Source organism: Chelon labrosus, assembly GCF_963514085.1.
Source record: "Chelon labrosus genome assembly, chromosome: 7".
Lineage (NCBI taxonomy): Eukaryota > Metazoa > Chordata > Actinopteri > Mugiliformes > Mugilidae > Chelon > Chelon labrosus.
In genome coordinates, this window is record NC_140343.1 from 11,074,868 (window position 1) to 11,219,046 (window position 144,179).

At 41.0% G+C, this 144,179-nt stretch overlaps 8 protein-coding genes across 10 annotated transcripts; 7 read left to right on the forward strand and 1 right to left on the reverse strand.

Moving 5' to 3' along the window:
• Window positions 1-3,153: 3,153 nt before the first annotated feature.
• Window positions 3,154-16,584, forward strand: LOC311490519 (uncharacterized protein; the record flags this gene model as incomplete). Its single annotated transcript, XM_084548048.1, has 9 exons — window positions 3,154-3,235; window positions 7,278-7,417; window positions 9,711-9,809; window positions 11,493-11,624; window positions 13,058-13,138; window positions 13,218-13,265; window positions 13,345-13,422; window positions 13,603-13,693; window positions 16,163-16,584. The coding sequence occupies 9 exons, from the start codon at window positions 3,154-3,156 to the stop codon at window positions 16,582-16,584; spliced, it is 1,173 nt and encodes a 390-aa protein (XP_084404174.1).
• Window positions 16,585-17,571: 987 nt separating this feature from the next.
• LOC311490719 (FYN-binding protein 1) lies at window positions 17,572-29,016 on the forward strand. Of its 2 annotated transcripts, none has more exons than XM_084548360.1 (16): window positions 17,572-17,783; window positions 21,817-22,399; window positions 22,748-22,868; window positions 23,231-23,286; window positions 23,433-23,470; window positions 23,690-23,721; window positions 24,234-24,366; window positions 24,465-24,627; window positions 25,508-25,658; window positions 25,855-25,871; window positions 26,191-26,236; window positions 26,452-26,494; window positions 26,769-26,931; window positions 27,938-27,971; window positions 28,293-28,330; window positions 28,439-29,016. In XM_084548360.1, the coding sequence occupies exons 1-16, from the start codon at window positions 17,781-17,783 to the stop codon at window positions 28,474-28,476; spliced, it is 1,659 nt and encodes a 552-aa protein (XP_084404486.1). In that variant the 5' UTR covers window positions 17,572-17,780; the 3' UTR covers window positions 28,477-29,016. The 2 variants fall into 2 exon arrangements, with proteins under 2 accessions (XP_084404486.1, XP_084404487.1); XM_084548361.1 differs by having other exon boundaries at window positions 22,751-22,868.
• Window positions 29,017-30,029: 1,013 nt separating this feature from the next.
• pex11g (peroxisomal biogenesis factor 11 gamma) lies at window positions 30,030-34,060 on the forward strand. The gene is made up of 5 exons (XM_084548362.1): window positions 30,030-30,288; window positions 31,118-31,315; window positions 31,464-31,642; window positions 32,287-32,355; window positions 32,439-34,060. The coding sequence occupies exons 1-5, from the start codon at window positions 30,226-30,228 to the stop codon at window positions 32,650-32,652; spliced, it is 723 nt and encodes a 240-aa protein (XP_084404488.1). The 5' UTR covers window positions 30,030-30,225; the 3' UTR covers window positions 32,653-34,060.
• Window positions 34,061-34,330: 270 nt separating this feature from the next.
• On the forward strand, window positions 34,331-42,861 carry LOC311490718 (amyloid-beta A4 precursor protein-binding family A member 3). Its single transcript, XM_084548359.1, has 11 exons — window positions 34,331-34,580; window positions 35,583-36,596; window positions 37,014-37,044; window positions 37,166-37,311; window positions 37,494-37,580; window positions 38,568-38,747; window positions 39,554-39,733; window positions 40,480-40,692; window positions 41,560-41,679; window positions 41,925-42,065; window positions 42,183-42,861. Exons 2-11 carry the CDS (start codon window positions 35,697-35,699, stop codon window positions 42,252-42,254), a joined length of 2,070 nt encoding a protein of 689 aa, XP_084404485.1. The 5' UTR covers window positions 34,331-34,580; window positions 35,583-35,696; the 3' UTR covers window positions 42,255-42,861.
• A 462-nt stretch (window positions 42,862-43,323) lies between these two features.
• Window positions 43,324-70,157, forward strand: abca7 (ATP-binding cassette, sub-family A (ABC1), member 7). Its single transcript, XM_084549106.1, has 49 exons — window positions 43,324-43,449; window positions 45,641-45,739; window positions 46,007-46,100; window positions 46,624-46,765; window positions 47,393-47,517; window positions 48,829-48,947; window positions 49,196-49,393; window positions 49,503-49,595; window positions 49,812-50,049; window positions 50,132-50,271; window positions 50,736-50,852; window positions 50,955-51,152; window positions 51,305-51,510; window positions 51,812-51,988; window positions 52,581-52,803; window positions 53,057-53,278; window positions 53,386-53,590; window positions 53,818-53,931; window positions 54,501-54,672; window positions 54,777-54,908; window positions 55,684-55,823; window positions 55,923-56,060; window positions 56,401-56,645; window positions 56,876-56,933; window positions 57,045-57,247; window positions 58,090-58,213; window positions 58,670-58,815; window positions 59,008-59,132; window positions 59,222-59,329; window positions 59,710-59,893; window positions 60,126-60,220; window positions 60,399-60,431; window positions 60,541-60,646; window positions 60,742-60,816; window positions 60,916-61,085; window positions 61,449-61,626; window positions 61,829-61,944; window positions 62,148-62,292; window positions 62,428-62,551; window positions 63,601-63,730; window positions 63,833-63,959; window positions 64,391-64,453; window positions 65,043-65,149; window positions 65,235-65,376; window positions 65,561-65,695; window positions 65,835-65,938; window positions 66,271-66,363; window positions 67,261-67,510; window positions 68,085-70,157. The coding sequence occupies exons 2-49, from the start codon at window positions 45,674-45,676 to the stop codon at window positions 68,547-68,549; spliced, it is 7,110 nt and encodes a 2,369-aa protein (XP_084405232.1). The 5' UTR covers window positions 43,324-43,449; window positions 45,641-45,673; the 3' UTR covers window positions 68,550-70,157.
• Window positions 70,158-95,002: 24,845 nt separating this feature from the next.
• nmur1a (neuromedin U receptor 1a) lies at window positions 95,003-102,588 on the reverse strand (the record flags this gene model as incomplete). Its single annotated transcript, XM_084548997.1, has 3 exons — window positions 102,575-102,588; window positions 97,490-98,436; window positions 95,003-95,394 (listed from the first exon to the last, which is right to left on the reverse strand). Exons 2-3 carry the CDS (start codon window positions 98,412-98,414, stop codon window positions 95,003-95,005), a joined length of 1,317 nt encoding a protein of 438 aa, XP_084405123.1. The 5' UTR covers window positions 98,415-98,436; window positions 102,575-102,588.
• A 21,086-nt stretch (window positions 102,589-123,674) lies between these two features.
• hykk.2 (hydroxylysine kinase, tandem duplicate 2) lies at window positions 123,675-128,215 on the forward strand. Of its 2 annotated transcripts, XM_084547837.1 has the most exons (5): window positions 123,675-123,944; window positions 124,602-124,910; window positions 125,705-125,847; window positions 125,951-126,131; window positions 126,359-128,215. In XM_084547837.1, exons 2-5 carry the CDS (start codon window positions 124,607-124,609, stop codon window positions 126,799-126,801), a joined length of 1,071 nt encoding a protein of 356 aa, XP_084403963.1. In that variant the 5' UTR covers window positions 123,675-123,944; window positions 124,602-124,606; the 3' UTR covers window positions 126,802-128,215. The 2 variants fall into 2 exon arrangements, with proteins under 2 accessions (XP_084403963.1, XP_084403964.1); XM_084547838.1 differs by lacking the exon at window positions 123,675-123,944 and having other exon boundaries at window positions 124,235-124,910.
• A 1,662-nt stretch (window positions 128,216-129,877) lies between these two features.
• Window positions 129,878-138,561, forward strand: LOC311491137 (hydroxylysine kinase-like; the record flags this gene model as incomplete). The annotated part of the gene is made up of 5 exons (XM_084548998.1): window positions 129,878-129,881; window positions 135,751-136,047; window positions 136,691-136,833; window positions 137,267-137,444; window positions 137,585-138,561. The coding sequence occupies 5 exons, from the start codon at window positions 129,878-129,880 to the stop codon at window positions 138,022-138,024; spliced, it is 1,062 nt and encodes a 353-aa protein (XP_084405124.1). The 3' UTR covers window positions 138,025-138,561.
• Between the last annotated feature and the right edge of the window lie 5,618 nt (window positions 138,562-144,179).

Sequence of the window (144,179 nt, forward strand, 5' to 3'; positions counted from 1 at the left end):
GTCTGACACTGGTCTAATTCGGGCTGAGCACCAGTTAACAGAACCACACGTGGACCGGTGTCTGACTACTGTGGTGAGTCATTTATCACAAGCCTGGCATGAAGTCAGTGATTGCATTTAGGCAGCTTTTTGGCCGCAGAGCTCATGTCTCCTGTATTTTATTTTTTTATGAGGGCCTTAGCAGGTGAGGGGGATGACGCAGTTCGGAAACTACTCACTTGTGGGCATTTCATCAAATAGGAATTTTCAGGATCGAGATATTCTAATGAGTCTACATTTAAGGCAAAAGCTATTTCATGCTTCAAGTGTCACAGAGCTGATGACAGAGTGAGGCACACTGGAATCAATCTTAATCCCCGTTCAGGGCGGAGGATCTTCCCAGAGCTCAGCTCTGCTGTGTGCGTCTTTCAAATATCTTCTGACTTCCTCACTGTCACTGTTGGGAAATGGGAGCGAAACTGTAATCCCGCTCTTGTTGTTCTAGTTAAAAAGGAAATCTGAAACCCCCTCAGTGCTGCGACGACCGCAATCTGCATGACCCTTTCCTGTATTTGATGTTTGCCTAGTGAAAGTTGATTAAATCTGGTCTTGAATATCCTCAGGTTACCGAAGTATTTATCGCTCTGCCAAAGCTGCCGTTCTGACCTAAATGTTCTGGGTTTGTGTATCGTTTGAACTCATTTGGTGGAGATCGCTTCAAATCTGCGCCTAATCTCTTATAAAACTCTTCCTGTTCCAGGGGGTTTGCAACAAATTAGCCCCGCTCCATGAGAAAATGTCTCCGGCATGCAGAAAAGCCTCTTGAGCTAAACTAAATATCATGTCACAAGTGATGGGCTTCATAAACATTTATTTGAGAAAGTGCGTTGCTCGCATTGTGAGGCGGAGAGAAAAGCGCCCCTCTCATTTTTTCTCCAGGCAAACAAACACTTTATGGAGTATGTGTCAAACTTGAAAGTATGCATGTTGGAAGATGTTGCGTGGAGCGTTTATTTTTGCAGAATTGTCCCATTCCTTGAGTGTTTCTCCCCTAATAAATTTTAATGTCAAGACGGTGTATTAAAGGCATTGTGTCTGTGGTCAAGCTGAAGCAATAAGCCCCCGAAAAGCTGTTAGTCACTGTTGAGACACCAGGCAGTCAGTGGTGCCTTCAAGGACGCATGGCTTTACTCATCGAGAGTCATGCTACTCAGTAAGTGAAAACAGTCGTCTAATGACCCTTGAGACTCTGGAAGGGAGTTTGTCCAGTCTGAGAAAAGAGCCCTGATGATGTCTCAGTGATGTAATCGAGATAATCTTCCTCATTCACAACTTCCTATATGATGGACACTATATGGAGATGAGCCGAATTTCCCATAAGTCCTACATGTTCAAGGGCTGAACGTCACGGAGGAGAAGATAAGAGTCCACGAATGAGTCACGGCTGGTTTGGACGTCTCTGTACTGGTGACATTCATTCTGAGCTTTTAGTTTATTCATTCAAACAGTATATTACTAATTTAGCATTTTTAAAAAAAATCTAATTTTCAGTGTTTTCTTTGGAAATTGTCGTATTGGATTTGCCTTTTAACACGGAAAGCAACTCTCAGAAAAATACCCCAGTGAAAAGTAGTGAAATTAAGCGTGTGTATGTGATGTTTGTCACGATGCCTGTCTCAGTCCTGTTATCTCCTTTTCATTTCCTGACTGTTGTGAACTCACTCCACGTTCATGCGGGAAGATTTCGCCACAGCACTAATTGGGCTGTTTTGACAGGAAGCAGAGCGCCACACCAAGCCTCGTGACCTGCAGCGAAGGTTTTAGTGTCTGGTCTAGCTCTAGACATATCTAATGATATACATTGTGTGATGATCAATAATCGGGTTTCAAGCAATTTCTCTTGTGCATCAAAAAATGAAATGAAAAATGATGTAATATGCGTAACCCTTTTGATTTTTCTGCCCTTCTCGCTGCTGTTTTTCTGGATTTCCGTAGTTGTCCCAGACATTACTCCAGAAGTGAACATAGATGTGCAGATTTCCCAGGAACAGATCAAAAGTTTTTATAATAATCAAGCCGTGAAGCCAAGTTCATGTTTCCAGGAGGATGGATCCTACTTTCTTTTGTGATCCCTGGCATTAACTGTAGCTCCAGTGCTCGACATTCATTCATTCATTCATTAATTTTCTGTAACCGCTTGTCCTCTGGAGGGTCACGTGGGAGCCGGAGCCTATCCCAGCCTGGACAGGTCGCCAGTCTATTGCAGGGCTGACACAGAGAGACAGACAACCATTCACACTCGCACCTACGGCCATCTTAATTCGCAAGTGGGAGCATGTCATTGCGCGTATGGGGAACATGGTAAACATAACACAGTATTACAGGTGTGGCCATTTCAGCATGTTCACGTTAGCATTTAGCTTTTTACACCTGTTGTTTCAGTCTGTCCCTGACGTTAATGGACGTGGGAATAGTACAAAATGTTCCAACAAAGCCGACAACAATATATTTTTTTTTTACTATTAAAACAGCAAGTGCAGTTATTTCCGGTAAAACCTCTCCATTGTGCATCAGAATCCTGACAAATCTGATTTACTGGTTGCACTTCTGCAGCCGTTTCTGTTTTCCAGTTTCTCTCAAACATGTTTCCTGCAGAGGTTTTCATCGACCTCAGAATCTCTTGGCAGCGGTTTAGTTGTTATTTTAGGAAAATACCACCCAAAGCCTGTTGAGGGAAATGCATGACCTCACGCTCATCCCCTGAGAGGGAAAACGCAAATTTCATGTCTGTCCTTCCTACTGGGCTCCTACTACAGGCTTCTACACGAGTTCCCATGTATTCAGCCTCCCAGCGGATGTTAATATATCACCAGTGAGTCTGCAGCCTGACCTTTGACTCTGAGAAGTTTCGGCTATGAGTCGAGCCGAGCAGGAGGGTCAGAGCGGAGACGCACTCCCAGCAGGTGAGCAGGATCAAACAATTTCTCCTTTAAAGAAAAATCCAGTATCATGTAAAAACCTTTTATGTTCTTTCTTTTGTATTTTGACAGCTATAAATGTCTGATACCTGTTGATTTTCTCAGACTCTCTCAGCTCTTCTGCAGCCAACAATTGACAGCCTGATAGTTTTCAGTGGATCCCCGAGCCCTGAGTTTCCAAACAGACGTTGTCACGATGGAGTCGGAGCAAACAGCTGGGAGTTGTCCAGCGCCGAGCCAAGCTACTGTCAGGACCTGGCTCCCCTCCAGCCCAAGAGGTACGAATGCCAAGTGAAGCAACAAGTGAAGTGAGGCAGCAAATTAATGTGGTCAAATGAGACACTGAAGGTGTGTTCAGACAGAAAGCAATGACAAATTTTCACTTTGCGTCACTTCCCCGTGTTAATTGCTGAACATTTTGTGCTGCCTGCGTTTATTTCTGTCCGACTGAACTCAAAGAGACTGCTGAGGTTCTTTTGGTTAAATTTTCCTTCCAGGCTCTACCCTGTTTCTCCTCATCTCTGCAGATCTGACATAGGTGCATACGTAGAACTTTCAGAAAACACGCAAACCTTTTGCTCAAGTTGAAACATGGCAGGTGAATTAATGCATCTCGTTGATTCTTTTTCCACTGATGTGACAAAGTTCAGTAAAAGTCCAGATATCTTGGGCTTTGCTGTCTTGATTCTTGACATTTCTTATATTAAAACTGTCTTTTCTGAGTTGACAAACTATATAGAGGTCCAATATAGTCCAAATCAGCTATTCTAAGAGAAATACTGTTGACAAAACACAGTATGTGTGGCATTCAGCTCAGGGGACAGTGAGTTTATTAATATATGATGGGAATGGAGACATTTTCAGGTAAGACTGTTTTTTCCTTCTTCCTAGTTCCTCCTTCATGCACCTCTGGGACGTGTCCACTGGGACATGTCCGTGCGGCCGTTCCAGCTGTTTCTGGAACGCACTTGATGTCACTTGTTCAGATATACAATAGTGCCTTACTGGAAATCCTTTAACATGTTTCCATCTTTGAGTAGCTTTCATGTCTGGTGGATAAATACTCTGTGTATCTTGTGTAATCTTTGGCTCTTTTCTGGCATTTCCATTTGGACAAGCAGCTTCGGTCAACGAACTGATGGATTGTCAGATGAGCTTCAAAAGTCTTAACTCTCGCATAATCCTCTTTACGCACGTTTGACACGTTAACCATTAGCAACGAGGGATTTATGAGAACATGATCGCTTCATAGTCGAGTTTTCTGCCCATAAAAACAGAAGTGCACCTGCAGGAGTCATACTTTTATGGTAAAAGTACAGAGGCAAGGATCATAAAAGCCAATAAAGCCTTGAATCTGATGCAGTGTGCTCATCCTTGGCCAAAACATCTAACAAAAAAAGAACAAAATTAATAAATAAATGTGCACTTGTCATGGCCACAGGATTGTAAAACATATTTATGGTTATATTTAGATTTAAGTTTCCCTTAACAACGTATTTCTTTCTGCTTTCATCTAACCTTAGACTGGACTCTTGAGCTGTTGACTCCTGTTTTGTATTATGTTAGATGTGTTTGCTTTATGCTCCCGTCTATCCACCCCAGCTACCTCCTGCTGACGTTTTATATGAGTGGCAAATCAGCCAGTGAATATACTGCAACTAAATAAATTTGGGAAAACTGCTTATTTCCATAAAACATAATTTCTCTGAGAAACAATTGATGTAGTAAACTTTGTTTGAAGTCCTGACTTCAGAAAATCATTCAGAATAAAGTGCTGCTCAAAAAAGACAAGCACAAAAAAAGTGGTGTGATCCTTGTTGTAGATCTTAAATATTAAGTTCAGGGAGAGTTTGTGAAATATGATCAGCCTGAATTGTAAGTCTGAAGCAAGGTCTGCTTAACTTAAACCCTCAATCCTCAGTAAATCACTTTTATATGCAATAAATTAGCTGCATAATATTTCAGAGAAATGCAGTGCTGTCTGAATTATATTTTATTTTTACTAACATAAGTTTAAATTCACTTTATTACAGAATACCAATTAAGTCAAAAGTGACCTGGAGCACAGACAGGTTTCTTATCTGTGATATCGAGCCACTGACAAGGGTCCTGATCTGAGTTTAATGAGAGCGACATTCTGGACGAATTGTCTGCTGTAGGTTTTCAGGCGTGTCCGTTACCCAAGCCAAGTGAAACTTCTGTATTTATAACTCCTGATCATTTTGTTCTAGTCTCTGCTCTAAACTCAGCTCTGGTATTTTCTCATATAGTGCCCGTGTCTTTGTAAAACGTTCGAGGCTATTTGCGAGTCAGACTTTATCTATGATAAAGGAATGATAAAGTCGTTTATGTTGCCGTATTCACATCTCCGCCAACCTCTATCGGGATGTCATGTCTAAAAGCAGCATAGTAAAAACAGAAAACAGAGCTTTTCTCTCAGACGACTGGAGTTTTTATTTTTAAATCTCTGTATCAGATTAAATACACATTGGGCTTTTAACTGAGATAATAAAACAATGTTGAAGTTCTCTAGAGGGCGAAATCACAATGTAGATCCATACTGGAATCTTTTCCTTTTACTGCGTTTTATTTTACAAATGCAGTCCTCTCCAGTGGTAATTAAAATAACGGTTATACATCCAGCCGTATACCCTGTTCACAGTAGCCAGCAGACGACATGAAACTGATACAAAATTAGCCCAGTGTGAAAGACTTAAGGCTCAAACATGAGCATTGGGCACAACAGCTGATCGTCTAATCTTGTGTGATGTATCTCGACAAAATACCATCTAGAGCACAGGTGTCAAACATGTGGGCTGTGGGCCAAAAGTGGCCCGCCAGAGGGTCTAATCTGGCCCTTGGCATTAATTTGCAAAGTGTGAAAACAACATAGAAGACTGGAATCTTTCAAAGAAAATAACAGCTATTCCTAATTTGTCCACTGTTTTACAAAGAGAAGCGGACAGAACACAACACTGAGACCCAAGACTAAACAGCGGACAGCAAAGTGTCCAAATTTCACTTATTTGTGTTAAGACAAATGGTCTTTTTTCCAACATTCTCCTAATTTACTTATTCTTCTTTGCACTAAAACAAATGGAAAAAATTTGGAGTTGTCTTTATTTAACATTATGCTATTATGTTACTGGTCTGGCCCACTTGAGATCAAATTGGGTTGTATGCGGCCCCCGAACTTAAATTAGTTTGACAACCCTGATCTAGAGCATGTTTGCACTGCACAAATAATAATGCAAAATGGTCTTTGCTAGTGTCTTTGGACAAACTCTCATTCACTGAGATAGTGATGCTGTGAGTGTGGTGAAATGAGGGTGAGCAGAGTTCAGCTCGTCAGGTGGCCGCCGCTGCAGGTCACAGAGGTCGAGAGGTCACAGAACCATGGTAACCACGGCGCTAAAGGACAGAACAACCATAGTGTCCAGTCACAAACCACCGGGAATCATTCACTCCATTTAATGTTTACATCATTGCTTGGTAGTTAATCCCTGGCACTTCCTTCCTCGTGATATCACACACATTGTGGTAGTGTAATTGCTATTATGAAAGCTGAAATCTATGATTGGTTGGGGACAATATAGTCTGTCATATGTCAGAGCAACATGTATTTAGTTTTTTAATCACCTAATTTTACACTTTGTTTTTTAGCATATGTGGAATAATAGTATTTTTATTCAAAGAAAGAACAAAACTGTTTATGTAATAGACGTCTGATTCGACTCATCTGAGGATTTTATTTGATTTCATTGGGTATTTAGCTTGTTAATGTACAACATGCTGACTGATCATTGTTTTGCGTTGGACCTGCACTCGCCGTTAAACTAAAACCCAGTGAAACTGTTTAAGAGCCGACCTTTGCTACGACATTTTCATAATCACTAAATTACCCGTTTTCATTCCAGGAGATGAGATGAAACATTGACCAGGGACCAGTAAAACGCTTGCCGTGCAATTTGCTCACACACACAAAACCCACATTCAGAACAAACTCGCACACACATACTTGTGCAGATTACGCATGCACAAATATTTACTCATATTAGCGCACAAATACACAGTAAAACACATGTGCAAACACACAGTACAAAGAGACACAAACAGGGGAATATAATACTTAAGGAAGTGCAAATGTACTAAAAGCATAAATACACATTTTCCTTAATAAAATTATGGCGCATAAACATTGTTAAGGAGCAACCAATGAACCAAAATATACACAGACTGCTTTCACTGAGATTCACACACCACACCCACTCAGATTTGACCTCAGTTTGACCTTTTATCTCCTCCATTTATGTTTCCCAGGATCAACCAGAGCACCCAGTGACGCTACATCTCGTTTCCAAGGAGACGGGGTTCGATACAAGGCCAAGATTATCGGTGTGGACCCGGTACCCGACGCCCAGGGAGACAAGATGTGCCTGGACTCCATGATGAAACTGAAGGTAGTCTGTCGTCCATGGCCAAAGTAAACGCACCACCGTCTAGACGCGATGGAAACTGATTAATAATCTGTGAAACTGATCTTCTCGTCAGCAGCGATCATTTGATCAGAGGGAAAATTAAAAAATGAACACCAGATGGTTTTACATCAAATGATGAGTGAGGTCTGTCGTCAGTAAATAGTTTGGTGTTGAGTTTTTATTAACATTTCATTATCAGGTCAAAAGTTTGTTTGGTTTATGACTGAAGACCTGTTCCTGTAAAAAGAGTGACTGCGTTAGCCTTAGTGGCGTTTAGTGCTAATTAGCAAATGTTAGCATGCTAATATGTTGAATTCGACAACTATTAAACATCAAAATTATTGCAGTATCACTGCTAACATCGCCCTTTTGTCCGTATTAGCCCATGCCAGCAGAATGCTGAACTAAGACAATAAAACACTGCAGACTAAACATAACAACTATTTAAGATCATAATGTTAGTAATGTTATATTACTATGAACACTGGCATTTAGTGCTAATTAGCAGCTAACATTACACTTCCTAAATATCCGCTTGTCTTCGAGGTCACTGCACTGTTTACATTAGCTTTTAGTCCGAATTAGCACATGCTAGCATGCTAACATTCTTAACATAGACAATAAAACATGATAGGCTAAATAATACTGTATTTAAGATCATAATGTTAGCATTGTTACTGTTGATATTGGCCTTTTAGTGCTAATTAGCAAGTAGCACACTAAATTCAGATCATAAAATATCGTTGCTAAACATTACACGTATTAAATATCAGCTTATCGGCAAGGCTGCTATTAACATTAGGTGCTATTCTGAATTAGCAAAACAGAAATAACAAAATGTGGTAGCTAGGGTTACCATTAGCAGTTATTTAGTCATTAATACATTCTAATGCGTCATGTGGTTGAGACAAATGACCCAGATAAATTGGACCAGGTGTGCTGCTGCCTGGGTTTGTTGGTCCCTGACAATCATCAGATAAAATCATGACGTGTGATCTCCAGATTAAGTAACCGGCATTTGTTGTCTGTCACTAAACACCACCATGGTAAACCGCAGTTTAAACACAAATTTGTCTTTTACAGCAAATTATGCTTCATGTAAACAGTACATTTAAAAAGCTGCTAATTATGACAGCTGGGATTGTCTCAAGATTTTCAGCATAGTCTGTTGCCTTATCTCTAATGTCTATTTCTCCTTGTAGACTTTCAAAAAGAAAAACAAAAATCAGTACAAGCTGATGGTGACAACCTGTATGTAATTCCTGATGTAGGTGTTGTCCCACATCATACGTTGTTAATTCATCTCTAAATCTGATAAAGTTATTTTCTTAAACATCATTCCATTATAAAAAAAAATTTAATTACACCATCAGTAGGGAAAAGTTTCTTTTTGAACCACTAACGAACCCATCAAAAGGTTCACCTCAGTCACAGGTACTTTCCTCTGGAGTTGAGCTTTGTAAAAGGAACTGATTCCTTAGATAGAGAACGGGTTGTGGGAAAATTCCTGTGACAGAATTCCAGATATATTTGACATCCTGCTGACTTCTGACATGTCATTGACTTCAGACCCTTTAATCTCACAGGATTTACAGTGAAAGTTGTGATCTAGATGAAAAGCTCTATAGGCAAAAAGAGAGAAGGAGAGACAAAAAAAACACAAACATAAAACAGCTGGGATTTTACACTTTTCACACGGAGGATCAATGGAAAATTTAGTATTGTGCCAGTTATTACAAGGACTAACTAAGAAAATATCATTGCCTTTTATCTGCTTTGAGCAGGCTCTTCCCCAGAAGTAGGATGCAATCTGTTATGTCACCACTAGATGCCACTAAATCCTACACACCTGACCTTTCGCAAGTAGGCAGAGCCTAAGACTCAGTCACAACTCTAAAACACTGGATTATTAAAACAAATAAATGCATACATAAATATAACAGGTGCGGTCATGTTTACAGAAATTTAAAAAAAATTGCACTCAAAGTAGGAATATATCTGTTCAATCAAATGTTGACATGAACGACTGCAAAGCATTTTAAAGATTTAGATTTAAATTCTAAATTAACATTAGTTTGACATTAATTTCACTTTTTGATTTGACTGGTATGTCTTCCGAATGTTTATCTTTTCTTTTTATTTTAATCCCACCTGGCTGTAAATTGGCATCTTCGGTGCCAGCTTTCTGATCATAGGTTTGTTTCATGCTACTTATTGAATTTCACGTTTACTTCTTATTCCTGTCACGTGCAGCGTGTATTTGTGTGTGTTGAAGGGCTTCGAGGGCGCAGCAAGGAAACAGGGGCGACACAAGCTGAGAGTCTGGTTGAACATTTCCTCCAGAGGTTTGAAAATCGTGGATGAGAGGACCGGGGTGAGTCACTTAGAGATTGTCTCATCTTTCTGTAAGTTGTAGCCCCCCCCCAACGAGCTTGATGGACAGTGTATTGTCATTTGTTTCTGTTCATCCTGTTCAACCTCAACAACAGCATCAGTTTTCCAAACATACATACGTGTTGTTTAGACAGATCAGCCATAACATAATGGCCTAATAAACAGCCCTGTCCCATTGAGACATTGACTCCACTCCAGATTCAGAGGGTGTTCAGTGCTATCTGACAGCAAGATGTTAGCAGCAGATCCTTTAAGACTGTCTTCCATTGCTCCGTGAGCGCCCTCTACAGTGGACAGGGGTTAGCATGATTACAGTAAACCACATGTTGAAATAAATCAAACTGTCTTTGACCCTTTCACCACTTTTCCAGACCATGGAACATCCCATGAGAGCTGCAGGGCCATAAAAAATTTGGCCCTCAGTACTGTTTTTCGAACTTTTAACACATCAACTTTGAGGACACAATGTTCACTTACTGCCTAATACATCCCACCCCCTGATAGGTACCATGATAACAAGATAATCAGTGTCATTTAGTTCACCTGTTGGTGGCCATAATGTTTTTTTTTTCTTCCAATAAAATTCTGCTGAACATTTTTTTTTAAAAAAAATGAGGAAGCAGTGTTTCCGAGGAGAAATGAAAACTGCCCTTTTTGTTGAAGTCTGTGTTTAGAGACGATTTAAGTTTTAGTTCCAGATGTTCCCCCGCTATGGTTAATTTCTGTTTCAGCTGCGGGTTTTTAGTGACACCAAGGACAACCAAACATCACAAACTGTGTTTTCCTGCCACTCTCCACAAATGTAAATGTAAATGTACTTTATTTATAATGCAACGACCCACAGGTGAACCAGAGTGCTTTAAAAAAGATTAAACAACGATTAAAAAACACACCGGAAAACAAGAACATTAGTAAAAGAAAGCTAAAAAAATGAAAACAATAAATGAGAGGATAAAAAGTAATATAAAATAGAATAAAAATAAATGTAAAAGTATCACCACACTACCGGGTACTAAAAGCCATTTTAAATAGATATGTTTTAAGTTTTGATTTGAAAAGGCCCAGGTCAGTAATGAGACGCATGTCACTGGGGAGCTTGTCCCAGAGCCTAGGTGCAGCAATTGAAAAGGCTCGGTCAACCCAGTGTTTAAGTTTTGGCCTGGACACTTCCAACAAGAGTTGGTTTGAGGACCTCAAAGCTCTACCACACTCATGAACGGTCAACAAGAGCTTTAAAAACAAACATGAAAGTTTAAACTCAATTCTAAAATGGACTGGGAGCCAATGGAGTGAATAGAGGACAGGAGTGACGTTCTCTCTTCTCTTAGTGCTAGTTAAAAGATGGGCAGCTGCATTTTGCACAATTGAATGAAATATCCAGTCGATTTAGTTCTAATGCAGACATACTCCACAGTGCAGTCCTATCTTTCTGTTAGTTTTGATGTCAGGAATCAATAATCAGGTTAATGGACAAGAAACGAAAGGGAGAAGAAAACAAAAGCAAAACTGCAGAAACAGAAAGTAGGCATCTCTCGTGTTTATGACTTCTTAATTTCTGCTTTTTGGCAATTTTCTGTTCTCCTATTGTTTTTTTGTTTTTTTGGGCTGAATGTTGGAACATGACAATAAGCTAAAACTCTCCTTGTTATACATGTTCTTTTAGGCCGTTCTTCACGAGCAGGAGAAGAGCAAAATCAGCTCTTTGACAAAAGATGAGTCCGACTCCAGAGCTCTGGCCTACATCTACCAGCATCAAGACACCTACATGCTCTTCTACATGAGGATGGCCAACGTGGTAGCGTAAACTAATAACATATGAGCATCGACATTTCTGAACACTATAGACTGCAAAACATTTAATAAATTAATAAGCTGATAAGCAGGTTTATTGATGTACTTATTAACAACAATAACTCCTCCAGATGACTCTGGTATTTTTATATAAATATGCACTTAAGTGTCTTGAGAGTGCTTACACACTTATACACGCTAAATAGAGGGACTTGAAGTAGACCGTTAGCAGCCATTTAATAAATGAACAAATGCAGTTTTATGCTTTGAACAGCCAACTCCTTGGTCCAGTCTGCTCAACTGTGAAACTGATTTAATAAGTCGCACACTTCAGCTTCAGCAGTGAACCAACTGATGAATGAAAATGGAAATTAATCCATAATCCATCCATAGATGGATAGCCATCCTGGAACTTTAGAGGCCTGCATGCAACCTAAGAAGTAACTTCTTCATAGAAAGTGAAAGAGTTAATACGAGTAAGATTGGGGACTTCCTGATGAAATTAATTTGTCTTTCACAACGGCCTACAGTTCCACATTTAGTTTTGTTGTAATAATTTAACAGGTTTGTTGGATGACGACAGGATTTTAGCTGACTAATCAGGTCGAGGAGAGAGGGTCGTCCTCGTCAGTAGATCTTACACTGCCTTCGGCTGAAACTCGTGATCTTGTGGTTATGACATAGGGCGTTATTATAACTTAGGTTTGACAACAAGACCTGTGTCAATCTGTTTCCCCGCTCTTACCTATAAAGGTGTGTCTCTCTGTTCATCTAGAAGCCGAAGCATCCTAAAACATGTCTCCACCCTGAGTCTCTCTCTCCCTGGGCTCCTCTACACACATTTCATCCCTCTCATCCCTTCCCCTCAACCCTAACTCATCCTCTGATCTATTTCCCTCACGTCCTGTCTACCAACAAACTTCCTTGCATCAATTAAGGCTCGGCGCGTTCTCGTGAAATGCAATTGTAAATATTATTATATACATCGTAGGAGGAAATCCGCACGAAATAATCACAATATATTAACTTTAAAATAACTTGCACCCAGAGCAATTAGAAGCCAGTTAAAACAAATTCATGTGCAACACTGGGAACATTTCATCCGGACTTCTCTGCTCTGCATGCCGTGAATTCTGGCATTTTATTTGTCATTTTAATGGGGAGACGCAGGCTTACTCACAACAGAGTTAAGCAGTTTAAAGACGTCTGACCGCAGATCACGTCCGCCTTTTGAAAAAGAACATGTCCTTTGATGTCTCAGAGGAAGGAAGAACAACTTTAGTCTTTCCAACAAGAGGCATAGAGGTGACACTGAGCGAGACAGCTTTGCTCATTGTTCTATTTTTGGTTGGCATTGCATCAGCCTGCAGACAGTGTGTTTAGAGTGCATGGTGACTTACTTTTACTTTTCAATTTTGAAAAATCTGTGTTTCTTAGGCCGAGCCAGTCCTTGCTGACATCAGGGAGGTTTGTAAGAGTGTGGAAGAAGAGACGCCACAGGAACCTGCGGAGACACAAGTCAGGGGACACCTTTGCACGTTCTTCGTCAGTGTAGTGTGTTTGTTTAGTGTCAAGACTGTTTCTTTTTGTTTTTCAGGACTCTTCCTTACTGGTTATCAGTGACGGTCCAATCTCTCCTGAAGAGGTAAATGGTTTTAGTCCCAAATGTTGAAGAAATCATTAAAGCCTTTAAGGTGGAAGTTATATGTCACCATTTTTTTCAGGGAACAGATCTTGAGGATGTGTTCAGCCCACGCCCGGTCGAAGCATTGGAACAATCAAACCAGGCAAACCCCAACACAGTAATTATCATTATTCTTTAGATGAAATTAAATTTGTAAGGTCATTCATCTTCTAGGATCTGTAATATAAAATAGATATGACGGAGAGGTTTTGTCTTATCCAGTCAACTACCACAGCCTAAAGCTAAAACAACCGTCCACCACTTTAAAACACCTTTTGTTGTTTTCCTCTGTCTGCAGGCCTCTTCCACTAATGAGCTGTTGGAAGTGTTTTCCGCCCAGATGGAGTCGCCTCTGACTCCCACCCAGGACTCCAGCACCAGTCCGTCAGGTCAGTGCTAACACAGGGGAAGTTTTATCCCCCTGTATGCACGGTCAAGCAGGTTTCCACCTCATAAAGACAGATGATTGAGTGGAGTAACTCTGTAAAACTTTACTGCTATCACTTTACTGAGTAGAGACTAAGTGGGGAGTGCAGAACGAGCATTGACTGTGGAGATATGAGCATGCCGACGATACCACGGAGCTCAATCCCAGTTGATGAAGGCAGATAGGGACAGGACACTCAGACGCTTGTGGTGGAGCGCCAAATAGGGCTAATAAGATGACCAGGGAGAGATGGAGATGGGGAGGAGGAAGTTTGAGTGAAAGATTTACTATGACTTGGGGAAGTGGAAGACATGTCACAGGAAATGGCCTGTAGTCACCTTAGAGGAAAGGAAACGGAACGTGAGAGGAAGGAATTTAACAATTCTCAGATTTTAGTCTGAATCTTCTCCTTGAAAGGTTCCTCAAACAGAGACATGAAGCCCACACAATTTCCTGGAGTGGACGTAGAAAATAAGACATCAGGACAAAGGGAGGATTCACCCAAAGACCTCTCTCAGAGTTGATCTGTTTGAAATCCTGTCATGCAAATAAACATCATGCAAACGGTCATAAAACGACAGAATTTCCAGACATCTCTCATTCCCTTCCTCTAGACTTTGAGGCGAAAACCTCACTCGTGCTTTTACTGAGTGAGAGCGGCAACACCTCGGTGCTGTGTTAACACACACATCACGCTGTGGTATTCAAGCTGTGGTTTAATGTAAATCAGAAGACGCGCTGTGCAGCCTGAACCCCGACACATTTAACGCTCAAATTTGAAGCGGGCCCCTTTGTTCCTCATGCTTCATCACAGATCTAAAGCAAATACTGCAGCTACTCTGATATGCGTCTCCATCAGCAGGTTAGATCTCCTCATTTATATACGAGCCTGATTCCAGCTGTTATACTGAGAAAATAGCTTTTTCCATTGGAAGTACATGGAGTATGTTCCCATGATCACTCTGTGTAAGTTCATGAAATGTTTATGTAATGCACACACTGGTCACAATACCATAATTCCCCCGGCACTGCTGATAATGACCCCAGCTCCAGTGATGTTTAGATATGTATTATTATTAGATAATAATGACAAGTTTTTTTTTTATTATTGCTTATCAGCGATGGGACGGTCTCTCAGATTAGCTCTCCTTCACAGCGGTCTCTCTCAGTCTCTATCATCATGTGGCTTTAGCTATCGTCCCAAATGATCTGTGGGGTCTGTGGGTTCATTACACGGCGTGAAAACGACACTAACTGATTATGTATGACCGCAAAGAGCATAGATGACAGGACTGAAAGAATAAAACCGGGTTCATGCTTCTATCATTGACCAAACGTAACCGCATCTTATTTTGACAAACGTGCTTCAGATCAACTATGGCTGCATTACTGATTAATTATAGATTTGCAGTAAGAATGCAAATTTATTCCTGTCACTGTTGAAAAGCTCAAAGATTTTCCTCTAAAATGGCAGAGAATAGCTGGTCCACATGTTGTAGGAGCTGTTTAGCATGTTTTTGATACAATAATTTGCCGCCGAAGACAGTCGATGCAAATCTCATATCTGTTTACTAAATATGAGCTTCATTAACTTAGCTTAGCATACCGACAGGTTAAAACAATTAGAAAAGGTTCAAAATCCACCTTCCACCGCCTTTTAGGGTCGTTGTTTGAGCCAAGATATTATTAATAGGCACAAAATGTAACGTTAGCGTCATGTTTTGATATTGTGGGAAGTTGAATCTATTTTCTGTAGACCAGGGGTGTCGAACTCAAATACACAGTGGGCCAAATTTAAAAACTGGGACAAAGTTGCGGGCCAGACTCGATATCTATTGAAATACAACAATTCAGCAATTCAGTTATTAACAGTCCTTGCCTTGTAGTAGCGGCAAGTTTTGTTACAGCCACGTTGGCTCGGCACAGTCCTTTACATTCATGAACAGATGATCTGCCTCCACCTGAAAGCTCCTGTTTTCTGTCTTTCATTTGGCCATTTTTTGGGGAGGTGTGGATTACATTTGCCCGATGTGACTGGTAGCATGAAGTTGCTAATGAATGTCAACAGAAGGCACTTGCGGGTCTTGACTGATGCACCAACAAACTAGCAAAGCATTCTGGGACTTGCAGCATTAGCAGTGCCTGCGATATATACTGGCGGGCCAGCTCTAACAGACATTTGAAATTATCTCTCGGGCCAAATATAATTACAACACGGGCCAGATTTGGCCCGCGGGCCTGAGTTTGACATATATGCTGTAGGCGGTATAGTGACTTCATGGGGGTCAGCAGACAGCTTGTGGCGACTCCAGCAAGTGCTGCATAAATGGTTTCTGTTTGGCGATTGGGTCGAGATAAAATACATTCATTCATCTTCTGTAACCGCTTGTCCTGTGACGTTATAATAATTTAGCCTCTTTTCGTCTCTCAGTGACCCCACAGCCAACGCTCTCCACCTCTCAGATCCTCTCCATGTTCCCCACGCAGCCAATGGGGGGCTCTCCATACTCCTCTCCCCCTTACTCTCCCACCTCCATGCCCTGGGGTCAGCCGGGCGTTCTGGGAAACCAGTGGGCTGGACCGCTTGCCAATGGACCCCCCATGCCGGGCAGTCCTACAGTGTGGGCACCGCCTGGCGTCGCGGTGCCCCCTGCAGGAAGCCTGAATCAAGCTCACAGCGCGGCGAACCCTCATCCTGGATTCATGACAGGAGCAGCAGGCTTCCCCGCTTCTCCCATCGCTCCTAACGGGTACCCTTCTCCCTTAAACTCCCTCTACGCCCCCGCTGGACCGTCAGGACCACCGCAGCCACAGCCAGTGACCCCCATCTTGGACCAAGATCCACTTCTGTGATCCGCTGGTTAAAATTGTAAATGCCTGATGTGAATCTGTGGATATATACATCTTTATTTTATTCATTAATGATTTCCAACAAACTTTTAATCCCATTTATGGAAAATTCTATATGCTTAAAAGTTGAAACACAATGATTTAGTTCTAAATCTATGCAGCAGTATTATGTTTGAGTAAGTGTATAGGTAAAGACAGCAGCTTTTTATAGTAGTAGCAACATCAATTTGTAGATTTTCATGAATGCTGACATTTATTCTTTATTACATAGTCAGATATTTATAATACATTAAATCACATCAGTCAGTGTCTGATTAAACTGGAAAATATATTAATATGATCATTTTCACATAAAATATGTCCCTAAATTGCAAAGTAGCATTAATATCAGCTGTTCATTTGAATCATACTTCTTTTCCGCTGCTCATTTATTACCCAATACAGCATGAAAATGTGTGATTTATTGAAATTACTTTTGTTTTGTTTGCTTTCTGCTAGTTGCTACACCTTGTCCACATTGAATTAACTACAGTTTAATCAGTTCGAATGCTGCGCTGTGTTTTTGAGGAGTCTTTCTTTGTCTAAAACCGATGTATAAGGTCAGAGGATGTTGTATAACTATGCTATGGTGTAAAGTCCCTAGGGGAAATTTGTGATTTGTGACATAGGCTATGGAGAGAGATGATTTTAGATTGAGCCAACTTGAACTTGAGCCAAACATTAAAAACGTGCGTAATGTACGAGGAAACCCATTTTTTATATATTTTTTTTTATTTTCCTCAAATATCTTTTTTGTCTTTTGTTGTCTAAATTGACCTATTTGTCTTTTCTAACTTTCTTCATTTCACACATTCAGATAAAATAAACAAGACAGAAAACCATTCAATTTCAGTTTTACTTTGCTTTACTTGACATGTCTGGATGCACGTTGTGCACGTTGCCAAAATCATAATAAGAAATCTGACCTTTTAGGAAGAAATGAAACATCCTGGCTGACATCATGTTTCTGCTGTTAATCCCATGTTGTGTCACTCAGGCCACCTTGTTGCCCACACTGAATTGCAGAGCATTTCCTCATTTGCTCTAAGTTTACTGACATAGGTCATGTAGCTGCAGCAGCAGCAGCAGCAGTATGGATACTGAGTGACTGCTTGATATGGACCCGTTTCTCCAGCAATAGTTCACCATTCAAGGCAAACATGGTAAGATGTTGTTTTTTAAAATGTTAACCAAGAGGCTTTGTGGTAGTTTTGTAATGTTTCCACTTAATAGAATGAGTAAAAATGCCTCCATTGCACCTTTATCTCTTCTCTTCTAGTGCTGGCTGTTAGTGTCTGGTCATTTCTTCCTGACCAACGTCTTGTGAATAACTTGATTTTTATCGTTTTTAACACTCTCAACATATTTGACTGTTTCTCCATTGGTCTACCTTCAGTTTAATTCTCTCATAGCCATGAACGTAACTCATTGAACTTCAAAACTTTACCGTCTGGTTTACTGACGGTAAAGTGAAATGGCGAATCCATAAGTCCACTAAAACATCAGTGTGTTTGTTTGCTCTCTATGAGTTCTCTTCTGAGTTATTTACTACTTCCACAGTGGGGGTAAAAACAGAAAGGAGGAAGTTGGATTTGATGAAAGAATCCAATGTTTGTGTGGGGAGTGATAAAAGACAACTGCCATCAGTTAATGATTCACAGTGAGATCAGTGAGGCTTCCTCTCGACTGCTCTAAAATTATATATGGTGTTGTAGTCATATATGTATATATATATTCTAAAATAGGTAAGGTGTATTTTTTGTTAGGGTGGCAACAAAGAAACAATTTAATTAATCTAGTTAATTAAATATTCAGTCAAACTTTAGTAGGTTAGTGCAATTCAAAGGGATTTACAGATTTGTAAGGTGTTCTGTTCAAATATTACCAATAGGTTTGAGTGATTATTTCTGAGTCTGAGGGCTCAACGCTGCCAAACGGCGAACCTATTTAAAAGAACAAGTCGGATTTAGCTTATTACAGATGGATAATGTGCTGTTTTTCTCTACTGCACACCTGCAGCACAGCGACAGTCTGTGGCAAAACTGTTTTATGACCTTCAGAGTTACCGTGCCGAAAGGAGGCAACACACACACACAGTTTTCTGCAGCGGGCACTCGCTGACTGAAAGTGCAACCCTACGTGTTTTGTGGTGTGGAGAAAAAAAGTGTTTCCTTTCTTCTTTGCAATGAGAGAGAGAGAGAGAGAGAGAGAGAGAGAGAGAGAGAGAGAGAGGAGAGAGAGAGAGACACGGCAACCCCATTTAAAAAAAAAAAAAAAGAGAGAGAGAGAGCTTGTGCAGGGCTTGCAGCTCATTGGCCCAGGAGCGGCAAAGGGCGTTTCTATGGTAACCAGTGCAGGATACAGGCCCAGGTACAGAGGCGTGTGGTTGTGAGCGTTTCCTGCTCCCCTTCTTCTGTTCGCTTATGACTTAAAATGTGCCAACAATAGATGGTGTTCTTACTTTACGTTGTAATTTTATCGACAGTGTGGGAGAGTTTGTTTTATTCACTATGTTGCACAACACTTATTTACACATCGTGGCACGCTGTTGTGAAAAAAAATAGTTTTTTGACTGCTAACTTCAACTAATCCAATCAGATTCTTTCTGTCTGTGATGGGCAGGATTTAAATCTAATTCCTTCATTTAAACTTCCCTCTCTGTGTTACGTTGTGAAAGTGAAAATGACAACTACAGCATATGAACAAAAATATGACTGATTTCCTGTTGTGATGACTGAAAAGTTTGCTGTTCATCCTCAATGAACATGTCGTCATAAAAACATGCGTCTTTTATTTGGGGACCGTGCACTTTAATCAGCTTTCATGTTTAGAAAGCCGAGAAGAGACGGTTAAAAACATTACTGATGATACCAACCATTAAGAGGGCAGCAGTCTGGTGCAGTTCAGTTCGACAAACCAGACCGGAAATGACTTGTGAACTTCCAGCTTAATGAGTAAGAGATTGATGTCAGTGCATGGTGCACAGTGAAGGTGAATACCCCCACAAAAATGAAAGAAGTCACAGTATGACGGTTAAAAAAACACTCTTATGCTCACCTGTAAGTGATATACATTTACGAGCTCTGGTTTGCATGTTATTGCTTGACTGTAAATGCCTAAAATATGAAAGAACACAGGTGGACATGTGACTACACCTCAAATACAGCTTCCAGATGTAAATAGGTACAAACACCATATTGTGCTTTGGAACATTTTGTCACCTGTCTGTACATGAATCTTCAAACTGAGCAGTGTTAGCTTGGATCTCATTTTAATGTAATTTAGCCAGTTATTATAAATGGACGGTGCCCTGTGAATTGTAAATGACCCAGAGTTAACCATTTGGCTTAATGTTCATTGGTTGTCCCTGGCCGGTTTTTAAAAAGGTGGCCTAACATGTGAACCCCCAAACATAACCCGACCACGCACACACACACACACTTACAACAGACTCTTATCTGAAGACTTTCCTTAGCTTAATATGTAACTTAAGGATTCTCCTATCTTAAAGTGTTTTTTTAATGCACCTTTTTTTCTGAATCTGAATCTATATGACTTAACAAAGAATGCAACACAACCATAATTAGGAACCAACGAACAAAACCTACCGTGACTATATGAAGGACAAAGAAAACACAACGGGAAGGCAGCAGAAAATACTCTCTAATGTACCAGTGAACCAGTATAGATCTCATTAATAAGCTGTGTGACTGTATTTTCTGAGAAACGAACAGTGCATTCTCCTCTGGTGGTAATCCAAGTGCCTGTTCTTTGCGTGACAAATGAAGGCCCAGAAACAGCAAACCAACTTCAAAGAAGTGGAGGCGTCGAACGTCAACTTACGTGGCCTCTTGAAGACATGTCTCTTGAGCGCAGGTCAAAACTACAAGCTATGGTCTACGTCTGCATGAGAGAAAATAACTCTTCATATGAGCAAGTAGCAGTAGACTGTATTCGCCATTTAAAAAGAGAAACAGGACTGCACCGATTCAACGTACACTTTCGCCTGTTTTACACATCGGACGCAAAGGCGTGAAAGGTAATTACTAGTTGTATTTGCTGGATACTTGACACAAAGACATGGTCATAACTCTGAGAAAACACCAGCTAAATACAGTAAACAAAGGGATGCCGGAAGAGAATTGGCTGGCTCATATTTTCCCAGAAGTACGTCACCACCGCTCTGTGCACGTAGCCAACTGGCCACAAAGCCGTCCAGGGTTTTGACTCATGCCAATTGGTGCTAGTAGATGCCCACTGTCTGATATTATCATGCAAAATGATTGTGCTTGTAAACCTGTAGACGAGCGCCTGGCTTGTCAGATAAAATGTGAAATGCAGAAAGATCATAGTTAATGTTCACTATCGCTTCATAATACGTCTAAAATTACTCATTTTGACTCATTTGACATAGTCTAGACATGCAGACACGTTAACTCTGTAGCTGATAACAGCATATCTGGTGGTACATGGGCGTTTTCAGATACATAACTGATTTATTGTAATTGTTTTAGAAAGTTATGAAGCAGCTCTCTGGTTTGTACAATATAAATCACTGCATCGTCAGCGTACAGTTTGATCTCCGCAGCTCCAGGACAAACAGAAGACAGATAATTAATATAAAAACAAAACAAAAGTGATCCAAGTATAGTTCCTTGTGGGACACCTGCAGTGATGTTAAGGGCAATCAGCTTCTGATTATAAAACTTCTAACAATGAGTATTTTATAATCTACAGTGTCAGAATGTTAGTGTGTGTTACTGCGCTTTATAAAATGACCAGAAGCTGTAATAACTTTCAACCTGCCAATAGCTTCCTGCCTTGATCTTATAAACAATTAGACTAGTTTTGCGCTCACACATCTATTCTGATGCTTTCATTACTCTGATTCAAGATTTGTTTTGAGAGAAAAGGTTCATCCCCACGTTTTCTTCCACAAAAATTCTTGTTAATCGCTAAAAGGCTTTCGGTTCCTTGTTGCGAAGATTTATCAGCGCCGTGAAGATCAAAACAGTCAGGAAACAGTGTTGTTGCACTGTGCATTCTCACTTTGTAAAGATAGCGTAGGGGTTTGTCGAGTGGTGTGTGTGTGTTTGTGAGCGTAGGGTGCATGCCTTGCTGTGTGCTGTGCTGCTAACTTCCTGCTTCAGAATCAGAGCAGCTGCCGATGAGTTTGTGCTCCTGTGTTGTTCTCAGGGAGACGGCGTTGATGTAAAGGGTCTGAGGGCCAGGTTCAACAACCCCAGCACCTCGGACACCAGCAGCAGAGACAGCGGCTCACCAAAATCTCCACGACCTGGGTTTGGGAGGGCAATCCTGCCAGTGACAGAGAGCGAGCTGGCTCACAGACTCTCACCCACAGTGCCTCCTCCTTTGGCTGGCCCAGGACTGGTGAGGTTCCCGAGGGCAGAGCCATTGGCGACCTCCTCCCCCAGACCTTCTTTCCCTCGACCGCCTCCCAGTTCTGGACCCAGAGCACCATTTCTGCCGCCAGACGCCAACAAGATCAAGCAGACGGGGGAGATGCTACAGAACATTATGCTGAGGCACCAGATGCCTCCTGGTATCAAACCGTCTCCAGGTCCAGCTCTGCCTCCTGCTCACATCGCTGCACCGTCTCCCTCCAGCCCTCATCCCTTTCGACTGCAGCCCCGACAAAGGAGTGCAGGAGATGTGGTCCCTCTGAGGAAGCCACTGCCCCCTCTGGGACCCCTGCCTTTGAAACCCAAACGGCCTCCCAATGTCAACCTGAAGCCCTATATGGGGAGGAGAAGCAACGGTAAGCTCTCTGACTTATTCGCCCACGTTTTTAATAACCTACCACTCATCTTAAATAAGTGCAGAAGATTTAGACATTAGTTTTTGTGAATTTCTTCCCTTTTATCTCTCTGTCCTAAAGTGTTTTTCTTTGATGGATGTTCTTTTTGTTTAAAATTAGTCGTAAAATTAGTATATGTTGTGTTAACTGCAACTGGAAGTTTGCGTGCTTAATTTTATTTGAGATTGTCCAACTTAATAGCAGCAAAGGTTTGTAAAACAAAGAAAAAAGGACATCTAAGATCATTTTTTGCTGGTTCTTGGTCTAATTTTTCATTTCATATTAAAACCTTTTCTCCGGTTGTACCAGCAGGCTTGCCCGGCTCAGCAGACAGTCAAAGAAGACAGTCTTCGCCAGCAGTGGTTACTCGTCCGCAACCTCCACAACGTGACAGCAAACCCAGCAAACTGCCGCGGCAAATGGCCTCTGTGTGAGTGTTTGCAGCTTCACAGCATGATGCTTTTACAGAAAACTCAATTTGCACCTTTAAGAATCTTGATCAGGAAATTGTGTGTGAGTAAAGCACAGAAGCCAGACTAAATGACAGTTTTATAAAGTTCAAATGATGACAAAATGTTTTTCTAAAAGTTTTCTACGTTATTTGCTTCTTATGTGTGCTGCAAGCATAGATGCGACTCATTTCCAGCTCCAAATATTTTTTTAAAAGACACACAATGCTGTCCAAATGGTGGGGACAAAGCTTGGGTTGAGCATTTTGGATTGTCAGCACAGATAAAAATGAAGCAAAAACCTTCCTGAATAACGATTACACGCTTATTTATTTGATTGCAGGGACATTGACGATGACCAGGACACCTACGATGATATTGCAAGCTTTGATCAAAATGGTAAATAACACGGTTTTGTTCTTTCAGCAATTAATTGAAGCTACGATATCTGTCCTTTATTATTTTGCTTTGCATGCATCCTGTGAGAAAACATGGTGGGACGATTTCGAATTTAAGACACAACTGTGTATTGTGTAACTTTGCAGAGTCCTGCAGTGAAAACAGCTCACAGTGTATGGATGGGGTAAGTGCAGAAAAAGAAACCGAAATTCAACTTACTATAAAATGAAGGCCAGGTGGCTCTTTTTGAGAGAACACGCTGAACTGTTCCTCAAAACTATAAATAAATAAGCTAATAAAGTTCAAATTCCAGTGTACACTCGCTCTATCTTTTAATAGGTCTGTGAACCTTAGTCCGTTATGAGACACAAAAGGTACTGAATTATTATATTTTCTCTTGCAGGACGATGATGATGTGTATGAGTTTATCGATGAGTAAGTATAAGCGTTCTGCCTTCACCATTAAGCCTGTCTCTAATGAGTTCTCGATTAGCCAAAAGTAGAGTGTGACCATAGGTCAGGATACTTTTTATATTCTTTCTTTCTCTGCTTGTGCAAAGTACAAAAGCCGCCACTGAAAAGTTGTTACTAAAAAGCCACAGCTATTCAAGTTACAGCCTGTTGCACTGATGCTGCTTCAAAACAATGAATTGCAAGGATACCTGCCTCAGTGTTTGTCATTTACTATAAACAGGATATTGTGACTAAATTGAGGGAGGGGTTGTCAAACTGTGGGCTTACTGGAAACAACTGAAATGCAATGAAGTGAATGTTTAGCTTTTACTGCATATTATGCAAATAGGTGATCGTGTTACGACTTGAACTTTTATGTCCCGGAAAACCTACGCATTCAAGGAATTAAAAGTAACGAAGCTAGGAAATTCTGAATTAAATTAAAAGGTGACAAGTAATTTCTTATTTTTGTTTTTATTGTGATTTCTTTATAGGGACCAAGCAGAGGAGAATCGCTTTACGGCTGAGAAGAAAAACAAGAAAGACCTAAAAAAGCAGCAGGAACAGGAGAAGAAAGAACAGATAGCGCGTCAGAAAAAACAGCAGGAGTTGAAGAAGAACTTTCAAGTAAGGAAGCGGATATATATGCTTTGAAACATCTAAATTTCATTTCATTTCTGTAGTCTTACTACTTTTTTTAAAAAAATATTTCTCTCCCTCTGTAGCTTCAAGGCGAGATAGAGGTTCTTCATACAGCCAAAGTTCGACATGACTGGTACGGAGAAGGGAAACTGGATCTCAGTGTTCGACAAGGGGAGAGTGTGGAGATCCTCCGTGTGAAGAATAACCCGGGAGGAAAGTGGTTGGCTCGCTCCCTGAATGGAAACTGTGAGTTCCTAGCTTCACCTCTCGGCAAATTCACTTAGCTATATCAACCTTGTAGACGAGGCAGAAATGCTTGCTAATGATCTTCAAAGGACTGTGGTATATGAAACCTAATATGTCACGTTATGCAGATGATACTCAACTCTGCTTTAAATATCTGTAGATCTTTGAGGCTTTGTCTCTTTGTTTTTGTTTTTTTCTTCTTCTAGCATGTAGTACAAAGGATAGAAGACAAGTAAAAAAAAAGACAACAATACACAGAAGGGTAGCATTTTCTGCACAAAGAAATTAGACATTTGAACACTAATATATTTGTGTGATAGCACTTGCTATGTTGCTGTGTGTCTTTGCAGCATCAGGTAAGAGTTGCTGCAGCTTAAAATACTTTTCAAGCCGATTTATGTGACACTGGTTGAAAAGAAATATGTATTTCAACTACCCATTATACTCTGTATATACATGATTAAAATATTTTATACCATATGTGTATTACACATTAAAGTTGGCTGAAGTGTCAAGGGTTTCGCATAGATGTCTGGTTTAAAAGACATGTTCTCAAGTTGTGAGAGTGCAAATGCAAAAGTTTTGTTAAATTTAGAGTAAGCTCATTAAGTACTAAATTGAATTGTACTAAAGTTCAGTTCTTAGTCAACCCATCCATCCACCCCAACCTACGTCTTCTTTTTTTCCTCCATTTCTCCCGATATGAATACTACCGTCACTAAGGCCACCGTCTCCTCTGAACTTATCAGGCTGTTTTAATGACGAACAGTCTCTTAAATAAACTGGGACAAACACATCGTTATCGGCCTTTCTGTTTGGCTGATTAATTCAGTCGCTGTAAATCCTCATCGTCTCCTTTTGTTGTTGCATTTTGTTGCAGATGGATACATCAGCAACACTTGCGTGGATATTGACTATGAGGCTGTGAAGCGCAAAGTGCTTCAGTCCAGGAAATTAGAAACATCAGGCTTACCTCCTCCGCCTCCAGACCCGCCAGCGCCGATAAATATGGAGTCCAACAACAGAGACAGGTACAAGACAGTAGATTATGTTCATCCTGCCAAACTGATGTTTCGTTATTAGTGTGAGAAAAAAACGTCAACAAATATGTTGAGAGTATCAGTGATTTGTTTCTCTGTAACTCCTACGGTTTGGTTGAACTGCCTCTTCAGTTTCAAATACGACTGCTTCAACTAACATGTTGGTTGTGTTTCCTTTAATCTGCAGCATGACTGGAGATGAGGGTAAGTGACATCAAACCGCTTGCTGGCAGATTAGGATTAATGCCAATTATTATCACATAGCTAACACAGTCAGAATAATTTGTTCTTTGTTTAATTGATGTTTTCTTTTAGTAAAAAACACTGATTTGTTAATGAACTTTCTCTTTACTCAGCTCCTGGGCTGATTTATATTATGGCTTGCATTAGTTTTCTCACAACTTTCAATGATGATTAATGTTCAGAACAGTTTGTTTAATCATTATATTTATAATGTGTCCCAGTAGAAAAGGACAAAATATTTTTAGTTTCACTTTAACTGCACTTTTTGTTTGCTCCTCAGATGATTACGATGACGTTGAATTCCCGCCTCCACCACTTGAAATCAGGTATCTGTTGGCATCTGATTCAGTCCACAAGTTTTAATAGATCTGTTGAGTGACAAGACCAGATTAATTAGAAAAATTCAATTAGAATTTCAATTAGAAAAAGAGATTCACTTTATTTTGTGTTTTAATAATCCATGTCAGAAGTGTGTTGTTCATAAATCTGTTTGTGTGCTTATTTGTGATTAATTGTTAAATCATCAAATCATTTCTTCCAGCATTGATCCCAAAGTTGAGAAGGAGCTAAGAAAAAAATTCAAGGTAAACAGCATTTAAACTTTCACACGAGATCATTTTGTTTAGTGGTTGATAAAGCAAAGTGTCATCTGCACAGAAATGAAATCAAATGTTTGTTTGTAAGAGAGTAATTTTAGTAGTAACACGGTGCATATAGTACAGTGTGTAAAGAGAAAAGATCAGGACCCAGGACTGATCCCTGAGGAACCTCTTGTACAGCACAAAAGGAAACAATACAGCATTTACACATGCGAATATTTTAAAAATCGACTGACCGCTGTGACTCTTGTTTCCCCAGTACGACGGACCGCTCAAGGTGCAACACACCATGATGGTGGATCCCAACTGCATCATAAAGAAACCAGGAGGAAAAGATCTCCATGTGACTCAGGGAGAGGTTGTGGACGTCATCCAGTTCATTGGCAACAAGAAAGCTCTGTGTCGCAACAGTCATGGAAAATGTACGTGGACAAGTCACCTCTGTGGTTATTGTTACAAGCTGCAGCGTGTAATACAGACACAAGCTGTTTATCGGGATGAGTGGCTTATAAAAAAAACAGGAAGAGCTCGTTAATGTTGTAAGAGTTACCTAATGCTCAGAGAGGTTTTTATGAACAGGTCAAGAGTTTATATTCGGCTGCAGCCGCATATTCCGTAAGAACATCATCAAGCAACAAACATTTGATTCAGATGTCCAGGAAGATAATATTTGAGGAGACTCCTCAAATATTTAATGAGTTCAAAAGCATTTATTGTCTAGTGGATTAAAACTCCCAGTGGTTCTCTGAGGATATACTTCCCGTGTAGTTTTCTTTGAGTATAATAATAACAACTTTCCCTTACCCGGAACACGAATTAAGAGCTTTATGTTTCATTACTGTCAGATCCCAGTTGGATTTAATCTGTAGTTTTCATGATTCCATAGCAATAGATGTGGCCAAGCGTTATGTTTTCCGGTTGTCTGTCCGTGCATCTGCCCTCTTCTTGTAACCATGATGTCCCAGCAATGCCTGGAAGAAATTTCTTCACACTGAGTGGAAATGTTTGACTGTTCAAGGATGAGCTGATATGAATTTAACGGTTAAAGGTCACCGCAACCTTACAGAGTGTGTTTTTGGTCTTTACTCAAAAATACGAATGCGAGTTATGACAGTGTCACACACGTGTTTACTGTAAAATGTGACTTGATCTCTGTGAATCCTCCAGCCTCGCCTCCAAATCACGGCCTCAGTGTTAATTTATATAAATATATAGATAATTTTATTAATCTAAACACTATGAAAAGTAATGCATACATCAGATTTGCTTCTGTGAAATTCCCCTTTCCCCTCCCACTATGGGCCATTTGCGGTGACTAGTGTTTATCAGATGATATAAAATAATAATTACAGAACTTAAGGTGCTATAAATGGTGTTTAATGATATTATCCAAAGCAATAATCTCTCCTTTTGTTCCTTGTCTCTCAGATGGTTATGTGAGCAGATCTCTTCTTCTTCAAATGTAAGTGACTCGCCTTCCGATCACATGTGACTCCATTAACATCGCCTTAATTCGGTCTCTTTACTCCATAAATAAATAACGAATCACTCTTTTGTACACACTTATAGCGATTTGAAAATATATTTTTTTGGTGTTGTTTTCACGTGTGCATAAACAAAAATGAATAATTTAAAGGATAGATATATACAAAAATACAATAAATATGGGAATACCTGTATACACTGCACATGCACATACAGTGTCTAGATTTTAATCTATTATTGCTTGAAAATAACTTTTCAGCCCACATTTTAACATTTATTTATTTACTTATTTTTGCAGGGAGGGAGATATCTACGACGACGTCGACTATTCGAATGGTGAGTTTGAATTTCCGTGTTCTGTAATAAATATATGTTCCCTTGTGTTTGTTTTACACTTAAATCCATTTTTTTAATTAAATTAAAACCTTCTTATTTCTGTTTCAGATGTTTACGACAATGACTCTTCGCACAATAATTACTGAATCATGTCAAACTAAACACACACACACTGGCAAACTGTAAAAGAGAAAAAATAATCAAACTGTCTTAATACGTAAGCTATCATTCAAACTGGACGCAGTAAACTGAAAATCACGTTTAGATGGAGAACAGTCTGTAGATAACTCAACATAGGTTATGTATATATATTTTTTTGTCCATTTCAAATGAGAAGAACATCATTTGTGGCTAGCGCTTAAACAAACAAACAAACTAACAAAACTCAAACTAAATAAAACGATATATATGCAAAACCAAGTGACCAAGGACATTATATTTATTTCCTGAATACTCACCCTAAAACTGAAGTTTAATGACTGATGGGGAGTTTCTTTTTTTAAGCAGATGTAGGTGCACACACGCAGCCCCACACATAAGGTCTGACGCTGAGAATAACAAACTTGTCATTTTTGCGTTGTTTGTCAAACTGCTTGTATAGAACATGAACACACTATTTCTGTTGCTTTGTGTACTTCTCAGCTCCTGAGATAATTTAAAAAAATAAATACGGTACTTTTTTCTGATGTTCGTGTCCTTTTTTTGATCAAACGAACAGATGTGACAGTTTGTAGAAAATCATTTGGTCTTATGTTGAGTGCCTTTGTCTTGCTGAATGTTGAAAACGCTGATGCGTTTGACCAAATCATGAAGCCAAATACGCCCCCACCACAACAGAACCACCACCGTGTCTGATCGATTGTGACAGATTTATAAAAAATGCAACCTTTCAAAACTTTGTTTCAGACTTAATCCTATACGCAGTCCTTACTGATTTTAGCATCAATAACAAGGGTACAAAAATAAACATGATGCAAGATATGGCTGATTCATATTACGGTACATGAGAGATTGATAATGGAAAAAAAAAAGAATGGATAGAGTTGGCATTCAGAATATTAATAGTAGAAAGGTATAGTGGGTGTGCAGAGTGCTCATAACGTCACTATCATAGCGATAAACAAGAATGTGGGGGCATAAAACAAAATAGTGGCAAAAATAGTTTTATCAAAGGTGAGTTATCTGGTATAAGGTATGAATGTAAGACCTATTATAAGCAGGCTGGGTAATTATGAATTCAAGTAGGAATGGATAACTGTCAGTGATGAAGACGGGATGATGAGGCCAGGGCCACAGATGAATATGTAGTTCCACAGATCAGAAACAGCCAACTCCAGGACACAGGTCTACACTAATAAGGAGGAGAGAGGGCCGCGCGGCTAAAAGCATGCTACACAGTAGTAGCACATGAATAGTAATAGAGAAGAAAGACAGGGGCTTTACTTTATAGGAATCTGTTTTTATTTTGAAATTAAGAGTTTTTTGTAAAAACACACAAACACAACTAATGTTGATCCTGATTCCAAGTTTTATCAAAAATGTTAAAAAGGGTAAAATACAGTGTGGACCGTAGATAGTACAGTACAGTACTGTATAAGGCTGTTGTCGAAGTATAAATTACATTTTATGAACTGAGGAGGGCAGCAGCACACCGTTGCTCTTTTTAGGAGAAGAAGAAGCAGCAGAAGCCGCTGCACCAGCAGCAGTAGAAGAAGAAGAAGTTCGATTGACTCGACGATCCTCTACTTGAGTCTGCTGTGACCACTTCCTGTTTCAAAGTCCAGCTGGGAGCGTTTTCAGTTTTCAGTGAGAACGGTAGAAACTGGGGATGCTGTGCAGAAGCTTCACGGGTTAATTTATTTATTTATTTAGAAATAAATTGTTGTGGAGCAGACATGCAGCCGTGCGTGGAGTCTTTGGTCCAGATGCTGGAGTCCTACAGGGGAAGAGATAAAGTGGTGAGTGTTCACTGAGCTGCATCATGTAAACAAACACCTACTGTTGTTCCTGTACAATCAGTTATAGTTGATTAAAGATTTCATTTGTCGCGTATGAGCAGTTTCAGCATCAGTTAGAGTTCACTGTGACTTTAAATGTGTTAAAACGACTTTAGACGATTCATATCTCAGGAATTACGCCATGTGAACCATTTCCAGTAATAACATTATTAAAAAGGGCTATTAAACCCTTTATTTCTTACATTTATTTTATAATAAGCTTGTATTTTGATAATGGAATTAATTATTTGAGCCACGTTTCAGGCAAAATGTTGAATATTCTCCTTTTGGGTTTTGAATCTAACAATCAGAAGGCTATTTATTTGAAGTTACTGTATTGAACTCTTTGAACCTGTGTTTGCCTTTTCCAGTAATTTCAGGCGTTTTGTCGACCAAACAGTAGCTTCTGTTGCCAAGTTTTGAAATATTGAAGAATTCTCACGTGTTATGTATTTTTTTTTTCTGTTAAATTAATCTTGGCCCAGAGCCTCTGCAGCTTCTTTCCAAGAAATAACCTTCACAAAGCATTAAGGATTACCTGTTAACTCTAGGATGTTTTCTCGGTTGTTTAAACAGCTTTTAAATATTTCAAAGTGTGTATTTTTCACTCTCTTTTTTGATGAATAATAAAATCTTCCAAAATATGCATACACGGAGATTTATGTCAGCCTCAAAACATATCACATGATAAATAAATAAATAATCATTTATATTTTATTTCTGACAGCAAAGTCTCCTCTTTGACAACCACTCCTGTCCTGTGTTTTATTCTCTGTATTTGTCTTTGCAGATCAGGACGGTCTGTTACAGCTCTCAGCTGATCGGGGGAGCTCTATCTCGGAAGGCGGAAACAGATGTTTCATCCCACCGGCTCGGGAAAAGTCTGCTGCTGTTTTCTGCTCAGCTCAGCAACTGCCGGACGGTGCTGAGGCTGTTCGATGATCTCTCCATGCTGGCCTACTCCCACAGCTACGGGCTCGGGGCCGAGGTGATTCATCGCACAACAGCACTCTGATCATTCTTGTTGCATATTATCTGCACCGCTAGTTTTGTTGACTGTAAAATAATCTGGTGAATTCTGTGTGTTATCCTGTAAAAAATGAAAAGCCTTGATACATCTTTTACATCTTTCAAAGGAGGAGGACGCAGTCGTTCGCTGGATTTCAGTGCTGACCAATGTTGCTGATCAGCTCTACTACCCCTGTGAACACATCGCCTGGGCCGCTGACGCTGAACTCATCAGTGTGAAGTCGGATAAATGGTGGCTGTTCAGCACGGTGCTGTGGGGGGCCTCGCTGCTGCTGGGAATCCTCAGGTGAGATCATCTGTCTAGAAACGAATGCCCTGAATAACACTTAAAGGATAAACTGAATTCATACTTGCTTTGTACAGTGAATTTAAAAATAAAACTATGACTTATATGTCTTATTTCTCCTATTGTTGTCAAACGTACAGATATTGAAGTGCAGTAGCAGCATGTATCAAACCACAAGTTAAAATAAGTTCCAGTATATTCACATGCTTGAGTAATGTTTGCTAAAAACTACCCACCTCTTCTGTAAAACTACTTTTATAGAGATTTCATATTTGTGTCTTGTTTTCAAATACTTGTACTCAGTAGAAATTGGGAAAGTCAGAAAGAATCAAGAGATGAAGAAATGAATTACTAGATGTTTGAACTAAACCAAAGGCAACAGGACTTGTTGGGTTTTCTTGAAGTGGTTTCATCATCCAACCACTCTTCAGTTCTGGTGTCAAGTTGAGGTTTTTATAGCAACCTTTGTGGACAGTGCTCACCTGAAACACCCGAAACTCATATGACTAGTGTCTGTTGGCAGCCAGATACTCACTTGTAATTGGAGGAATTTGTTTTGATCCTCCTTTTCCCCGGTGAGCTATCACTAAAGTATTAATCTAACACCTTCTGTCTGAGTTTCCTGTGAATCTTTCGCTCTTTAGATCCCTCCGAGTTCTGCTGCTATTGAAGAAAAAGCTGAAGAAGTTTGAAAGGGGCGTTGGAGGCAGCAGGTGTGTATTTCTGTGCAGTTAATGCAAACAAATCTGTTGTCAAAAACGACATGTTCTAAATAAAAGAAATACTTCTCCCGCAGTCGCTCTCAGCTCCGCAGGAAGGTGCGGGGGGAGGTGCTGTCCATCCTCAGCAGCATGGCCGACCTCAGCAACGCCATTCACTGGATGCCGCCCGGCTTCTTGTGGGCGGGACGGTTCCCTACCTGGCTGGTGGGTCTCCTGGGCACCACCTCCTCTCTGATTGGTTTAATCCAGATGAACTCCGGCGACAGTGACCAGGCTGAAAGTACATAGTCTTCATCTCACTGAAGAACAGATGTTACGCTTTGATTCCCGCTGAAGAAATGATGGATAATCACTGGATAAGGATGGAAAGGATCCATGGCAGATCATTGATTTGATCAGACTACAGTCAGACTGTCTGTGGAGATTAATTTTAACATATGTAAAATCAAAAGCATTTGGACCTGTTTCCAAATATTCAAACTTCTTAACACTACCTGTAGGCAATCATGAATGTGCTCAATGATATGTAACTAAAAGCCTCATGAGAAAGTGACAAAAAAAATCAGTATTTACATGTATTTTGAGATGTTAGTCAGCAGTTTAAGTGAGGAAAGATTTAATGACAAGAATAATTGATTACATATGCTGCCATTTACTTTGTATTTTATAACAGATTTTTATTTAATTTATGCGTCATTAAATGCTGATGAAAGTACTACATCGTATTATAGTAAACTATAGGTTTTTAGTAACAAGGGTTCAGGTCCTATTTGACAGTTGAAGCCATGATGAGGTTAAATGATTGATATGAATTGTCTTTAGCACAACTTTATTTTGCCTGTGGAGGAGACGCCTCGTTACATGTGTTTGTCAGTCCACAATATCATCCAAGACTACATCCTCTTCCTGGCAGGTCACAGGTTGAGTTTTTTGTCAAAAATCATGTATCAAGTAAATAGTTGCCTTGGAGACACAATCCATACACTGTGAATTTACTATATGCTTTTTGTTATTGTGATCATTTGGGTGCTTCATCTAAAATCACATCGTTTTTAAAGAGCGACTCAGTGTTTGTTAAAAGTGTGTAATGTCCTCAAGCTACACTTTAGTAACTTGTGAAATTTGATTAAGAAATATTTGATTTACAAAACGTCCGACTTGAGTTTGGTATGCTCAGTGAGGACATTTTGCATTGAAATGGTCTGTGTTATTGGTAAGAATGGATAGAAACTGTTCACTGATTCAAACGTAAAACAATTTTAAATTTTAAAATGTTCTGTATGTCCTCTTTTGGATATATTCACTCCTAATTGCTCATTTAGTTGACTTTACCTGAAGATCCTTAAGTGGAAAACACGCTGTATTAGTGGTAAAACTGGGCAAAGGTTTCTTGAAATATAAATCAACTAAATAGCGAAATCATTTTAGATTGTGAACTATCATAAAAACTTAAAAGAAACTCTCGATCAAACTATCGACTTTTGATTAAGCGGGACTGGAACATTCAACACGTTAGCAGTTGACGTATCGTACCGTGGCGTTCAGGTGCTATCGAACGTAAGGGAATTAAAGAAACTATACTGACTTTTTAATTCTTGAGTACCAAAATAAAATGACTTTTCATTTTACAAAAGTAAATCTGCCTTTAATCTTTATAAAATGAAATTATAAACACAGAAAAGCCAACACCGGGAGTACTCCGTCTTTTTTAAAGTTTATTATTTATAAATTGGATCGTTATTTTAGGATTTTTAGTATAACACATGCATACATTTTCTTACTGGACTTGTTTGTAACACTTGATTTGGAAAATAAAATATAAATAAATATTTTATGGTTCTGTCGTGTTTATAGGTCTGTAAGGATACGCAGAAAAACAAAAATAACCCGAGAAAATGATGCTGATTTAGGAATCTACGGGAAGACTTGAACGCATCCCAACTACAGAGTCAGCCAATAAATAAAAGCTGTCAGTCGACAACAGCAGCAGCAACTATGAGTGGAAAACTCATCTTTACTCCGTGACTGTTTCTTACCTGCGGATTATGTGGAATTGCTGCATTTGACGGAGCGTTTTTTTATTTATTATGACGAATAAAACAAAGGCAAAGTTTGGGAAGAGCTTCAAATTCCAACCCAGGTCAACTCATCAGTCGTGGCACCCACAGGAGTCTCTTTGTGGATTCAAGGAAACCGTGAAAGACTTAAAACATCAGGCGAGAGATCATCTTTTCACCGCTTAAACTACCGTGTTTTAAATTTCCAGTTTTATTTCTAGGTCTTGTCAATGCGGCTCCTTTTCAGTTAACGCTAGCCCGGGAGTTAGCTTCAAGCTAATTAAACTGCTAAGTGATGTTAGCCAAATCACTTGTCTTGGTTTCAGTTCCTATTTTTATTTTTATTTTTTCTACATATTGTTTATTTATTTTCCTCTGTTGATGTCCCTGTAAAATTAAGTAGCTCGCATCTGTCTGCTTATCGTTTGTGTGCAGGCTGATGTGCCTATTCCAGTGTCCATTAAGATTTTCTGTATTTAAAGTTTTCTTGTTGTTTAAGTTGCTGCAGCCGTAAAGTTAATGCCATCCGATCTAACTGTCGGCACTTAGACATTACATCCACCAAATAAAATCCCAGCACTGTGTAAATCTGTAAAATGTAAATGTATGGCTATCTGTATTTATTTCGTTTAGGGACGAGATCGATTTAAGTGATGCAAACAAGTATCAGTACTGGGATTTTATTTTTAATTTTTTTTATTTTATCAGTGGCTGCCAGGTTGGTTATATGTTTGCCGAATTTACAAAAATACCTTTAGGTAGATAATAATGAGTCTTAAGCGTTTGTTTAATGACAATACCTTTACAGATGAGGACAAAATCCTTAAATGTAACAGTTTTTGAATGAAGTCTGGTGTGCGCTTTATCGTAAATTGGAGCATATTTACGAGGCTGTATTGCTTCCCAGGTTTTATGGTATATTGATACACATATAAGTGGTATTATTGCTATTATGAAGCAGTGTGTTCTCTGGCAGTAGTATATTGTACTTGTTGTGCATGCACTTTGACCCTTAGGCAGCTCTTTCTATCTTGCTGGCCTTGAGGTGTTGAATGATTGTACTTCAGATAGTGCTGCCTCTAGCTCATACAGTCTACACATGCCATTTTTCTTTTTTCTGGAATCAATACTAACAATGTGCTTTTTGATATTTAATTGCAGGGTCATTCAGCTTGTCGAAAACACTTTGGGCAACCTTCCTGATAAGACCTGCTACGTCTCAGTCGGGAGTCAACACAGTTATGCCAGTTTTCCTCTGACAGGCTTTCTGACAAAATGGACTCAGCCTCTGCACCCCCTGGCTTCCTGTTTACCGACTCGGGCCCTGTTAGTAGAGCCCCGGGGGCTGAGGATCAAGATTCCTACAATCTGATCGAGCCTCCTCCCTTAGACTGGAGGTCGGACTCCTCTAGCGAAGCAGGCTCAGCAGAAGATCTGGACGACCCCGGCCTGCAGCCCTCAGTTGGCAGTCTGGACAAGGCAAGTCTGGGTGCGTCGGTGTTGCTGCCTTTGGATGCGAGAGACATTTTGACTCCACTTGATGCAAACCAGCGGGAGCTTGTAGGAAATGTTGTCGAGTTAGTCCAGGATACCGACGTGGAGTTGGCAGCTGAGGAAGAGGTGAGGGTTGAAGAACTGGTGGGTGTAGAGGAAGATCAGGAGGAGGTGACATCTAGAGACGCTCAAGAAGAAGCTGATTTTGCTAGAAGAATATCAGGTGATGAAGACCACAGCCGCATCCACACCCTGCTCGGCCAGCTCCAGCTAATGGGTGACGAGCCTCCTCCCACTCATCGGACACCACCACACCATCACTACTCTGGACGCTCTGAGCTGAATGCCTGTGCTCCCTATCTAGAGACGGACAACAGCACTGAAACCACAGGGCTGCTGTTCTCTGAGAGCCACCAGAGAGACCTGCTGGGACTGCTGCAGTGCACAGAGATCAGCGCTGCACCCCATCCCACACCTCTGCCCCACAGAGGGGAGGTGGACGCGGTAGTGTCAGTTTCCTACAGCCAGGAGGACGCTCAGAGGTTCTGGAGGCATCACGGAAACGGTCGACACAGGGACGACTCTCTCGCCTCTCTGCCTGATGATGAGTATCCTGAGCCGGTGTGGATGAAGCTGGGGGAGGAACCTCCAGAGGAAGAAGCTGCTGCAGAGAGCGAGCAGGTCTGTCCTTTTAATATAATCAGTGCTAAATGCTAATTAATTGACTTTAACATTCATTTATTATTCATTTTCTGTTTCTCTACAGAAGGCCAGTTGTTACTTGCATAAGTTTCAAATATTTAACAACTAAAAGGAAATTGTGTGTTTATCTTCTGACATATTTCAGGATTTTATCTGTTAATGACTAAATACGAATAAAGTCAAAAATTGTAAATGTGCTCATCATTAGTTACCAGGCCATGCCAGTAAGATAGCTTTCCTTTTGTATCTGTAAAGCTACAACCAACAATCAAGTCAAGCACTATATATATAAATCAACTATTAACTGCCCTTAACCAGTAAGAGCTATTTTTTGTGAGACGACGGATTGGATCTTGTCTTTAATTCATGACCTTTATCTTTATGCTGTCATTTTAGAGTGCCGATGACCGTCCTTCTTATAAAGACGGTGAGACAGTCTTTATAGTTTGCTTCTTCTTCTTTTTTTTTTTAACAGAAATATAATGTGTAGAATATGGTGTTGACAATGGAAAGAGTCGTTATTGAATGCATTATGTGTTGCCGTTTAGTTCCTGGTCCTTGTGACCCTGAAGACCTGTTGGATGGAGTGATATTTGGTGCCAAGTATCTGGGCTCCACTCAGCTCAAATCAGAGAAGAACCCGTCGACAAACGCTCGGATGACTCAGGCTCAGGAGGCTGTGGACCGAATAAAGGTAAATTTATGAGAACGACGTTTACCAAAACCGCCAGCTTATCGTGAATATCATGGGTTGCTCTTGGTGTTGATCACACACGTGGTATGTACTCATCTCAGTAACCAGAGCTTTCGTTTGATATTCAGCCCACTCTTGTTATAGTACAACCAGTGTGACTGCATTTTGTTTGTTTGTTTTAGGCTCCAGAGGGAGAGTCTCAGCCAATGACAGAAGTTGATCTGTTCATCTCTACTCAACGAATCAAAGTGCTCACAGCCGACACACAGGTACTTTAAGTTCATCAAGTATCAAACAAATATGTTGATTTCCCTTTCTTCTTGCACTTTTGTTAATTTCAATACCACATTATCATTTTCTTTTGCATTACCAATCAGTTGTATAAAATAAGTCGGCGCCATGTAGTATTAATTATGTAACTTGTACCATTTTGTTAAGGTTTTAAATAATGTGACGATTAATAACAAAAAAGATGCATGCAAAAATGTATGTGCGAACCTTGCACTGCTTCGATACACTTATAGTCACGATTATTTTTCACGATTTATATTCCTACTTGCTCCAATAGCATGACCATGTGCTAATTTGTGAAATGCCTTTAAATTCAGGGTTATATTTTAAGTGCGTACATCCTTTTCTAAAGCAGCGTTGCACTTCTTAATGTTCACCTTCAAGCTAAGCTCCCGCAGCAGGACTTCTTAATATAGAACTGGGTGGTGGTTTAATATGAGGCCTCTGCAGTAATGCTGCAGTAATAGTGGAGTCTATTTTCCCTCCACTGTGTGGTTGAGTTGTCAGGAAAGTAAAAGTGGGTCACTTGACTGTCATCTCCCTCTTTTCATGGCTGGTTGTTCCTCACTCATAACGCCTCACTTCTTCTCATAAACATAAAAATATATATATAAGTATATGTACTGTTTTATGTTGGTCTGCTGGGCCAGACGTTTGAAGTAATATCTTTACTGCAGATAGACTAATGTGCAAAGACTTTGTTTTAGCACTGGCTGAAAAGTGTGTAAAGAGCATGGTCTTATTATATTAATTATTCTGTATGAATGTCTCTAGTAAGTATAATGCCGGGCCGCTGTACTCTAACTGACTAAGAGGGAAAAAATGTGTGGCGTTGCTCATTGTATTCATTGGATCAGTTGTCTATCTCCTCCAAGTTTCAAGTCTCGGCATGTTGCAAATCCAACCTTCGCGTCTTCTCTCTCTTTCTACTAATATTAACCCACTTGTGTCCTGTTTCCACTCAGGAAGCCATGATGGATCACGCTCTGCAGATGATCTCTTACATAGCCGACATTGGCGACATCGTGGTCCTGATGGCACGAAGGAAACGCAAAGGGCAGGAGGGTGACCCTTCCTCATCATCATCATCCTCAGCGTCTCAGAAGAAGTGCTTAATGATCTGCCATGTCTTCTCCTCCGAGGATGTGAGTCCGTTAGCTGAAGGGTTTTAGTCTATGTTCACATCCTGGAGGGAAGTCAAGCTTGGCATGATGTTTTCCATCTTGGCTCTGTTGTTTTGAATCCTCGACCCAAACATTCGCTGTGATTTTATGATTTTTTTCTTCATACACAATAATGCAAACAATTTTAGACAATATTAAAGTGTCTCTTGCGATACAAAATGTTGTATCTCCCATCAAATGTGGCTGACCACAGTTTCAGTCTCGGCTTGGCCTCGTTTCCTTCCCTCAGACAGTCAGTGAGTTCCTCTGAATGTGAAAATGTCTGGCTGTTGTCCCAGTTTCCCATAGTTGGCAACACTGAATAGGAGGAAGAAGAGTTTCTTTTAGTAACTAATTAGCTGCGGGATACCGTAGGCTATATGGCCACTGCTTCCGCTGACTATTTTCTTCTCATCTGAACTCATTCAATGTGAAAGGTTTTGTTTATACTCGGTTTATAAAACATAAAGGTTTACAGTGGGTGACAACAAGACAGTATGACAAATAACTGACACTGTTAAAAAAAAATTATTACCTCTTACAGAAAAGTTAAATTCCTTTTCAGACCTTTTTTGTTAAGCTTTAGTTTCAAGCTGTGAGATTTGTCTTTGCTGTACTGTTTATTTATTTATTTTATTTTTGCAAATTAACCGATTTGCTTTAGTTTGTTTGTATGAAAATGGAAGTGCAGGAAGAAATTTATTTAACAAATTCACTTTCATTTTAAATGCGTGGTTTCCCAGTAGACTGATCATAACAACAATGTTGAACCCTGTCTCTTCACACAGGCTCAGATCATAGCCCAGGCTATCGGGCAGGCGTTTGGAGTGGCTTACCAGCAGTTCCTCCAGACCAATGGCATCAAGGCCAGCGATCTGAAGCCGGGCGAGTACAGTGACTACCTGGAAAGTCAGGAGCTCTACAACGGAGATCTGGCCCACTTCTCTGACTCGCAGAACCTCCGAGACGTAAGCAGAGTGACACCTCGCGCCCTCACACAAAATACAAACCAAAAATATTGAAACGACCTAGTAACAAACTCCTCGCACAATTTTGACTCGTAATAGTGTCATTTCAAGCACAGTTGCTATCATGAAATACGAGCTCTTGTTGTTTCTTCAAGAGAAACAACAAGTGGTCATGGTTCCTTATTCAAACTGGCCTGTATATGTGAGATATACAGTAGGTGGCAGGGAATCTTTGTAAAGACTTGAAAGGCAGCTTTACAAATTGCTTAGTTTGCTTTTTAACATATTGTGGCAGCTGTAGTCAGTTTTGATTCATAGTAGCTACAATTTCTTCTAATGGTGACCCACTTTCACTGCAAATTAAACATCAGAATCTCCAAATAAGCTTTTTAAACTTTCACTGCAGCATATTCTGCTCCTCCACACTGTCCATATGTCTCCTTAGTTTGTTCTTGTTTTATCTGCCTGAGTTCATCAACCCTTAAATAGGGGAGTATGAATGATCATAACTTTTAAGACACATCTTTGCTTCTTTTAACTCCATGTAACAGAGAAGTAGTGTAGAATATCTCCACCCGGGAGGCTTTTACATATGTGAAAAATGAATGCCCCGGCTGCCTGTCTTAATACTTACCGCTGTTTATTGTGAAGTGCAACTAGAGCTTAACTTTCATTTAAGGCAATCAGTGTAGTATTATAGTATATCTCACCACTGTTAAAAAAATCTCCCTGTGTCTGTGGTTCAGGTTGTCATTACCAAGGCTCCTGGAGAGATCTTGGGACTAGCGGTGGTGGAGTCGGGCTGGGGCTCCATCCTTCCCACAGTGGTGGTGGCCAACCTCCTTCACGGAGGCCCGGCTGAGCGCTGTGGCGAGCTCAGCATCGGTGACCGAATCATGTCTGTTAATGGCACCAGCATGGTGGGTCTGCCCATCACCACCTGCCAGAACATCCTCCGGGTAAGCAGAGAATACAAGCGATTATAATAATGCTATACTATAATATAAAACAATAAAAATGCCTTTGAAATGACAGTCTTCTCTGTATAGTATGACCCACTGAGCGTCCCTTTACACAACCAGTGTGCTGTCCTTAGCATACACTAGGTGGCACTGTGGCTTCATTGGTTGCATTGATTTAACAGTGGCTGAAGGATTTGTTTGGGGTTTCAGGACCAATATCAGTATCGTTGACTTAAATAGTTTTAAGCAGTTATTTTGTGCTCAACATTTCAAATTTCAAGAATTGAATTGTTAAGAGTTGACAGAGCTATCTTCCTGTCAAAGTAGAACTACCTGTCTATCACGTCATTATGTTAGGGACCCACACAATCCTCCATCATAATATTATATTGACTTATTATCATCAGATTTATTTCATGTGACTTAGTTTGTCTCAGTTTTGCCTAAATTATGCTGATATTTATATTTAATTAGTAACATGAGGTAAATTCCTCAAGGTTAATTTCCTTATTTCTTTGGATTAGGACTGTAATGGGATCTCTCTATACCAACCTTTAGTTTTCATGTCTTATAATTATTGCTACAGTATGTACATGGACACTATTAAGTTCATTTTAGTGTTCATCCCATGATCAGACGGGGGAAGGAGTGGTTTAATTCGCATATGCTTCTTCCACGACATTGATGTTGTTATCACCTTATAACAAGTACTGTTTGTTTTTAAGGCATCAATCCAGTAATTTGTCAGGAAACTAATAGTTCGTGTCAGACCTCAGATAGATTCATCTACACAGAAACCACATGAAACAAATGCTGCTATAATTATCATCCTAACTTGTAGTTTTTAACTTTTCTTTCACTCAGGACTTGAAAAACCAGAAGTATGTGAAGCTCAGCATCGTCCACTGCCCTCCAGTCACCATGGCAATAATCAAGAGACCAGACCCCAAGTATCAACTGGGCTTCAGTGTGGAAGACGGCATTGTATGTCAATATTTATGTTTTTATTGAGTCACTATAAAATGGATAAAACTTCTCTTAACTCCTGACACAATGGATAAAACTTCCCTTTAACTCCTGACACTGATTTTACTTGTTAGCTTTAAAGTAGGAATGTGTTTAATTTCCTTTTTGAAATAAAGGGAAATCTAACTAAATGAATCCAAAGATCATTCCAGGTCCTTTGTTATGCGGTCAGTATATTCAGTGTCTGTCCTTCTCTGTTGCAGATCTGCAGTCTGATGCGGGGTGGTATAGCAGAGAGAGGAGGAATACGTGTTGGGCATCGCATCATTGAAATCAATGGGCAGAGTGTTGTTGCGACACCGCATGACAAGATCATTCAGATTCTCACAAATGCTGTTGGAGAGGTGAGGAGTGATGACATTCTTATAATGCGAGATTTTCATCTCCTTTGTTTGGGGCACTTATGGATATCATCATAACACATTGCTGGTGTAAACTTGGATCTTTCTCTTTCCGGACAGATTCACTTGAAGACGATGCCTGCCTCAACATATCGACTCTTAACAGGACAAGAGCAGCCAGTGTTTCTTTGAGCGCTTCCTGTTTCACAAGGACAACTATACTGCACAGTGTTCAAGCTAAATGAGCTTCTGCCAAACTCAGAAAATAATATGCAATTGATCATACAGCTAGTTACAGGCTGCTGTCACACCACTGAATACCACAAACTAGACTAGCTATATTTTGAAGATGTAAAGTACATTTCAATATGAAAGCCTATTTTAAAATGACAGGGATCGATGGTAGCTGTCATTAATATTTATCAGATATTTAACTGTTCAGGCAGTAGCTGACTTACAATAATGCATAAGCACAACACTTTTTGACTTCACTAACTTGCCCACGGTATCAAACACTTCATGACTGTTCCAGTCTGGTGTGCATACTGTGCCAGTGTGCGTTTGTTTCGTGGTCATGTACTTCCAGTCCTTTTGTATAAACATACATACCAACAAGTGTCTGTCACAAGAAGGCTACTTGCTGCAGTGCTCTGGTTCATTTACAAAATGCTTCACTGACTGTGCCTGACATGAGCCAGATATCATGCACAATTAATGGTAACTGGTTCATTTGATAGAGACGCTTATATTTTTTAAGAATCTTGTCTTTTGGATGTTGATTAAAATGATCTCTAAGATATCTTCTTGGTGTTACAGTGTTTATTGAGTCTCTATGGTCGTAGTTCAGTTTCAGATTATTTTGTACTAATGGCTACTTAGAAATTAAACGTTTTAAAAACAAATTGCATGCCTTTTAGATGAGTTACAGATATTAACAGTGCAATGTGTACTGAAAATATATAAAATCGATACGTTAATATCTTTTAATAATGCAGTAACTGCAGATGGAATGGAATTAAACATTTTTTTAATTAGTTAAACGTTTAATTTATAATGGTTTGCGCTGCTTTGTGCGAATAAATCATGTCTTTATCCAACCTGAATGTAATGTTATCTAAGGCGCTGTTAACATGTCAGTTCCCGTCAGTGCTCGAGCAATCAGCGCGTCTGCAGTTACGAAAACAGAGACGACAGCCAATCAGAATCCTGACCGGCTTCTAATACCCCGCCCCCCGGAATCCATTGTAGCCAATCGGCTTTATGTGTAGGCTTTATTTTTTCTGCTTACACCAGTTGTCACAAACATTGTGGAGTCAATGTCAAGCTACCGGCCGTTGGTGTGTGCAAAACGTCCAGAGGAGTTTTTAATCACCGGTAATACAGAAAGGTAATCTTTAATAACATTTTTAGAGTCAGTAGCTCATGATGTATATTTATTGTTATCAGTATTAGCTCATGTGTCCAGTGACAGCATCACCAGGTAGGATGCTAAGGGAAATAAGCTAACGTTGCCTCCGAGTCTAGTTCCTGCTGTACTCTTATAATTACTCCTAACCGAGCCAAGCATTTTCTTTAGCTAGTAGCGAGGCTATAAATTAAACTGATACGCTAAAACAGCGTAATGTCATTGTTTTATTACTTTACATGTGTTTTAATAAGTTCCCACCTGCTGAAATGATTCTATCTTATTCGATTACTTCTCTATTTGTAGTTTGTATGCCGTGAGAAGATGTATCCGTACATTAGCTTGCCAGATTACCCGATAAATCCATAATAATATGCAGTATGAATTACCTGCTAATGTTTTCCTGTTGTAGGCGAAGCTCTGAAACAGGAAATAGAAATACAGCGTTGAATTTAATGGTAAACACAGAGGTTCAAACGTTAACACCTGCACTGACATCTGCAAACAAACAAATGCATCACATTAGGTATATTTGCAAAGGAAATTTGTCCTTCTAACCTGGCACTGACCCAGAGACTGACTGTTTGCTACAACTACCAGCTAGAGACCATATCTGGAAACACTAGCAAAGCAAAAGTGAATATCTTGGAGGGAAACAGGTAAGCTGTTTGGATCAGGGGGATTTCAGGATAAAGCAGGGGATTGTCTGTCTTGAGCAGATCACGGCAGGTACAGAAGATAACCTTTGCTCACAACAACGCACCGAAAGCCATTTGGATGTCTCTCATGCAGGAGGTTTAAGTTTCGTGTGCATATTTTTTTTTTGTCAAACTGAGTGAAATGGAAAAGAAAGCTGTTCTCTGTGAGGATTGACCTCAACAGTTTTCAGTCACAGATGTGACCTCTGCAGAGGAAAGATCAGGTTTAGTTTCACACTACTGTCCTCGCTAATGATATCTAACATCAGAAAACACAGATAGAATTATGAGCAAATCAAGATTTAGATCTTTGTGGATAATTACACAAGCAAGAAAAGAAGACACACAAGCAACGTCCCTCTTGTTGCTTAATAGGAAAGTTGCCAATAAGGCCATCTTTAGACCTGCTATTAACCTAGTATTATCTTTAAGTGTGTGCGTTCACACCTGGCATTAAAATGTGTCTCCGCATGTGTCTCGGACCCCGACTTAAGATCCAACACAGTTTTGCGCTTTGTATGCAAGTAAACATCCACATCATTTTAGGTGCAGTGGAACATTTTAACAGGTGCTGTCTCTAACGGATCGATACCTACCGCTGTAGCAGAACCATGAACAGCGCTGGTTGTTTTGTTTCCATCATGACATGGCGATGTGTTGGAAGCTATGGAACATAATAAGCTGTGGAATATCTCTTGGTCTCTGACAGTGTCTCTGACATGGAAAATTATTATTTAGGCTGTTTGTTTGTCTCAGCCTCTGATGGGAGTTACTTTAGAGACCAGCACAATCCTCAGATCATAACTCAAACCCTTGAGAAATCTCCAGTAATAAAGGTCAATAAAAACACTGGTCATTATTGAGAAAATATGTAACTCAACTCTTCTACTTTACATGTATATCAACATGATCTCATGGCTAATTAACCATGTTTTCTATGACGGTTCAGCACATAGCCTATATTAAATAGTTTACATGTGTTTATTATTAACTTAATTAACAGCCAAAAGGGAAAAATGTTTTCTACTCAGACAATCGGACAGTCCTTTAAAATAGCAGTTGTATGTTTTTTTTTGTTCTGAATGAATGAGGCAAGAACTGGCTCATGCAAGTGGACGTCAGTTGAATATGTGGTCTGTGAGTGTGGCAAGGATGCATTGTGTGTTCACACTACTGAAGGAAAGTGGTCACAACTGGCACAGTACTTAAAGCAGGCCACTTTGGATAACTCAGGGCACACAGGGCTTTACATTCATATGGAAGTTTATGTGAGTTTAGTGCCTGTGTATCTGACTTAATCCTCCCCTGAAATGTACTTTTTCTTTGCCTGTATATAGTGAAACACCCGAACACTGACACGGAGACAAAGCGTGATAGAAAATCTGTGATAGAAGTTGAAGATTTCTCTTACAGGAAGTTTCTCCAGCAATTTCACATTTATTTTTATTTTTTTGCCACATCTTTGTCTTTTCCAGGATCACATGATGGCCAGGTAGCTGCTGTGAGCGATGGGGTTTTTCAGACAGCTTTTCCTCCTGTTGTGGAAGAACATCACATACCGCAGGAGAAACAAGGTGTCCCTTTTATTACCTCCCAGACATAAGAACAGTAGTCTGTTTGGAAACATGTAGTAAGAAACATGTTAAATGCATAAATTGATGTTACAACTGCATAGCACTAATAATTATATTCATATAACTATTCCACCACGTTAAAACTTTCATTCAAAACTTTTTATTGTTGTTAGTTACACTGAAAGCCTTAGTTCTAGTCGCTGGTCAGTGTCAGTCATTGATTACTTGATGCACCGTTACCACTGACCATGTTCTCCTCTTGTGCAGATCCAGCTGGTTATCGAGCTCCTCTGGCCGCTCTTCCTCTTTGTCATCCTCATCTCTGTTCGTCACTCACACCCTCCTTACAAACAGAGCCAATGTGAGTGATATTACGTAACCTGTGCCTTTTCACACATGCACACACACACACGCACAGTTATAGGTCCGAAGAACAGCCTTGTGCCAACCTGCTAAAGAGGATTAGCTCATTGAGAGTGATTCTTGTGCCACACACACACACTTATTTTCCTATCCTGCTGTGTTCTTGAAGCACTGCATTGGCATAAGGTGATAAAACATGATAGGTTAACATGAGAACACACAACACGCTGTGGGCCAGATGTGTCTTTATGCTCTGAGCCTCATAAAGCTACCGTATTTGGTGTGTGTGTGTTCTGTGTGGTCTTTCATGTTTTTGTCTTCTTTAGGTCTGTCTTGCATTTAAAGGCAGCTTACAGTGGTTGAGGATAAAAACTAAAAACTCATCAGTTGTTCAAAAAACAGCAGCTTAGATTATGCTAGAATTATCACAGTATTTCAGGTCACTCACACAGTGATTTCATTGTTTCGTCTCTCAGGGTAATCTCCAGGTACCGAACTGTTTCTCTTTGTTTTTCTTGTAGGTCACTTTCCAAACAAAGCCTTGCCGTCGGCAGGTACCCTGCCCTGGATTCAGGGCATTATCTGCAACATCAACAACCCCTGCTTCCACAGCCCGACACAGGGGGAGACACCAGGACAAGCTGGCAACTTTGACAACTCCATGTAGGTAGAAACGCGGTCAGCTGTCTGGAGAGGTGGATTTCATAGGATAAGCATTTCTTACAGGAAACGGCACTAATTGTGATGAACATCGAAATTGTTAGTAGGAGCATATTTTGGAAATAAAAGTGTATCGTGACCCTGTTACCACTGACTCTTGCTGTGCTCATTAAATCCTGAAGCTGTGGAGCATACTACAAAGCTGTGATACTTAACAACTATTTTGTCAGCTGCTTTGAAGTTGAGACCAAATAAAACTCAGAACACAGCAGAAACACCATACCGATGCATCCTCAGATTCTAGCCTATTAGCAATACTGTTTCATGACTTTACATGAGCGTAACTTCAAGGCATAGTCTGATGTGTTGGGAAATATATTCTTGCCAAGAAAGAAATCCGAAGATCAATACCACCGTTATATCTGTTAGCTAAATGTGATGTGAAGTGCTCGGCAGCTTAGCTTAGCGTAGAGACAGGGAAAATAGGTATCCTGGCTTTGTCTGAAGGTAACAAAATCTACACACCAGGACCTCTGAAGTTCATTAACTTTAAATTGAAATTTCACGTCTCTTTGGTGTGAAAGTGAACTTGAAACTTAACAAATCCTCTCATTTTTCTTTTCTTTCCAGACTCTCTCGTCTTCTCGTGGACATCCAGAGTGTTCTGTCCTACAGTGGAAACCGGAGCTTCTCCGGATTTCAGGACCTGATGGGGAGCGTCCAGAAGTTGGGAGAAAACCGAGGACCTTGGCCAAGTACGATAACATGTTTGAATATTCTCTGCTCTGAAGTAACACTATAGTTTATGAACGAGTCTGGTCATGGTTGCACACGGCGCAAACACAAAATAGATATGAGCCTATGTATACGTACTGAATAAAAGACTTTTGGGTTTGCTTCCCAGGAAAAATAATAAATTATGTATGTGCTGAAACAGAATACAGCCCTGGCGTTTGTCAGAGAAGTTGTAGTGAGGTTTGAACGAGGTCACTGTGTGGTGGAGGACAGGAAGTCAAGACGACAACAATGTTGGAATCAGACAATACAACACAAAGTGCAATTTTCATTGACGACGACTTAATTTCTCACCCAGCTGAACTTTTCGGAATCACACAATGTTAGTTTAATTTTATTTTCTCTCATATGCTATTTATCAAACACAACAGGTAATAGAGAAAGATCATTTTCAAGTATAACACAAAAGAGCATAGATATTGTTTTAATCTAGTGGTGTTCCCAGTATGAGCTGGACTGGACGGTTACATTAGTAGGCAGCAGCTGATCTGTATGATCTGTGCCTGCATCTGAACAGGCACAGAGTGTGTTACTCCTGTTGTGAAAGCCTCGTCTGTTTAACTCCTCCCTGTTGTGGACATATTGAGTTACACGCCCGACAAACAAAGGCATGAATGGAAGCAGTCTGTTTGTTTGCAGTCCTTTTTCTGCAACAAACCCCACATTAATATCCTCTGGCGCTCAAAATCCTAACCTACAGATAAAATTTAGTGTTTTAAAACTTTACCTTCTCCTCTTAATTGAATAGAAATTTTATTTGAGTAGGATTTTTCTGTTGTGTACCTGTGTGGGAGGAAGCCATGGCTTTAATATTCTACTAAAGGAGAAAGGCTTTCTTGCTTAACAAGTTTCATTTGATAATCGCCCAAGAAATATGAGGAAGTTAATGTGATGAAGCCTTTAACTGTGGTTTGTATGAATAGTTTTCCGTGTTCAGTTGAGTCAAACATGCTGGCTCTTTAAGAAACCTAGTGCTAACCTGCCAAATAAAGGTCAGTGTCATGTTGAGACACTTGTCAGTTAATTGAACCAATATCTGCCTCTAGAGATGAGTTCAGCTTATCATGTCTGAATCATTGTACTGGATGCCATATATAATGTATAAAATACAACAAATTAACTGCATGCTGTATCATTCAAGCTTAAAATCTGTGCATTATTAGTGTCCCACAAAGCACAAACTAACCTGCACACAGCTTGTATGTTAAACCATCTGTTGTAGTTTTATTATCTGCACCTGACGCTACTCATTCCCTACGTTTCCCCTTTAGATCTCCCTCTAAAAGAATGTCTGAGAGCCGATGAGACGTTCTCCACCTTCCTCCTGACCAATGCCAGCCTGTCGCCTGCGACTATGAACCAGCTGCTCAACGCTCGTCTTACTTTTCAGGTCAGGCTCCAGTTTTAATCATTGTTTGTTGAACTTAATCAATATCTGCTTGTGTAGTGTATAATAATGACCCACCTAAACCCCAAGAATTTGGGTTCTGTTCTGACACGGGGTCTCCTCAGATGTAAAAGCAATGTTGCAATGTCTCTCAATTCAAAACTAAATAAGTGGAATTTATTGCAGTAAATCAGGGTCACTACTGTCTGGATTTACAAATAGTAGGATAAAGGGGTCCATCATTATTCCAGGCTTCACTGACTGGAGGACAGGTGCAGCTCAGGGACTTGGTGTGCAATGCGACCATGCTGGCACAGCTGCTGACGATGGATGGAGGAGAAGCCGCCGTGAATGATCTTCAGACTCAGCTGTGCGGCCAACCAGATGACGTCCTGCAGGAGGCTGAGCGCCTTTTACTGTCTCAGCTCGACATGACCAAGATTTTAACGGTAGGTATCAGCTCACCGTGGCTCTCTGCATGTTTGCTGTGACGTTCAGTTGCATCTGCATCTGATGAGCTTCAGTAAGTACCTTCAATTAAACGCTTTTTCTTTTCAGAGAGACCGCCTGACGATCAGCGCCGGAGACCTCATGGTGATTAGTCAAGCCGTCACTACAGTTTCCCAGGAGCTGACTGGCCTAATGGACGATGTAAGAACATGCGTTTTTTATTGTTCATTTATCTATGTCTCTGAGTTAAAGTTTACACTTTTTTATTTGTGTGCTTCAACATTATTTCCTATCATAAATTTGTTTCCTTGTATAATGTTTTTGTTATGCGTGACTGACTGCAATGCTTCTTCTCCATCTGTTCTATCCATTTCTGACATTTCTCTTCCCCCAAACCTTTTTACTCTCTTCCCTCAGTTCTCCTCCCTCTCCAGTTTTGTAGAGATGAGCGCGGCCCTTCGTCTTCTGTCCCCAGAAAACCGCACGGCGCTGCCCAGAGAAAGCTTCAGAGCTTTCACAAGAATCATGTGCGGTCACCGTGAGGTCGACGGCGAACGCATCCCGTCGCTCAACTGGTACGAAGACAATGACATCAAGTCTTTCTTGGGCAAAAATGGCACTGAGGACTTGGACCTGGACCCTGACAACAAGACGAGTAAGTGGATCAAAGTTTAAAATCAAAACATGACAAATACTCTCTTGTTTTCCTTTAACCGTTTTGTTATTCATCCTTGCAGCTCCATATTGTAAAAATTTAATCCGGGGTCTAGAGTCCAACCCTCTGTCTCGCATCGTGTGGCGAGGACTAAAACCTCTTTTCATCGGGAAACTGCTATACACACCAGACAGTCCTGTTGTGCAGAAAGTCATGAAAGAGGTACAACAAGCCTAAACACAGACTCGCTTGTCACTTGACCTGTTGTATAAGTTGAATCAAACCAGGATGCTCACTTTATATCCTTGAATAACTGTCACTAGATATCGTCAAGACTTATCACCTAGTCCTCTGTGTTATTGCTGAGCAATCTACTACAGTGGATAACATGCCTTATTGTCACAACAGAAACTGAGCCTTTAACTGATTCATACAGCCTTACATTTTTGATGCGAGTTGGTAGTACGCAGTTTGAAACATAGCTGATTTTTTTATGGTGGGTGTCAGTATAACAGAAGACAGCCATTACCTTGTTCCTTGTTTTCTAATGTCCCGGTAGCTTTCATGGAGAACTTGGAGATGGCATAACTTCATTGTACCGAGAACCACTTATTTTGAAACTGGACAGGCTTTTTAGACTAAAAGTTTAGTGTGTTTAAGCTAACTTTGAATTTCCTCTGCTGAAGGTCAACAAGACTTTTGAAGACCTGCAGATTCTCCAGGAGCTGAATGAAGCCTGGACGGAGGTTGGGCCGCGAATCAAGAACTACATGATGACCAGTGTGGAGATTAAGCTGCTGCAGGTCTGACTCACCAGCTGCTCTCTTGTTCTCCGCATGAGGGATTATTTAGACGCTAGAAATGCTTTAGTTCATTTACAGTACAGTTGTGTGTTTGTGAAACAGGATTTGTTGCGGCGTCCCGAGATTGCTGTACTGGTGAACTTGCGTTTAGAGAACACGCCTTGGACAGCCTCACGGATCGCACGCTTCCTGTCTACTCGCCCTCCCAACATCCCAAAGAGGCCCGGATCACCTCCTAACTGGCTGGACGTCTACAACGACGTCAACCGCACCATCACCACTCTCGCACAAGTCACTGAGGTTCTCTTCCTAAGTGTATATGAATGAAGTGAACTGTGAATCTTGAAACTCAACATGTGTGTCAAGGAATGCCTATAGTTTACTGTTTGAATTCCAGCTTATCTTCCTTGTTTGCCGTCTGTGTCTTTTACCTTTCCTGTCCTCTCTTGCAGTGTTTCTCGCTTAACAAACTGGAGGGACTGAAGACTGAGGGTCAGCTGGTTGACAGAGCGCTGGAACTACTGGAGAAAAGGGAGTTCTGGGCAGGTGTGGTTTTCCTGCTGCCCAACATCTCCTCGCCTGAGCTGCCACCACACGTCAACTACAAGATTCGCATGGACATCGATGATGTGACTCGAACCAACAAGCTCAAGGACAAGTACTGATGATTTCCCAGAAAGCTTACAGCCTTCTTCTCTGTTAGAGTTATAGATATTCTATATGGATTGTAAAGAAAGCCTTTGTTTTATATGACGATACATTTTCCTGGACAGACTGCTCCTTGTTTAGCTTTTCTTTGAGAGATTAAACAAACTATATTGAGACACAAACTAATCTCATGAGCTGGGAGATACTATACGATAAATACAGAGATATTTGTTTTATCATTTTGTTGAAAGGATGACCTAAATAAATATCAGATCTGTGTTTTAAAGTTATTTGACTATTTTTTTCTTCAGGTTCTGGGATCCAGGTCCAGCTGCCGACCCGTTCAGTGACATGCGCTACATTTGGGGTGGCTTCGTCTACGTTCAGGACCTGGTGGAAAGAGCTGTGAGCCGCGTGCTAACTGGAGTCCAACAGAGTACCGGCATCTACATCCAGCAGATGCCCTACCCCTGTTATGTGGATGATGTGTGAGTGACTAGTGACGATAGTTATAAATGAAGTTTGTTGTCGTAAACTTCACACAGGGAACAAACCAATATGGCCCCCAGCTAATCATCTTATGCAGTCACTCAAACATGATTACAAATTGGTGTAGAGGCTCATGATTGGTAGATTTATTGTCTCCATAACTTTCAGCTACTCTAAAACATGTTTTAACAACTTACTGCAGTTGTCACAGCCTTTTAACATTTATTATTAAAGGTATTTAGTACTAAAATGTCCAGCCCTAAAGCACCCTTGTACCTCTCCTGGTTGATGCGGTGCCTTATAAACTGAGGTTATAGACAGCCTGCAACCTTTGCTGCATGTCATTAGACCTCTCTCTCACCATTACTTCCTGTCTCTCTTCAGTGTTACCTATCCAATAAAGGCCCCAGGTACACAAACAGCTACTAATAAACATAAAGACAAAGCCTAAACAACTCAAAAACCCAACTAAACAGATTTGAAATCATATATTCGATTTGATTCGTGTTTAAAACCTGCTTTCATATCCGTCCGCTACCTCTTTATTTTGCATCATCACATAGATTCCACTTCTGTTTACATTTCCAACAGTTTTCTTCGAGTGCTGAACCGCTCTCTGCCTCTCTTCATGACGCTGGCCTGGATCTACTCGGTGGCCATGATCATCAAAGGTGTGGTGTACGAGAAGGAGGCGAGGCTGAAGGAAACCATGAGGATTATGGGTCTGGGAACAGGAACGCTGTGGCTCAGCTGGTTCATCAGCAGCATAGTTCCTTTCCTGGTCTCCGCGGGGCTCCTTATTGCTCTGCTCAAGGCAAGATGATCACGCACTCTGCACAAAGCATAAACAAGAACAAATGCTAGACTACAACACAGTAGGCATGAACCAGAAACAAGAAAGAAAATGAGAATATTAGTACAAATCTTAAGAATTATTCGTCTGTATTTTTCCAAGTAATGGAAGAACAGATCTTAAAATGGAAAATATGTATATGTTAAGATGTTCTATAGCTTCTTGACATTTGTAAGACTCTCTACTGATGTTCCTCCTCTCTCTTTTTTTCCAGTGGGGTGACATCTTGCCATACAGCAACCCGACCGTTATCTTCTTTTTCCTCACTGCCTTTGCCACTGCCACAATCATACAGTGTTTCCTAATCAGTACCTTCTTCTCCAAGGCCAACCTGGCTGCCGCCTGTGGGGGGCTCATCTACTTCAGCCTCTACCTGCCCTACGTACTCTGTGTCGCCTGGAGAGACCACCTCAACACCACACACCGAGTCTTAGCTGTGAGTGAAACAATTATGGGTCCAATTGAAATGTTAAAATTTAAAATAAACCAAACTCATGAAAGTCTGTAAAATATTTACCGGCATATTATGTTTGTTGCTTTCAGAGTTTCCTGTCTCCCGTGGCTTTTGGCTTTGGCTGTGAGTATTTCTCCCAGTATGAGGAGCAAGGCGTGGGCATCCAGTGGCACAACCTGCACTCCAGCCCGGTGGAAGGAGACACATACAGTTTCACTACCTCTATAACTATGCTCTATGTGGACGCCTTCATCTACGCCATCGCAGCCTGGTACATCGAAGCAGTGTTTCCCGGTATGAAACTTGTAGTCTTTGTCTGCACTTTGTTGTAGTTTTGGTGGTGCATTTCACCAAAACATTTTTGTCACTGGCATTTCAGTGACAGTGAGATATTATCCCTTTGTGGAAAACATCTCAAACGAAGAATGCAGTGTGGCCAGAAAAAAACACGAGTTAAACTGGTTCTTTCATTAACATAGAAAAAACCCTTCTGTGCTGTTTCTGTGTTTTTTCATCACCAGGTGATTATGGGATTCCCAGGCCCTGGTACTTCATCTTTCAGATAAACTACTGGGGCGGAGTTCCTCTTGAGGCAGGCATGCCGATCCCGCCTGCACCCACAGAGCAGGATGAAGGTACAAGATACTGCTGCTCATCAGGAGCTGATTGTCTTTCTCTTCTTCAGAAACTGTTGTAAATAATTGTCCTTTAATAATGCATGACTTAAAGCCTTGATATAATTAAAATTAAAAGTGATATAGATAGAAATTCAACTCCTGTACAGTGGTACAGACCGAAACCGCTTTTATGCCAAACTATAAACATGTTTATTTCTGCTGTAAAGTTGGACTTTTTAACTTGGGAGTCTTCGTGATTGACTCACGTTTGTAGTGGCTATTGAGAAAGTTTGACTGGCACTTTTATAATCATTAAACCATTAACTTCATATCTGTGGCAGTAAAGTAGTGACTCTAAACTAATTTAGTACAAAGTTTAAGAAAACAACTAGTTTAAACCCATCAAGACTTCCCATTGTTCTGTTGACGGGTGTGTCTGATGTCTACTACCAGGATCCACATTTTGGATTGAAAAACGATTGCAGATCTTTGTCATCCAATCAATGATAATTTTAACTGAATGTTTAGCCATCATTCAGTCCCAGTATATTTATAGATTTTAAATATCTGTTTTGGCCTGTAATTAGATCAAATTGAACCAGAACCCAGTAATCTGATCCTTGGCGTGAACATCAGAAATTTGGTGAAAATCTACAAGAAGGGAGGAAAGCTAGCCGTCAACCATCTGAACCTGAAGTTCTACGAGGGGCAGATCACCTCCTTCCTCGGCCACAACGGAGCCGGCAAAACCACCACCATGTAAGAGCCCCATGTTAAAAGAGGTTAATTGTCAGGATTGATGAGTTCCGTGTTTTATGTTGACAGATTGGATGAGATTTTTTTATTTCTCTTATGATTCTCAGATCTGTCCTAACTGGCCTGTTCCCACCCACCTCTGGGACTGTGTACATCAAGGGGATGGACATCCGCTATGACATGGACATCATCAGAAGGACGCTGGGAGTTTGTCCACAGCACAATGTCCTGTTTGACATGTAAGGCTCATCGAACAACTCCCATATATATAGTCGCTTAAGAAGTCACTCATTGCACTCATTGCACACTTTATTGTGTCGAACACTTTATGTGAATAATTCTTCCAATGTATTTATAGAAAGATTTCACAAATCTGAAGCTTAAAAACTAAAGTATCCAGCATCACAGTGCAATGCAAAACGGACCCAGAAGCAGGACACAGATCCAGTGACTCAGAGACAAAAGAAAGACATAAGGAAGGGAAAACACCTGAAACACAAGGAATAGGAGCAAAAACATGGGTCTTCAACGTTTTCCAGGCAAGGACTCCCAAACTGATGGAGAGATGGAGCGGGGCAGTACCTGCGCGGACCCCCTGTTTCGAACCTCAGACATCCTTTACACAGATACCACCTAAACCAACATTGCAGCAACTATACATAATTCAGGCCTTTATGATTGAGTAGGTAGAAGGAAGTAACTGTGAGTTTCAAACTCAGTGGAGTTCGCAGATCTCATTTAAGAGAACAAGATTCTCTTATCTGATCAGCCACTAAACTATGTGGGCAGAAACTATGCAGTGTATCATGGTGCCAGTATTATGCTGGCTGCTATCAGACAGAGATCTAAAACATACAGTCAAGAAAAGAGTGTTTTTTTTGACAAGTCTCTGACTCTCTTTGGGTGGCCCAGCCAAAACCCAGACTTAAACACCACAGAACACCGGCTGAAGAGCTGATGTATTTAAAGGAATACATTCGTATTAAGCAGGATTTCGTATTCTCACTCTCTCAGACTAACAGTGGAGGAGCACGTGTGGTTTTACGGCTGTTTGAAGGGTTTGTCCGAAGATGAGGTCAAGGCTGAGCTGGACACTTTGCTCGAAGACGTCGGCCTCCTGCACAAACGGCATGAGCAGACCAAAAATCTCTCTGGTAAAGTCACTTGTTCAACTTGACTGTCTAAAACTTTATGCATGTGAAGAGGTCAGGTTCGTTGTCAAACTTGAAACCTTGCCTCTGTCTGTCTTTCAGGTGGCATGCAGAGGAAGTTGTCTGTGGCGATAGCATTTGTTGGCGGCTCGAAGGTGGTGGTACTGGACGAACCTACTGCTGGCGTCGACCCTTACTCCCGCAGAGGGATCTGGGACCTGCTGCTCAAATACCGCAAAGGTGTTTTTTTAATTGGGGGATGTCAGGAAAGCACTTTTTTTAAAGGGCCACAAGCCAAAAGACAAATTGCTAAAATACTGTGTTGTACATCAAAAGGCATATCATCCTCAACAGCCAAAAGTATGCTGCTTCATGGTTGACAACTTCACTTCAGTTTAAATATTTCATGATTTTCCCTGATCCACATTCCTATAAAACCTACGTATCATTTCTATTTAAGAAATGTAGAAAAGCCTCCCACTTACACCTGACAGCTGACCAGCATAAGACCTACAAAATGTACAAATGGCAAGTAAGGGACACACTCAACATGTGTGTTTTTTCCGTCTTTCTCCATCAGACCGGACCATCATCCTGTCCACACACTACATGGATGAGGCTGAGCTGTTAGGAGACCGGATCGCCATCATCTCTCAGGGAAAGCTGTGCTGCTGCGGCTCACCACTCTTCCTGAAGTCCCGCCTGGGGTCTGGTTACTACCTCACCGTGGTGAAGAGAGAAGGAATAGACACGAGCACTCCTAGTAGTTCCAGTATCTGCACCAGCACCAGCATCAGCACCAACAAGCTGCCCCCTCTTGCCAAGGTTGGCTTTTGTCACAGATATTAACACCTAGAAAGGGTTTCATTTGCTTTAAGTATTGACAAAGCATCAGTTGAATTGTTGTTATTTAAGAAATTCAGCGTGTTCCTCTGACTTTTCTCAAAAGCACATTAAAGGAAAGTACTTTTAAAAGTTAAAACATTAAACACAGAAACTAGCACGGGAACTTTGTTATTGTTAAAAGTTGCAGACTCTGCTCTTCTTTTTTTCAGGACAGTGAGTCATCCCTAAGTGAAGACACTGGATTGGGAAGTGAGGATAGCAGCTCATGTGAGTATTTGACAGCCGTAAAACCTCCTCATTGAGCTAAGGTGGTTTTGATGTATTTACAATTCCGAAGGAACCGTTCTAACGCCAAACTTATCATCTTCTCCATGGCAGACATGGCGGCTTTGCTCTCCCTGGTGCAGCACCACATCCATGGTGCAAGGCTGGTGGAGGAGTCAAGACGCGAAGCGGTGATCAACCTGCCTCTGACGGCTGCCAAGGACAGCAGCCTCGCCGTCTTCCTGTCTGAACTGGATCGCAGGCTGCCCGAGCTGGGCATCAGCAGCTACGGCCTGTCAGACAGCACGCTGGAGGAGGTGAGATAAAAAAATATGAGACTCCAGCTATTTGTATGTGACGGAGGTCTTAAGGACCCTAAATGTAATGTAGACACTATAAAAACACCAAGACATTTAGAAGCAAATTGACATTTCTAATCATTTTGTGTCTGCACTTTAAATCTATTAACTGACTGTGGACATGTAAGTGTAAAATGTAATGTCCAAAACCAGATGCACTGTTTTCGGCTTACAATCCCAGTCAGTTTAAGTGCTGTAAAGCTTTCCCAGTAGAGGTTGCTCTAGAAATATATCAACTCAGTCTAGCTGCTGCAGGTGGCAGAGAAGGCTTCACATTATCAGCCCGCATGGCCCTGATACACTATCCCACTAACTTTGCCCTGTTTTAGTGTTTGTGTGCTCACTGTTTCATAATAGTGAGGCTTTAGTCATCCCACCTGTGTGATTTATAGTTGGTCACCAGGTCTTATCAGGAAGGCTGGATATTTGTGGAGCAGCCATGCTCATAATAGGCTTAACGTTAGCATTAGATTAGCACTGATAGTAGACTTATAGAGCCTGGTAAGTTAACTCGGTGTGATTTAGCCACTCACTCTGTGCTCTTGTGACCTCTGTATAAAGCTGCTGGAGTCTCCCTCACTGCCATCTGCCGTCTGCAGCTTTAGCTGTTAGGACATTAAGACAATTGCTCTGTTTGAGCTTAAAGCTGCATCGATTAAGAGGTTTTATTATTTACTCTTCATACACCATGTTTCCAATTCAGAGTTGGACCTTTACCTCCTTTCCACCTTATTTTAAAGTGTACATAGATGTGTTTGTAAGTAGGGGCTCAATATTTTTTAATGATTGTTCTGGTTTAGATCTTCCTGCGGGTAGCGGATGAAACTGGCGTCGACGCTGAACCAGCTGAGCTGCAGGCTGAGTCCCCCAACCACCAGCAGCCACCAGGGCAGAGTTCGGACCCTGTTGAAGAACCCGAGACAGGTATGTTCATACATAGGTAGACTATGAAGATACAGAGATTTGTGAACCATACAGCCAGTCTTCTGTTTCGTCTCCCATTGTGACTGTTTGTTTCCATAATGCTGCCAGGAAGGAAAAGGCTTCACAAACAAGGTAAATTAGATTGAAAGATTAGATTCACCGTATTTGGAAAATGTATTATCCCTAGAAATTTTAAATCCACGATCTATATGCCTTCAGCGTTTCTACCTGGAAATGTGACAAAAAAAGAGCCCTCCACTAAATTCATTGAGGACTGAGCCACCCCACATGACAGCTAGTAGTAGTAAAATAGACATTAATTGTCCGCTGTTATATCAAGTGGCTCGGATCTGAGAACAGTCTCCATCATATCATACCGTATCCATGTCTAATTAATTATTTATCATCCAAAATATACCAGTGCAAGTTTTCACTCTGCGTTTATCCTGCTTGCAGAACCTCAGGAGACAGACCTGCTGAGTGGAGATGGCCGAGGTGGGGTGCCTCTGACCGGCTGGTGGCTGACGTGGCAGCAACTGAGAGCTCTCTTCATCAAACGCTGGCTTTACGCTCGAAGGAGCCGCAGGGGATTCTTTGCTCAGGTTAGACAGCTATCATCTGTCAGCGGAGCTTTATGGACCATATTGTCACATAAATTTTGTTGAGTAATAATAAATCATTGGACTCTTTGCTGACTTTGAAATGAGCTATTGGTCAGTGGGCAGTGCTCGAGAAATCTGTGTCATCTCCTCAAGTCCATCTTCTGTCAACCTAAACCATGATTTCTGCTCCAGATTGTTCTGCCTGCTGTGTTCGTGCTGGTCGCCCTGCTCTTCAGTCTCATTGTTCCACCATTTGGGAAGTATCCCGCCCTGGAGTTGCAGCCCTGGATGTACGGAGAACAGTACACCTTCTTCAGGTAGGAGTCCATGTACATTTCTTACGTCATGAATTAGTCAAGACTGCTTCATTATAGATAAAATCTCACCTCACCTTACATCTTAATAGCAATGATGCCCCTGGTAACCCCGCCATGGAGAACCTGCTGGAAGCTCTGCTGGACCAGCCAGGTTTTGGTACCAAGTGCATGGAGCAAGAGAAGGAAGACAACAGCACGTAAGACGATCCCTGTGAATATAAGACTTTGTCTTAGTGGCATGAGTGAAGATAGAGGGACTGAATCATCAGGATCTTAAAAGTAGTGGAAATGAAAAAACGACAACATATTAGCCCGTCACACTTGCATTTGGAAGAACTACAGCATCCATTCTGCTTATATATATATGTATGGCTTCTTTAGTTAGAACCTTTTCCTTGGTCCTTCACAAAGAGTCTTTATTAGCATTCAGTAGAAATGGCATCAACTATAAGTAAATTTATGGATTTGGAGGAGTCTGTTCACTTTTGAAACACTTTCTTTGCTTTAATCCACTCATATAATTAATTCCAAAGATTGGGGCAACTGTTCCACAATTAAACAGGATCTATGCCTGCAGGTGTGATGGAGAGTATGGTGGCCTGTTCATGAGGCCACAGATTTCCTACTCCACCTGGCAGATGTTCAACAAAGGCAACTGGAGCAGAGGCAGACCCTCGCCTGAATGTCAGTGCAGCACAGAAGACGTGAGACGGATGCTTCCAGAGTGCCCGCAAGGCGCTGGTGGGCTGCCGCCTCCGCAGGTCAGTGCGTCAGATCAGCACCGAGAGCTCAGTGATGAATAATCGGACTACAGCGTCAAAGATTAGCAGTGGATTTATCTAAAGACAGAGCATAACCTGAAGCATTATAACATTCTTTCATTAAATCTGGGCTCATTTATTGAAGCACAAAGGCGAAACATGCTGCTGCATGTGTCTGTACTCAGTTTGGGCGCACATCTTGTGAGAACTGTCTCACTTTGTGTTTTGTCAGATTAAGAGGCCGACTGGAGACATCCTCCAAAATCTGACGAGCTATAACATCACTGATTACCTGGTGAAGACCTACTCTGAAATCCTCAAGAAAAGGTATTTCACTAACTCAATACAAAAGGTTGTTTTGTTTGTGGTGTTTGTTACCTTTGTTCTTTACTTTATATCTACAGTTTAAGTCGATTTTTAGACACAATAAAACGTAATTATTTATATGCATCCCAGTTAATCGACATAACCAAGAACTCTTCTCCCCCCTCTGTTGCACCAACAGCCTGAAAACCAAGAAGTGGGTGAACGAATTCAGGTAAACTGCTCAGTTACATTTTGAAGGAAAATATCTACTGGCCTGAAGTTTAATTTGCTAAATGATGCTTTTAGTATTTAGTTTTTTAAGTTTATTTTCTGTGTTGCAGATATGGAGGCTTCTCCCTCGGAGGCAACGCCACCCAGAGTCTATCTAATGCCCAACATCTCGAAGACTCAGTCATGGCTATCAGGACTCGTTACAGAGTCCAACAGGTACATTTAAGGTTTCAAGGTTGTTTAATAACAATAATGTCTTCTTTATGTTTCTTACTTAATATTTTGTTTTCCTTAATGTTCTTTCATCACAGAACAGTTCTCTGGATCATCTGCTGAACAGACTGCCGGAGGTTCTTGAAGGACTGAACAGTCAAAACAACATCAAGGTAAGTGGTTAGATGCAGATTTCAAGTTATGTTTGTTATGTTTCTACTTCTTGTGCAGACATTTCCATTAGAGTAATTGTCTTTCTCTGTCATACTCAGGTGTGGTATAATAACAAAGGCTGGCATGCCATGGTGTCTTTTGTCAACGTGATGAACAACGGCTTGCTGAGAGCGAGCCTGCCGCCGGGTCCAGAGAGGAGAAGACATGGCATCACCGCCTACAATCACCCACTCAACCTCACCAAGGAGCAACTCACAGAAATAGCCTTGTTAGTTTACTGCTCTGGAGATTTTGTGTGCATTTATTTTCTTGTTATTTTTCTTATAGTACATCTAATAACATCTGCCTCAAGAGACAAATTCATTTCAGTCAAGACTCTTGAAGTCTGATGAATCTTAGAAGGAGGTAGACTGATTTTAAAAAGCCATAGTTAAACGTTATCTTTCATACCAGTGGGCTGTGGAAACAGTAGATTTCTAGACGGTGGATAAAAAAGCTCACATAAACATATCCAAAAATATTAATGTCAGAAATTACCTCACGTTGTTTTGTGAGTAACATACATAGGTCCGCAACATACTGTATGTGTTATATATGCTAATACTTTTTCCTCTTCTTCTTCTTCTTTCAGGATGGCCACATCAGTGGATGTTCTGCTTTCCATCTGTGTGATCTTTGCCATGTCCTTTGTGCCGGCCAGTTTCGTCCTTTTTCTGATTGAGGAGCGAGTCAGCAAAGCCAAACACCTGCAGTTTGTGAGCGGGGTCAAACCAATCCTCTACTGGCTGGCCAACTTCGTCTGGGACATGGTCAGTGTTCAAGAAAAAATGGAAGAGACATTTTCCTTTCTGTATCTGCTGCACTGATGAAGAGATGGCACTTGTCCCAGTTCTCAAGATAACAAACAAACAGATAATAAATCTACATTAGACTATTTACATTTAAAAATAACAGTGGCTCAGATAAAACCATAGACTCTTTTCACTGATTGTTTTCTTGTCATTTTCTCAGTTGAACTACACCGTCCCGGCGACCATAGTGGTGCTGATCTTCATCTGTTTCCAGCAGCAGTCATACGTCTCTGAGACCAACCTGCCTGCTCTCATCCTGCTCCTCCTTCTCTATGGGTACGTTAAATCAGACCTCACTGACTTCTGTCACACTTCTAATGTCATCCCTCTGACCAGATTAGCGTGGGAACTTTCTGTTTACCCAAGACATTGTGAGCTTTCACTCACTTTCATTTCATCTTTTTGGTTCTCACAAACTGTAAGTATAACCAGTTGCATTATGATCTGCTACCAGATAATCTAATTATAATTTTTTTTAGATGGTCCATAACTCCTCTGATGTACCCAGCATCCTTTATTTTCACCGTTCCAAGTACAGCTTATGTTTTCCTGACCTCCATCAACCTCTTTATTGGAATCAACTGCAGCATCGCCACCTTCGTCCTGGAGCTGTTCGTAGATGAGGTACAAATTGAAATTATCCTCATGACCAGGAGAATTAAATTATTTCCTTAAATTAAAAAAATAGAGACATAGATTTAATCCACCCAGTAACTCTATATACCCCTCAATGATTTGTTGACCATTCTGTCTTTTCAGTATCTCAATGAGGTGAACAGGATCCTGAAGAAGGTGTTTTTAATTTTCCCTCATTTCTGCTTGGGACGAGGACTTATCGACATGGCTAAAAACCAGGCCATGGCAGACGCCTTCCAGAGACTGGGTAACTATATATCTGCGACGCAGATTGCAAAACCTGTGATTGGTCTGAAATGCATTTCCTCATTCTTGTCTCTCAGTGGACGGACAAGCATAGAAAATTCCACTTCCTTCTTCCTTATCCACCCTGCCTATTTTGATGTCTTCTCTCTTTTTTGTGGGATTTAAAAGTTAAACTAACTGTTGAAACAAACAAACAAACCAACATGAGCAATTCATTTCCAGTTGCCATAGTTTGAAGCTCACAGAGAAACTGACTAAACTTGTGCGCAAGTATAAATGCTTTGCCTGTTATGGCATAGGCTCTGTACTCAACTCAACTCAACTCAACTTTATTTATAAAGCCCTTTAAAACAGCTGTGGCTGACACAAAGTGCTATACATAAAATACAACCTAAAATATAAGACATCAAACATAGACAATACAAAAGCAATAAAAACAATATAAAAACAATAATAAATGATAAACAGTATTAAAATAATAATAAAACAGAACAGAAAACAGGGTCTCATGCTGTGTTAAAGGCCAAAGAATAAAAATGGGTCTTAAGATGTGTTTTGTACAGTACAGTATAGATCTGTAGCAGGAGTATGAATAAAGCTTTGCTGCCACCAGAGGTCAGTCAGCTCCAATGTTCAAGTCTAGATCTGAAGTAGGGAGAGCAGCTGGAGAAGGAGAGACACAGGGGAATGAAGGAAGGAACAAGGGTCATGAAAATGTACACACTAAGTTAGTATACGCCCCAGAGTGCAGGATGGGTCATCAATATCTTTAAATTTTTCAAAAATGCCTTTAAGTGTACCTCCAACACAAGTTTTTTTTGTCATTGTTTTTCCCAGATAGACAGGTGACACACTATACCGTATATTGACACTTAAATATCGAATTTGATTTCATTGGGACTTTAATGCTGCTCTTGTTGCTCTTTTTAGAAAAATTCTTTTCATTGCATGTTAGTCTGCTGCAGATACACTGGACTGAATGTTTATACAGTAAATATACAATATAAACATATCTATGTATGTGAAGAATGTCTTCGTGTCCTCCTGCAGGCACCAAACAGACCCTCGATCCTCTTGAGTGGAACTTTGTAGGGAAGAACTTGTTCGCGATGGCAGCTCAAGGTGTCTTCTTCTTCATCTTCACCGTACTCCTGCAGTACAAGTTTTTCATTCGCTTCAGGTATGGGAAAAAAAAAAAATCCTTTTTTTCATCCCAGAACTTCTCTACATAAATTGTTGATAATAAGTAATTAACACTGGGAGATGGTGTCTCTTTGTTCAGGCCGTGGTGGTCCGAGCCCGAGATCCCTCCGCTTGGTCCAGAGGATGAGGATGTTGCCAGGGAGAGAGAGAGGGTCAAAAGTGGCAAAGCTCAGTCAGACATCCTCACCATGATAGATCTGAGCAAGGTACAAACAGCAGACAAATGGAAAATGCGAAACTGTAACTGTTCATAACATTGTCCACATCCCTGATGCTATTAAGACTTTCAAACAACTTATTTAAATCTTATTTGTAAGAAGTATTTTTCTTAGGTTTCCACCCTGCCATCATGTTTGAAATTGGAAAAACTTGGCAAAAACAAAATGACAACAAAAAGACACTTCTGAAGTTTATAGACAGATACTCTATTTGCCCCTTCAAAATAAAAGCTTCCCTCTTCTTCTTCCATACATTGTGACTTTTGTACTTTTATACTGATATAGCCACTTGATTATAACACAGCCGGTACAAGAGTGTACATATGCACCAATGTGTTAGATATCTGAAACTTAACCCACACATTAATTTTGTTTGATCACGAGAGATTTCTTGCTATGACGACTCTTTTGTTGTTCAGGTTTATAAAGCAGGCCGAAAGCCAGCAGTAGATCGCCTTTGCCTTGGGATTCCCCGAAGTGAGGTGAGTAAGCTTGATAATGAACACATGTCAGTATGTTCACATATCAGTTGTATTTGTACAGGCAATATTTGGGTTCACTAAGAGTAATCTCAGCTCTCTTGTTGTCTGACAGTGATTGTTTCATAATATTCGTAGGTCACTGTTCCGAAACTGGCAGCGTTTATCCCTCGTGGTCGGTTGGTTTGTTTTGCTGGTGTGAACTTATCAATCGCACTCTGTTCAAAACAAATGAACCACTGGAAATGCTTTATTATTTTCAGATTTCCTGGAGGCGAATTTATTCTGCAGAATTGTGACCAGTCACAAAACTGGCTGTAGTCCGATTGCTTTGTCTCAGTTGCCCTGTGAACAGGATTACTTCCTGAATCAGAACCAACTATATGTATGAGACTAACGCCATTTATTGCTGACACTTCAGCTGTTGTTATTTTAGAGTGCTTCTACAGTCACTGCTTCACATATTTCAGTTACAACCACGGTAGCTTCAGCTGCTAAAAACATCTATGGCTTGTGCAGAATCCCAGCTGCTGCTTCCATCTGTCGTATTCACTGTATCGATATATTTGTAAGCGTTGTCATGTGTCTCCAGTGTTTTGGGCTTCTCGGGGTGAACGGAGCAGGGAAGACTTCTACATTTCGCATGCTGACTGGAGATACACCCATCACTCATGGAGAGGCCTTCCTGAACCAGTACAGGTACAAACGTCTCCACGTCTGCTCTGACGTCAACCTCTACACATTCTGTATTCACAAAAGTGCTGAAAATAACTGTGGTCCTTAGTGTGCAGACGGATATGGAGCGAGTCCACCAGCTGATGGGTTACTGTCCACAGTTTGACGCGATCAGTGACCTACTGACTGGTCGGGAACATCTGGAGCTGTATGCCCGTCTGCGGGGCGTGCAAGAGGAGTCTGTCGCCAAGGTAACTTAACATAAAAGAAAACCCTAAAGCTTAAATTAATGAAGGAAGATATGAAGTTTTTATTAAGCCATTTTGCTTCATCTAGCTAGCGTGTACAGTACTGTATTACAGTGTAATGAAATAAAGATTTGAATTTATCATTGTCTTCTGAAGATCTAGATTTGTTGATTCTGTCATTCTGTAGGTGGCGCAGTGGGGGGTGAAGAAGCTGGGGCTAACTCAGTATGCAGAGCAGGAGGCCGGAGGCTACAGCGGAGGCAACAAGAGGAAACTCTCCACAGCCATCTCCCTCATCGGAGCTCCACCTGTTATATTCCTGGTAAGGAATAAAAAATGTTCATGAAACAGGTCAAACGCAACCGCTAAACTGGATGGTCAACACCGAGGATGAACCTTTTAGAAATTAGGTATTTTACCATAACTTATATGTTATTCTTTTATTTCCTTTATGGTGTCAGGATGAGCCCACCACTGGCATGGACCCAAAAGCCAAAAGGTTTTTGTGGAACTGCATCCTCAGCGTCACCAAAGAGGGAAGAGCTGTCATACTCACGTCCCACAGGTAGGATGAGACTGTCACCGCTTCAAACAGCATAATGTTGAAATAATGGCGCATATGGAAGATGTTAGCATTTGATTTATACCATCAGGCCGGAGATCTGAAGAGCTGTTAAACACAGGCAATAAAACCTGGCCACTTGCGATCAGATTGCCAGATTGGACATTAATGCAAGCTCTGAAGGAGAGCTGTCATTTTATCCAGTGCTGAGAGAAGACAAAACTTCTTGTTGTTTCAGGATCACTGAAAACCATTCAGACTTCCATATTTACAGTGAAAGGCTTCTCTGATGTTAAAGTTAATGTGTTATTCTGTGTCTGTGTCTGCATAATCAGTATGGAAGAGTGTGAGGCTCTCTGCACCAGAATGGCAATCATGGTCAACGGCAGGTTTCAGTGTCTTGGATCTGTACAACACCTGAAACACAGGTAAACACGTGTTACACTTCTCCCTCGTTTAATGTCGGTTTGTTTTCTGTCTGCATTTAAATAATAAAGTGTTTAAGATTTATGTGCCAGTGTTGAAAATGTGGGGATTTTCAGTTCAGATTTATTTTTGCTGTACCAAATTGTAACATACTGTAAATTTTCTTAAACTAGGAAGGTCAAGACTTCACGGTATATTAGAGAGAAAAATCCAACAATTCCACTTTGTGCTGGACTGAAAACGTACTTTTAACGGGAACAAACTTGAGAACATTTCATCCTCCTCAGCTGGATCGCTGTCTGAATGAACAACAGGCTTTATGCGACATTGAAATCACGCTCTACTTCCTTATTTGTTAAGCTGTGCCTCCCCAGAGTGAAAAGGTCTGCAAAGGACTGTCTTTGTTCTCTTTTCTTTTGTGGGGAGTTTACTATTACAGAAAACCAACTGATTCAGTCAATGTCTCAGTGATTGAGACATGGGGAAATGGGAGAAATACTCAACAGGGCCTGTCAGCGCTTTCGCAGCAGCAGTCGGTTCAGCTGGAAATTTTTCAGCTGGAGAGTTACCAGGACATCCTGATAATAATAATAATAATAAAAAAAAAATACAAGAGTCCAAGCTGAGAAGTAGCAGATGTGATTTTTCAGCCACATAAAATTGACTTTGTATGCCTTTACCTCTGTGTTGCACAGTATATTGTATAAGCTAAATATTAGCTTCATTACTGTCATAATGTTCAGTTTATTTTGAAATCTTGTAATAAATGTGCTGATGCAATATGTGAATCTGGTGCTTGTGGATGTGTTTTAGTTGTGATCCTTTTCAATTACCTCCGTGTTGTGTAAAACTACCATTCTGGGTCTTAAATTTAGTTATTTTCCTTGTACATTTTTCAGGTTCGGTGACGGCTACACCATCATCATCCGTTTGGCGGACACTAAATCCGACCCGGACTCGTGCCCCGTCAGCGCCTACATCAAGAACTCTTTTCCCAACATCGAGCTGAAGGAGCGGCACCAGAACGTGCTGCAGTACCAGTTGCCCTCACAAGCCTGCTGTCTGGCTCGCGTCTTTGACGTGTTAGCCAACAACCAAGAGGAGCTGGGGATCAGTGACTTCTCTGTTTCACAGACCACGCTGGACCAGGTGAGAATGATCTGGGATAAAAGCATTCAAACCTTTCCACCACCATAACTAATAAAAGGCTGGAGCTATGGTCCTGAACTCATAAAGGAAAGCTGTTTTACATCAGATTTTTCTTATTTTGTGACCATTTTTAAGAAGTTAGTCCATGATTACGACACAGAGAGTCCTGAACACAAAATGCTTGGTGTTCAAGTGGTAACATCAGCCTTAAATTGTGCGAACATTGCTGCTAGGCAACTGTTGCCGTCTAGAAGCCCCAAGGCCAACAGCTTAGCAAGCTCATCAAAACTCCTGAACTCGAACCGTATCAAAGAACATGGTAAACACAGCCCCACTTGAAGACAGCATTAACTCATCAACAATGTTTGAGTTGTAGCTTAGTTAACTTGAGAAAGCAGCTACAAGCCACCACAGTTACTGACATTTCTATTGGATACATGAGCATATACGCTAAGATGTGTTAACAACAAGAATGCTAGGGATACCTGGATGTTATTACCTTGATGGGTGACCAGATTAATAAGAGATAATGAAGTTTATTAAAGAGTAAATCAATGTGACTTGGTTTTTGCAGGTGTTTGTCAGCTTCGCTAAGGAGCAGACTGACGACGACCGTCTCACAGATGTGGTCATCGGCAACGGGACCGTACAAGCAAACCAGCCCACCCAAATTAACCCTCCCACCATGCAACCACAACCACCAATCACACCTCCTCCGCAAAGCAAAACTCCACCAGTGCCTGGGACGTCATCTGACAGCCATCCAAAAGCAGCTAAACCAAAAAAGGCAAAGGCTGGCAAGGTCAAATCTAATGGAGAGAAAAGCAGCGATACGCCAATGAGCAGATTATCACAGCCAGAGGCCGGGGAGACGTCTCGGATGAGCCGCAGGGGCAGTAGCGAATCAGACAGCAGTGGCGGCGGTGTGCAGGGAGAATCCAGTAAATCTCACGGGTCCAAACACAGAGCGGAGAGCTCCAGCAAAGATCCCTCTGCACTCTTTATAGTTGGCACCAAATCTAAGGACAGTGCGCTGTGAAGTGGACTGGTGCTCAAGTGGACCAAAGACAGACAAAAGCTTTTTGTTACTTCCTGTTTTTTCATCTGAATGCAGCACAGTGTTTACAGCAACATGAAACAACTGAGCTCTTTAAAGAGGGGTGTACCCCTGCCTCTCGCCCGATGACAGCTGGGATAGGCTCCGGCAGACCCCCGCGACCCTTAACAGGAATAAGCGGGTACAGAAGATGAATGAATGAATGAAGTGTTACTGTCTGAGAAAAGAAGTCTCCCCTGAAGACAGGACCACTAGTTCTTCCTAATAATGGCTTTGGTGCCTTGTTCACCTGTTCACACATCTGTAGCTTTACCTCATTATATATACATCATGATAGATATATGTTGTGCTGTCTTTTCTTCCTGTATCATTTTTTTTATCTCCCCAAAGCTGTGGTGTTCCTCAGGGCTCAATCATTAGACCTCCAACAATGTCATCTTCATTTTGCACTTTAAAAAAGAAAATGCTGCAAACTCTTAAAACGGTAGCTAAACATGTGTTATATTAATTATTGAAATGACTTTATAGATCAGAAAGCATTTTTATCAGTATCTCTCTAGGAGGAGAAAATTCATACAGCAATTCAATTGTTGAATACCTCTTGAATAATTAAGGATGACATTTAAAATGTTTTGTAAATCCCTTCTTTGTTTCCTTTTCCTCTGTCAAAATGTGTTTTTCTTTTATTTTTTTTTATGATTATTGTTGGCAAACAGTGCCACTATATTAATGAAGAGTTCATTTGTTCATTTTCTCTTGTTTAAGTACAAAGTTCTATTTTGGTTTTCAACCTTTCAATGTGGTACGAGTAGGAATCAGAAATCCAAACTTTTTTGGTTCTTGGGAGTTCAGGAAACTTAAAGGACCAGTGTGTTGGATTTATTGCCATCTAGTGGTGAGGTTGCAGATTGCAACAAACTATATTTATCCCTCACTTCATCCTCCTTTTCCAACTATGTAGGACAACCTATCATGGCTACATAAAGCTAGAAAGGCGCTAAATCCTAAACTCTGTTTTTTTTTTTTACTGTAATCAGACTATTACATTAATATTTTTATTATAAATTGTAACACAAAATGCTCCAAATTAATTTAAAGAATAATATATGAAATGTTAAACAAACAAAGAACATTTTTATGTTGTTATTTTTATATTAAACTCTTTATTTATTTGTTTGGACTGCTGAATGTCCAAAGCAGGTTGATACTGCACTGTAATGCACTGTTACTATAGTATCTACTGTATATGCATGAGACAAACATGAAGCATTAGAAGTATTTATGTCAAAATGCAAACTGTTTTTAATAACGCTCTCTTTCATGTCTATCTCCACTGTGTTCTCTGAAAAAAAAAAAAAAAGATATCTAAATGAGAATTTTTAAATCATGTGTTGAAATGTGCAAATAATCAAAACGAAGCTGGATGTCTCTTGTTGGAATGAAAGTATGTATTAGTGAATGTATCGTTCTACTTGAACATGAATTTACCTGCTGTAAGATGTGCATTATATCCTGATCAAATATGCTAGTATAAGAAAAAAAAAAGTCTGTTGTGAATGTTTTTGTCTTAAAATAAAAAAATATTTGATTTCCAGTAGCATTTTTAAGAAAGATTCCAGTTCATTGGTTGTTGTTATCGTGGTTATTGGACCAGTTATGATATGTTGGGAGTCGGGAGGTTTTTCTTCATCATGCCGAGGATGAGTGTGGGTTTAAGAGGCTCATCTGTCGGTTTACTCTGCAGCTGCTTGGTGATGTTTGTTACTGCTCGTCTGTTTGAAGGAAAAAAGAAGTTGACTGGGGTTGATGATTCTGATCTAAGGAATATACAGAATTATGAGACTTATTCTTGTGATATTTTTTATGTATGAAAACTGAATTTTAATCTCGCCCCTGCTCGAAAACCACACAGCTGATAATCCCTATCTTTAGAACAGAACAAAAGTCAAAAGCTCTATTTTAAGTACGCAGTGAACAGCAATTTTCGTAAGGAACTGATACAGAGCCAAGCTTAATTCTGTCTACACTCCACCTGATGGAGACGGTCTTTGGATTGGTGGTATGGATGGAGATGAAGGTGGAACCAGAAGATGAGAACCAGACGAATGGGTGGAAACGGAAGGCGGATCGGGGCGGAACCAGGAAGTTGAAGTTGTCCGGGCCTGATTGAAGCAGCTCAAACACAGAGAGAAATACTCTGGATCATTATATATTCGATATACATCAATCTTTATCTAGGTCTCTCTCTGAGCTTAAACAAATCCCATTTGTCAGGGAAAGGAAGGAGCTTGAGGCCCTGGGAGGCCACATCTGTATGAATGGAAACTTCCAACAGGTGAGCTTGAACTCTACATAAACACCAGTGCTAAAGGTTAGCATCATGAAGGTTATGGTATTCAGCATTTGTTGAAAATAACTGAGAGAGTGATTGATTCAGTTGTGTTTTTATTTTGGAGACTACAGTTTGTACTACTATTGAATTGTATTGTGTCGTACTGACTCATGTTTCTGTTATTTTGACAACCCCATTTTAGCCAAATAAAAGAAACGCTACAGTGTTTAATTCCATCTAGTTTAACAGCACCACAAACTACAGTTGAATCACCACCTTTCTGATGCTGTTTCAACATAAACTGAACATGAAGCTAAGCTTTAGTGCACGACTGTTATATTAGAATTCATTTGTTTTCACTGGTGAACCTATTGAACTGTCTGCCGAGTGTATTTTCCTTAGAGACATTCACTAAGAGACTTTCATTCCGCATATGATGTAGTTGTACTTTCAAGAAATCATAAAAAGAAACTGACTCGTAACCAGCATCTTTTAATGAACAGATAAATTTGTTAAAAGGTTTCAAAAAGCTGTTTTTCATTTATACTTATTTTCCTAACTCCCCCGTCGTCAGTCATTCAGGACTGAAGAAGCTGCTTTATGACGAAAGTCCTCAAAAAACTCCCGTTGCCTTCGGTTCAGCTTTGTTTTTTTTTGGATAGTGTGAAGAAGTATTGTCTCATCAGTTATGAGAGTTCACAGGAACAATATGAACTCAATAAAAATGTTCACAGAAAACAAAAGCAATAACATCACAGAAAAAAGTACTTTTTTTCCCCTACTCCTACTAGATAAATTTAATGTTTCATTGTAAATGCAGCATGTCATTGTTCACATATTATTGATCACAATCGGTTACTGATTTACACAAATACATCAAATGTTTCTTTGTGCACAGATGCAGGATTTGACAGATATAAGCTCAGGTGGTCACTGGAGAACGTCAAGGGCAGGTAAGACGAGTAAGTAACGATATGGCTCTAGTAACTTAATTAAAACTCACTTAGATTCAAGTAAAAGCAGCAGAGGCTCTAAGATAAAAGTATGTTTTAAGTTGCGATTTAAAAGAGTTGACAGAGTCAGCTGATCTGATTTCCTCAGGCAGATCGTTCCACAGCTGCGTAGTCCTGTCCGCGAACGCCCTGTCACCTTTTGTTTTCAGCCGGGTCTCTGGAACAGACAGTAGACCTCTGCCCGAGGATCTCAAGGTACGTGCTGGCCTGTACGCCGCTGTAAAACTGCTTTATTTTCAAAGGGACTGTTTCTCCAGTTTTCTTTTTGGAAATAAGGTGCAAAATCTCTTTTACCGTTGACAAAGAGAGACTCAGAGATACTCAAAATGAAATAAAATTACAGGATGTGTTCCTGTGTAAATCCACTTCATGAACGCTCCAGATGTAAAGCAACCCAAACGACCAATATTTCACCAAATATAACAACCATAGCAAAATTGTATTTTTCTCATCTTTGCTTTTCACATTTACATCATCAGTAAACTGCGGCGACGCATTTTGTGGTAATGAAGTTACTTTTGAAGAGTTAAATTTAGAAGATCCGTCCCATGATATTTGACTTAGGTATTGACTTAAGTAATGTTTGAGGCTATAGCTGTGGTTGGGTTTTATCAGATAGTTTAGAGGTCTGCCCAGCTCATGTACCCCTTAAAGGGCCTTTTCATCTGAAGGTTTCTTTCTAAAGCCCTCCAGACGTGTTTATTTTCAGGATGTCTTCCAGGTGCTTGCGGGACTCCAACGCGGGCAACCGTGCAAAAGATGTTTTCATGACTGTAAGTGGGATTCTCCTCATTGGGGCAGCCCCTTCTGTGTGGTGGCAATTTTCAGAAGCTTTTACTACAGAGGACGAGAGGTTGAATGACAGAGACTATTTTAGGAGAAGAGATGTGAGGTGGATATTCACAAGACAGCTTTTCAGGTCCGTGGAGCTCTGGAGGAAAGGTGTAGCGTACGTACGTCTTGACATCATTGTGTGTAGAAGCAAAGGGACATTAGTGCTGATGTAGTGACTAACTGAAGACATATCTCATTGGGATTTCATCACTTGGCAAGAAGAGTCTTCTGTGGCCAATTATGACAAGTTTTATGTCTTATTCCCGCGGCCCTCCAGAGGACAAGCGGGTACAGAAAATGAATGAATGAATGAATAATAGAATACAGTACAATGCATTAGCACAGCAGCTCCAGTAGAGGTCAGTATTTGTCTTGTTTGTCATCGTCCTGACAGGGATAATTACAGTTGATCAGCTACTATAATGAATCAAATGACTGTCTGTCTAGTAACATGATAACACTGCATTTGTTGATCTTGGCATGATCTTGAAATATTACAGCCACTACACAGGCCGCTCTGGTAAACAAGGCTTGATTAAAAAAGAAAAAAGTCTTATAAAGGTTGAAGGTAATCTTGGTTCTATTTCATTTTGAAAAACAAAACTACGAGCCACTCTAACATTGCTCCACTAAAACAGAACAAATAAGCAAACAGTGTTTAAAGTGCCACAAATGGCATCTCGTCAATCCCACATCTGAGAGTGGGTTTTCTTTTCTTTTCAGTTCCATATGAAATGCTGCCTTTAGTGACTCAGGTCGGATTTTACTTGCTTTTTATTTTCCACATGACCACTGCGGTCCTTACATGCTGGCAGGAATTCTGCCTGGCATCAAAATAAAGACGGATGTCTGTCTGTCTTTATTACTTCTGAAATATCAAACTGGCATTTAACATGTTTTTTAAGCAGACATGCTCTTAAGTGCTGTTTATGTCTCTGCGGGACATGGGCGCTGTGACCTACGTACGTAGCCGACGCCGATGCGAGCCATTTATACTTGTGCCTCATCAGTCTGGCTCGCTCTGTAAAAGCGCTAGACGGAGCTGTGTCTCTTTTTCTTTTCCTACTTCCTGCTTCACTTTCAGCAATGACAACTGAAACTTTCGGCAAAATTTCACACGTCAGGATACGGCTCTAGGCTGTCTCCAAACCAGCGATTACGATAAACAAGAACTGGTCCGAAAATAATTAGTTTGGGATGGCAATAGCTTTGAGTCTGATAAGCATTACTCTAGAAGCATCAAATAATATGATGTTGTGTGCACTGTGTATTGACGTGTAGTCATGTTCATTATGTGTATACAGTTCGAGGTCTAACTTTAGCCGAAGAGTCTGCTGGATTGTGGCCTGCAGAGCAGTTATGATGGACAAAGCCTCAAAGTCCCAGAAATCCACCTCAAAGGTTTCCTTTTGTTCCACCGCCTAATTAATCAACTGGCTCCCCTCCACCAATCAGCATCCCTCTCACTCCCTGCAATCTGTTATCTCTTCGGTCCCAGTTGGAGACTGATTTACCAGCCGTGTTACAGTCACTGATCGCTGATTAAGTGGTGTAAGCACAACTTCTTCTCCTCCACTAATGCAATTCTCTGTTCCCTCACGGCCATGCCCGTGGCCAAGACTGGCCAGCAATCATGTCTGTCAGTGGTAACACAATAGCTCCGGGCGATACTCTGGCGAGAGGGTAGCTGTAATTTACTGGAAAGGTTGCAGGTCGGACGGTGGGAAAGAAATCAACCGGTAAAACCTGCTCTTCACGTAAGCGCAGGTTTTTCAGCGCAATATGAAGCAGTGAAGTGAAAATTCATTAGTTTACGTTTCCACTCAAATGACACGTTACAGTCTCCTTTTTCGTCGACAATTTTGGGATATTTTCATCTGCGAAACCTCTTTGTGGTTTGGAAAAATTAAACTGAGAATGACTGCCTTCACAAAAGACGCTGGCTCCAGTGGCTCACCAAAAAGCATTGTGTGATGTGGCAGTACGTGTTTTGAAAGATCAAACTCGGGGAAAAAAAAGAAAAAGAAAAACCTCCTGCTCATTTGACAAGAGATCAAAAACCAACAGCGACAATTACTCATGATAGGGAAATTTGATTGCATTTCAAGCTGTTTGTACAGACTGAAATGAAAGCTGTCAAAGCACATCCATCAAGGCACTGTTCTGGGCTCTCTCTGGGCGCGTTTATTTAAGCTATCTTCTCTTGAGTGGTAAAATGAATTTGTTGACCTTTTTGCCAGAATGGGTCCAATCATATTCCTTGTCTTGCTTGTTTTATGCAATTACCATCAATATATCCTATATTTGATTTATATTTATTAATCACTGAAGAGGCTCCACACTTCTGTTGCCCTCAGGTAGGCGCTTTAGGACAATCGAAGCCAAAACCAACAGACTGAAAAACAGCTTCTACCCCAGAGCCGTCATGGCATTAAATAATCCTGAAAACACTGGAAACACTGGAAACACTCATTGTCTGATCTGTATATTGACAGCAATTTAGCCTCCTTTGAACAATTGGTACAAAAATATCATATTCCGAAATCACATTGTTATCGATATTTGCAGCTTCGGAATTTTGTATTCTCAAACTTTAAATGGTTTCCTTTATGTCCTCCAACTTGTCTGTTTTTTGATTGTATAATATGATATAATATAATTGATTGTTTAACTTGATGCCTTTAGACCTCCTCAAAAATAAATGGGAGATAGATATAAATGAACCCATCGCAGGCGACACTTGGCACAAAATAATACAGGGAATCTTCTCTTCCATTTGTCTTAGACATGCTGTTATTCAGTTCAAAATTGTACACTGTCCGCACTGGTCTCAAGTTAGACTCGCTAAGATCAAAGCTGACATAGACCCCACTTGTGATCGATGCGGACGGGATCCAGCCACTCTCCTACACATTTTCTGGACATGTCTGAAGCTTTGCACTTTCTGACAGTCCATCTTTGAGACCTTTTCTAAGATTTTTGTGAAACGGCTTGAACTGTGTTGGCTTTCTGCTCTCTGCTAGCTAGGATACTGATATTATTGAAATGGACAGACCCAACACCTCCAACATACAGTCACTGGATTAGGGAAATCATGCACCATATCAAGTTGGAGAAAATCAGATACACAATCAGGGGGTCTGCTAGAAAATGTTATAATATTTGGCAGTAACACTTGAGGCTCTTCAGAAAACTGTCCCCCAGCAGGAAAAGCAGAAGCTTTTGAGTCTACATATAAGGACTAATGAGACAGAAATGAGCGGTTCAAGTGATCAAGCTCGGTTGAATCAATTAGTCAAATGGCTCATACACTGATTACATATACATGCTGAATGACTATTTTGCATCCCTATTTCTGGATACAAAGCACAGATGAGTTGTGACTGAACTCGCAGAAGCAAATTCATCAACATTAACAATCAACCATTAACGGTAGCTTCCGCAGAAGAACTGCTCTATTTAATTAATGAATATTTAAAATTTGTGCTATTCCCTCTTAATGTTTGAAACTGAAACATATTCACACTTCTTCCTCTGAATTTGTTTAATTTCATCACAAATTTTTAAAAAATTTTATTTCAACGTTAGAGCAGTTTTTCTGGTTTACCATTCCAACCATAGCCCGTGTAAAGATGGACGACTAAACAGCTTCTCAAAAGTGAAGCAAGTAGAGCTCCCCCTGGTGGCTGGCTGCAGTATAGGTCATAAGCTCCACCCTCTCCATGTTAGTGGATGGGACTTGGGCCAAACTAAAATATTAAAATGCAAGTAAAATAGTTAATATAATGTAATAATAATAATAATATTTTTCAAGGATGGTTTCTGATATTTTATGTAGTTAATATAATGCTAATGTGTGTATGTAAGTGCCCATTTTTTGTTTCGAATTAGCTAGTTGTTTGATACTAGAGAAAAAGGATTGACATCATGATGACTACCAGTTGCCATGCCAACCACTCCGTGCTGCAGTCCCGTGGGACCATGAGAGTTGGGAAAAAAAAAACAAAAAAAAAAACTACAGTGTAAAATCCATCATCCTTGTAACCGATGGAGGTAGAGCAGAGCGCAGTATTAATTAAACCAAAATGCGACTGAGTCTGGCGGAAGTGTGGTCGGATCATCGATATCGCGGCTCCACGTGGCTCAATACTCGGACAGAACTGTGCAGACTCTGGCTCCAAAATCACAAGATGGCGCCACCCATACCCCAGGGAAAATGGCATAATTTTGGCAATGCAAAGAAGTGGGGACGCATTGTCCATATTTATATACAGTCTATGCTTTCAATAGATACTGAAGCTACTTTTGTGGCTTACTGGAATAAAATACAGCAGCAACACGCACAAAAGATAAGAGCCTCTCACCGTCCCCACAACTTGCATACTGATGGAGATGGAAACGAAGCAGTGAACTTTTCATTTTCTGCATGCTGACTGAATGTCTCTTCCCATGCTCTTGTGTGATCATTACGTCCCGCATTTCACAACTGTGAATGTATTTTCGCCTTTTTGCACGATTCATCTTTGTGTTCTGTTATAGATACATGCAGGAATTCCTTTACACCTATAGCTGTTTTTAATGTTGTGCAATCTACTGTGTGTGTACACAGAAATAAATGTGGTATTAGGTCAATGCTGTTTGCATTATGCATAGTTGTGTTTTTGTGTTGCTTTCATGCTCTGTGAAGTTTGGGAATAAGCGTGACGGAAAAAAGGCCTAAAAAGATGATTTCACTTTCATCTCAAGAACTAATTGTTGCGGATGTTTACATCTTCTTCAGCCATTCTCTCATCCACGCTAATCCTCTTCCTGTTGAGGGGACAAAACGCTCTCCCTATAGGCATTAAATTAATTACTTTGAGTACTTCATGATGTTTGTGTGCTTGTCTGTAACAGCTTTGAACAGGTTTGACTACCGACTCGCTCCGACTGAGCGCTGGTGTTGACATCCCAGTGTCAGTTGATGGGATTACTCTAATTTGCGAAATCAAATTGACATTTGACTGCTAGAACACTCAGGGACACGACATTGCAGGAGCAGAAAGAATAAAATGATTGAATGCTGTGCCAAAATGATATGCACACTATCAAATGTCAGCGTAAAGTCATCGAGTTATATTTAGGGTATCATTCTTTTGTTTGGATTTCACAGAATCCAGTGTATTTCTTTTTAAATAATAATAAAAAATGAGTAAAAAATAAGCAATATGCATTTTAATACTAGGTTTTAAATCGTAATTGGCATGTTTTTACATTCCCATTTTTCTATTCTGTCGGAATTATATCAGCTGCAATGGCATAGATCTCACTCGAATGTATTTCCAATGCCTAGATTCTTTCTGAATCTGTTTGTTCAGCCTGCTGCACAGTAGCTCTTAACAATTTAAGCAGTGGTTTTGATGCTTTTCCATTTGAAAGCAAAGGGCCCAGGGGTTGGCGATAGTGGTTCCCTGTCCGTGTTGGTGGTTGTTTTGGAAGCAATACTGTGTTGTTTGAAACTAAAGATACCCCCGGAGGACATTGTGAATGGCTTGATTTGCTGCAAGTACTGTAATAGGCGAGGTGTTTTACTCCAACTTAATCCATTTAGTTCTGCTGTCTAAATTAAAGTTATCCTAGAAAATCCCATCCTTCACTGAGCAGTGTAATTCTGGCTACCCAAAAGGCCAATTTGCAACATTTAAACAGGAAACTCTCTGCTCGGCATGAATTAGATGATCAAGTCCTGCTGAAAAACACTTAAATGATGAGGCTGGCCTGTTTCCAGCAAATCCTTTTACCTGTTTTCCTCTAAGCCGTGCATTAGTGTCCTGTCTTTTTTTATCGTAACAAACCAATGAAGACAAAAGCCGACAATATATCTGTCCTGGTAATTTAGTGTTTTTAATAAAGCCAGTCTACTGTAATAGAGGTTAACTCAAGAAAGGCAGTAAAGGAGTTGCACCATTCAATCGACTGATATTTTAAAACAATGGGGCACTGTAGTCCAGTATTTTGATTCAGTCCGACATACATCGCTCATGAAAAATAAAAACCTCCCCAACAAATACTTTATTTATTCCTTTTTGGGTGATGTTTGCGCCGCACTGTTTTAAGAAATTATTCAGTTTCTTTATTAAAAATAAAACTTTGTTTGTGACCCGTTGTTAAAAATTAACATCTTTATTATAAATGAATGGGACTGAGAAAGTCAGGAGGGACGGACTCTCATACTGTGTCTTTTTACTGGATTTGATGACGACAGAGTTTATTGGCTGCCTAAAAATTTAGGAATTCAAACTTAATTGCCGTAATATTTTTGCCCTGACCTAAAGTATTTTTGTCAACCACAAATTGATGGACATCACAAAATGGATGAACAAGACTTCTTCCGGTAATGAGTTTCTCTCCCTCTGAAGCAATATTGCTTATAATAAACAGCCTGGGTTCAGTTGAAAATTATTTTCATCTATATATCTGCTTGAATTTTTTTACTACTGACCCCCCCAGAGGGTCTTTAGTCAGGCGCTTTTAGAGTACTACGGGCCCTAGACGCCGTAACCTGCGCATGCAGCCTGCTCCGGTGCGAGCCATTTATACTTGTGTGTTTGTCAGTCGAGCTCGCTCTGTAAAAACGCCACCCAAATGCTAGTTGGTGCTGTGTCTTTTTTGCCAGTCGGGTTAATTTTTGTTTCTACTTCCTGCTTCACTTTCAACAGTGGCGACTGAAAATTTTGCCGAACACAAGTCAAGCGGAGTTTATACCTCTAGCCCACAAGTTAATTTTTGTTTGTACTTCCTGCTTCACTTTCAACAATGGCGACTGAAACGTTCGCCGAAATTTCGTCGAAGATGATTTATACAAATGTTTGTATCTCCAAACCTCAGTTAAACCATTCCTCGATGTGTTCCATCTTTATTGATCCAAAACAATCAATTTGAAAATTGCGGGGATGGAGAAGTAGCCGGAAACACTAAAGCGGAAACACGCTACTACCAAGCGGATCAATCACAGCTCTTGTGGTCTGCGTCGCCGCAGCATGTAGTTACATTTCTGGGGAGGTGCACGTCAATTACAGTGCTATAGGGCCAATGGCTAGGGCCTGTGCACTGTCGTAGGGGTCTGCACTGTCGCAAGGTTCTTTTAGGGTACTGCAAGACATAGACGGCGTAACCTACGTATGTAGCCTACGCCGGTGCGAGCCATTTATACATGTGCACTCATCAGTCTGGCTCACTCTGTAACAACGCCACCCAGACACTAGTTGGCGCTGTGTCATTTTTGCCAATCCAGTTCGTTTTTGTTTCTACTTCCTGCTTCACTTTCCACTTCCTGCTTCACTTTCAAGAATGGCAACTGATACTTTTGTTGAAATCAACTGGAAAATTGCGGAGATGGAGAAACTGCCGGAAATACTAAAGCGGACGTACGCTACCACCAAGCAGACCAATCACAGAACGTAGTTACATTTACGTCAGCTATGACACTAGAGCCTGCGTAGGTGTCTGTGTTGTCACCGTAGCTTCTGCGTCAACTTGATGCAGAAGCATAAACCGCCTGTCACTGTCCACAGTCATTCACATACTACCATAGCAAACTATATAATGTATTTGCTCAATAGAAATGAGACCTTGTATCACATACAGTTCTCTCTAATTACACTTTTCATGCTGCTATCTGCTGTGTGTCCTCGTGTGTTACTTAAACCTTCGCTCCACACTTGCCTTATTGCCGTAAACCTGAGTTGTGAGTAAACAGGTATATTGATTTTTCTGAGTAAACTCTTGTCTCCAGAGCCTTATTTGCTTTTACAGCTTAAAGCCAGCAGATGAATACCTGCCCTTCAGCACATAATCCTGGATCATTCTGGCTGCGAACACTTGGCGCCGAATGTGTCAGTAAATGGGAGGCTAAGTGATGTTTAAGGGAATATTTTCTCCAGCCCACGGTGACCACGTTAATTTAACAGATGAGCTGCTGAGGACAGAACAAACCCAGTGATTTTTGCTTGTATTATTTTATTAGTGTACACCACAGTCACATTACTCATAGCCATGCCAGGAACATTTTCTAACAGAGGCTCAGGAGGGTTTATCAGAGTGCTATCGAAGACATTAATCCTCTTAACATCATATTTCTTCTCGCTGTATGACAAACCTAGTCTAAGGAAAAAACATATTGGGCTTGACAATGTGTTTTTATGGGTTATGTTTGTAGGAATTATTTCTTGATGCCTACATATAGTATAGCATCGCTCATTCTAATGTGTGTCTAATGTTCTATTTCAAAGGTTCATAAGGCAGTTATTTTATAATTCATCTACACCGACTTTTGGATCAGTGTTGTAGTTCTCTTATGTTTTTTTATTTTTTTCAGAACTGCAACTTCAATCATGGATTTACATATCACAAAGGCTTTATCAAAGCAAATAGCAAATAGAGTGAGAAGAAACACCTGCTTTAAATTGCTATTTGAAGTATTACATAAAACGTCAGTTTGGTTGTTTGCATACACCGATCAGGCATAACATTATGACCACCTTTCTAATATTGTATACATCTCCCTTGTGCCTCCAAAACAGCTGTGACTCATCGGAGAATGGACATGGTCCTCCTGAGGGTGTCCTGTGGTGTCTGGCAACAGAATACTGTTAGTGGGGGCCTTTGGGTCCTATGGGTTGAGAGGAGGGGCCTCTGTGGATCAGACTTGTTCCAGTGCATCCCACAGACACTTGATCAGTTTGGGATCTAGTGAATTTGGAGGCCAGGTCAACACCTTGTGGTGTTTCTCATGATTTTTGAGTTACTGTGTGTGCCTGTGTCAGGCTGCATCCTGTTGGGGATGTCTGCTGCCATCAAGGAGTGCCACTGCTATGGAGTGGGGGTGTCTGGTCTGGTCTAAGTTGGTGGTACATGTCTAAGTAACATCCACATGAATGCCAGGTCCAAAAGTTTCCCAGCAGAACACTGTATTGTCAAAGGATGGTTAATGTTATTCACTTCTCCCAGAAGTGGTTTGAATGTTGTGGCTGATCTGTCTGTGTGTCACTAGTGATGTCCCAGTAACACATGGATGTTTCTGCATCTCTGACTATGACTGCGACTTGTGACGTTGTTTTATGTCCTGTCATATCGTGTCAAAAGCATAGTTTAAATTAGTAACGTGTAATTAGCATAGCAATGTCTATGACTGGCTCCGATCCAATGATGATGATGAACCCCCCTCTCAGTAGCTATATTTATAAATCATTTATAATTACCGGACTGCAGTAGAAGTGGCTAGAATAATTTCCAGGCTATTAAGAACTGGTAGTTAATATAATTAGAGATAATAACATGTTTGAGTTGGTGTGCTTTTACAGTTTGTTCTCCTTTTTCAGTAATTACAAAATGAGAATTTATTAGCAGTTTTTTAGCTTCTTTATTTTAGATGCAAGGATATATTCTTATTATTGTCACTTACTGATTACAGAAAGCGTACAGGTGAATTAATGCTTAATGTATGCATGTGTTTCTGTCACCTTGTAGGAGTCTCTGGCATCGGAATGAATTTATATTTCATCCACTCATTTAAAGCAGCACTGCAATAGAGTGCATCACACATTGTCAGGCTATATCATACTTTAAAAACATCCCTCAGAATGATTGTGTTTATATCCTTTTATATATACGAAGAAGATCCAATGAAGTTTCATGTTGCTGCCAAATAGGAGAATATTGCTTCCTTTTCACGGCTGACGTTAAATGAATTCACCTTTTCTGAAGGTAAACTGGCCTTGGTGGTGTCTTCACTGTCAACAATCTCCACTGGCTTCAGAAACAGACAACAGATGCAATCTGAACAGAGGGGTCCTGAATTCTTAACGTGTCCTCAAAGGTATATCTGATATGTGTGCATTTCCTCCTCTCTTCTTTTTAAATCCTGTTGCTTGCCAGACCCTTGACCCACTGCTAATAAACCAATTACTGTGAGACTGAATCCGATTTTGTTTTGCCCTTGCCAGACTGCCACTGGAGTGGCTGCATTTATAGTTGTTGTTCACCTTTATTTCTAACTTTACAAAAATCCACTATAATTTAGTTTTTTTAGGATTTTAAGATAGGAGGCTCATTTTTTTTCCTTGCCCCTGCACCATGCACTGTATACACGTGGACAATACGTCCCCACTTCCTTGCATTGGCCAAACTAACTCTATTTTTAAGTCCCATCCACTAACATGGAGGAGGTGGAGCTTAAGACCTATACTGCAGCCAGTCACCAGGGGGAGCTCTACTTGCTTTGGCTTCAGTTTTGAGGAGCAGTTGCGCCGCCCATCTTTATACAGTCTATGCCCTGCACTAGTCAACACATTACTCTCATATATCTTGTATTAAATATTGCCGTTGTTACACTTGAGCTGAAGGAAAATGTAAGGATTATTTACCACTCTGTTTGATGCACATTGTGCAGCTTGAGATGTGCTGTTGCTTAAAGTGAATTCCCGTCATCCAGAGCACATGATGGATGTAGTTAGCTCAATTCAAATATCTTTAACTTCTTTATTATTTTATTTTAAAAGTAAAATTAATTAGCCTAAAGTTGCAAATAAGTGATTGTGTCAGTGATAGCCAAGACTGGGTGAGATTATTAGTATTTGGTGGAACCTGTGCTGAATTGATTCAAATAGATCGCTTTCATACAAATAACATTAATATTAATTTTTCCCGCATCTTTTTATTCCACGTTATACGTTAATAATTTTCTTGAAGCTTGTGTTGTACACCGTAATAGATACCACAATATTCCTTTTCATAGGGAGACCTCAACAAAGCATATAACTTAATTAATGAGTGTCAAATGATATTGACTGATATTGGGCGAAACCTCCCCTCTGCTGTGCCATTTGAGCTCTCACCAACTTACTTGCAGAAATGAGTTTATAAACTGAGTTTCTCATGCCTCTGTAGTTCCATCCTTTATTCCTAATATTTTTTTTAATTTTTTTTTGATCCAACAGTCACCCAATTAGCTTACAGGTCAATCTGAATTTAATATGCTGAGGCAAAACCTTGTGTGCACAAATGCAACCTTGGAGAAGAGCATTGGCTTCACTGCTGGACAAAGCTGAACAATCACACAATTGTGTGGAGCTCCTCTTTGATGTGGTCAAGTTTAATATTCTTTGCGAATTTCACGAACTGAGAGCTTCTTTACCATTTATATACACTCAGAGGCCAATGTAAGCAGGGAGACTTGTCGCGGAGAGCAATTTTACTCTTTCTTGTTACAGATGGACCTGCCAAGGCCACAAGGGACAAGGGTGTGTTTGCTTTTAACTATGAGTTCACAGGAACATTGTGTAGTTTCTATAATAACATCTGATGACCAAGAATGCCCGACAGAAGAAGCACTTAGCGTGAATCGGTAAGCTCTGCGGTGTTTTGGAAAATTGACTAAGAAAATAGAGATCAAGATGAGGGTCGTCTTTACAGAGATGCATGAGCGTTGTTGGGCTGTCAGAGCGGCGCGGGAGCAAATGGCCACCCACCACAGGAGAAAGGTGTATTTTTCCGGAAGCAATAAGACTGATGTAGCCGAGTTTTACAGTAAATACACAAGCATCTGCAAAAAAAGATTCTTAAGCTTAATGTCCAGTGTGTTACCTTCCTTCATAGATTTTGATATAATCTAATCAAACAAGAAGCCAGTTTTGTTTTATGTGCATGCTAAGTCAGTTACCAATGAAATGCAATCGCTGGGATTCCACACTGGTTCCACAAAATATAGGTTTATAAAGCAACATGGAAACACGGCATAGCAACAAATAACAGTGATCCCATTCATGGCTTTTGTTGAGCCACTGGGCTGTTACTTGTATTTCATCAAGTGTAACTGTTGACATCAGTGGGAATTCTGGGCTAGACTTGATGCTCAAATGTTGAAAATAAGATCAGAATATTGCATTCATGTTCTGTTTTATGACCGCATACGCCAGATATTACTATGATACCTTAGCCTCCGTGTATCCTTATCTCTGTCTGTCTCAGTTCATATTTAATTGAAAACACCTCATGAAAAAGAATCAGGATCAAGAAAAGGATCAGACAGAGCCCAAACATATACACAGTGTATATATAGTGTATATTGTCTTCCTTGTTTTCATTTGAGGGCTCAAAGAAGATACAGGCTCGTTTCAGCAGTGTGAGGTGTTAATATTCGTCCTGTTTGGCAACATAATTTCACCTAAGAGTTAAGCTTTTGCCTGCGCTCCCCAGATGGGTCCAAGCGAAGGTTGAGGGTCCGCATTTAGAGTCTGCTGATGGACTCTCGAGGGAGTTGTGCCTGTGCATTCATGAGCCCTTGTTTTCCAATCTTCACCTCGCCCTCTGGGAAGATCTGGCTATGACATGATTGCTGACTGATATTTACAAGAGGAGAGTGTCCCTGCAACACGGTGTTCCTGCCGCAGCGATGGCAAATCTATCACGGCGACTGGTCCGAGAGTTTCCAACATCTGGCACTGTTCAAATCATTGCTTCAAAAGAGCTTGTAGGCACGCTAGAGGATGTTGTTTGATATACTGTGTTTATTTATGCATAGGCACTGTGCATTAATAATGCAAAAAAAAAAAAAAAAAAGAGCTGTACATCTGGAAGACCTACAGATGTTACATATTCAACTCCTGAACCTAACTTTTCCAACTAGCTGCTTGCCATAGCATTATATACTGTACACCAATCAGCCACAACATTAAAACCACTTACAGGAGAAGTAAATAACACTGACTATCTTGTGACAATACAACGTTCTGCTGGGAAACTTTTGGACCTGACATTTGTGTGGATGTTACTTAGACATTTACTACCCACCCAGACCAGACTAGATACCCCAACCCGATAGCAATGACATTCCTTGATAGCAGAAGCCATCCCCATCAGGATGGAGCCCGACACAGGCACACACAAAAAAACGTTATAGGAACAACTAAAAAAACATGAAGAACAGCACAAGGTGTTGACCTGGGGTCCAAATTCACTAGATCCCAACCTGATCAAGTATCTGTGGGATGCACTGGAACAAGCCTTTTGTGTAAATTCCGTATTGTTTATAACAGGCAGGCAGGAGTTGCCATTTTGTCAGCACAACTTGGGATATTTGCTGTTGACACAGAAAAGTAAAATGTCCAACACTCACTCACAGCAATGTACCCGTGTTGGGTTTCTTCAAATGTGTTCATTCTTAAACTATCAGTTCACATATTTTCTAGTGTTTGATGTATAAAAACATTATGCAAATTTTGTGTCAAATCAGCCATACGGACGAGAGACCCTCAATTTTTTCTAGCACTTCAATAGTCATTATTAATCTTGTACTCTAAGTGCTGTTATATAAAACTATTATATGGTTGAGTCATAAAATACCGTGAAGCAGACGATTGAACTAAATTGATGCCTGGGCCGTGGAGATAACATTTGTTTAAGCAAACCATTTACTGACAAAATGACTGCTGACTCAGCCAGCACCGAGTTCAGTCTAAGAAGTAAACAAAGACAAAGGAGCGGTGGAGCTGAGCGCCGAGGAAGCCAGATAATGCTCACATCAAGTGAACTGTGCCTGGTGGATAAAAGAGAATAGCTTTTCATTTTATCTGAACTATGCACACTCTAAGTGGCTCATTCATGTCGACGTCACGCCACTCTGATTTCATATTCAAGGTACGTAATTTTGATTGTGAATAAGGTGAATGTCACACTTAGCTAAAAGGTGTAATTTGAGGCTGTGGCAAGCTTTTGAGGGCAATCACACGAGGCTGCAGCCTCCAGTGAAGCGCCCTCATTATTCATCTGACAGGGGACAAGACGATAATGCAGGGTGTCTCCAAGATGGATATTTGTGCCATGAAAATCTCCTGCATCTACGACCATTTCTTTTGGGGGTGGGGTTGGCATGTGTAATAAGGTCCTGAATTAAATATTTATGAGAAGAAAACGTGCACTGAAATAAGTGTTAGATATAAGTGTTGTTTGGGTTTTTTACTGTGAATTTTCATTCCTCACCATGTTTTCTTACCGTGTGATGAATGAAATATGGGCTTGCATAGCTGCAGACTTATTAATCAAAGGTATAGTGTAGTATGGTGTTGCAAATATAGAGGCCACATAGTGAAGACTGAAGTACTTTCAACAGTAGTATGCAGCACAGTGTACCATGTGTAAAGTTAGTTGTTGTAGTCTACCTAAAGTAGGTAGTTTCTCAGCACAAAAGGAACTTTTAGCGACATAATAGTTACAGTGCTTTCTCTAAGCATACACTGATCGAGCATAACATTATGACCACCTTCCTAATAACGTGTAGGTCTCCCTTGTGCCTCCAAAACAGTTGTGACTCATCAGAGAATGGACATGGGCCTTCTGAGGGTGTCCTGAGGTATCTGGCAACACAATGTTGTTAGTGAGGGCCTTTGGGTCCTATGGGTTGGGTAGAGGGTCCTCTGTGGATCAGGCTTGTTCCAGTGCATCCCACAGATACTTGATCAGTCTGGGATCTAGTGAATTTGGAGGCCAGGTCAACACCTTGTGCTGTTTTTCATGTTTTTTTGAGTTGTTCCTAAACCGTTTTTGTGTGTGTGCCTGTGTCAGGCTGCATCCTGCTGGGTGGTGGTGCCTGGTCTGGTCTAGGTGGGTGGTACATGTAACATCCACATGAATGCCAGGTCCAAAAGTTTCCCAGCAGAACACTGAATTGTCGCAAGATGGTCAGTGTTATTTACTTTTCCTGTCAGTGGTTTTAATGTTGTGGCTGATCGGTGTATGTGTAGGTTGATCAGTCCAACACATGCCTGCAGCCAGCAACCTGTGTATGAGACAAAATGTGTAAACACTGGTAAAATGTTAGCAACGTGGGATAAATTAAATGACGCAAATAGCACGATACTGGAAAGTTGATCACATCAGAGTCGTGATGTGAATCGTCAGTATGCCATTCTTGTTCTTCAGGGTAAGAAAAAGATCATGTGTACGGTTAATAAGATGTTGGACGTTACTTGCAGGTATGTGACAGGAAACAAACATCAGGTTACATGCCAGTCCATCACCTCTGTTGTCACATGCTTTATGTCTCAATACACCTCCTGTATGGGTGTCATTGCTATGGATATTGGACTGAGAACCAGTTACTAGATTCACTTGTGATTTAACGCCGAGAACACCTAGAAGGGGCACTATGCAGTTGCACACGTGTCTGCAAAAGGCAGTTGCTTTACTTGTGCCTGTGTTCGACATAGCACCCAGATTTTGCTCAAGTGCAAAAGCAAACTCTCCTTCTATCTCAATTAGTGAAAATTTGGCCATTAGTGTTTCCGCAACAGCTGATTAATATTAGCACTCAAAACCTGTGTGTGCCTGTGTTGTGTTTGTGTGACGGCTCAACCTTTGGCTGAAGCTGCCGTTATGCTGTAATCTGATTTATTCGGTTATGACGAAGTTCACAGCCGACGGGCGGTCGATAAATCAATCAATTTGTTGATGTTGATAAGTATCTTTGGAAAAGTATAATTACAACTTGACCTCTTCCCCTGTGTTAATTAATACAGTTTCGAGATAAGCAGGATACGTTGGAACATTTTCAACAAGCTCCATCAAGTTTGTTAAAAGTTCATAAAACTCTTTTTATAAATATCGTTGTAATTTAAGTAGTTTGTTTTAATACTACATACTTACATGATGAGCCCAGACCTTCTTTGCTGGCCTAAACTTTATCAAAATCACTGACTTACATTTTAATATTTTCCCATTAATCTTATTAAATATTTCTCAATAGCCTATTCTTTTAATTTTATGTCTGTCTCTCATCTGTGGTGCTTCTGCCAGTGTAACTTTGCCTTAGAGCTTTTATCAATCATATTTCAGCCATCATGCGTTACTGGAGTCAAAGATATCTACCTGCGGACTTTAAAGGAAAAGCTGGATATTGTGAGGAAGGGCCGCCCAACCCTGGAGCTAGTTAGCCTGACCCAGCCGGGGAAAGCTTTCAGGATAGTGACTATGAGCGCTACCCTTGGTTGACAGGCGTTGGTGCACAGCTGTAGCACAGCGGTGGCTGCAGTGAGTGAGAGGAGACTTTTTGAATTGTTTTAAGTGACTTTCTTGCTTTAGTAATGGCATTCATCTCGCTATATGAGACACGATGCAACGTCCTGTTTTATTGCGTGTCCTATGTTGTTGATGGTTTCTATAGCAGTGGCTTCATAACGGTTATATCAAGAGGTGTTTTGAATAAGGTTGCAGGGCATTAAAGGCCTAGGTGGAAAATGCACGGCCCGCCACTGGGTGCCATCAACCTATTACCTTCCTATCATAACATTACACTGATCAGCCACAACATTAAAACCACTGTCAGGAGAAGTAAATAACATTGACCATCTAGTGACAATGCAATGTTCTGCTGGGAAACTCCAGATTCACTAGATCCCTCAAACTGATCAAGGATCTATGGGATGCACAGGAACAAACCTGATCCACAGAGGCCCCTTCCCTCAACCCATAGGACCCAAAGGCCCCCACTAACAACATTCTGTTGCCAGACACCACAGGACACCCTCAGAAGGCCCATGTCCATTCTCTGATGAGTCACAACTGTTTTGGAGGGACAAGGGAGACAATATTATGAAGATGGTCATAATGTTATGCCTGATTGATGTATATTGTCTAAGTGAAGCAGTCGTATCACTCTAAACTCCCAGTGTCTGCTTCCAACTTCCAGTGTTGTTACTTGTCTTGGTAGATTGATAGATTAAAAGGTAAAGATGTTGGCATTCATTGACTGACATTTCACTGCCTCGCAGCCAGTCCTTGGGTTATTTATAATAGACTGAGCAGTTACAGTCACACTGCTTTTTGTCAAAGCCCACAAGGGTTCAGTCTGCAAGACAAACTCACATTTAAACTTTGGTTTCTAGTAATTATAAAATGAAAAAAAAGAGATATATAAAGTTTTACTCTGTAACCTTTAATTTTTATTTAAGAAATAACTTGCCCAGTGGATTAAGTCTATTTTTTTGTTTTTACCAGCTACCTTTTTTTGGGCTTTGAAAAGAAACAGACTACTGATATATATCTTCCCCATCAGTCAAGTTCATTTAATATTAAGTAACACTTTAGTTAATGTGTAACCAGCCAACGGGGGTCACGACTGAACACGGTGAATTCAATACTTACTCACTCAAATGCTGACTGACCTCCTTTTCTTGCACGACGAGGACTCTTCATAAGAGAACGCAGGTTTCATGCTAGTTAGTGTCCTCCTTGCAGTAGTTTTCTCCAGAGCCAGAATGCAGACCACCTCTTTGTGACATTTAGATGTTTAGTGGCCATCGGTAGCCTCCAGTTTAAAATTTGTTTTAAAATTTAGTGCCCACAATAAAGCTATTGTACGTCTTGCAATAGGCAATGGAACGTATAAAGATAGACGGTGGAACAGCTCCTCAAGAGTGAAGCCAAAGCACCCCTCCACCCCCTCCATATTAGTGGATGGGACTTGGGCCAAATTAAAACTCTAAAGTACATGTCAAAATAATTTTTTTCAAGGATGGTTTTAGTCATTTTACGTAGTTAATGCAATGCTCATGTACACTTAAGTGTCCATTTTTCTTAGAAGTTTCATTTTAGTTAGTTATTTGATGCTATACTTTAGAAACAGGATGTGACATGATGATCACTACAAGTTGCCATGCCAACCACTCTGTGAAGCCGTCCCGTAGGACAGTGAGAGCTGGAAAACATAAATAAATATATAAGTACAGTATATAATCCAACATTTCTTTGTAACTGGTGGAGGTAGAGCAGAGCGCAGTATTAATTAAAAGATAACGCGATTAAGTCTGGAGGAAGTGTGGGCGGGTCGTCGATATCACAGCTCCACGTGGCTCCACTCCAAGATCGTACCACAGAGTCTGGCTCCAAAGTCGCAAGATGGAGTTGCCTGTATCCCCAGGAAAATAGTATCAGTTTGGCCAGTGCAAGAAAGTGGGGGCACATTGTCCATATTTATATACAGTCTATGCATTAGGCAGAAATTTACAGTGAGAGTGAAACATTGCTACTCAGCTACTGAATATTGTGAATTTGAGTTGTCTACCTCTGACAACAGCTATTCTCTTTACAGCTGCAATATAATGTAATGTAAAAATAGTCAGATTTAACAAGGATATTCAATGCAATCTTTTCCTCGTTTTCATTCTAAGGAGTGGCAGCTAACATTAAAGGGCAGTCCTGTCAGCTTGTGTGGACAAGCGACAAGATGCCTCCTCCTTACTGAACGCTGTGTTCTACTGGGATTAAATTAGTCCATATCTCCAGAGTGTGTTTGCTGTCCACCCACTGTGACAGTCACAAAATAGCCGGAGGAAACGCTGCAGGTTTTCATTTTCTAATTCCGCTTGCTTCTCCGCCCTAGCGAGAGAAGAACTCTACATGTGTGCTTCAGTGCAGTACTCTGTCATCATTGTTCTCTTAATATTTTTGATCTGACATTCTTTAGCGCTGCTTTGGAAAACAATCATAAACAAAAACAGGGTTTGGCACCATTAGGCGGGGTACTTAAATGTAACGCCCCCTACGTATATTTGGACCTTCAACAGAAATGTTGCCTTAATAGCTTTTTAATGAAAAGCTAGAAGATCTGTTATAGCAACAGTATCCCTGGCATGTGTGATACCAGTGACAAGTTTATTACCAGTACTATTTAGTGCTTGATTTCAGGGTTTCAGACTGTGGGGACCCAATTTTATTTTATTTTTTTTAAATATAGATTTGTTTAAATCATTTTTTAAATAACTAAGAAATACTAATAACGCAAATAAAATAGGTACATTATAATGCATTAATGCACTTCTTGTTTCCCTTTTTTGCCAGTGCTGCTGTTTTGAGCACCGCTTACATACATTTAAGCAGCCGTTGGGATAGAAAATCACATGACAACTTTCATTATCACGCAAATTACCTCTAGAGGTGACCTGATACACAATACACAGCACTACATGTATAAACAGGCCTTGACCTTTGTACAGGTAAGGTCATTGAACTCAAGGAAGAAAACACCAAAATTGCAGCTGTTCCAGAATATCTTGTGGTTGCTAGCACATACTGGTGATGATGGTGGTCGTAATGCCTGTGGAAATAACAAGATCAATGGACGGGAAAAGAGGTGCATCCATAACATTGTGCCTGCATTGTGTAACTTCATCTTTAAAAATAGACCCTCTTAGTAAATACCCGTGAATATATGTCACATGTGACAAAAGGCTTCAGCGGACTTCTGACCGTCAGCACAAATGGCTTGAATAACAAAGCAAGATAGGGAGAATATTTCCAATTATGTTGTCGTGTCATACAATTATATTGTCTACTACGACAGTCTTTTAAAACCATACTTTTGTCTGATTTTGGGGGACACACTAAAAATCCACTATGACAAACAACATAATTTGAGCAGTGCTGAGACCAAGTGAACGACCCTCCATCAGTCAAACTGTTCATACATTTTCTAGTGTGCCTCTAATTTTGTGAACGTTTGCTATTCATGGCGTTTGTTTTTTTCTCCCAACAAAGTTCCAAGTGACTTTCAGCCACTTCTTCAGTGCAAAGATGTATTGATTAGTTGGTCTGAAGTTTGAAGTGGATGTCTTTTAAATTAACCTTCTTGACACAAGACAGTTGAACTCGTTGAGCTGTGGGGGAAAGCAAAGAAAAACAAAAAGTAATGGTTGAGCCATAAGACACAGAGGAAATAGTTTTAATGGTTTATTGTAGACTCTCTTTTCATCGTGTACCATAGGTAAAGTATTGAAGGGAACATTTCCTGCTTGATACCAAAAAACCCTGCATTCTTGACACAACGTAAAATGATCTGAAATCTGTTTTCTAACAAGTGTACAATCTGTTTCTGTTTAAACAACGTCATACCTGTTATATATTCAACAAAATCCACTGGAAAGACTAGACTAGTCACATATTCATAACTTTGAAACAAAAAAAGCAACAAGTACAGAACACTTCTACACCGCCTAACTCTAAGAAGCATTACGCTGTCTAGCACAAACACATTTTGTTAACTAAGCACAGCAATTTCAGATTGAGAAAAGTAAATAATGACTGTACATGTGGTGCAATTTACCTCTTGCGTGTAAGATAATGACAACAATAAAACATTCACAATGCCATCATGTTTATCCACAATGATAACTATGGTGTGTTTTTATTCATATTTTTACACATTTGCCAGTTTTTGTCATGCGTTTTACACTGTTGCTCTAGTTGTAACTCTGACCTTTTATTGTTCTTATTGCCTAAATAAAGTCTTCTGTTAAAGGGGAACTACTGTTTTTACAACCTGGACCTTATTTCTGGCATAAAATACAATCGTTTACTCACCCATATAACTTTGGTGTCATTTTTTGTCATTTGGACAATATTTAGATCTGCGAATATCCATATAATGGGAGTGACTGGGGCACCGAAACGCGGCCTCTAAATAACGCATTATCTGCCGTGAAACTCATTCATTTCCCCAATATTGTTACCATACGCTAGTGCTATTACCTGTTGAGTCTGGAGTTACCTGTTATCTATTCACATGCAGCGGTTTGTTGTCCTTTGGCCAGCTGTTCCTCCTCTCTGCATCCTCCTTTCTTATGCATCCTCCCTTCATCCGTATACTCTGGCTCAAAATGGTAAGGACGTCCATTATAAACAAAGTCGTCATCCACAACCTCAGAATCTGAAAAATATTCAGTCATGTTGCAAAAAACTAGCAGTAGCAAACTCAGAGATGACATCATCCAGGTCAGAGGTTAGTAGGTCAATCTACAGACCCCGGATGATGATAACAGGTAACTCCGGACTCAATGGGGAATAGCACTAGTGTATCATAACAAAATATCGGTGAAATGAACGAGTTTCGCGGAAGATGATGCGTTATTTAGAGGCTGCGTTTCGGTGCCCCAGTCACTCCCGCTATATGGATATATGCAGATGTAAATATGTTCCGAATGACAAAAAATAACACCAAAGTTATATGGGTGAATAAACGATCATATTTTACGCCAGAAATAAGGTCCAGGTTGTAAAAAACAGTAGTTCGCCTTTAAAGCAACACGATATAACCGGCTGAGCAGTGACCTCCGGTGCATTAAATGCATCTTGGATGCAGGTTAGAGTAGCGATGCTTACTTAAACGCAGCCTATCAGTGACCATAAAGTGATGGAGTGGTCATATAAACTGCGTGTGCAGCAAATACAAACTTAATACAAACCCGGAATTCTACCGTCTAGACAAGGAGGCATTGACGGTGACATGTGTGGACGCCTGATGTTGTCAGGAGCATTTTATGTCACTTCTTCTTGTTGCCAACACGCAGCGTGACGCTGCTTTTCCACGGATTTATCTGAGCTCACATTTCTCCCTAAAGGTCTCTTTGATTTCAAACTGTGACATAGATTTTTCTCACCAGTTTTGCAAAGTCCCTTTCTAATGTAATGCCTAGTGTGCTGTCTCAGGTTGACTGGGTTAGCAGACAGCAGTGGCTTCTCTCTCTCCCTCCTTAGCTTCTCCTCTGCCTCCTGCTCCTGTCTGTTAGAAGGTTTAGTTCCGTCTCTGCCTCCTTTAGAAATAAAATGATAATACAGTAATGGCATCAACTGCATTGGAGGCAAGGTTTAGTGAATAAGAAGTGCAGCTACAGTGCAGATGTTGGTTTCAGTGCACACAGTCTTCTCTTTAATACGAGCCAGTGTACAATCAAAATGAGTCAGAATGCAGAGAAACTGTTGCTTGAAGACATCATCCATTGTTTTTACATTATTCTTACTCTACATGACAAACTAAGGCTTCTGCTTCTTTCTTGGTTCCAGCGTCTTAAAACCAGCCAGGCTTTGTTTTTTACACGCTGGATATTGTTCAATCTGAGAAAATGTAGGGGTCATTCTGGCATATGTCATAGCTTTAAGGGTGTATGAACACCTTCCCATGTGTTTTTAGAATAGTTCATCTCGTGTCTGTGATTTACAGTCAGGTGTTAAGGTTTCAACGCTGCAGACTATTTCAGGAGAAGTGCCTTTCTTTTTCTTTTTTTTTTCTTTTGCTCTTCCACTAAGAGGGATTAGGGATTTTGCTGATACACACCTCTTCGAACTGGATGTTGATGCCACTTGATGGATACACTGACTCAGACCAAAGCGGCCTCTCTAAACACCATGCTACCCTGCCCACAATACGTTCCCTCTGACATAACCTGCAAGTCTCAATTCAGACATGTAAAACTGGTCTCTTCTTTTGTTCTCATTTCTCCATTATCCGCCTTGGCTTCGACAACAGCCGCTCCGTTGCCGAGCGGTGCGTCACTCAGGGTGCTGCGAAGCGTCACCCGGGTGACACTGAGCGAGTGTTTTCTCGGAGCGATGTGATGCGGCCGATGGCACATTACCTCCTTGAACATCTCCCTAAAGCGCGTGGACATGAGGTTGTACAGGATGGGGTTGACCGCTGAGCTGAGGTAGAAGAACACTCCAGAGATGATGTGCACGTACTGGAAGATTTCCCGGTGGTCGTCCGTCCAGTCGGTGATGAAGCTCCACATGAGACGGTCGGTGTGAAACGGGGCCCAGCAGATGGCAAAAACCACGACTAAAACAACTGGAAAATAGCAAGAGAAAAAGGGAGAAAGGTGCACGGGGAGGGTCTTAATAGCAATGCACTGATTGATGTAGCCAGCATGTTCTCCCTGCTCTCAATTAAACTGTCCCTCTTGGGGATGTGTGCCAGTGGTATAATATCCACATATTTGTCCTGAACTCTCGGCAGCTGATTTAGCTCTGCACATCGGGGTTTTTACAGATTTAAAAGAGGAGGTTTTAAAGTTAATTGTGCATTTTGCTTGGGTGAGACGTAATTTGGTCTGACTATTGCAATATTTACAATTGCTCAGTATATTAATACTGCAGTAAAAGAATCCACTAATGATAAAGACATGCATACAGTATATTCTTACAGCCCGACCAGTTTTTTTGTTAAAAATTTGAGAACACCAGGTGGGGTGCCTGTTATCTTTCTTGAGTGCTGTCGACGAGCTTTGCTATTGGTCAGTTGATCCTTGTGCACTCATGAAGAGATTCGCCCGCTGCAACCACAACCAGGCTCCGGTTTCCTAGGCAACTCTCTCGTACATTAGCGGACCTTGTCATTTCAATGTCTTACTCTACAAAAAGTCTGCAGCTATTGCCTTTGTACAGACCTGCTATTCCTTTCTGGAGCTAACTGGAGAAATGCACCGCACACGTTATATGATGACCGGGTCAATATCTAGGAGTGTGGCGTGTCGGACTGTATGACGGGAGGTGCCGCTGTAGAATATCGTGTGTGAAACATTAGACGTGTGGCATTACTGTAAATGTTAATGTATGGAGTTATGAAGTGTTTTTAATGTCATGCGGTACCATAGTGTATAAAAATGATTGACTTTTATGGACAGTGGGCACATGAGCCGCTTACTTTGTGCTTCTCTGACATTTAGGTTTTCAACCTTTTACACTTATCGATGAATCCTCTGACCCTTTTAAAAGTAGATAACCTGATTAGGAACCTTGTAGTTTCTTTATGGAGCACTATACTTATAATTTTCTTTCATTCCTTCATTTTACATTTACAAGTGGGCTATTCATTTGAGTGATTCAAGGAAATCTGCCCGTGTACAACGTCTGAGAGCTATTCAATCAGTGCCAATTCATTATATAAAGATAAGGTAAAGGATCCAGTTTATGCCTTTGCAACATGAAAGACATTCACCTCTACGTTATGCTTTTAATACAGATGCACATGTGGGCTCTGTCATAAAGTTATATGACATTGACAAAACACATGACACTGAATATGTCTGTGCCTTTTATAGAGAACTAATATTACAGCTAATATCTGTTCAGCCGGTGCAAACCAGTTGTGTCTTCATACCTGTGTCAGGCTGCATCCTGCTGGGGATGATGGCAGCAGCCTGCCATCAAGGAGTGTCATTGCTATGGGGTGGGGGTGCCTGGTCTGGTCTAGGTGGGTGCTACATGTCTAAGTAACATCCACACGCATGCCAGGTCCAAAAGTTTCCCAGCAGAACATTGTATTGTCACAATATTGTCAATGTTACTTACGTCTTCTGTCAGTGGTCATAATGTTATGCCTGATTGGTGTGCATCCTGCAGACACAAAATATGCTGCCAACAGAAATGTACTGTCTTCAAAAAATGGGAACATTTATCAAATTTCATAATATTGTATTCTTCAATAGTCGAATGATCAAATGTCGTCACAAGCAACGGTTAAGCATCAGAAGAAATATGTTTGGGGGAAATTTGATGCCACAAAGATTTGGATTTTAATAACATGCCGAAGTGTCCAAGACACTGAAACCCCAGTTGCTCCCAGTGCGTGGGACTGGTGTGTGAATGTGTGTGTGGTTGTGTGAGCGGATGGGTAGATGTGTCTGTGGCTGTAAAGCGCTTTGAGAACCAATAGGTAGAAAAGTGCTATATAAAAACAAGCCCATTTACAATATCAAGTTGCAAATCATGAGTAGCACTTTAGGATTACACCAACTTTCCTTGTCTTACAAATAAGAGTGTTCATCCTAACTCTGATGCCTCCATTGGGCTCTAAACATCGCGGCTTTCCTTAGAGGTGAGTTGAGATAAGAATATTTTCTAAGATTAGAAAAGTTACGACTTTAACAGATCAGTATACTTACACAACATTTTAGTGACTTGCCGGCGGCGAGCCTTCTGCTGCTGTGTGCGGATGTTACAGAAGCTGTCCTGTCCAAAACCCGACTTTGCCTCCATTGCTTGCCGCATCTTTTCATGTTTCAGCTGCAGCCCGATGAGCATGTAGAGCACGCTGATTGTGAGCATGGGCAGGACGAAAAATAGCAAGGTGGTCACCTGAATGGTCAGGTTGTACATCCAGCGCGGCTTCACCAGCGTACAGATGGCCGAATCGGGAATCTCCACACTTACGTTACCAGATGGGCCTGTGGAGCGGCTTTGGAGAATAAAGATCCCGTGCAGACTTGTGTTGGGAACCGCGCACAACACCGACACCCCCCACACCGTGAGAATGACTCGCTTGGCGTGGGTTCGTGTCACAACATACTTCGCTCGGAGTGGGTGCACCACGGCAATGTAACGTTCCAGGCTCAGAGCCGTCACGTTGAGGATGGACGCCAAGCACACTGTCTCGAATATGAAGGTTTTGAAGTAGCAGCCTGCCTTCCCCAGGAGAAAGGGGTAGTTTTGCCACAGCTCATACAGCTCTAACGGCATGCCAAGCAGCAGCACCAACAGGTCTGACACGGCCAAGCTGAATAGGTAGTAGTTCGTCGGCGTCCACATGACTTTGTTGCGCGCAATGACGGTGCACGTCAGCACATTCCCCAAGACGCCTACTAAGAAGATGACCAGATAGATGAGGCAGATGGGCAGGAACACCGATGATCGACGGGGACCCAGGTACTTTTCGAGGTACCCTTCCTCCGTCAGACACGCATCGTCCAGGTCAGCGTGGCTGCTGTTCACGCCAAGGCCAAGGGTCACATTGGAACACCTTTCTTGTGCAGGACAGAGCCACTCTCCCTTTTCGCCGGTTACGTACAGAGAGCAGTTATAAGCCGACATCTTGCTGATGTAGTCAGGTTCTCTATGTTGAAAAAGTTAGAGGAAACACTAATGAGCCACATTAAACGCCACCGACAGCACTTTATAATACAAGCATGGAAATTTCATACAGTGCTGACTCAATCCAAATTAATAAAGCATTGCTGAAGAACATCAATCAATTATTATGTAACGGCTAGTTATTGAGAATATATGAATGGTTTGCTAAATGAGAAACTAATTGTGAGTCCTTCAGTCAACAACTCAGTAGCTTGTCACTGTAAACATGGAGTAATGAAGTGTTACCAACTTGAATTTGCAAACGAGAGTAAAGATTTGTGGGCCATTGCGCTTGTGCCTGTGTCGTCAGTGAACAAGGAAGGAGCTGATTCACATCCATCCTTCTCCATCAATCCACCAATTCCCCAAACTCTTTATTAGATTAGCTATTACTGCCGTTTCTGCCGATGAGTTTTCTGACAGTGAACAGAAGACTGGATGATTGAATCAGCATGAACGGGCCATCTGTTTTCTGCCCACACACAAGAGCTCAGAGGCGCTGGTGCTTCAGTGGACTCAAATATGCTGAATCGTTTGGAAACTAATTCGTGAGCAATCATCATCGGAGAGATCGTTTTGCCAGTGCTTTGCCAGCCACCGCTTTCTAAGATGCAGAGGAACGAACCAATATGCTATAAGAAGAGCTGGAGAATGGAGACTAAAACTTTTCCAAGCAAAAGGCTGGTTCTGTGCTGCTGGCTGTATGTAAGCGGCACTCACTCATGATTAGTTTTTCTGGTTTGTAACTTTACGATTTTGGTTTACACTTGGCACACTCCTGTCTCTGCTCCATTTGCAGCCACAGCAGGCAGTTTTTTTTTTTTTTTGTCTTTTTAACACTCTGTGCGATGTTCAGCCGGAACAAAGTTGGTGACTAGCTGGTGAACACAGTGATTTTTTTTCTCAGGATGTAGTGGAAATGAGAACAGTCCTGAAGGTGTGTATTAATCCGAACGAATACTACTGTCGCTTCATGTTTATATTGCGTTTGCAGGTCGTTGCCCTAGCCTCCCAAGTGGCCAAATAAGGCGATAAAAATGTATAGTTATGTTTTACGACTTAAAAGATTCTCCATCATCCATGTTGCAAGTGCTAAAACTGAGGCAAGTGGACTTTGGGCTGAAGCCTTTTGTTTGAGAAGTGAAATGTCTTCAAGAAGCTACTAAATCTAGTTGCCCTCGCTTCAGCACTTCAGAACATTTAATGGGGATTAGTAACACATGTTATTTCTCACTGTTTGTATGTTTAATAAGTGTGCATGATAATGGAGCTCTACCAGACAAAGGAATCAGGCATATAACACTTGCGGTATTAAGAATTCTTTGTTAGTTTGGGTCTTTTTATAGCATTTGTTGGCGTATTTTGAGGCGTATCGCAAGAGCAAATCCTTTCATCTACAGTATTTAGCATCTCTTTGTATTGTCCTAATTGCGGAAGTGTTTCAGTAAAATTAGGCCAGCGGTGCCGTTGGTTGGAGGGGTACTGTTATCATTATAGCTATTATTGAAGCTCAGTGGGTGGAGCGTGGGATGTCGGCGATCGTGGTGGGGCCGCCGTTCTCTGTGTGAATATGTATAATACATAATATACACAACATCATGCATAATGAATGGCACTGTGCTCGAATTCATTCGAACGGTTGCACGTTCACCCGGTTTTCCTTTATGCCATTAGACTCCACACAAGCAGTGTTGTGCAAGTTCACACCAAACTAGAACTAGTTCAAAGTTCAGTTCACACAGATAAAAGTGAACTGGTTCATAGACTCCAAAATGAACGTTCATTTTTTGTTTTAAAAGAGCAGCTTTGAGCTATTCTTGTTCAGTAGAATCTCTGACTGACCTGCCCATTCATCCCCATTCATACACAACACTGCATACAAGGCAATAAAATATCAAAGATGCTTGATTTAAAATGATCATCAAGCTTTCATCTTATCTAGGAGGCTACAAAATCCACCTAGAAACGTTATTGTGACCAAATACGTTCCTTTGACCAGTACTTCCAACGTCTCTAAAGATTTATGCACATGGGATTTTATAGCCTCTTAGGCTAGATAAGGTGACTGTATAGATAAGATGAAAGTCTTGCATCAGATGATGATTTCAAAACAAGCATTTTTGATGTTTTATTGGCTTGTTAGAAGTTTAATTGCATAAAGGAGAACTGATTCTTGACAGGGGGACTTCAAAAGGCATGAAAAGATATATTCTTCTTTCACATGTGAGTTGATTCAGGAGTAAATCGAACTGGTCAGTCAACTGGATATACATTTCTGAACTGGACATAAGATGGCACGTTTATGCTTTCTTTTCTTTTTTTATTACAAGCGAGAGGTGGGTAATGAGAATGACAGGAAAGGCTTTGTTGTCGGCTACATATCGAAGACGAAGTCAGAGGTCTTTTCTATCTCCATTTGAGTTGCTGTGTTATCTGGTCCATCAGAATGTGGAACGTTTTATCACATTAGCATTTCCTACGGCTTACAAAGACAAGTTTGAGGTGTATAATGAGACGTGAAAAATAATCTGTGGACTTTCGATGTTCCATGTGTGCTTTAAATAATTACAGATCCATCTCTATCCGTAGAAATCTGCATACAGGATCAACAGAAAAAGACGCACATATTCCTCCTGGCCTTTTTGCAAATTATGTATCTATAATTTTCTACTTCATGAGTAACAAAATCATTTTAGTTTTATTATATGCATATTAAATAATGCTCAAACTGGTCTTCCATATAAAGTGATAAATAATTAAATATGAGCGCACTAGTTTATTTTCTCTGGCATTAGATAATTGCCATGCTTGCCCGAGAGTCACGGCTTGTTTTTACCTAAAATGAGTGAAACAAAGTCACAACACGCTTTGTCCTAAAACTAATAGAAGACAGCGGCTTTCTCGGAAAGCCTATGAAACTGTCACATTTGATCACCGGTCGGCCACTGATGGAAATCTTCAAGGTAAGATTATATATTATTGATCTCAAGGGGGGGAAACTCGTCCTCTGCTTTTGACGTCGTGAGTCGAGGTCAGTGTAGTAATGAAATCGGTCAAAGAAGGTTTCACTGCTATGCAAATATACAGAACCAGCCTGTTTACTCATCACATCAAGAAAGGAATCCATCATCTTCTGTCAGCCTTTATCGTATGTTACAGTTTTTTTTGTCCCCAGAGTGCCCACATCTGTATTCTTTTCTGAGGCATGATGCCATGAATAATCCAAATCACACGTTGCTGTCACATGAAGCCGTCTTTGAGGAAAGTCAAGAGACTAAAATAACGTAGCGCACCACTAACGCCAACATGCCGCTGCCACGCTCCTCAGAGACGAGCTGGAGTGGGTTCGAACAAATGAATTATGTGCGGGTTTCTCAAGAGTTGCGTAAAAACCCCGAACAGAGGAATTTCTCAGGCTCCTCTCATCAACTCATCTGAAGCGATCACTCAGATGATGTGGAGCCACTTCAAGCACCGACAACACAAAATCCATCTCACTCTCCGTTCTGTACGAGAATGTTGCATCTTTTATGACTTCATCCTTCCTCCGAGATTTTCTTTTGAAACGCATCTTGTCTTTTATTCACTCACATTTTAGCCTCACTTACTTTTTATGTTTTTTTTTTTTTTAATGTTTAATTTAGGCAGATTCTCAAATTAGGTTTCCCTTGTAATCCAGTCACATTCAGTTAGCCGTTGCCTTTAAAAGAAAGACACTACTTAGATAGATGAAGGCAACAGGCTAACCAAAAAATTAAATTACGGCCCCCGGGGTGGTAGCCTGCTCCATGCACAGGTATTAAAGTAAGCGAAATCTCCAGGCATGTGCAGTAAAGATTGTTGTACATGTTGCTGTAATAGAATGTAACTAATCAGTATGCACATAGTGTATTGTTTCATATAGTTATGACGTTCATGTCATCAGTTTAGCACAAGAATTACTTTAAAAAGTGTCAAAAATAACATTAGCACCGACAAAAGGGAGTAAATAGGTGGATTACTTGATGATACCCGTGAGTTTTCTGCGTTCTCTACATTTTTGAGGCACTTAGCAGTAATTATATACGTACTGTGATTTATCCCTGAATACCCGGCTTTCAAGAGATTAAAAATCTTCTTACCTCCAGTGTCTGTCTTGGCGTTATTCCTTGGTGTAAACCCAGATTAGTGTCTCGAGTGTGAACAATGTGCTGCTCTCTGAGTCCACTCTCCTCCTGGTCTGTCGCTCTCTCCTCAAGCCTCACAACCTCGCAATCACACACATACGTGCATACAGTACACGCACACACACACACTCTCTCTCTCTCTCTCTCTCTTTTTTCCTGTCATCCTCCCTCACCTAAACCCCCTCACACATGAACATGCGGACCACATCTGAGTGCGTGCACGCGCCATGTCATTACCATGATGTGCTTTTCGCACAAAGACCCCTAAATGCAGAGAAGTGGAAAAACCATCACAAGTCCGTGTTGAGCTTTCAGTCTTCCAGCCTGTAGATGTACTGTATTGTTTTGCCACATAATTCTCTTGCTCCGCATGCAGACGAGTTTTCTTTGAACGTTCATCTGAGAGTTAGGCTTTGCTCGTGGCTCCCATAGTGCTGCACTCTCTCTGCAATCAGCGCTTAATTTATTCTTCCCCTTTACGCAGGCTGACATGTCTCGGACGTGGTGTGGTAGCTGTATGGGGATCATATCACTCCGGTTTTAGCGGGTCTCCACTGGCTCCCTGTACGTTAAGAATGGATTTTAAGATCTTACCGATTACTTTTAAAAGCCCTTCATGACCGTGCTTCAGGCTGCATCACCGACCTTTTAGCTCCATAAAGGCCGGCACGTACTTTGAGATCCCCGGGCAGAGGTCTGCTGTCAGTTGTGGCCCGGCTGAAGACAAAAGAGGACAGGGTGTTTGCAGTAAGGGCCCGATGGCTGTGGAATGATCTGTCCGAGGAGATCAGGTCTTCTGACTCTGTTATCTCCTTTACCACTCTACTTAAAACATACTTTTATCTGAGAGCCTTTCTGGGTTTTAATCGAGTTTTAATCGAGATTTTTATGCACTGCTGGTACGGTGTTCCTTATTCTCTATTCCTCTCATTATGCAACTGCACACATTATTTTCCTTTCTTGATTCTTGACAGACAAAAGCAACACATGCGTGCAGCAGGATTCAGATTAGTCTTTGAGAAATTCCTTGAGAGTTTATGATTCAGTGATTCATCGATGACCTGTGCAACGAGCTGCATTGTTCAAAGTTAATCAGGTGGACTTGAGATACACCTCGCACACTGACTATGCATGCACCGAGCATATAATCAAGAAAACCTCCCACCTTTAATTTTGGGCTGACTGACTGGTCTCAATCAGTGGCAGTGGTCCATAAAGAGGAAGCGCATTCACAGCAGGTGGCCAAATCTATGTGTGCTGCGCTGGAGGGTGATGTACAGCTGGTTTATCCTGCTGAGAGGAAAGAGTAGGTTGCACTTAATTTACCACCTTATGGAAGATTTCCCAGTAGAGCAGTTTCACGTCACTGCACATTGATGGTCATCACTGATAAGTCAGCAGGTGCAACTTGGCACAACACCACTATCTCACAACGATTGAGAATATCACCCTGTCCAAAGGCCATTTATAAAAGATTTTTGAGCACAAAGTTTTCACGCGAAGCGGCCAGAACTTTTAGTACCAAGACCTTTTTCGGTTAACTGGAATGGTTTCTTCAGATAAGTGAATTTCCACAACAGTCTAAAACTCATGAAGATTAAGCAAATTAGTCTGCTGATGTATGGAAAAACAATGGCTGTTTTTCTCGTTTTTCATAATCGTAATGAGAGATAACATGCTTCAGCCCAGTCCAGAAGCAAATACCATTGATGAACTTGTGACAATCCAGTGTTCTGCTGGGAAACTTCTGAACCTGGCATTCGTGTGGATGTTACTTAGACATGTAGCACCCACCTAGGCCAGACCAGGTACCCCCATAGCAATGACACTCCTTGATGGCAGCAGCCATCCCCAGCAGGATGCAGCCTGACACAGGCACACACACAAAAACAGTTTAGGAACAACTCAAAAAAACATGAAATGGAGCCTCCAAATTCTCTAGATCCCAAACTGATCAAGTACTGTATCTGTGGGATCCACTGGAACAAGCCTGATCCACAGTGGCCCCTCCCCTCAACCCATAGGACCCAAAGGCCCCCACTAATAATATTATGTTGCCAGACACCACAGGACACCCTCAGAAGGCTCATGTCCATTCTCTGATGAGTCACAACTGTTTTGGAGAAACAAGAGAGACCTAAACAATATTAGGAAGGTGGTCATAATGTTTTACGTGATCGGTGTGTATCACAGTGATGGATGCAAAATGCAAGGGCTGAAATTATTTTCATCAGTCACCAAATTTGTTGCCTCACTGGGCCACACATAGTAACTTAACAGACTTTTTATTTTATTTGAAACCTTAAAGATTTATATATTTATATAATGTCAGTAACACTGAATCGTCTCAAGAAGCTTTACAGAATCCAAAGCCAGACAACCACCGAAGGCAAGGCAATGGCAAGAGAAAACTTCCTTTAATTGGAAGAAACGTCACGACAAGAGAGAGGACAGGCAGAAGAGATGGGAGGTGAAGTCATCAGAACCAAGCAGATAAATTCATACGTCCGTACAAAGCATATCAACATACCTGCATGCCTGCCTGCCCGATGCAGCACAAGCAAAGTTAAATGGTTTTCGAACAGACAGCGGTAATTGCCCTCCTCGCTGGAGAAATACCGTGAATGAAGCAGGAACATTTGATTTGCTTGTGGGCTGATAAAGGAAACCACCACAATTAAAGAAATGAATGGGTTCTTGGCGCTCGAAGGCATTGCTCAGTCCACTAAATCAGCGTTGGAGAGACTCTACTGAGTGGAGTTAGTTCGCTTACTGATCAATGCTGGGAAGTAAGGGCCCGAGGCAAATCCCGGTGATGTCAGGATCTATGTTTCTTTTTTGGATTGCTTCTGTCTGTTTCTCTCTGGAGCTGGGCGGAACTGGAGCCACCTGCAAACACACCTGCAAGCAATGGAGCCTCATCAGCCACCTACTCTCCTTGTCAATATAATCCTGGTTCAGTCCTCCACTCGTCGCCAGATCGTCTGCTTACCTCAGTGGTACAGTGCCTTGGCTTATGCGCTAACTATTCCTTCTAGTGTAGCATACTCATTTTTGTCTCTTTGTCTTTAGCTCCCGGATCGACCCACTCACCAGTTTTTTCGCCATCTCCTTGAGATCCTCACCAGCTCCACCAGTTCGCCTGCCATCTTCCCTGCACCTCTTCCCCTGTTCTCCCTGGAAACCTCACAACCTGCTTCAGACCTGCCAGCATCTTGTTTTCTACAATAAACCGGTTTTATAACCACAACTACTGGCTTCGGGTTTGTGTTTGAGATTTGTGTCCAAATTAAATCGGCAAACGTGACAGGTGACATGTATCTTGTCTCAGGGAGCCCCTTCCCCACGCAATCTGCAGATGCTGCTCCCAGCAGAACACCAACAGTTTGCATCTTAGGTCTGTTCCCAGTGTCCTCGCACTAGAAAAGGCCCAGGACATACTGTCCGTACAGTATCTACCGCAAAAATATGTCTTATACCAACACAAAAATATTTCATTTACTTTGCTGTATTTTTCTTCTTTCACACACTGAAAAACATTTTTCTGTCAGCAATTGTTGAGCACGGGCGGCACACAGTGGTGTGGTGGTAGTTAGCACTGATGCCTCACAGCAAGAAGGTTCTGGGTTTGATTCCATCTGGGGCCTTTCTGTGTGGATTTTGCATGTTCTCCCTGTGTCTGCATGGGTTCTCTCCGGGTACTCCGACTTCCTCCCACCGTCCAAAGAAATGCTTGTTAGGTTAATTGGTGATTCTAAATTGGCCGTAGGTGCGAGTGTGGTTGTCTGTCTCTCTGTGTTAGCCCTGTGATAGACTGGCGACCTGTCCTGAGTGTACCTCGCCTCTCGCTCAATGACCGCTGGGATAGGCTCCAGCACCCCCGCGACCCTCCACAGGAACAAGCGGTTACAGAAAATGAATGACTGAATTGTTGAGCACAAATTTGATTTTCTATTTCAGGTCTACAAAAAGCATTAAACCTGACCCCTTTCAGCACAACTCATTGTGATTGCAACATTTACAAGTAATGTTTTTTTTTTTCTTCTCTAAATCAGTTGGACTAGCAGCTTCCCACATCTTTTCACACTGAGTGTCTTCCCCTTCTTTTCCCTTCAGATGAGAGACTGTCCCTTTAAATGCCATTAATAAATAGGTTGAACATAGGAGCTCATTAAATCAGTACATTTAAAGTGCATAATTTTACACTGATCAAATAGCAGGGATGTGGTAGGTTTGGAAAATAGGCTTTTACTGTGTCAGTGTCAGATGAAACACTGTAATTAAAATGTTACGTGATCAGAGTCCGTTTTCCTCTGTGCTTGCAGCTTGTGTTGTTTGTCTCTCTGTCAGCAACCTCCTCCTTAATCTGCTCTTACTTTCTTCTCTGTGATTTTGTTTCTCTCGTCTTACCTGGTGAGAGCGACGTCTCGCAACGCGCAGAAAAAGCGTCCTCACGTGACCCTCGTCGCTCTCAGCTCTGTTGCTATGAGAAGGAACATACTGAAGGCTTTGCCACACGCTTATCCTCAGAGAAGCGCTGTTGAAAGTGAAGGAGGCAGATGCAAGGTGACAATGAAAAGCTGTCGCTAAAGATCCCATGATATCCTGTGTGAATGTGTGTGTGCTTGTGTGAGCGAATGGGTAGATGCATCCATGACTGTACAGCGCTTTGAGAACCAATAGGTGGAAAAGCGCTATATGAGAACAAGGCCATTTACCATTTACTTACTGCTAATCAGTTTAGTTGACCCTGTGAAGTCCATTCAGTCCAGTATAAAGTCCTCTTGTGTTTCCTCAATTCCTCCCAGGGGAGGAAACCAGGTGAAGGTTAGTTTGGAATTTGGACAACTGAGTGGATGAGGCAAGTTTTTTGGGGGTGGATGCTGGAGGACATGGTGGTAAATAATATGTTCCAGTCCTCTCAGCTGCAGAAGTTTACAGTATTTATAGTATAGCCGTCAGAGTTAGATAGATAGATAGATAGATAGATAGATAGATTTTTTATTTGTCACATGCACAGTTATACATAGTACAATGTACAGTGAAATGTGTTGTTGTACCTGCAGCCTGTAGTAAAAAAAATAAATAAAAAGAAAGAAATATAGTAATTATATTGCTTCCATAAAGGATATATTGCCACCTAGAAGCTGTCATTTTCTAAGCCAACTTATTAACATTAAATAATTCAGTTCAGCCTGATACTTGTTGATGGTTCAGGGTATTAAACTGTCCTGGTGATTGCTCCTCAATTCTGTGTTCAGAGCCTGTAAAATAATTTTTGACTAACTGTCAAGAAGTGTTGAGAAAAGTTACTCCATAAGAAATGGAAATGGTTGGGATAGGAAGATCTGCTGTTTAAGAATGAAGAAATTCTTCAGTCTCTTACTAGTTAAATGCAGAAACCAGAGGCCGTGATCCCAGACTGAGAGGGTTTTGTGAGAGAGCTTACACTTCACTGAACTGTACATCAGCCAGATTCCTTCAAATCTGTTCCAGCTGTTCTAGCAAACTTTATTTTTTTAATTGATGAATCTATCTACTACGTCCTGAGATATGAGTCGATTAATCCTTTGGTTAACCAACTAAAGAAGAAACAGAACTTTCCCTGATAAACTTTAATTCATGCATAACCCTGAACTATTTGAACAAGATATCTGTGAACGGGGAACCCATTTCAAACTTGACGTTTCACCAAATGACACCATTCAAGAAAAGTCCAGATTTGTTCACTCTAATAAGGAAAGGTACGTTTTTACTATAATCTGAAATTAATTAGAAATACATGGTGGTGGGTATGATTTAACTCCCATTATCCCGTAGAGCATTGCCATTCAAAATTGAACCTGACATAAATTTGAGAGGAAACACACACACAGACACAGGGAGAACATGCAAACTCTGCAGAGGAAAAACCCCAGCTGGACACCAGGTTTGAACCCCGAACCTTCGCGGTCTGATGCAAACCACTGAAAAAGGTTGCTTAAACTCACCTAGAGCGCAGCGTTATAGAAATCTGCAGGGTTTAGATTTATAGGTGCAGAAACCAACTGCTTACAATTTGTAAATGAACTGAAAAGCAGAGCCGCCATGCTGGGAGTTAGCAGTCTGCTCTCGAGTCTCAAGTTCTTTTCACAAAAACAACTGACAAGGCCACAACGATAACTCCTAGGCGCTCACCACCAACCAACCAACCAACAGGCAAGTTCACTATAATAGTCCAAACACTTAAATTACAGTCAACACGCAACTTTTTGTTTTGGGCTTATAGTAGTTTTGAGAGACTAGACCTATTGCTGTGAATTCTTTACAACGACTAGCACCTCTAAGCGTCAGGGTCTGTTTAATGGATTTACATTTTAATATTTGGGCTAGTAAACATTGTTTAAACTGTCGTATTCGATTGTCGCCGTGGGCCTTATTTTAATGAACTCATATCCAGGTGTAACAGAGGCAAATGAATAATTTAGTTGCATGCAGGTATCACGCGGCATTTGCGTCATGAGTGACACATCTTTGCACAAACAGATGCCTCCCCGCGCCTGACAAGGCCGGTGCGTGTTAACAAGCTGCCGCGCTGACCTTTCGCTCTCTTGCCCGCACACACACACAATGTATAATAATATATCATTTTGTGTTCTAGATCTAAGCAGAACATCAGAGACTGTAACAACACAAGGTATCATCTTGAATATGTATATGTATATTTTACATTTTAATCAGCACTACATTGTCCGCTACATAATATAGTGCTGCTTTATATCTTTGCCCATAACGCCTAGGACAGGGCTAGATAACAAAAGAATGGAAATGTGAAAAATGGAGATTATAGTGTAGAATCAGATAGAAACGTGGCGTCATTAGTGCAAAATGTCAGAACAGGGTATCACATGTTCTAATTTTGGAGCTAAATTCTAATCGGTGTTCAGCAGCCACAGATGTACATTGATCCTGACAGTCAGGAGTTGCTGCCAGTACAATTAAATAAATCATTATCCTTGTTCCAGCAGGGATGGATGAATGAAACGTTCATTCGTCCATTCAGATTTCTATATGGAGACAATACAATGTTCCTCGTGACATACTAAAGGCGGTGAGAGGGAGACACACTGAGCTGGCTGGTCAGATTTATTGTTTTAAGCACGTCCTGGTGTGGCCGCGACAGCACGTCCTTTTGGTGAACTCCGTTATTTTATGAACTTGCTTCACATATAAACTGGCTGAAATGCCTTGGGTTAGGATCAGAGTTGTGAACAAACATTAACTTCAACTCAATCTCCTGCTATTCTTGAAGGATTGTCGGCTACTGCAGGAGCTTACAAAGCATCAACAGGATGTCATTGTCAAACTCTATCTCTCAGGTGAGGGCTAGTTTACAAGGCGTCAGTCATACAAGAGACATCGGTGAAAACAGCCATTGAGCAAGTGGAGAAAATAAAGCACATCAGTGACATGACCAAGAACCGGTGTCCTTTCAAGATTAATAAAAAGACAAAGAGGAAACTGGACAGGGAGCATGTCAGGATGCTGACACAACATTAAGGGAGCTCTATCTGGTAAGTATTGGTTGCTCCCCACATCCCACACGGAAAGAACCTATATAGGTTTTGAATGTATGTGACATACTGTACATAAAATTGGCCGTTTTCATATATACGCATATATGCTATATATATGCAGCATATATGTTTTCATATATGCTGCATATATGCTATATATATGCAGCATATATGCACAGATAAACTGCATATAGGTTTCATATATCCTCATATACCCACACGGAAAGAACCTATATGAGGATATATGCGCATATATGAAACCTATATGCAGCATATATGATAACATATATGCTGCATATATATAGCATATATGCGTATATATGAAAACGGCCAATTTTATGTATGTCACATATATTTAAAACCTATATTAAAACCTATATGTTTATATAGGTTCTTTCCATGCGAGATGTCTTCATCTTTCTGGGCTAAGAGATTGGGTGGCAAGGCATCCAAGCATCCAAGCAAGACTAAAAATTACAAAAACACAATAAAGCAGTAGCCAGAAACAATCGGATAAAACCAAGACTGACTTTTTTTTTTTTGTCCAAATAGCAAAAGTCATTTGGCACAGAAACAACTCATCAGTTGAGCAAAAGCATGCCATGCCCATGGTCAATTGTTGTGGTCTCGGCATGATGTTTGGGAGCTGCTTTTCTTCACCTGGAGCTGGGGCTTCAGTAAAGGTGTAGGGAATCGTGAATAGCTCCAGGTACCAGTCAATTTTGGCCATTTATTTTGTGTGTGTGTGTGTGTGTGTGTGTGTGTGTGTGTGTGGGGGGGGGGGGGTGTGTGTGTGTGTGTCTGCTGGAGAGCAGAAAGTGAAGAAAACTGTCACTTTTCAGCACGACAATGATCAAAGCACGCGGCCGAATCGACGAAAGAACGGCTTCAACCGTAAAAGATAAAATATTTTCTGAAAGACCTAGCTGGAGGACAGACCTGAACTCTACAGAAAATCCGTGGGGTGACCTGAAGAAAGCTGTGCACAGGCTGTCAAATCCAAATCCTGACAGGGCTGGCACATTTTTTTGCGAAGAAGATAGTGTAAATATCCCCAAGTGAAGAAGTGTCAAGCAAAAAGACCCTCATTCAAACAGACTGAGTGCTGTATTAATATCAAAGGTATGCTTCACATTTAGGTTATTCTATTATTTTATTGCTATTCGTTTCCTCAGACACGTTTCCCATTGTTTTTCAGCATCGCTGCATGGGTTATATTCAAAAGATTCTCTTTTTTTAACAAATTCCTTCACGATATTTCATTGTTTGATTTTTTAACACAGTAAAAACCCGATGTTTTAACACACTTCTTATCACCCACTGTATTTTGACAGTAAATCACAACTTTATCACTGTTACAGAAAGAGAAAACCCCCCAAACACTCATTGAACTCAATCATTAAAACAATCAACTAATCACTTTAAATACCTGAATTAAGGAGTTCATTAATTGTCCTTCAGCGCCTCAACTTGGTCTCAAACTATTTTATTCTGAAATCCACTTATAATAATCAGAATGATACATTTATGCTAAAGATGGATCGCTACTTTAGTAACATGTTCTTGAGTTAAGTAACTACTGCACTTCAAAGCTTCTGTGGAGCCTGTTCTTCTGTTTATTTTTAGCATGAGAGAAAACAGAAAAGAAATCACAAATTAAACCATTACAATTAAAGAGGAAAGACAAATGCATCTAAATTAAATGAGAGGTCGAGGAAACGGTGACTGTCCAGCTACTGCTTTGCACGACATCGTTGCTGTTAGTGCCTGCGCCCTTGAAGTTACTATAATTTATGTTCAGCAACAAGACCACGCCCTATGTAATTCAATTTGCCGCACTTACCTTTGTGTCTTAACCCTCTCTCTCTCTCTGCTCGTCTCAATTCTCAACCCCCACTCGTCTCATCCCTTTTTTTTTTCCGGGGGGCCAAGGAGCTGGAGCTTCCTGAGACGGCGGCCTATCCTAAGTCTCACTCCTTGGGTTCCTCTATCATCATCCATCTACACATTATGCCCTTTTTGGTCCCTCCATCTATTTCCCTCACATTCCATCCTCCAGCAGCAACTATGCATTCATTAAGGCTCTGTTAGTGAACTCTTTAATTAAAAAGTAGGGAGAGTCAGAAAGGTTGAAAGCACATTGCAGGGAGCCTGCAAGTTTGGAAAATGGAAGTCATGGAAGCTTTTAATAAAGTAGAATGATTGCACCTTTCTTATGATGACAGCTTAGTTCATTCATTCATTTTCTGTAGCCGCTTGTCCTCTGGAGGGTCGTGGGGGAGGGCTGGAGCCTATACCAGCTGTCATCGGGCCAGATGTAAATTAAAAATTGCTTAAACATTCCACCTTAGCTTTCATCTGCCTGAAAGTCATTATTAGAACTACTCAAATCAGTGAGTATCAGATAGGAGACAGGAGAAGTAACAATAATGAATAGTGATAAAAGTAATTCTAACTAAATTCCCCTTTGTCATGGTGACGCTTACTCTAACAGTGTCATGGCTTACCTGCACACCTGAGTAGAGCTGACATTTATTCATGAGCTCAACACCGGCGCGATCCCCATGAAAATCTAAATGACCTCCACGGAAAGGGCCTGCTGTCTCTTTATCCTGATTTTGAGGAGAAAGACAGTATAGTGCAAGAAAATGACAGTACAGGGCATGATGAAGTGGTCTGATTATCATCCCAGGATGTGCTGCGTGCTATGGATGTGGTGTTAGAGCTTAGGGAGGACTGTTTGATCAGGGCTTGTGAGTGGGACTTGTTGTCCCTGTGTCTGCGTGGGTTCTCTCCGGGTACTCCAGCTTCCTCCCATCGTCCAAAGACATGCTGGTTAGGTTCATTGGTGATTCTAAACTGGCCGTAGGTCCATCCCCAGCAGGATGCAGCCTGACACAGGCAAGCCGATTTTTATAATCTGCTCGTAAATATTTATCTTTTTTCTTTTATTTGTCTTTTGTCTGTGTTTTACCTGTATCATTTTGTAGTTGTGTTTTGTATTTGCTGCTGCCTATAGGACTCCCACGACTCCTTTGAAAAAGAGGTTCTTGATGTCAATGGGGTCTTGTTTGTTAAATAAAGGTTAATTAAGAATAAATACATGAATAAATAAATTAATACATAAATTAATACATAAATAAATGGTTTAGGAAAAACTCAAAAAACATGAACAACAGCACAGGGTGTTGACCTGACCTCCAAATTCACTAGATCCCAAACTGATCAAGTATCTGTGGGATGATCCACAGAGGCCCCTCCCCTCAACCTATAGGACCCCCACTAACAACATCTTGTTGCCAGACACCACAGGACACCCTCAAAAGGCCCTATTAGGAAGGTGGTCATAATGTTATGCTGATTGGTGTATGACAATATGTTGAGTTCTGCTTGGAAAATAATTTGTTTTCTCCTGCTAAATCTGTTAGTCTGCTATTCAGAAGGGAAGTGGCTTTTCTGTTTTATTCCTTTTCATCAATCTTTCAAAGAGACTCTTTAACTAATTTCCTCCAGATATAAAGGATGAATGATAAACTTTTTATTTCAAGACCAAAAACATGGTCCAAGGCATCACCTTACAATATTGGATTTATAGGAATAATTTCGGATGAGAAGTGCTCCCAATAATGATGCCAGTAAAAGGTCAATTATCCAGAAATGGCTGTCAAAATAATTTCTTATAAATTCGATTTCTCAAAATTGACTGCTGTGGAGAATTTGAAATAACATTATAATTCACGCCAGGTGTGAACAGCCATGAATTTAGCAATTGAACATTCTCACAGAGGGGAACCAAAGGACAAAAAAACAGCCCAGGGAGAAAATACCTTTTTCATGTGAGATAACACTGACAAGTAAAATGTGTGCAGTTTCGATGTGGGTTGTGTCAAAATGACCTAACCCGATGAAACAGTTGCTCAAATGTAATTTCAAAAGTACAAAAAGTCTTTTCACACAGTATTTAAACCATCATTTGTCCTTTTCTTATTTGGGATGTAGTTGGCTTTTTTTCTATTAGTAATGATGATAATCATAATTAATGCCTGCAAATCTGAACAATTATCATTATTATCAGTAGTAATGAACATTGTTAGGGGAAGCTCGAAGACGTGACCCAGTGAACATAACATCCATCTGATCATTTCTGCTCCTTGCCGGCTGAACATTGACATTCAAAGGTCTTCTGTTAATTATGAAATTACAGAGGGAGCCTTGCACTCTATGGACTTATCGTGTCCTCTTTATGTATCCCGCGAGCTACTTGATTAGCCAAGCAGATCCTTGCCAGAGCGTAATCAGTTCCCAACGGAGCGACTCCAACTCTCCCCTCTCAAACTAATTTTCAGTGTGGGCATTGGAGGTTTGGGCTGACTTCCAGGGTCGATATCACAAAATCAAGTTATGCTTCCTCACTGACAAAACAATATGACCACAGCTGTGCTTGTGGCTCTGTGAAGGTGGAATTACTGTAGATCCATTAAGCTAAATTCAAACGTTAATGCTAGTAGTGCATCTACACCGATCAGCCACAAAATTAAAACCACTGACCGTCTTGTGACAATGCAATGTTCTGGTGAGAAACCTTTGGACCTAGATATATACAGTATATTCATACACCAATCAGCCACAACATTAAAATCACTGACAGAAGGAGTAAATAACATTGACCACCTTGTGACAATACAATGTTCTGCTGGGAAACTTTTGGACCTGGCATTCGTGTGGATCTTACTTAGATATGTACCACCCACCTAGACCAGACCAGGCACCCCCACCCCATAGCAATGACACACCCTGATGGCAGCAGCCATCCCCAGCAAGATGCAGCCTGACACAGGCAAACACACAAAACAGTTTAGGAACAACAAAAAAAAACAACATGAAAAACAGCAAGAAATCCCTTAGATTCCAAACTGATCAAGTATCTGTGGGATGCACTGGAACAAGCTTGATCCACAGAGGCCCCTCCCGTCAACCCACAGGACCCAAAGCTGTTTCCAGTATTTCTATGACCACATAGAGCAATGGAAACAGATCAGGTGTGCAATTACCTATGGTCAGTTTCAAACCTATAAATAAAAACTTCAATATTTGCTCAAAAATGTGCTGTTAGGTGCATTGTTAGGGTTACTTACATTACCCATGTTTAGAGTTGTGTTCCAATATTTGGGCAGACTTTCAGAATTGCTGTTTTTGCTCTTGGGGACGTCAATTTTACCAGGCGAGAAATTACTAGCCGCTCCCAACAGGACTAAATGTGCGAACAACATCACTTGACATGTTACTCACACGCCACAACAGATGACTGACTGACCAACAGACGGACACTGCCGTACCAAGGGCCTCTAGCAAGACTAAAGGTTATTGGGAGAAAGTAAGGTCAGTGTTACCTGGCATCCCGCTCCTTCACGTTCAGCCATCAGCATTGTCTACTTAACTTTCAAATCATAAAGTTGACAGTGGCTCTGCTGGGATCAGGAGCTTTGGCCCAGCAGGGTCAGCCTGTCAGTTTGGTTCACGCATATTCAAGCTGATGTCAGTCAGGATGAGCCAGTTGCCTGCTAATGCCTCCAGCCACAGGATCAATCACCAAGACGAATACTATTAGTATGCACCTGCAGCCACCTCTCACACCTCTGGCCATTTCCATTCAGATGCAGCTGATCCTAGAGACAACACACAAGTAAATACAGCAACGCTCTCCATGCCAGGGGTCTCTCTCATTCATTTAGAGCAATTTTAATTAAATTAAAGAGGCTGTAGGCTACTCATGTCTGGTATTACTATTAACATTTGTCCACATAATTTATCAAAACCCATAAACTTGTGAAGCTGAATATTTCTATGTAAACTAGAAAAATCACTAACGTGTCGAATGTAGTTTCTGTATCTGTGCGTTTCAATTTCAGATTGTCACAATCACTAAATGAACCAAATGTAAACTGCCGCTGAGACATCATCAGGACGTGGAGGATTTTCAGTGTTTCAGTCTTCATCTGCAGGGCAGACACATCGCACTGCACTGAAAATCATTAGCACTTAGCCGAGCCCATTCTAACTGCTCTAATTTCATCTTCAGAAAGGCCAAACGCCATCATTAGCACCAATACGTTCGCCGGCACGGGCTGACTAAAACTTCTATTTTACTTTGAATAACATTTCTGCTACTGAAGTCGGCAGCCTCTTCACCGTCCCGCAATCAGTGAAGAGTGTATGCCACTTTAAACAAAAGCTTTTACTTGCACGTGTTGACTCTTGTAGCTTTGTTGAGATTGCTTTCCCACCGTGTTGTTTTAAATTATCGTTTTATCGGCTGTGTTACAGTGGTAAGAGAAGCGCTAGACCAGTTTAAATCCCAAGACTGATAGGAAGACAGACAGGGTGGAGTAAATCAGCAGCTGCTTTCCTCTTAACATCCACAGCTTAAGTAGCCTTACAGAACACCTAACCCCTTGAGTTACCCGGGCGCTGCTGCCCATAGCTCTTAGTGTACTCGCTACTGTGTGTGTGTAGAGAAATGGATGGGTAAAATGTAGAAGTTCAAAATGTCTAAAAACACAATGACATTAAAGGGGAACTACTGTTTTTTTTTTACAACCTGGACCTTATTTCTGGCATAAAATACGATCGTTTACTCATCCATATAACTTTTGTGTAATTTGTATTGGTTCAGGAGATAATTAGATCAGCGTATATCCATATAGTGGGAGTGACTGGGGCACCGAAACGCAGCCTCTAAATAATGCATTATCTGCCACGAAACTTGTTCATTTCACCAATATTTTGTTATCATACACTAGTGCTATTCCCTGTTGAGTCTGGAGTTACCTGTTATCAGCGACGGTCGGTTGTTTACCTGTTATTTGCTACTGCTATGGTTTGTCCACTACCTCGGAATCGGAAAAATGTTTAGCCATGTTGCAAAAAACTAGCAGTAGCAAATTACAGGTAACTCGCTCACGCTCAGGGCCGACATCATCCAGGTCAGAAGACATCATCCGGGGTCTGTAGATTGACCTACAGACCCCAGATGATGATAACAGGTAACTCCAGAATCAACAGGGAATAGCACTAGCGTACGATAACAAAATATTGGTGAAATGAACGAGTTTCGCGGCAGATAATGCTTATTTAGAGGCACTGTTTCGGTGCCCCAGTCACTCCCACTATATGGATATACGGTGATCTAATTATCTCTCGAACCAATACAAATTACACAAAAGTTATATGGGTGAGTAAACGATTGTATTTTATGCCAGAAATAAGGTCCAGGTTGTAAAAAACAGTAGTTCCCCTTTAAAGGTTCTTCCTCTATTCTAATTATTCTTTCCCATCATGTTCTGCCACCCTCGGGAACGTACCATCGTGCTGTGTACTTTCTTTTGAGTGGTGCTCAGTGTTTGATTGTTTACCGACTTAAACGGTAACACTACAGCAGAGGAGCAAACACTTGACATGTTCCTTCACAGAAAAAAAAAATCTGATTCGATGAGAAGCGAGAGCGATTCTGCAGTAACACCCGTGGTAAACGCAGCTTGCAAAGCATGTCCACACAAGGTCAGGTCTTTGTAAGTGTGCGTTTATGTGATCCCACAGTCACAGATTATATTTAAGGTGTTTTTTCTTTTTTTTACTCCTGCCCATGTGAAAATGTATGATATCTCGGTTGTCATGGAACATGACCCACGCCTGTCACTGTTGATGACTACTGGAGGGTGTTCCTATGCAGTATGCCGATGATTCAAGAGTGTCAGTTTCACACCTACCGTATCATAACATGTGTTGTCCACGGCACATTTGAACAAGTCATGAGCAAGGGAAGGTGGACAATGGTGCTGACCGCAGCAAGCCAAAAGGCTGCATCATAAATATGGACGGGATGGCAGATGGTGGCTGAACACGATGCATATTCATTTTTTACTGTTTTCTCTCGTTGCCCTGTGATGTGCACAAAGGTGAATAGTTACTGGGGCAGTTCATTCAGCTTTTCCTTAATTCATTTGGAATTATACATTTGGTTTAGATATCTTTTCAGAAAACCTTTGCCCCTTCATAATTAGTTTTACTGTTATTCTATTCTTGCAGTTTTATTTACACATTTTGATCCAGCGCAAATATTCTTGGATTGGACTATTTAATCATTTCACCACTACCCTATATAATCTTCTGATTCTCAATATGATGAGTTTGAGGCTGAGGTGTTGACTTTAAGAACAGGAGGCATGCCCCTGAAAGTTTGACGCTAGATTTATCAGACTGATGAGTAATGGCCTACTTTCACTCACTGCCTGCACTTCACTTTGTTTTATAATCTTCTCCTGAATGTGTGTTTCTCCCTCACAAGTCTATCTGTAAGAGGCCTTTGTCGCAGCTATTTGTTCACAGCAAACATCAATGTCTGTAAATGTCAGCCAGCCCACTGAACAGCTGACAAAGACGCAGCTTGGGCTACCTTTCACAGGATCGCAGTATGGGGTTAAAAATCAGCGCATGACTAATAATCGGAAACGCATCTCCTCTTTGTTGTTGTCCCTCTAGCAAAGCTCTGATTTCTGCGCCCTGGCATTTGTTTTTTTGTTGTTTAAATTATCCGCCTTTCAAGCAGCTGCTTCATTCAGCTTAGCCGTGATACAACCTCCTGGTATCACTTGCTGTTTAATTGAAAGAGGCACTTTATCACATTTGATGGAATTTTTACAGATCCCACTGAGGTTACTTAGCAAAGTCCCACTCCTTCACAACAATTATGAGGCTTTCTAAATGAAAATGTGGTGAGCATGCTCTGTGCCACTGTTCCCTGCTGAAAAAGTGTGCTTTAGTGTCTCCATATAGAACCTGTTGCATCATTATTTACTGTCCGTACCTCCTGCCACCAGCCCTTTCAAGTCAGGACTAATATCTCTTACTGATGACCAATACCGATCACACTTTATTGAATCATGCATTCCCACTACGAATGGTGTGAATTTAATACTAGAATGTGTGATATACCGCCTATATCTTGGCTCTTTCTTTAAGTTCATCATGGCATTGAAAAGACAACAACAACGGCACGTAATGTGCAACATAATTAACCCTTCCAACCCGAGAAGATAACCTGCTCTATATGATACAAGAGTGTGTATTCAGCCGTCCTGCTACTTGTAACCGTCTCAATGGTGATGCATCCTTGAGAGCGTTCCTATTCAATCGTGCTACAGGCCACTAATTGGAATTGCTGCTCCCTTTGTTGTGCATCAACAATTACAGTTGAATGCAAAGAATTCACTGTCACGGTGCATGCAAAGTCTGCACAGGCAGAACTACTTCAGCAAATGCTTCTCAGACTACTGCATAATATCAAAGATGAGTACGATGATCTAAATTAATTTGCCACAATTATGTGAGAATGAGCCACCTGAGAAGCAGATACTCTGTCCTAAGGTGTGTCCAAATAACAGTGCCATCTTTGTATTGCAGATTTCGTCCCTGATGGATTAAAAAGTGACGATGTTTGATGACCGCATTGCAATATTTATGCACCCAAAATGAAATCCACATATCATTCACAAAAAAAAAACCCACATGAATTTCTGTCTCTGGAACCGCAAACATTTTGGAAATCAACGCAAAAGCAGACTAAGTATGAATTTTCATGATTATTGTTAACCGTGCGTGTGGTGTAGGAGGAGCTCCTCTGTGTGGTCGTTGGTGGTATTCGCTTCAGCACATCTTCATGTTGCTCCTCTCATTCATAAATGAACTGTAAATGAACACAGTAATCCTTTCAGGTGTGCGCCATGTGTCTTCATCACTTATTTACAGTACATTGTGTACATATGTGACAGGTATCAAGGGAAGTTCAGCGAGAAATCAAATCGATTAACTGTAAATGCTTAAACCCTGCCGTTGACATGGCTGCGGGATGGACATTCATTGCTTCGCTAAATCAGAAGCCAGATGCTGAATGGATGGTATCAGCTACGTGTCGCCCATGGTGATACAGTATGTCATCTTGACTGCCTTGCTTTGTTGATATATGGATCCACTTGAAGCCTTTCACACCTGACTGGCTATGAATTGTGATTTCTAGGGTCTTTCTGATGGTCTATAGTGTTCACATTCACACAGTCTTGTAAGTATACTATCTTCTTTAAGAACTAGATGAGGTATGCATCAATTTGGAATCCACAGTCTCATATTCTTTACAATTCTTCCTTACAGTTTCATTCACTTTAATATTGGTTAACATAAAAAAAAAAAATACTTTGCCTTATGTCCGGCCAAATTTTCCTTCATTGAACAGACACAGCCAGAAGCCGCTCTGTCAAGGCTGAAATCCATCAAGAGATTGAAACGGGGGTATAAATGTCAGCGCATAGCACAGAAAATAAACACAGGTGGGTAAAGATGAAAGTGGCAGGATGAACTGAATATACTAGCCATGATGTGCTGGCTCCATCTGTGGCTGTCAGACATGCCGCAGCAAAATCAGCTCCAGCACTGGCTGACCAGCTGATATTTATTTCTGTTTTTCCTGCAGCTTTCCCGTCAGTGTTGGAGGGAATGCTTTGTGACAGGTGGTCTTAGATGACTGCAGACGCCTTTAAAGCCGAGAAATCTCGTTGCCGGTTAAACGTTCACAACATTAATGCATGCACACACTTGTGGACAGATGCGCACGTCGGGCCCGGGTGAAAAAAGAATCTCCCTTCAGCTCACAAGATGCTGATGTACACGCTCGCCCACACACTTACACACCAAGAAACGATGTTTGTATCTATTATGTGAATGGATCATAAACAGATAATCCATATTGCAATATGCCGTTGATCTTAAGTAAACACACTCACACCGGTTGACTACGTGGTGGATGAGCCTCCAGCAGCCGTTCATCTGTCGAGGCTGACCTCTCAAGAGAAGCCACCGGCTGTTATTTATTCCGATTAATTAAAATGACGTTTTAAAATGATGTTTCCATCCAACCGCATCATCGCTAATCGCTGAAATGTACGTGACATTAATGCATGCACACGTGCACCCATAGACAAAATGCACACATCTGTTAAACTGATAAACATCCCCATTCAGCCCAGGAGATTCAAACAGGAACAATATCTGTATCCATTAGACCAAAAGATCACGCTGTCGATTCTTTAAGCAAAGACATTCACACCAGAGCCCTAACTGGTTGCACCAGTCCTTCATCTTTTAAGACAGACCTCTAAGGAGAAACAACAGGCCCTTGTTAGTTTTGACTAATTAAAACCATTTTAATATTTTTTTGTCTCATGTTAATGCCAAGATCTTCAGTTAAAATTGACATCTACTGTATTTGCTGACCTCAAAACATTATTTACCTACATTTCAGGGTGCACTATTACAGTTTTTACATTAAAAAAGGGTCAAATAGATCCTCTTAGTTCCAATTTATCTTTAGCGGTTTATTTGGTATTATTTGGTTTCACCTGAAGTCCTGTTTCCGGTGAGGATTTGTGCAGCAACTACGAATTGATTATCCTTGTGCTACAGTTGTGAATTTCCTTAGTTTGTGTCATTATTATGACTTTATCTAATCAGTGTAATACACTGTTGCCTTCTGTGTGGAGTTGATATCCAACAAACAAAAGAACATGGACCAAAATGTCTGTGTGTAGGTTTTGTTTTTCCGCAGCCCAAAGCCTTACTGTTTTGATTCATTGTCCACCCACTCATCACCCAACAGTTCAAGCTGCAGCAGACAGCAGTTTTAACAAAAAAGTATATAGATAAAGGACTTTATGCCGCCTGACCAGCATCTAACGGGAGACAAAATTAGCAACGAGCTGGTGAACAGCTGAGGTGGTTTTGGCATCAGGTTCGGGTGCCTCCTGGGCGCCTCCCTTTGGATATTTACCGGGCACGGCTAGTCGGGAAAAGACCCCCGGATGGAAGGATTATATATCCCATCTGGCCTGGTAAAGCCTCGGGATCCCTCAGGCTGGAATGGGTTGCTGGGAAGATGATCGTTTGGAGTTCCTTGCTTAGCCTGTTGCCACCGCGACCTGACCTCAGATAAACAGTCGAAAGTGGATGGGTAGATGGAAGGTGATAAAGGAGTGGAATAAGCAGAGTGACTAGAGGAGTGTGAGCAAATGAGCTTCTGAGAAATAAGCTAACAACAGCCCAAAAAGCAGACAAGAAAAAACAATCTTGTTGTAACAGAAACAACCTGCCATTTATGCCACTGTGTGAACAACCCAAACTCAATTTTAGTTGAAGAATACTGCTGGCGTTATTGCGATCAGGATCAACTGAGCCCAAGAGCAGAGACAAGACAAGACAAACAAAAAAACAGCAGAACTAAATTTCTTCAAATTAGTTCAAATTGGCTGCTGTCCTCACTTGCCAGTTCATCAGGTACACTTATGAAAATTAATCAGTTCTAATAAAACAGCTCTGCACTAAATTGTCGCTTCATGAAGGTTGTGGTATTAATTGTTTGTTTAAAATAACTAAGAGCTGGTGATTCAACTGTGTTTTCATTTTGGAGGCCGTAGTTGTGGTATTGAACTGTATCTTACGCTACGGACACACATTCTAAGATTTTGACAAAACCCATTTTAGTCTGTGGGCTAGACTAAATAACAGAAACACATTTGCTTTTAATTAAATGCAGTTTCACAGCACCACAATTAATTCAATTCAATTCAATTTTATTTATATAGCGTCAATAACAATACAAATCGTCTCAAGACGCTTTACAAAAACCCGCCCTGAAACCCCCAGAGCAAGCCTGAAGGCAACGGTGGCAAGGAAAAACTCCCTTTTAACAGGAAGAAACCTTGAGCAGAACCCAGCTCATATGGAGGGACCCATCAGCCTAAGGCCAGCCGGGTAGAGACAGAACAAAGAGAGAAGAGAACAGCAAAGAGAGAAGAGAAGAGAAGAGAACAGCAAGATAAACATACATCTGTCATAGATACACATATCTGACAAAAGCGTACATGTGGAATCTTATGATACAAACTGATGATGTTACATGACAGTTTGAAAATGTAAGAGGAATCATAGGCAGGTTGGAGAATTGTTCATTCAGGTAGGAGTGGATAACTGCAGGATTCCATGAAGACTGGGCAGGCTGATGAGACCACGACAACAGATGTAGTATGGAGCTCCACAGGAAACGCACAACTCCAGGCCAGAGATCCTCACATGAAGAGGGGGGAGGAGGGGAGGGGAGGGGGAGGAGGGACACACAGCAGTAAACATTCAATATAGTAATAGCACAATTAGACTACATGCTACAAAATGATCATGCAGTTGAATATCAAATTTCTTTAGCTGCAGTCACAAAGCTGAGATTTAGTGCAGGGCAGTTGTATTAGATTCGTTTTCACTATCGTGTTCGAGTAGCAAGTGAGTTTATTTTAAATATGTTAGATTTTAAACATTACGCCGGCCCCGAAAACACGTGCGCCGATTAGACTTTTATGTTGAAATTTAAAAAAGGATTTGATTTCTCGTTGAGAGAACCCGGAAGTTAAGGGGTTTCAAAAAAACATTACTTGCTAAGTGGTCGTACACCACGAACTATTCTTAATATTCCTACTTATTATTATACTTATTATTATTATTGGTAGTAGCATTAGTTTTACTTCTGTTAAACCCACATTCTTTATAGGTCGCGAATCCGGTTAGTCTTATTTTGAAAGAATTCCGCCGGATGCTGATTTCGGCTGCACCGGTATATAGCGAACACCGATAGCGCGTTGTCAGTGACTCTCTGAGGTTTTTCCCACCCAGCTGTGGTAAGTACTCTGACACTTACACGTTTACGTTGGCGCACAGGTCCAGTAGTATTTTTGTAAGCCGTCATGGCTGCAACTTTACAAACATACTGGATTTCTTTTGAATGCGGAAGCAGCGGACAGAAATTGTGGTTCAGAATAAAGGGACTCTCAGTTTCTTTTAGTGTGTCCAGACTGTATATGGGCTACGATATAAGGTCTGTATGTGTTAATCTTGGGTGCAGAGGTAGAAACGGTAAAATAATTAGTTTGCACTGACTACAAGATGTACACTTTGTAAATATCAGTAACACCCTCGATCGGTGCTGTTTTTGAATGCAACTGAAACCGCAACTTTGAGAATGTGCTTCTGTGCAAAATGTAAATCACATGTCCAATGCCATATTTTATATGCCACGTTTTGCTCAAAAACAAGCAGCAACAAATCAACAAACGACGCAGAAAGAAAAGATGCTGAGCTTGAATGAATGAGCAATATTTACCATCTTATTAATTATTTATTTATTCTGCAGAAATCAGTTTAATGACTGTAAGTCACAATTGCACAAGAGCATCCACAATTTTTTTCTTGCAGTTTTGTTCTATTATGTGTCTTCATATATATGCACTTCTTCCACCAAGCACAACCTGTTCTCTGATTATGTTGTTCTCATTCAGCATAAATGTCTGTGAAGCATGCCCAGCCCAACCTCAGCCAGCCTCAAGCCTCTGAGTTGGCGAAGAGGCTGTATGGGCTGACGACGTCAGAAATGCGCTCACTGCCCAGCTACGATGACCAGAACTTCTATGTGGCGACCGTTGAGGGCAGTGAGTACGTCCTGAAGATCATGAACTCGGAGGACAGTAAGAAGCCCGACCTGATCGAGCTGCAGACGTATGCCATGTCCTTCCTCCACCAAAATGGACTTCCTGCTCAGACGGCCGTGCCCACCGCCTCAGGACAGCTCATGAGTCTGGAAGAAATCGGTATGAACTCAGTTGAATTAGTTCAGATATGAAAAAATAGAAATTAAACCAGTCGGAACAGTTCAGATCTGAAGAGACATGTCCTCAGACACTCTGGAATGAGAAGTGCCCTCCAATTTGTCTGAAAACGCAGATGAAAATTACACCCACACAGCATCCACAGCACAGAGTTCCCACATGAGAACTGTGTGTGTCAGCCCGATTTACCAGTTAATACCAGTTAATTTGACACCCCTCACCTTTCCTGGCCTTTTTGTTGAGCTTATTATACACACTAATGAAGTTTTAACACTAATTTGTTGACAAGGTGGGAATTATTTCACTGTTTTTTTGCTGCTGCGGTGATACATTTCTCATTTTTTTTATCTCACATATTAAGATAAAGTCAGATACTGCTATGAACGTTTAAAAGCAGATACACGAGATTCAACAATAAATGTTGCATGGAAATTAAGTAAGGCAAATGTACTTGGTGTTTGCATTAAAACTAGTTTCTTGTGCATTTAGGAACTGGATAAATGTTAATCCTGAGGTCTCAGATAAACAATAGTATGCCGTGAATAGCTTAGAGCAGGTTCTGCTACATGACTTTAACTAAAAGAAGATAGATGGGGAGTACGTTTTATGGTTTGTTATGTGCATGTATTATAAATTCTTAAGAGGTAGATTTACATATGACGCCTTCAAGCTAAAACAGACAATCAGACTGCGGCAGCGACGGAGGTTCTGGCTTTGAGAGGCCTTAGAGTGAGGTAAATGGCTGCAACACTAACCCTTCCGTTTACTTTTGGCAGATTGCGGTTACGGCTGTCAGAAGTACCTGGTGCGGTTGTTGACTTATTTACCTGGGACCACCGTTTCCAAGTCTCCCATAACGCCTCAGATACTATTTGAAGCTGGCAAGACAGCTGCTAAAATGGACCTAGCCTTTCAAAAGGTACAGTAGTATTACACCTGTGAAACTTTAACACCATTCGCATTGTTTTATACAAACATGGCATTTTAATTGTGTCTCACTATTTTTCCTCCTTTTTCCCCAGATGGACCACCCTCATCTCAACCTTCTCGAGAGGGAGAACTTCATATGGAGTCTGTCAAGTGTTGCCCTCCTGGAAAGGTACATTCATGTAATGGATGGAGATCCGCTTCAGGATCTTATAAAGTCTGTGATGCATCAGTACCAGACCTATGTGGTCGCCAGACGCGCCGATTTCCGCAAGTGTGAGTATGAAATTTATTTCAGCTTCCAGTGGCTTTTGTGGAATTCAGTTAAATGCCTTTTCTAGTCACCAGTTTGGGTGAATGGTTTACACAGGTTTTTGGCACATTCACACACATTTAAACACGGACCTTCTCGTTGGCTAAACTGCTTGCAGTCAGTAGACTTTGGATATGTCCACGCTGTGATGTATTTTGGTTCAACTCATCTTAATTCTTTCTTTCATAAGGCATAAACCATGGCGACTTCAATGACCTCAACGTGCTCGTCCAGCCCGACGAGAACGGCGGCTACAGGATTTCCGGCATCCTTGACTTTGGCGATATGAACAGCGGCTACTACATCCACGAGCTCGCCATCACCATCATGTACATGATGACGGAGCACCCCGAACCCATCGAGGTGGGTGGACCTGTCCTCGCGGGCTGGGAAAGTGTCCTTCCTCTCAATGAGGCGGAGAGGGATTGCCTCTACCTGCTGGTGATGTCGCGCTTCTGCCAGTCCTTGGTTATAGCTCGTTACACGGTCACCTTGCATCCGGAAAACGCAGAGTATCTGATGGTATCATCCAAGAGGGGTGTAAAAATTTTCAGTCAACTCTTGGAGCTTGGGAAGGAGCAGGTGGAGAAAGTGTGGTTTCAGAGTGCCGCTCAGTTTGGTGGCAGTGGATGAGAAATATGTCAGGAAAGTCGTTCATAAATAGGGTTCTTCGACTGGGCTGCTATTTATCCAAATCAAGTGGGATTTAAAAACCAATAGATTGTAATTTTAATGTGAAAGCAATACACGTGCTGTCCGTACACTTCAAACTTTGATCAATAGATTGATTCGGACACATCATAGGACACTGTCTGTCTGGCTTTAATATGGGTAGAATAGCAAAGATACTATCAAGATACTGTGTGAACAATGAACTAGGTGCTGTAGAACCGAAAGTACTCCTCAAAATATCAGGTTAAGAATATGAAGGCATATTCTTCTTAATAAGTGCCTCAATCATCAGGGTTTATACACGTCGTTGGACTCACCAAGGTGCTAATACGAACAAGACCAGGAAACTTGTAGAAACACAGGGCTGTTTTTAAAGCTCAAGAGGTTTTCTAAACTACACTAAAATCACATGTACGTAATTGTCTGTGTTCTTATGTTATGTTATGGTATTTGGACAAATACCATTTTGGTGAGAAATGTTCACAATGGACCATTTGATTTCATCCTGTTTACAGTTTTACACGGTCACGATGCAAAGCTCCACAATTTAAAAAAGGTAAAAATTAACATTCAAGTGACACTGAGGGACCACCGGTCATGCAGAATAACAATGATTAACGAGTATTTGAAATCTTAGTTTGTAAGGTGGGTGTTTTTTTGTTTTTTTTTTATGTTGCAGTAAACAAAGAAACAATGTGTTTGTCACTTTTACGAATACAAAACAAAAGCTGAGTTTCTTTGCGACTAAATGGGAAAAAAAAATAAAAAAAAAAAATCCTCCAAAAGTTACATAAGTGCTGTTCACATGTTAATCAGTACGTTGCAGTACAGTGCAACGCAAAGGTGGTGCAGTGGTTAATGGTTCTGTCCACAGCCATAAAGGCGGTGGATTTGATTCCCATTGGACACAGTTTGTACAAGTGAGGCCATACAAGACTCAACATTGAAAATACAATTTTGATGCATTAACCGGACGCAAATGGTTTGTTATGTTTTGTCGTCACGGAAACGTTTGGATTGAAATATCCACTTTTACTCTTGACTTTGTGTTTTGTCCTTAAACGAGTGTGCCTACCCCGGCACACTCAGAAACACTGAAGTATGACTGGAATAATCTCCAAAACACCACCATAGTTGAAATCATGCAGCCATAACATGAACTTTTTAGAAAATCATGAACTGGAACATTAGTGTTTTTCTTTTCTTTTTCTTTTTTTTTTTTCCTCCGGGTCTTTGCAATGCCCTTTTGAGCATCTGTATCTGTAATCTGGTAAATTATTAAGTTACATGATCTTTGACCTCATTGTAAAGTATGGCTTTGCAGTTGCTGCTCTTGTAAAACTCCTCTCCATACAGAAATAAAATTTAGAGCTCATGTCAGTTCACTGTTTGCTGGAGCCTTACGACCAAGCGGTTCATCACGCCGACTCTCTGCCGTGTTCAATTTGTAGTTAATGTCCAGAGTCTGTATTAGTCTGGGCTGCTTTTTTCAATACTCCACTACAAAACAATCGATTTAAATAGACTGTGATAAATCCTATTTTATTATATAATCTGCTAATTTTGAGCTTGACTTGCTGCACTGTACACTGTATTTTCCTTTGAACATATCAGTTTTGCATTCTATTATGATTCATGGCATTAGATCTAGTATTTGTACATACATTATCTTGCTTCCCATGAATGGTTTCAGGACTTTATTTTCCCTGTGGATAAAATAGGGTGTAATACTGGCCCCATGTGGCCACCATAAGCTCATGAACATTCATAGTAGTAGACGGGGAAAAAAAAGTGATTGCAGTAACTATGTGGCCAAAAGCATATGTTCTAATACTTTCATTACTTGTATGAAACCTGTTAATATTATGACTTTAACCATAAAATTGTGGAACCGAGAGCAAGAAGAATGAGAAACAAAAACTGATTTAAAGACTCAAAACATTCGTCACATACAAGTCATCAGCATCATGATTGCTGGTTGTGTGGCAGCCAATCATCCAGGATGCATTAGATTAGATTTTCATTGTTTATAGTATGGGTGTCTACACCAATCAGACATAACATTATGACCAAGTTCTTAATATTGTATACGTCTCCCTTGTGCCTCCAAAACGGTTGTGTGTTGCCTGGTGTTATGTGTGTAATGCAAAGAGCGCCTTTTGCGCATGTGTAGAGAGGCCCGTGGCGAGTTTGTGTCCAGGGCCCGTGGTCATGATAATCCGTCTCTGCTCATAACTCATAACCGGATTCCTGCTTGCGGGCAGCTCGTGGCTTCACTCGTAGATCCCTGCTTTCTCGCCGTCTTGCACACAGGCATGAGTTCTTCCTGTTGTTGAATATACTGCCGTATAAGCTTAGAGCCTATGTTGTGAGTGAATTAATAGCCTACTCTGCATCCACTCCACATACATTTTAGACCATAAGAAAATAAAATATTCTTTCGTAGTGATGACCCTGTCCTTGTTTTTTTTTTTTTTTTTGCACAGCTTAATTTTGAGCTTTAGTTTTAGGCTTACGTAAGCTGCTTGATATGATTTTTAGTGGCCAAGTTTACATGATCACAATAAATGACAATAACGGGTAGCTATAATAATCCTCCTGTGCTTCATTATGTCTCGAATAAATGTACTGGAAACACTTTCTTTCGCAATCGGGCCATTTTGAGACAAGTGACTCAAGTGACTCGCACAACCTGGCTCATATCAGTGAGTGACTCAGAATGATCCGAATTCCTTCGAAAGATCCAGGTTTTACACCACTGATGTTGACACACCCTAAGGCACCACCTTATCTTACACTACTGCCTCCTTTTTCTTTTGCCTGTGTACTGTACCACCACCTAAACACTAATTTCTTATTTTACATTTTTTATTTTCTTGATTGATTATCTGGATGTGTTCAAGAACAACACTCACCCCTAAACAAATGGGTGGAACAATCTGGTTTGACTGGATTGTCCACAAATATAAGTCGATAGAGATGGATTGTCATTTTCTAGTTTGTCGAGCTCACAGCCCACATCTACTGCAGGCATACAATGGGTAAGTGCATTGATTTTTCTGTTAAATTAGTGGAAAACACAACATTAAATGCACATGTGTGTATTAAAAATGTTATAAAGTGTTTATAATACTTGTTTTTAATACTGAAGATGGACACCTAGTTGCCTTAATAGATACTACTATATAGTAGTATAGGTGGATGGATGGATGGATGGATGGATGGATAGATAGATAGATAGACGACTTTATTGATCCCTTTGGGAGGTTCCCGCAGGGAAATTGACATCTCCATCGCAACCAGCACTTTCAGACATACATGTAGGAAACAGTATAAAAAGCCCAGAATACCAATACACCCAGTGAAGAATAATAAAAATAGTAATACAAAAATAAATATTGACTGTACATGCATGGTTGTTGCATAAATAGAGAAATAAATATTGTGACTGTACATGACTGTACATTAGGGCTGGGTATCACCAGGTACCTAGCGATACGATACTATCACGATATTTTGTCCACGATAACGATAATATCACGATACAGCGATTCTGCGATAATCGATATATTGCAAGAAATTTCATCCACAATACATCACGATATCTGTGTCTGAAGAAATTCTGAATTTATTAACAGAAATTCACAAAAAAAAATGCACATTTCAGTGCATTATGATAACTGAAAACAGCTCCTCTGAGAGCTGATTATGCCACCTGCAGTAGAAAAAACACGTTCCGTACACTGGTCACTGGGACACACAGATGTCTGATGACGGAGATTGTTGGACTCTTCTCCTCGCATTAGAAGCATGAATTAGAATTGAGGCAGGCCTCAATTTCTATTTGAGCAAAACGAACTACCAGTAGAATGAATAAAAACAAGATTTGTGTCTATTTGAACCTATAAAATACTAGGTTCATTTATTGAAAACGTACAGTTACCATAACATGGTATGCATACAGAACATTAACAACAAATGAGCGGCGCGACGCGGTCAGAGCGCACTGAGGACAGTCCGCTGCCGGTCGGCAGTCGCGCCGGTCCGGCCCAGAGCCGGTTGCGGCACACCGCCACGGAGGAAATGCGCCCGGCGGGGGCCGGCCGACGCCGGGGAGAGGTCCCGCTGAGGGGATCCTCCCACACCGTGCCGCCGAAACCCTGACCTGCCGAGATGGTTCTAATAAATATACTATTAGAGACCGGCCTTTATTTTCCTCCGCTGACAGCGGAGGTAAATACACAAGTTTTTCTCTACCGCCTTCCGCCATTTTCTTCTTCTTCGGCTAACTTCTTCTTCTTTGTTTTATTGGCTGCTTACATGTTCAGCGTCCTTGGCCGCAGCACCCATTTTTATTCATGCTAAGCGCCATCATGTGGTGGCTTGAAGTAGTGTCAAAATTGTAGCAGGTTTTTGTGAGAGAATTTGTTTAGAACCGCTGTATGTTTATTGTTTAAATATCGATATTTGGCGTCAGTGTATCGATAACGTGCCACAAGACGAAATAACACGATATATCGTAGTATCGATATTTTGGCACACCCCTACTGTACATACACTGTTATTGCACTTTACTATTGCAGATTAGTTAAAAAAGTCATTCAGGCCCTTTCCTTTTTGTCCTCCTCCCCCCAAGTGAGTGGTGGTTGTACAGTCTGATGGCACGGGGGACAAAAGAGTTCCTCAGTCTATTTGTCCTGCACCTTGGGAGGAGCAGCCTCTCGCTGAAGGTGCTTCTCTGGCTACTGATGGTCGTGTGCAGAGGGTGACTGGCATTGTCCAGGATACTTGTTAGTTTTTTAAGTGTCCTGCTCTCTGCTACAGTAGCCAGAGGGTCCAGCCTCGTGCCAACCACAGAGCCAGCCCGCCTGATTAGTTTCTCCAACCTGGAGAGGTCTGCCTTGGAGGTGCTCCCACCCCAGCACACCACAGCGTAGGACAGGACGCTGGCGACCACAGACTGGTAGAAGATCCCCAGGAGCTTCTTGGCCAGGCTTGGCTATGGATACGGGAAACTGCCGTATCCATAGGATACATAGTAGCAAATCCGAAGATAAAAAGAAAAAGTAAGAAACCAAGAGAAAAACTCGAAAAAAACTCAAAAAACGGGAACAGTGCTACGGAGCGACTGGAGTAGCTGCCGTCTCTCACAGCGCCACAGTTCACCTGTGATAGATAGATACCAGGTGTTTATTTATATCTATTGAGCTCTCCTGTTACATCTAAATAAGGTTATTTCTGTCATGTAAGGTTAATGCTCGCAAGTAAATAATCTTCACAGGCATCCTGTAAAACTGATTTATGTGAAGCTGGGAGTGTCATAGTAGCATAGGTATTTCTTTATTTCAAAGATGGTCTGAAGATTCGATTTAGTGGTGAGATGCATGGATCAAAATAAGTTAAAGGCAAAACCCCCAGGCAGAAACCGAGCAATGTAGTTTATGCTGTTCAGTGCAGTGAGGATCATAGTAGCATATGGCCTGAAGATTCGATTTAGTGGTGAGATGCATGGATCAAAATAAGTTAAAGCAAAACTTGTCCAACCCAAAGACAAAACACCCAGGCAGAAAGAGAGTAATGCGGTTTATGCTGTTCGGTGCAGTGAGGATTGTACAGACTTGTACATTGGGGAAACCAAACGACCCATCCACAGACGCATGTCCCAACCCTGGAGAGCCAGCTCATCGGGAAACGATTTGGCGGTTCACTTACACCTGAAGGGCAAAAGACACTCCTATAAAGATTATAAAGATAACAACATCCAAGACTTGGCCAGAGAAAACCGATGGTTTGAAAGACGAGTAAAGGAAGCCATCTATGTCAGATTGGGAACTTTCTCTAAACAGAGGAGGTGGACTGAGATTTAATCTGCCATCAATTTACATTCGCACCTTAAAACTGGAGCCTCTGACTGATAATGGGTCGCTCGAGCACCACTCATAGGTAAAGAATAGTAATAGTAATAGTGTAGGTAGGTAGGTGGATGATGGATGAATGGATGGATAGATAGCAGATGTTTATTGCTATCTGAATTTTGATATGAATGTTTATATGTATTGAGCTCTCCTATTACATCCAAAAAAAGGTTTAAAAAGGCAACTGGACTTGTAGAGTTTGTTACGGATGAGTGGTGAAACGTCTTCTGAACAAACTCTACAAGTCCAGTTGCCTTTTTAAACCTTTTTTGGATATACCATGACCTGGATGACTGAGAACCTTCACAGACATCTCCTATTACATCTAAATAAGGTTATTTCCGCCATGTAGCAAGTGAATAATCTTCACAAGCGTCCTGTAAAACTGATTTATGTGAATTTGGGAGTGTCATAGTAGCATATGGCCTGAAGATTCGATTTAGTGGTGAGATGTATGGATCAAAATAAGTTAAAGCAAAACTTGTCCAACCCAAAGACAAAACACCCAGGCAGAAAGAGAGTAATGCGGTTTATGCTGTTCGGTGCAGTGAGGATTGTACAGACTTGTACATTGGGGAAACCAAACGACCCATCCACAGACGCATGTTCCAACCCTGGAGAGCCAGCTCATCGGGAAACGATTTGGCGGTTCACTTACACCTGAAGGGCAAAAGACACTCCTATAAAGATTATAAAGATAACAACATCCAAGACTTGGCCAGAGAAAACCGATGGTTTGAAAGACGGGTAAAGGAAGCCATCTATGTCAGATTGGGAACTCTCTCTAAACAGAGGAGGTGGACTGAGATTTAATCTGCCATCAATTTACATTCACACCTTAAGACTGGAGCCTCTGACTGATAATGGGTTGCTCGAGCACCACTCATAGGTAAAGAATAGTAATAGTAATAGTGTAGGTAGGTAGGTGGATGATGGATGAATGGATGGATAGATAGCAGATGTTTATTGCTATCAGAATTTTGATATGAATGTTTATATGTATTGAGCTCTCCTATTACATCTAAATAAGGTTATTTCCGCCATGTAGCAAGTGAATAATCTTCACAAGCGTCGTGTAAAACTGATGTATGTGAATTTGGGAGTGTCATAGTAGCATATGGCCTGAAGATTCGATTTTGTGGTGAGATGCATGGATCAAAATAAGTTAAAGCAAATCTTGTCCAACCCAAAGACAAAACACCCAGGCAGAAAGAGAGTAATGCGGTTTATGCTGTTCGGTGCAGTGAGGATTGTACAGACTTGTACATTGGGGAAACCAAACGACCCATCCACAGACGCATGTCCCAACCCTGGAGAGCCAGCTCATCGGGAAACGATTTGGCGGTTCACTTACACCTGAAGGGCAAAAGACACTCCTATAAAGATTATAAAGATAACAACATCCAAGACTTGGCCAGAGAAAACCGATGGTTTGAAAGACGAGTAAAGGAAGCCATCTATGTCAGATTGGGAACTCTCTCTAAACAGAGGAGGTGGACTGAGATTTAATCTGCCATCAATTTACATTCACACCTTAAGACTGGAGCCTCTGACTGATAATGGGTCGCTCGAGCACCACTCATAGGTAAAGAATAGTAATAGTGTAGGTAGGTAGGTGGATGATGGATGAATGGATGGATAGATAGCAGATGTTTATTGCTATCAGAATTTTGATATGAATGTTTATATGTATTGAGCTCTCCTATTACATCCAAAAAAAGGTTTAAAAAGGCAACTGGACTTGTAGAGTTTGTTACGGATGAGTGGTGAAACGTCTTCTGAACAAACTCTACAAGTCCAGTTGCCTTTTTAAACCTTTTTTGGATATACCATGACCTGGATGACTGAGAACCTTCACAGACATCTCCTATTACATCTAAATAAGGTTATTTCCGCCATGTAGCAAGTGAATAATCTTCACAAGCGTCCTGTAAAACTGATTTATGTGAATTTGGGAGTGTCATAGTAGCATATGGCCTGAAGATTCGATTTAGTGGTGAGATGCATGGATCAAAATAAGTTAAAGCAAAACTTGTCCAACCCAAAGACAAAACACCCAGGCAGAAAGAGAGTAATGCGGTTTATGCTGTTCGGTGCAGTGAGGATTGTACAGACTTGTACATTGGGGAAACCAAACGACCCATCCACAGACGCATGTCCCAACCCTGGAGAGCCAGCTCATCGGGAAACGATTTGGCGGTTCACTTACACCTGAAGGGCAAAAGACACTCCTATAAAGATTATAAAGATAACAACATCCAAGACTTGGCCAGAGAAAACCGATGGTTTGAAAGACGAGTAAAGGAAGCCATCTATGTCAGATTGGGAACTCTCTCTAAACAGAGGAGGTGGACTGAGATTTAATCTGCCATCAATTTACATTCACACTTTAAGACTGGAGCCTCTGACTGATAATGGGTCGCTCGAGCACCACTCATAGGTAAAGAACCCAAGGACAAACAGACCCCCGTCCCCTGCTCAATGACAGCTAGGTATTTAGCTGTCAATGGACACTAGTCGTGCCAGTTTCTAGTCTTTGACAGAAACATGACAAGCAAGTTTTTCTGATGGGCTACCTCAGCCTCAACTTCCCACCATTCCCTTGGAAGTGAAGAAGCTACTCAGATGACTGGTGAAATGTCTTCTCAACCCCCCCTCCAAAGAACTCACTTTCTTAAATGCTTTTTAGGATATGCTTGTTATGCCCTCCTAAATACAGGCAGGCATACAGATGGTAGAAATGCAGGACATGCCACAGGATAACATTATTATCGCCTTGGTGTACTCAGTGTATAGCAACACCAGGATCCTGGCAGAATAGGATCTGGCTCAATAAACGTTTCCACCACCATAGATTCAGAGAGTAACTGAAAGTGATCTGTGAACTTCAGGCTCACAGCTTTGGCGAGTGAAAAATGAAAACCATTTAAATATTCTCATTATGAAAATACAGTATGCTTACATTTGTGTTTACTGGTGTCTACCCATAATGCAGATGTCAACTCAAGGCCAGCACTCACCCTGCAGCAAGTGACAGAAATGACAGCACGGCTCTATGGAGTGACTGTAACAAAGATCTCCGCTTTACCTAGTTATATTGACCAGAACTTTCTGGTGGTGGATGAGGAGAACGCCAAGTACGTCCTGAAGATCATGAATTCAGAAGAGAGTAAGAACTCCGACTTGCTGGGAGTGCAGACGCTGGCCATGTCCTTTCTGCGTGAGCACGGAGTACCTGTTCAGACAGTTGTGCCTGCCACCACAGGAAAACTAATGAGTATGGAGAAAATAGGTAGAAGCAAAATATCTCTTCATTTACCCAGAGTCATAATGAGTGAGCAAGAACAGCAGAGGGATTCTCACAAGTATGTAGCAAGAGTTTTCTTGGAAAAAACTGAGGACACAGTAAAAGAGGTAAACACGTGTCCCAGCGAGAGGTTCATGCCTTTGCTCCGTATGTGCATCAACGATCTTTGGCTTCCCCTTGTGGTCCGATCCAGCAACGATATACGATGCAGCAGAAAGGCGTCAGAACACGCAGTGCATTACGGTTTGTTTTGTTTGGGGCTGTGTAGCCACAAACCAGTGCACCAGTGTACATACTGATCGTTGCCCTTTTGCAAAATACGTCACTTACTAGTTGATGCAAGGAACAATATTCAGGTGGTAGTACATTCCAGGTTTCCTAGAACTACATTACATTGTGATGAGATCATCGTTGGTCATCTCACTGATTGATGGTCTTATTGCTGTGGCTGATCAGTGTGTGTCATGAAACCAAAACCACAGGCTCAACTCATTATGATTTCCTAGGTGTTTTTACAATATTTAAACAGCATTACATGAACTATCAATAATATTTTATGGTATACATGGTGATGACACAATACTGAACTAACAATGTTGTCGTTTCTGTATTGACCCCACCTTATCAGATTGCGGACATGGCAGTCAGATCTACTGTGTGAGGCTGATGTCCTATCTTCCTGGGAGAATGATTTCAGTGTCTTCAGTCACACTGCAGGATCTTTATCATGTTGGAAAGTTGGCGGGATTCATTGACAAGACACTGAAACGGGTATGTTTAATGTTTAAAGTCCTGAATTAGCTTTGTCTGTTTGTCGTTTGATGCTAAACAGTGGTGTTTTAGAGCTTTTTTTTTCTGTAAATGGCCATAAGAAAGTGAAGCAAAATGGGAAAGTTGAAGGCTAGAGATCCAAAACAAAGAGCTCAAAGCAGCTACTAAGGAATTACAGGGATCTTCAGAGTCGGGTTGTGATGCTCTTACCTTGCAAGGCTTGTGGATTCTCGCGAAAAGATCTCACTGCAGTCTCAAGGTTTCAAGCTCCTAGGTCTGAAAAGTGTGGCTGGTACCTTAATCTGACACAGGAAGTTGTATTTCGAATTTGCTTGGAAATGCTAGGCATGTTCAAAAAATACCTGAACTGTAACTGGATGGACCATCTATTATGAGCTAAACACAACAGTTTGTTTTTTATTCCTTTTTTCAGCTGGTTCCTCCAAACCATTCTGTCTTAGAAACAGACGATTTGTGGAGTTTGACCAGCATTCCCCTGGTGGAGCGCTGCCTGTGCGTGATGGATGGCGACCCCCTGCAAGACGTGATCAAAGCCGTCATCGAACAACATAAATCATATGTGAAGCCCAAAATCAGCTCTTTCCGAAAAGGTAACGCATACAGATAACACGTCTACATTCTTTATGTTGCTGTATTCTTTTGGTTCATTATGTTTTTCTTGAATAGTGCAGTTACCTCAAATAAATGTAAGGTTTGTCATGTTCTCTCTCTCTCTCTTGTCCTTTCATAGGAATTATACATGGCGACTTAAATGACCAGAATATCCTTGTCAAACCTGGTTCCAATGGTCACCATGAGGTGTCTGGCATTTTGGACTTTGCGCTGCTCAAGTATGGATTCTACGTCTGGGATGTGGCAATCATGATCACGTACTTGATGCTGCAGAACCCCAGTCCTTTGGACGTAGGTGGAGCTGTGTTGGCAGGCTTTGAGAGCGTCATAGAGCTCAGCGACGATGAAAGAGGTTGCCTCTTCCTGCTGGTGGTCGGGCGGTTGTGCCAGTCTCTAGTTTATGGACGGTACAATGCCCAAAAATATCCAGACAACAAAACATACTTTCTGAGTACTGCCAAAAATGGGACGTGGCTCCTTCCTAAACTCTGGGAGCTGGGCAAGAAAGAAGTTGAAGAGAAATGGTTCACAGATGCCAGCAAATACTCAGACAAGTAGTATGTCTGTATATTAAAGGTCAGGAAAGGGAAAAAATGTTTAGAAGACATAGAGCAGGAGATCAGAGGACAGAATACAAAGCTACCATCTTATTCAGAGATGACTGCGAACAAAGTATTACACCAATCAGGCATAACATTATGACCACCTTCCTAATATTGTGTAGGTCTCCCTTGTGCCTCCAAAACAGTTGTGACTCACCAGAGAATGGACATGGGCCTTCTGAGGATGTCCAGCAACAGAATAGTGGGGTTCTTTGGGTCCTATGGGTTGAGAGGAGGGGCCTTTGTGGATCAAGCTTGTTCCAGTGCATCCCACAGATACTTGATCAGTTTGGGATCTAGTGAATTTGGAGGCCAGGTCAACACCTTGTGTGGGTTTTCATGTTTTTTTTTTAGTTGTTCCTCAACCGTTTTTGTGTGTGTGCCTGTGTTGGGCTGCATCCTGCTGGGGATGGCTGCTGCCATCAAGGAGTGTCGTTGCCATGGGGTTGGGGTTGGGGTGTCTGGTCTGGTCTAGGTGGGTGGTACATGTCTAAGTAACATCCAAATGAATGCTAGGTCCAAAAGTTTCCTAACTAAACATCTAGTAAACCTTTACCTATAAGTATAAATGGCTTAGTAGCTCTTGCTTACAGCGTATTAGTCATGAGAAACCAATGATTCTGTGTTTGTGACTTACTGATGTGTACATCTACTAATTTGGGACATTAAAAAGAGAAATTGAAATAGATGATGAGACTAAACCATGTCGCACTCATGCTAGAAGGTTTTCTATCCAAATAATAAAACTTTCATTATGTAGTGTTGTGAAGTGCATATTCATTTATATCCTTACACCTTTTGGACAACAACATACCTCTTAACACAACTCCCTCCTTAGGTAGTAAAGCTGTGCAACACTAGATGGCGCCATCATCCCACTCATTCTCCTGCATAAAGAGCCTTCCTTATGAATCGCACTCAGGCTTTAAACCCGTAGTAATTACAGCCCTGAGAGATGTGGAGTGGGACTTCATATCTCGTGTTGTAACTGAATTCAATCTGTAGTTTGTGCAAAGGCCTTTGATCTCATGCTGCCCTCTTCAAAAGTGGTAGATCTTCTCATTTAAATGAAAACATAACAATATTGTGTACGTTAGAATGTCCTTAAAGAGCCAATACAGTACCAGGGCAAAGTAAATGAGGAAACCAGTATTAATTAAGGCAGATCTGGGGATTTTAACTCGAGGCTCATCATCCTTAATGAGCCAGATTATACACAGTGGCTGCACAACTGCAACTTCAAATAAAACTGTTATTTTTTCATATTGCTGGATCTTACCTTCGAGTGCTGCTGCTGTGCTGCAATCACCTCAACTAAAACCTGGCTTCATGCACACACACACACACACACACACACACATACACACCTCGTCTACCTTCCCACGTTTCAACCTCCCACCTCAAAAACACCATCTGCCCTCTGCCCCCGCCGCAGCAGCTTTCGATATGTGCCTCCAGTCATGCAGAAAAAGTCACAGTGTGCGTCTGTGAATGTCTGCCTGTGTTCACGTTTGTCCTCCGTCTGTTTCGCTGTAGTTCACCGGCGTTCGAGCGCAAGAGGCTGCGCATGTGAACCTTTGCTCTGCATCCTCCATAAGCCGCCATCTTCCCCCTCACTCTCTCCTCTACCTTTTCCCTTTTTGTCTCTGTGTTACTTTAAATCCATGTTCCACAAATTACAGCCGCACTGGAAATGGCAACGCTCAAAGGACTTAGCTTAATACACCAACCCCACTTATCAGTGCCATTAATCCTCTTGGCATTTCGAAACAGAGCGCTGGGTCTGCACTGCACCTTAAAAAATATACAGCAGCGAAATTTAATTTACACTCCAAAGACTTCCAGTCCCAAGGCTTTTAAGATCCGAATTCCCTCTTTCTAAAGAAGGAAATATATATATATACACTTATACATTAATCAGGCATAACATTATGACCCCCTTCCTAATATTGTGCAGGTCTCCCTTGTGACTCCACAACAGTTGTGACTCATCAGAGAATGGACAAGGACCTTCTGAGGGTGTCCTGTGGTGTCTGGTAACAAGATGTTGTTAGTGGGAGGCCATAGTGGGTCCTATGGGTTGAGGGGAGGGGCCTCTGTGGATCAGGCTTGTTCCAGCACATCCCACAGATACTTGAACAGTTTGGGATCTAGTGAATTAGGAGGCCAGGTCAACACCTTGTGTTGTTTTTTCATGTTTTTTTGAGTTGTTCCTAAACTGTTTTTGTGTGTGTGCCTGTGTCAGGCTGCATCCTGCTGGGGATGGCTGCTGCCATCAAGGAGTGTCATTGCTATGGGGTGGGGGTGCCTGGTCTGGTCTAGGTGGGTGGTACATGTCTAAGTAACATCCACACGAATGAATGCCAGGCCCAAACATTTCCCAGCAGAACATTGTATTGTTACAAGATGGTCGATGTTATTTACTTCACCTGTCAGTGGTCATAATGTTGCGGCTGACTGGTGTATAAATATACTGTATAAATCCTCATTGTCAGACTTCATGAATGATTTTTTAGTAAAGTTTACATACACGTTAATATTGCTGCAGCATTTTTCAAATAAAAGGTGACAATATGCAGATGTTAAAGCATCAAAATAAATGACAACTGGAAAACAAGATGACCATATGAGCTTGGAAAAATTATGTGTAAAAATTAGTAATATAAATTTGACTATTCAATGACTATTCAATCTCATCTCCTCCTCAGGGTTTAGGCTGTCGGATGACTTTTTTCGTATTACTACAATGAAAACATTCTTGCATTCCTCAGTTCAAGTCTTCATCAAACACAGTGGCGTATTTCTGATGGAATATTTACCACGCACACTGCACATGCCACACACTGTTCTTTATTTTTAGAAGAAGAGACCGTTTTCCACCGGATGCATCCATCACATTTCGGCTCCATTGTGATTGCCAGATATAATCAGCTGCCACTCTAGCTGGCGTCTACAGGCACTCGGCCAATTCCTGCCACAGAAGCGTACACCAATTTCACTTGTAAATGGCCATTAATTTAAATTAATATTCAGTAATGTAGATTTTTTGCAGTTTTGCCTTTGCCTCAAGCAAAACTGGTCGATTTAAAGAAGGCAAACTCCCGATTTCTTTGTTATTGATTTCACATTACAACTATTACCTTCCAGTGATTCCCTGTTTTCGACATTTTTCGACTGATTACAGGGAAGATTAAAGGAGATAAAGATTCCCTTTACAGTCCTCTTACAGCCAGAAAGCTGCTTTAACCACAGTTAGCTTGTAAACCCAATTTAATATTTGCATGAAATGCAAAACACTCTTCCTTTCTGAAACATTTCCAGAGATGCTGAAGAGCTACAGTGCTACTGGACTGCAGTGAAGCTGAATCTGGGTTCCTAGAAATGCCGGTCTATGCTCTAAATTTCGTATCTTGATGAATTTGCCATGTTAAAAAAAAAAAAAAAAAAGTAGCATTGAGTAAAAACAATATTTCTGTTAATGATTATATTCCTCAGTCTAGACAATCCAAATGTACAAGAAAATACATTAATCGCTGAAATTTAGTTGGCACTCACTGTAAGGTCGTTACTAACACGGCTGTATGTCTTTGTTTTAATTGAAAACAACAGTTAAATTCATCAGACCCGGCTCTCGGACATGCTGCCAGTGCCGTTGCTGCTGCCAAGCTGACCTGTTTAGACTAATTCACTCCATGGATCCCTGACAGTCTCTTGTGTAAAGCGTATCGCTTCATGGCTGAATGATCTATAGTGGCCACGATGTCAGAGTTGATGCAACGCTAATGGGCCTCTCTCCTGTTTCTCATCTGTTATGCTGACAGTTTGGCAAGGCCCTGAACCGGCTGGTTTTACACAAAAACGTGTGCCCATTACTTAATTATGTATCGATTTGCTTTGTGTACTTAGATGCAATTATCATTAGGATATTAAGATTTTCTCATATTTTCAGAACCGAGGTAACGCTGATTTCATTTGTATTCGAATGAAAGTACACTTCAAGGATAAAGTCACCTCTAAAGTGTGACAAATTTCTAACACAGGCGCGATCACAGTGGCATTCAGCCAGTACAACCGTGTAAAAAAACAAAAAAAACAAAAGGGATGCTGCGCACAATTGGGAGCAGGGCTACAGAGGAGACAGGTGCCTCTGTTCGGAGGCTGCTGTGGTAGCCGAGAGGTTTCACCAGTCTTATCAGTTCATTTCAGAACATTTGTGCTTTACAGACGGATGCTGTTCCCAAAAACTCTCCAATGGGAGAGCAAAAAAAAAAAAAAAAGTTGTTGGCATGAATTCATTACAACTTTCACACATTATCACACATTGTCACTTTTCGGTGGACGTGTTGGACGTCACTTTTGCCGTAACAAGCGTTGTGACGGCCTATCTGCACCGAACAGGTGGGAAGCACAGCGGCCTCTCGGAGAGCCAACATTGGGGAGGTGCACAGGGGAGAGGGAATGGATAATCGATTAGACAGACCGGGTTTACTGAGCTGACTGAGTCGCGGGATGACTGCCGAGGCAAAGAACGGAAATCTGTGAGCTTGTGTGTGATTCTGATTCCTCTGAGGGACCGATCACCTGAAACAAAGGTAGTTTGGAAGCAGTGTGTGTGCTTTGCTAAGCAGTAATATCTACAGGATTTTGTGTTAAAATGAGCTAACTCGTAGCTGAACAAGTTAAAAGCAGCCCAAAACCCACAATTTTATTTGGCTTCAGTTGATCTAATATTAGTCGATAATATGCCGAGGTTGATTGTCAAAGGGCCCATTAACGGAAGGGTTGACATGAAGGGAATAAAATGAGGATGAATGAACGACTGAATGAGTGCAGGCTTCCTCTGAAATGTTTTGGATTGTAATGGTGAGGACCTACTTAGGATTTCTACTATGGCGCTAATAGAGTGCAGTTTCTCTTTCTCTAAATGAGCCATTTACCATGATCATGAGATAATGATCCCAAAACAAAGTATAAGCTTTTACTGCTCTTGAACTGTGATCCCAGCAGGGGGGGTGTATCAAGTGGAATCTCTCGTCTCGCGCAAAAACACTGAATAATGAGGTTTTTCCACAGATTTTTCCTCGTCATCTGTAGGTTTTTACGCGCCTTTAAACCTTTACAGTAGCATCCCAATTATTTCTTAAAAAGGCAAGAAAGGAACAGTAATTACATGGTAATCGCTAATGATTGTTTTGTTAAAGTCTCTATTTAACTCTTGCTGTTTCAAACGGGCGGACCAGTTAACTGCAGAACAAGAAAGTTGAGGCGGTTAAATCCCTTGCAACAACATTATTTGAGAAAATAAAACTTATTAGACAACGCCATAGGCAAAGCTGCAAACTTTATCCCCCGAGCAAGTAAAAGCATACACTCGTGTACTTTTTCTCACCTTTTTTCGTCCTCTCTCTTGACTCCGTCTGACTTGACGGTGTCCTGATCCACCCACGCGGGAAAAATGTAAACTATGTCTGACACTTAAACTGAGTTTTAAACACCCCCACACGCCCCACAGCTATATAACGGACTAGTAACTACCCCGTCAACTCCGTTCAATTCCACGTGTCATGTAAGATTTCGGCTTTTACCGCCGCGCTGAAGGATTCGCTGAACATGTGGGAATGCGAAAATGTTGTGCAGACGTTTTGAAAGACATGATCATTATTGATCACGATCTGACGACAAAGAGCTAAAAAAAAAAGATTGTTATTTGAAAGAAGTAAACAGTTATTTAATGTCTGTGCACCCAGATTGCTGCAAATCTTTCTGCTGATTGTCTGCCAGTACTAAGAAAGTGATGTCGTCTTTACGGGCAGCAGACACTTTTTATATGAGGCTATTACAGCTATTACCTATATGAGTGTGCTTTCTGTTCCGTCTTCTGTTTTGTAGGCTGCTCTTGTTTAATATTTACTTGTGTAGCTTTATGGTGGCTTTTCACAAGTAATGCGGTTGTCAGTCTGAGCTGCAAAAGCTGTAGCCCCTGGTTAAGTAAAACATTTTAGCTCTGGTACGCAAACCCACGGATGTTCCCCCACCATCTGCTGGACATCACAGTGGTAGGGATTCACAGTGTTCTTCCAAGGCAAATGAAGAGGAAGCGTTTCTCAACCC

Bases quoted from the DNA above. Each gene is read 5' to 3' on its own strand.
- LOC311490719 (XM_084548360.1), top strand. The intron at 22,869-23,230 runs GTGAGTGTTTGC...ATTTGATTGCAG, and splicing joins CCGCGGCAAATGGCCTCTGT to GGACATTGACGATGACCAGG. The intron at 23,471-23,689 runs GTAAGTGCAGAA...TTTCTCTTGCAG, and splicing joins GCTCACAGTGTATGGATGGG to GACGATGATGATGTGTATGA.
- pex11g (XM_084548362.1), top strand. From the start codon at position 30,226: ATGCAGCCGTGCGTGGAGTCTTTGGTCCAGATGCTGGAGTCCTACAGG. The intron at 30,289-31,117 runs GTGAGTGTTCAC...TTGTCTTTGCAG, and splicing joins ACAGGGGAAGAGATAAAGTG to ATCAGGACGGTCTGTTACAG. The intron at 31,316-31,463 runs GTGATTCATCGC...CATCTTTCAAAG, and splicing joins GCTACGGGCTCGGGGCCGAG to GAGGAGGACGCAGTCGTTCG.
- LOC311490718 (XM_084548359.1), top strand. From the start codon at position 35,697: ATGGACTCAGCCTCTGCACCCCCTGGCTTCCTGTTTACCGACTCGGGC. The intron at 36,597-37,013 runs GTCTGTCCTTTT...CTGTCATTTTAG, and splicing joins CTGCTGCAGAGAGCGAGCAG to AGTGCCGATGACCGTCCTTC. The intron at 37,581-38,567 runs GTACTTTAAGTT...GTTTCCACTCAG, and splicing joins TGCTCACAGCCGACACACAG to GAAGCCATGATGGATCACGC.
- abca7 (XM_084549106.1), top strand. From the start codon at position 45,674: ATGGGGTTTTTCAGACAGCTTTTCCTCCTGTTGTGGAAGAACATCACA. The intron at 56,061-56,400 runs GTGTTTTTTTAA...TTTCTCCATCAG, and splicing joins GCTGCTCAAATACCGCAAAG to ACCGGACCATCATCCTGTCC. The intron at 60,432-60,540 runs GTAAACTGCTCA...TCTGTGTTGCAG, and splicing joins AAGTGGGTGAACGAATTCAG to ATATGGAGGCTTCTCCCTCG.
- hykk.2 (XM_084547837.1), top strand. From the start codon at position 124,607: ATGTCTGTGAAGCATGCCCAGCCCAACCTCAGCCAGCCTCAAGCCTCT. The intron at 124,911-125,704 runs GTATGAACTCAG...TACTTTTGGCAG, and splicing joins CATGAGTCTGGAAGAAATCG to ATTGCGGTTACGGCTGTCAG. The intron at 125,848-125,950 runs GTACAGTAGTAT...CTTTTTCCCCAG, and splicing joins TGGACCTAGCCTTTCAAAAG to ATGGACCACCCTCATCTCAA.